A 144,179-nucleotide genomic window follows, 5' to 3' on the forward strand; every position below is an offset into this window, starting at 1 on the left:
ATGTTAAGAGATTTGATGGCAAAGAGTTGTTTTGCAAAGGGATGCCAGGGTTTAGCAATTTGTGTGTGATGTTTGGAGTTTTGTGTGTGCAGTTTTGAAAAGAACGTACAGTTTTGAAAAACGTGTTTTAGCAATCGAAAAAAAAAACTGTAAGCTGTTGCTTACACGAGCATATCACTCTGTTTCTATGTTGTGGGGGTGAACAGGTGGATGGGGGGCAATTAAAATGGCTTGCGACAATCACCTGTGACATCCGTGGGAGGCTGTACTGTGAAATCCTGGGTGTTATGTACACTCTCAGGGTTAAATTAAGGACCCAGGGTTTTTAATGTGTGTGTACATGTGGAAACTGTCATCGGTGGAGAGGGGGGGAGGTGAGAGAGAGATGATGAAATGTAGGTAGGCGAAGGAGGGAGAGAAAAGAAAATACAACGGGTGTGCTTTTGAGGGCGGACGCGTGTGCACGTGCACATACGGGAATGCATGTGTGATAGTGTGACCGCACTGCGTACTGTATATCTGAACCCTATGTATATTACTGTACATATTGTATCAGAACTGTACCTATATCTGCAATGTATATCGTTGCTGTCGGGTGGCCACCGTTGCCCCTATCCATGCCAAACTTTGCTCACACACACACACTCCTTGGCTGGCAAACCACAACCTCCACCCCTGATTTCTCACATGCCGCTCTTCTAGCGCCACCATCAGGTTGCTTTTAGCAGACTCTTATCTCCAGCACCGTTGCCCCTATCCATGATGCGAAAACTTTGCACACACACTCCTTGGCTGGCAAACCACAACCTCGGCCCCTGATTTCTCACATGCCCCATAGCGCCACCATGAGGTTACTTTTGGCAGACAACATTATGGTCGCTTATCTCCCGATTAGGGAGTCTTACTGGTTGTAAAAATATCTCCATGCTCACAACATCGCGGCACGTGGCGTAGTGAACTTGCACATCTGCTATTTTCACTGCTTTTGTGTGACACTCTTGTATGATGAAGTAAATTACCGAAAAACATAACAAAAGATAAAACATAAAAAGTTGAATGTGGAGGTACAAGGTTTTTGCCTGACAAGAATAATATTAAAAAAATATATATAATGTATCTGCCCAGTACATATATCTGCACTGTATGTATACTGTATCTGCACTGTACGTGCTGTACAGTATATCTGCATTGTAGGCATATCATCTGAATGTGCACTTCTGCTGTGCGTTGGCTCATTGTTGTGGCAGACAGACGTGCATGAAGTTCTTGGCTCGTACAAAGCTGCAATCAGACCAACACCCAAAACCCACACAGAGCGGAGGAGGTTAGCCGCCCACACACACGCACGCACGCACGCACGCACGCACGCACGCGTAAGGAGTCTTCTTTTACGCACGAGCCGGCACGGCTCTAAATGCTTACTTGCAAATCTTAATTGTACTTCCTGTGTAGATATTTCCACAACACTCCAGGCACACACATGTATGCCCTCTTTGTTTGCCCACCTTGTTTATAATCCCTTTCCTCTCCTTTAAGACCCCGGGCGGGCAGCCCCGTCCCCCCCCCCCCCCCCCCCCACACAAACTGCACTGATGAGTCAAGCCATTCCTTTCCCTTTGTTCCTGCTACTGCATAATACTAAGCGTCAGGCACGTGCACACACAGACATCAAAGGGGGCTTGAGCCCCTGCCCTCCAGACCATGAATGCAGTTTTTACTATGGTGAAAGAAAATGCAAATGCCCCCTTTCCATGCCATACCTGAAGGCAGACTGCAAGAGAATTGCCTGGTTCAAACTCTCCTGAACTTGAATGCAGCATCTCATGTTTAATGAATTGCCCTCTCTGTGTAGAAATCAGCTATTTCCGACATTCCCACCAAAAGGTCCCTTTAGACATTTCAGCCCCTGCCTCTAACATTCTCCACGTCCCTGCCAAGCGTTAACTTCACCCCGAGAGAGAGTGTACAAATGGAACCCAATGCACCCTGGTTCCCTATGTACAGTATGTACACCGAGTTTACAAATGGATGAATTAACCCCGAGGAGGACTTGGCCTTTGTGATTTCATAACCCCTGCACAGTGTGCTTCATGTTCACAAGCTCACAGACAGTATAGGTACTGTTCCATATGGGTGGTCAGGCGGCAAGGCTGTGGACCAGAGCCAAGCTTCTCTCTATGACTAAGACAGCATCCAGGGGATGACTCACTCATGCTGGCTTGCCGTCACACACACACCACAATGCACGTGCGCGCGCATGCACGCGCACACACACACACACACACACACACACAGCACAAGCGCGAGGACATACAAACTTTGGTAAATATATCCCGTATGCTGCATGCGAGGACATGAACTGATATAACGTCTGTATGCAACCTTTCTTGCTCCTGAATGCAGAGACATAAATACGTTGGTGTATAGAACTAATACAGTTATGTATGTAGAGCTTCTTATTGCGCTTTTACAGAGCTGTTTCTGTGTGAAGTTCTGCGGCACATTAAGCGCCTTTGAAAGTACAGACTGAGGTTTTGTGAGGCCTTGTGTCTCCACAAGAGTGCTGGTGTGAGGGATGGGACGATATGAAAATGTCATATCACGATTATTGTGACAAAAGAAATCGCAATTATGTTATTATCATGATAATCAAATCCATTATCCTGGGGCGGAACATTTGCCAAGATATAGCCGATCAACAAGTGAGCTTGTAGATCGGCTATTTTTTTACAAAGACATTTGATAGAGAGTGAAAAAAAGTACCTTTTAACAATTATAGTGGTTGCAGCTCGGCAGATAAAAGGTGAATTGATCCCAGTGCATGACGGAGGACGATATGGCGATAAATTAAATCTCCACGATACGATTATCGTGAGTGTTTTTCATCACGATAAACGATAACATTGCTTATCGTCCCATCCCTAGCTGGTGCACTCTGAGAGTGTAGAAAAGGGATCGCACGGGTGCACTTGTGACCATTTTTACACTCTCACAGTCAAATTAACGTTGAGGATTTTACAGCGCATACTTTATGGCTTTCTGTCCTTTTGGGTGTTTGAGAGGCTCTGCAGTAATTCCATGTGTCAGCGACGAAAGAATTCAATGCGGACGATTATAAAACATAATTGCTAGCACACAAAAACCTCGTCTTTTCCTGAATGGAATGGTGAGTTAATGGATCATTTGAAAAGACAAAATACTCCTTCATCGTCCTGTTCATGTACATTTAGCTTAGCTAGGATGGACAAGCATGTATTTTGAACATTTCAATCCTCAAAGTTGGAAATCTGCATGTGCATGCTGTATGGCATCCATTTTGACTTGATGGAATTATAGAAAATGTAATAAAACAAATGTGCAACTCAGTGGCGTCAGTTCAGTTCAGCAAAAGCTAGGGTATGGCAAAGATGGGAGTCCTCATGGAAAATTACATTTTGTATAACACGGTCCTATTGTGAAAATAGCAGATCTACATGCTCACAACGCCTCACGCTGCGAGGCGTTGTGAGCATGTAGATCGGCTATTTTCACAATGTCTTAAAAAAAACGAGTTTTGTCAGTTTTTTACACAGGTTTCTACGGTTTCTTGGGCTGGATATGGCAGCCTGGAATGGTTGTTCAAGTGCAGCTACACTGTTAGTAAATGTTCCACAATTAACAATAATGCATTGCTCCTGCAGCTGACCTGCGGAACCTGGGAATATACCATTTTGTCAAGCTGGGGAGAATATGTAATATAATGTGGAGAATATAATTATAATACCTTGTTAAAGTGACCATTTTGTTAAATTTTGCATTTGTAGTTATTGCATGTTTTACTGTAATTTAACAACATAATAACCAGCACAGATAGAGAAAGAGACAGTCATGGATTTATATTTAAAAGTAACTTTTTTCCCCCTGGACCCAGGGTATGGCAGCTGCATACCCCTGCCATACCCAATTGACGCCCCTGGTGCAACTGGATATCAGATCCCTTTTCCTTTCATGTTCATGCATTTGCCCTGTGATTGGATTTGTAGATATGAACATTTCATGTCACGATTATTGTAATCTCTCAAGAACAGTCTCTGATGCTACAGAACTTTTGACGATGGCTAGCCAGATTGCGATTATTGTGACCCAAAAAGATTTGCAAATCACTAATCGGCTAATCGCCATAATCTAAATATCCCTCAACATCCATTATCCTGGGGGCGGAACGTTTCTTTCAGCGCGTTGTGAGCTTGTAGATCGGCTATTTTTCAGCAAAGAGATTTAGTAGTGGTACCAGATAAGCAGCTCTGCAAATAAAAGGTGAACTGATCCCAGCGCATGAAGGAGGATAATTTCACATACATTTAAATTCTCGATTATCATGAGTGATTTTTGAGCGGTGGTCACACCGTCTCCATAGCGTGGCCGTGTGTGTCTCCGTGTATCCGTGTATGTGTCCGTGTATGTGGGTGGGTGGGTCTGTATGTAGCCTCAAGCCTGTGTAGTACCTTTTAGGACCACACATGTTAAGGGAGGGGCGCTGTTTTCAGGCCAGGCCAGGCCAGGCACACACACACACACACACACACACACACACACACACACACACACACGCACGCACGCACGCACACACACACACACACACAGGGAGGAAGGGGGAAGGGGGGAGGGGGGGTAAACCACCGCTCAGTTCACACAGGTGTGATTTTTGGAGCTGTGTGAACAGGCTCCCTATACGTGGCTGTGTGGGTCTGTCTGTCTGTCTGTCTGTCTGTCTGTCTGTGTGTATGTAGCCTGAACTTCCTAAATTTCGGCACGCTACTAGTCCCACATTTTTGCCACCACACACTTGCGCCATATGTCAAATCGACCGGCTTACTCGGGAATCGTGGGCTAGTAACTTGCTAAGAGAAAGGTTCAATAGTTTAATTGATATTAATTTATTAGTGAATTAATTTTCCCCATTGACTTATAATGGGAATCGCAAAAACTCACATTCAATTATTTGTCTCTCGCAAACCATAGGGGCTAGAGTTTCAAGACTTGGAGAGGAGGTTCATAATGACTTCAAGGATTAAATAAAAAATAATTGTGTCATTTGGCCGCATGGTGGCGCCATAACACCCCACTTTACGTTTTGGCCTGTAACTCTTGAACCGTAGGTCGGAAAATTAAAAATATTTTTTCCCTGGATTCCTTGGGTCATGACGCATCTCCCCATATAGGCCATAGATTTCCCGCCATCTTGAATTTTCTCCAAAACACACTTTTTGCTCCTTTTCCTACATATTTTCTTCAAATGTCACAAAAATCGGTACACATGATCCACACACACACACACACACACACACACACACACACACACACACACACACACACACACACACACACACACACACAGCTCCACTTCACACGGGTGTGATTTTTTTTTCATCGCGATAAACGATAATAACGATTATCATCCCATCCCTACTCGTATATCTTTTCGGGGTCACCCAATGTATCGTTGTTCTGTTGTAATTGTCAGGGACATGCTGGGCCCCTGATTCAGCATGGGAAAACGAGTTGGAGAGGCCCTCATTGCGCGCTATAGAGAGAGATCTCTCTCTATAGCGCTGCTGCTGCTACTCAAAGATTTGTGACAAAGTGACAAGCCAGTGGGCCAATTACACAAGTTATATTTTGTCGTTGTCGGGTGGAAACCTTCAACCTTGTATGTCCAAAACCGTTTGTTTTGTATTTATCATTTTAAAAATGATTTAAACTAGTGAAAACAGCCGATCTACAAGCACACAACGCCTCGCAACGTGAGGCGTTGTGTGCTTGTAGATCTGCTGTTTTCACTACTTTTGTGCGACAGCCTTGTATGATGAAGCAAGGCTTTGCTTTGCGAACATGTACAAATTTGAAACTTGTACATGGCCAGCACGTCCCTGGTAATTGTGCTCAGAGCTCCCCTGGCCTGCACCCCCCCCCCCCCCCTGTACTTTGTCACTCACAGCTCCTCCAGTTACGACTCGGGGGGCCCCTCGGAGAGGGGGGGGGGGCCTCTGGGGCCCGCTGGCCAAATTAGTTTCAGCAGCACGGGGGGAACCTGAGTTCCAGGCCCCTGTAACCTCCTCTCTGGATTACAGAACCCTAACCTTCCTCTGTGTCCAGGCCTCCCCGAAAAGCCTTTGAAGTCGCGCTCATGACTTTTCCTTCCTCCTCATGCCGCCCCGCACCGAATGAATGACCGACCCCCACCTCTGCCCTTCAACCAGCCCTCCCTCCCTCTCCCTCCCTCTCTCTCGTACTCTCACTCCTTTTCTCTGAGCTCTTTACCACTCCTCCTCCTCCCTTATCCCTCTCTCCATCTCAGTGGCGTCAGTTCAGCAAAAGCTAAGGTATGGCAACATGACTGTTGCCATACCTTAGCAACAGGCATGATGAATTCATTTTAAAGGACAACTTTGTTTTTATTTACTGTTTTAATTTACTGCTTTCTATTGTTTTGGGTATTTTGATTTCAGTGGGGGCATGCAGCTAAATATGTCTTTTTAGACACAATAAAGGGCCATTTATAGTTACGTATGGTTGATTTTGTGTACGTTTGGGGGTTAGACAGTACGTACGGTAATTGCGTTGACATTCATACTTACCGTACGGTCTCTGTGTACAGGGTTCAATAAAGCCTATATGTACATACTATATCCACTAGATGGCACCCATGCATCTTCCCAATGAGCAAATGCTACATGCTACATACATAGCGCCTACATTGTTGACAGAGAGGTTTATAGACACCCTTGGAGGATACACTCGGATTGAACGACACTAACCATCAGCGCTAGTCACTGTGCTGTCCGGGTATAATATAAAAAGGACTGGAGAATGGTGCGTGGACACATGCCGTTGCGAACGCCTAGAGCGCAATCTCAATGGGGGCGCCGCCGACAGTTAATGAGCCACGGTACGGTAGCCACCCAAACCGACCCAAAACCGACTAAAAACACCCCGTGCACGGGAGTGGAGAGAGACGCATTTGAGAGAGCTCAGCTGGTAGAGAGCGCTGATTAGGCTGACATGCGGGTCTGCGTCCTGGCCTGTTCACTGTTCAGCGTGTACTTGTGATTTTTTTGTTAGTTTTTTTACTTCCTCCAACGAAATGGATACAAGAAAAAAAGACGAAACATTTCTCCCTCTACTGCCCCCACGGTTGACACAAGTTCGCCACGGGTAGTTCATGTGTACGTACGTTTTTAGCGGTTTTTATCCGTCGGGTTGAGTGTTGTCCGTAAGGTTACGGAGACAATCAATTACGTCCGGACGGCCGGAGGAACCGGATTAAATCACTCTCCCCCTCCGTCTCTTGTGTATTCTTGCAGTCCTTATGTACTACTATGCATGGTACTTAAGCCGGCAATTTCTTTGTTACTATTTACACCAGCCCTCATAAGTCACCTCTGCCCATGAAGGATTGCGGTGCATCTTGGGAATGGGCTTATTGTGTCTAAAAAGACATTATTTAGCCACTTGCATGCATGCCCCCAACCTGGGGGCATGCATGCAAATCAAAATCGTTAAAATCACTAAAACAATAGGAAGCAGTAAATGAAAACATTTTAACACTCATCTTTTCTTTTCTCTAATGACTCTAAAATATGAACCTCTAAAATATGAAAAAAAGTTGTCCTTTAACTCATTGCATGCCAGGCCCGATAGTCCCGAGATTATTTCTATGTCTTTCCCCGCCAGGCCCGATAGTCCCGAGAATTTCCGCCATTTTGAAAAAAAAAATCAAAAAAAAATTCAAAAAAAAAATGTTTTCAAATTTTTTTTTGGACCCCAAAAAATGTAGTGTGCATGATAGAAATCGCAAAATTGCATGTTTAACCCCCATAGCAACCCCATCTATCAAACATGGCAGCCATCTTTGTTTACATTTTAGGAAAACATAATGGCTTCTATCTCATGAATGCCTGAACGGATTTCCATTCGGATTTTTTTGTTTGAAAGCTGTGAGCAATGTGGACACACGTGGTGCATTATCTAGGCATGGGTGTGCATGATCCGTGCACTATGAATTACATGGAAGTCTATGGAGACCAGAGGCACCATAGAGTACGAAGGTATGTTAAAATGGCGGGGAATGTGTTAAGAAGTACATTTAAATGTTTTCCTCTGTAGCTAAGGTATGGCAGTGTGGCAGTGTTGTTTTTGACAGCAAATTTTGATAGTTAGTTTTAGTCATAGTCTTTTGAATAAAATGTCTTTTAGTTTTAGTCTAATTTTAGTCGACTAAATATCATGAGATTTTAGTTGACTAAATCTACAGTTGATTTAGTCAGCTGAAATGTATTTTTGCAGGCCTTGATGGCATCATAACGACAGATTTTACACTTGGTTGTGTGCTGAAAATAGCCGATCTACAAGCCCACAACGCTGCGACGCGTTGTGAGCTTGTAGATCTGCTATTTTCAGCACGCAACACCTGAGAGCAACCAAATTACTTTCTCCTCCACTAGTCCCTCCCTAACATTTTAGTCTAGTTTTTATTTTGTTGACGAAATTGTCAACATATTTAGTCTTATAGTTTTAGTCATCACAGCTTAGTTTTTATTTCGTTTTTATTTAGTTTTCGTCAGTGAAAAAAACGCAGTCGACAAACATTTTTACGTCATAGTTTTAGTCGACGAAATCAACACTGCAGTGTAGCAAAGGTAAGGCATCTGCCATACCTTGCCGTACCCGATTGACGCCCCTGCTCCATCTCTCTCTCCCTGCCCCAGGGTCAAGTCTCCCCTCCCTCCTGTTCGGTTCTCCTTCTCGACTTCCTCCAATCCTCCCCTGGCCTCTGATCCTCTCTCCTCCCATCCCCCCCTTATAGCTCCTCTTGTGTGTTTAGCTACCTGAGAATCCTCCTTTTTACCTTGTCTTGAATCTCCTCGTCTTGTTTTGGTCTTCTCTTCATTCGTTTTTTCTTTGACACTCGCTCCGCCCCGAGGCTTGTTGTGTGACCATCTCTCTGTTTCTTTTCCGTTTGTTTTCTTCACCTCTCCTTCAGGATTTGTTCATTTTCCATCTCCTCTCTCGCTCCCATTCACTACCCCACACATTCCCGTTCTTTGCTTTTATCCAGGTCTTGTGTTCCATTCATCTTTCCTCCACCTTTTCACTTTCTTGTTCACATTCTTTGCTTTTAATTAGGGCTGTAACTATATGGCGATTGTGTTCTTTGCGACTACTTACTCGATTAGTTTTTTGATTAATTGAATAATTGAGAATCACATTTTTCTTTTTCTTTGTTTATGCATCAATGAATCAATGCATCAAGTCTGATTACCCACTTAAGCCCTATTGTATTCTTCATCTTATAATGGTGTTACTTAATCAAGGGTCTTATAGGGGGTCCCCAGAGTTACTATAGGGGTCCTCCAAATCTTTGTGTGATAGAAACCTTTTTCTCCTTTTTTTATATTAACCACTTGAACCCTAGTGTCCATATTCGGAGAACTTTAGCCAAAAATAGCAGATCTACAAGCGTTGTAAATCGGCTATTTTCGGCAAAGAGGTTTGGTGTAGAGGGGAAAAAGAGCAGACTAAGTAGGCCTACAGAGTGAAAGGTCAAGTCTATGGCAGTTCAAGTGGTTACATATCTGAATACACAAATTGACATGAATCCAAAATACACTGATAATGGTGCTGTCAAACAATGAAACTATATGGAATCTACGGAAAGGTTGTGGGGGTCCCTGCTTCGTCTCTCTCTCAACTATGGGCTCCTTGGTCTGAAAACGTCGAAGACCCCTGGGTTAAATTGATTAGTTTGACTAACCGTTGCGCCCCTAGATGTGATCTCTCTCTCCTCTGTTCCATTTTTACTTCCCTCTTTTCCCCTTCCTTCCATTCTGTGTCCCCCCCCCCCCCCCCCCCTCGCTGCCTCCTCTGGATGTGTCCCCGGGGTTTTTCTTCCCTTTTATTTTTTGCGTGCCTCACACATTCCTATGCGCTGACTGGCTGTGTTTACATTGACATCCTGTGTTCTGTGTGTGCAGACCACAGCACAGCCACCCCCTACTGCACAGTGCACGGACACACAGACACACACGCGAACGCACACACACACACTGACTTCATTAAGTCCCTTCTCGTCTGCAAAAGCGGCAATGAGAGACGATGCCGTAATGAGATCAATAGGAATTGTTCCCTTTTTTCCGCCACGACTATAGCGGAGAGTAAGTACGTGCCATCCTCTAAGCCTCTACTTTCTAGGACCCCTTGACTCCTCCGCCGCTAATTAGATTCACATGCATATGCATAATATATGGTGTGCTCTCGAAACGTGGTCATTTTTCCTCGAACACAGCAAAGGGAGGGCAGGTATGGTTGGGAGTTCAAATGGAACTCAAACGCATTAGAGTACATTATGCCAGCGGAGGTTGCAGAGGGAAGTCGAGAGCTGCCAAACTGTAATAGCGCCCCTTAATCATATGCCACCTGATCCTGCAAAGTGAACACCAGGGGTGACGTAGCCCAGATTCATTGATAAATAAATGGAGGCAGAGTGGATCTTTTTATAGCTCGCTGCAGACAGAGGACGATCCGTCTCCGCGTGAGCCGTGTTTATCATATTATAAGACAACAGAGGGACAGAGAGTGAAAGGGGGCCAGGGACGTGCTGGCCATTGGGAAAAGCGGGACAACTCCCGAACGGCCGGTTCATTCTGTTCAAAAATATTTAAATAAAATGTCGGCCTTCGTTCCATTTTGAAGGCTGGGCGGCCAACACATTAAATCGTCACTGTCAGGCAAAAAACCTATCTCCAAGTTTCAAATTTGTAAATTTCTTTTGCAAAGCAAAGCTCTGCTTCATCATACAAGGCTGTCGCACAAAAGTAGTGAAAACAGCAGATCTACAAGCACACAACGCCTCGCGATGCGAGGCGTTGTGTGCTTGTAGATCGGCTGTTCTCACTAGTTTAAATCATTTTTAAAATGGTTTTGGACATACAAGGCTTCCACCCGACAATGACGAAATATAACTCATATAATTGGCCCACTGGCTTGTCACTTGTCATGATCTGAAATGGCACATTTTTGAGTGGCAGCAGCGCTATAGAGAGAGATCTCTCTCTATAGCGCGCAATGAGGGCCTCTCCAACTCTTTTTCCCTGGCTGAATCAGGGGCCCAGCACGTCCCTGAAGGGGGCAGTGGCATTAAGACAAAAAGGACGAAAGGAGGATAGGCGGATAGAAATAGGAGAGAGGGAAGGACAGAGAGCAGTGAGGAACGGAGGGGGGGAGAGAGAGAGAGAGAATTACCAGTCTCTCTCTATCACTAAAGGTCATCTCTTTCCACTGTATGCATGACACCTGTACATCGCCTGAAAGGACAGTCAGCATGTTCAAATGTCATTGTACTGCCATGGCTGTTGTATAACTCCCCCTCTCTCTCTTTCTCTCTCTCACACACACGCACACACACACGAACACACACGCACGCACGCACGCACGCACGCACGCACACACACACACACACACACACACACACACACACACACACACACATACACACACGCACACACACACACACACACACACACACACACACACACACACACACACACACACACACACATACGCACGCGCTTGCACTCTCTCTCTCTTTCTCTTAGCCCTATCTAAATCGACACTATACAATACGACACAACACAATAAAGACACTTGTATTCACACGCACGCACACATGCACACACACACACACACACACACACACACACACACACACACACACACACACACACACACACACACACACACACAGAGAGAGAGACGTCACCATATCATGTTGACGTTGCAAAACAGCGGTGTGGAAGGCAATATACCGCCATTGCATTCTCAGCCCAGCCCGCGCGGCCCTGATAAGGTATTGTGCAAGAAGACATTTCTACATTTCTGGGGGTCCTTCCTTCCACCCCCAGTCCTGCTCGTCATCACCATCTCCATCCAGCATTATTATGATGTAATTTCCACTGTACGACACACATATGTAATGTGTGTCACCATTTCCTGCATACTCGTGTGGCTGCATTCACTTGCCAATCTGGCTTAATGAGTCTTAGTATTTATTTACCGTAATAATGTCCCATTGTTGAAGGCCCGCTCTAATACATTCAGCGGGGTGACACAACAACAGTAGGCTTTATCACTAATCTCCCACAGTAGATAATGGCTGTGTGTGTGTGTGTTGTTCTGTTGACATGCTTCACGGTTCATTGTAACCTCGGTAAACCCTGTGTTTATTGGTTAAACAGAGGAGTGACCTATGCAAGGCAGCGCCCGGCCCTACCCTTCCCTTCCCTGTCCTGTTCTGCCTCTCCTGACAAGACTTGACACACATCCTGCATTTACATTGTGTGTGTGTGTGTGTGTGTGTGTGTGTGTGTGTGTGTGTGTGTGTGTGTGTGTGTGTGTGTGTGTGTGTGTGTGTGTGTGTGTGTGTGTGTGTGTGTGTGTGTGTGTGTGTGTGTGTGTGTGTGTGTGTGTGTGTGTTAGGGCATTGACGACTTGTGATTTTTGCAAGTCGACTCGACTCAGTAAAAAGTGGAGTTGAAGTCGACTTTATCGTTTGATGACGTCATCACATCACACACGACCCTCCCAATTATTTTGGGGGGTCCCCCCAGATGATTAACTTAATGTGAAACATTGTTTTCTCACTTAATTGTAAACAAACCAACATAAAGTTTAAGTGTATAGAGGGTATCTGCACATTTCTAAAGTGCCAATTTAAAGGAGTAGTTCACCCCCAAAATGACTTTTTTTCTATTGATTAGTCATGCCATGGAGAGTAGAGTTCAATAATATTTTTTGGTTTTTGTCACATTCCTAAGACAAAAATTTGATTCGAGTAAATTTACCCCCATTGATTCCGGATGGTGACCCGTTTCGAAACGGGTCACCATCCGGAATGAATGGGGGTAAATTTATTGTTATCACATTTTTGTCTTAGGAATGTGACAAAAACCCAAAAAATTATTGAACTCTAGTTTCCATGGCGTGACTAATCAATAGAAAAAAAGTCATTTTGGAGGTGAACTACTCCTTTAAGGACTTTTTAATACCTCTAAAATGACAAATTAAACATTGGCCAAATTGTCAAATATATAGAGGCAGAAATTGTGAAAATAGCCGATCTACATGCTCACAGAGCATGTAGATCAGCTATTTTCACAATAGATTTTTTTTTTCCCAACTTCGACTTTAGACTTTCTCTGGTGGGAGTCGACTTGTGTTATGAAGTCGACTGAGTCGACTTGTTGACTTTTTCATTAATGCCCTAGTGTGTGTGCGCGTGTGTGTGTGTGTGTTTGTGTGTGTGTGTGTGTGTGTGTGTGTGTGTGTGTGTGTGTGTGTGTGTGTGTGTGTGTGTGTGTGTGTGTGTGTGTGTGTGTGTGTGTGTGTGTGTGTGTGTGTGTGTGTGTGTGTGTGTGTTTGTGCTGTTACTGCCGTCTTTGTTAGAACAAAAAATGTCGCCGTGATGACGAAACCAAGATAAGGAAGATTCTAGGGAATGTGAAGTGAGGACATTTATTTGGCTGGTTAGGGCTTCTCAGAGGGTCGAGGGTTAGCATTAGAATTAGATTTATGGGATGGTTTGTGGGTAAAGGTTAAGGTCAGGCATGCACTGGTGATGGTTAAGGTTAGGGTTATAGGGGTCAGGGAACTAATGTAGTCCACGGTGAACGTGGTCAAAGTTGAAAGTCCTCACGAGTGCAGAAGTACAAAAGTGTGTGTGTGTGTGTGTGTGTGCGTGCGTGCGTGCGTGCGCGCGTGTGCGCGCGTGCGTGCGTGCGTGCGTGCGTGCGTGCGTGTGTGTGTGCGCGAGCGAGCGTGAGCGTGTGTGTCCGGACACGTCAGGCCAGGTCACAGTTAATTGCAGGGTGTAATATGCCATATAGTCATTATAGAGTCGCTAATGGAAACACTGCAGCGGGTGAATCATATATTCTTTACTGGCATGGCATGCATGCCTGCATTGCCCGACTTCCAGTAAACACTCATAAAGCGGGGCCGCATGCCTGCGTTCTGCGTTCTGAGGAGCTGACATGGAATGGAAGTGGGCGACGCATGGCGTGCCTCTCGAACCTGCCCAACAAAGAGTTAACAACACCTCACATGGAGAGAAGGAGGATGGGGGGAGGGGGAGGAGGCGTGGGCAGCAGTGGCGTGGGAGGAGGAGGAGGAGGAGGAGGGGGGGGGGTTTGAAGGAGGGGAGTGGCTGGCTGGTGGCAGGGCTGAAAGTAACCAAGTAGATTTACTTAAGTACTGTACTTAAAGGGGAAGACCACCCATTTTCAATATTGAACTATGTCATTAATATAACTTAGAGGAGTTGTGTGGAAATAGAAAAAAAGTTCCCCCTCTTCTGTGTTGCCTAGAACTGGAGGATTGATTTTGGGGTTTGTATTGTAAAGTACAACTTGATGACATCACACATTGTACTTTACAATAAAACCCCAAAATCAATCCTCAAAATCAATATTGAGTACAAATAAAATTTTGAGGTATTTGTACTTTACTTGAATATTTCCAATTTCCAATACTACATCTTGGTTCCAAATATTGTACTTTTACTCCACTATAGTTATTTGAAAACTTGAGTTACTAGTTACTTTGCAGATATACATTATAATAATAATATTATTATTAGTAAGACATGCAACCTCGCCCTGAAGGGACAATTCTTTGCCATCTGACCAGTGATGTATATCGGACTAGTTACCCATATATGGAGACCCCTAGCTGGTACCCATATATGGAGATCCATGTACTATATGGAGATATGCTGTGAGAACCTAAACATGCTTAGTTATTCGTTATGTGAAAGTCCTATGATGTCTATGACATCTGACATCATACCCTTTTATGCCCATAAATGGAGATCCCTGTCTTTAGAACCAGCCACACAGATATGGGCTGTCTTGGCCATCTGTCTTGGCCATATATGGATGTGGCCTCCATATATGGGCATTCCCATATGAAGTCCTGTTAGATATAGGCTTAATATTGATGACATTAGGGAACTCCATATATGAGCATAAAAGGGATTCTGTTAGTGTGCCATCGCAGTGAAGCCAGAGCGTGATGTCAGAGCAGCAAACCCATTGAGCGGTTCCCCTGACATCACAGCAAAACCCATAGACCTGTGATGTTATAGTGATGTGTCAGGGGAACCACACGGTGTCAGGCGTGACCTACAGAGATACGTGGATACGTGGACAAGATGTGCCGGTTTTTATAGACTAAACTAAAAATGTATTACGTTCTCAATAAAACATACATTAACCACTTTAGCCCTATTTTATACCATGGCTATTTGAAAATAGCCATTCTACAAGCTCACAACGCGTTGCGATGCGACGCGTTGTGAGCTTATAGTTCTGCTATTTTCAAACATTTTGTACTTTCACTTTTGGTACTAAAGTATATTTTGATGCCAATACTTTTGTACTTTTACTCAAGTACATTTTGAATTTTGGACTTTTACTTGTAACAGAGTAGTTCCACATTGCAGTATTGATACTTTTACTTAAGTAACACATTTCAGTACTCTTTCCACCACTGAGGGCTGAGAGGTGGTGAGCTCAGGGCTGTGGCGTCGGGATCCTCCAGGGAGACAGAGAGACGTTGCTCTTTGCTCTGCTACGCCCCTGCACCAGCGCCACCGCAAAACAACACCCACCCACACCTCCACCCACCCACGCACACCCTCTACCCAAATGGCCCCTGCTTGCTACACTCCTCTCTGGCTGGAATGCTTTTCTCCCCCCTCTTTCGCTCTCCCTGTCCTTCTGTCAGAAAGAATGGAAAAAGAGGGGAAGGTGGCACCTGTTCTGTTCCAGGCTGTATGTGCGTGCGTGCGTTAAGGGCATTAACGAAAAAGTCGACTCAGTCGACTTCATTACACAAGTCGACTCCCACCAGAGAAAGTCAAAAGTCGAAGTTTAGAGGTATTAAAAAGTCTTAAATTGGCACTTTAGAAATGTGAAGACACCCTCATACACTTAAACTGTATGTTGGTTTGTTTACAGTTGAGTGAAAAAAACAATGTTTCATATTAAGTTAATCATCTGGGGACCCCACGTGTGTGATGTGATGACGTCATCAAACGATAAAGTCGACTTCGACTCAACTTTTTACTGAGTCGAGTCGACTTGCAAAAATCACAAGTCTTTAATGCCCTAGTGTGCGTGTGTGCGAGCGCATACTGTATGCATAATGTGCGCTTGTGTGTGTGTGTGTGTGTGTGTGTGTGTGTGTGTGTGTGTGTGTGTGTGTGTGTGTGTGTGTGTGTGTGTGTGTGTGTGTGTGTGTTGCATGCGTGCGTGCGTGTGACCACCAGGCTGCCTGCGAACACAAGTTCAGTCTTGTATCAGAAAGAGTTGCAGTAGACTATAGGAAAAGGAAGGAAAATCCCTGAATCAGAGGGATTTTAACTTCTGTTCCTTCTTGGTGAACCTCAGCAGAAGTGCCACTGACAGACTATAAATATCTGTCTCTAAAGCGGCGGAAGGAAAGTCTGATTCAAAGGAGGGAGGCCATGATAAAACCCACAGACTCAGCGTTACACAGTCCCATTACCAGCCTGATGCCAGGCAGCGAGGATCACTCTGTGCCTTCTGGAGGGGGAGCGCATTCTGAGGAGTATGGCGGCGGGAAAATGTCCACACAGTATTCAATGTCACAGATGGGAAATTGGTGTATAATGTGATCCAATGCGATAGGCTACGGACTAGTCAACACTAACTAGTGTGAGTCGTGACTCCAGAATCGCCACCGCCCGCCAATACTGCAGGCAGCATCACAGTCTCTCAGATGGGGAAAATCCCAGTTGTCCTACGCCCAGTTGTCCTACTTCCCAGTTGTCCTACTGTGTCCCAGTTGTCCTACTGTAGCCAGTAGCTACATGTAGCCTACCCCCACCTCAGCATTCGTACAGCTACTCAAGTAGTGTACAGCTCTCGCTGAAAATTCGCCGTCCTACTGCTGTAATTATTGTCCACGACATTGCAAGCGGCGCGAAGGCCTTGGTCCTGCTCTTCGCGCCCGACTGCCGCAGGCGCGAGTGCCCGCAAAGAGCGGGCCAGGGCCGCGCGACCGGCGGACCGCCGCGCGAGTTACGAAGCTGTGGTGAATGCAATCGTTATATTTATGCCCAAGCCATAAGGCCTGGGCAAGCGCACGATAAACGCATGAATGGGATGAAATCGCTTGCTTTACAGTCTGTTCGCGGACTAGCCCATACAGCCAGGCTACAGTAGGACAACTGGGACACAGTAGGACAACTGGGACGTAGGACAACTGGGCGTAGGACAACTGGGACTAGCAGGGGTCTTCAACAGGGGGTCCGGGACCCCTAGTGGGTCCTCAGAGTTACTATAGGGGGGTCCTCCAAATCTTCCAATCCTTTTTATATTAACAATTGAACCCTAGTGTCCATATTCTGAGAACTGTAGCCGAAAATAGCAGATCTACAAGCTCATAACGCCTTGCGCTGTGCTGTCAAACGAAACTATATGGAATCTATGAAGAGGTTGCTTCATCTCTCTCAACTAAGGGGTCCTTGGCCATAAAACGTTTAAGACCCCTGTCATATATAGTTTACCGTCGTTTCTGGTTTCAGATTAATTGGAGAACAGATGCTATATCGCTGTCACAGAAAACCAAGTATTATTAGTGCCGCCGGATCAGTGATTCATGCACAGCGCTAACTTATGGGTGCATTAGCTAATCTCCATATATGACTGTACAGATATGATGTACTCTCATCATACCAGTCTACTTCCTTCCTTCCGCACCCTCCACCAGTCAGGTCAGGTTCAGCATCCCTGTGAACTCGAGACACCTCGCGGGCACGGCTGGGACGAACCATTCATCAAGCTATTCATCATATTATCTGTGTGTCTGGTGTTAAGGAAAGAAACCACAGACACGCTGTCTGTCTACTGTTCCACTTTATGAGTCACCGCCGTGCCAGCCGCATGCATGAATAAAAAGCCTCGTGATTTTGTGCATTTCCAATTCAACACATATCTCTCCTTTTTTTTCCTTTCTTTTAAGACGAGCCCGTGCGTCTGTGTGCTCTTGATGTCTCTTGTCTCTGATACGACCCGAGCTGACAGAATAGCTTATTAGACAGGCAGTTTCTCTTTGTGTTTTTCAAATGAGTTCAAGGCTATTTGCGGTAGCTAGGTCAACAGCAGAGGACGGGATGGGGGTGCGAGAGAGAGAGAGAGAGAGAGAGAGAGAGAGAGAGAGAGAGAGAGAGAGAGGGAAGTATAGCGGGCACATCTGTCATCCATTTGGGGTGGGGAAGGAAGGAACAGCTCTGTGCTTACCTGTGCGTCGTCAGCCTCGGAGGGGAGGCGAGGACATTTGTCACGGAGCCGGGGAGTAAATACTGAGGAAACAAACCGCCATCTGTCTGGGCCCATTGATTTTCACATGAAAAGCAAACACATCCATTCTGTTTGCGCTGCCTCGCAGCTAAGCGCTATAGTCTGCCTGTTGGGCATGCATGCGGGCGGGCCCCGAGTTGAAGTTTACCTTTCGACATCATGTTTCTTTGATAACGTGGAATGATAGTACGTCTAGTCTGCCCGACTGGCTTTCAGTGGGGTGCCAGCAGCTGGACAGAGGAGGCCGGGCCGGGCCCCAGTGTGAGTCACGGCAGAACAGCGACAGGGTGGTACAATAAGGACAGGGCATGTCTACTCTATGAACAATGGACAATAGAGAGAGGTGATGACCTGAGCAATGGCTGACCTGAAGGACTGGCAAGAATGACAATGAAGGTCAAGGAGCCGTCCTCTCAGATCCTGTCCGTTGTTCACACACAGCACCTTTAAAGACTCCTCCTGACTGTCTGCACCTCAAAGGGGAGATAATGTTAATGGATGTCTATGTTTGTTCGGCGATAGATCACAATGACACGCTGTGGTTCAGCCCGCAAGAGAAACAAATTGGCCGTTCTAAATTTGTGTGCTTCGTGCCCTGTGTGTGCAGCTGTGTCATTGTGTGTGCATGCGCGTAATATTTGTTATCAAATGGGTACATTTCTCTGTGTGTGTGTGCGTGTGCTCGCATGTGTGGCGTGTGCGCGCACACATCGTGGAGGGAAGAGAGAAACAGACAGAAAAGCAACGAGCAGAGAAAGAGAGAGAGAGAGAGGGAGAGGGATAGAGAGAGCTTGAATGTCCTGTGTCACCACCACCTGCCTCCTCTTGTGAAATCTCTTCATGTTCCACCTACTGAGTTTCCACTCCTCCATTTTGCCCTTGAAAAGGCACTAATTCAAACCTCCGAATCTAATCCCCAACGTAAAGACCTGATAAATGCCTTTCATAGCCGCCGTGTAAATGTTTATCATTATGCAGACTATTCAGGGAATTATCACTGAGGGGCGTAATGACTTTTTATGAGGTTTGACTGAGCTCGGTGGGCAGATAACCTAACAAAGAGGTTCTCTCTCTGTATTATCCTCTCTATTTTGGCTTTGATCATTTTGGCATTTTGCAGCAGACACTTTAGATATACAGCTGATGCAACCAAAATGTCATCCTCTCTGCGCACACCCGCCGGAGAGAGAGGCCCTTTTCATTTGGGGGGAGAATTTGAAACAGCTCTAACCTTTCATCAACAATGCTGCCACTTTACGCCGTGGAATTCCTAATTCAATGAGTGGCGTTTTCAAGGCCGCGGCTTTTCATCAGTCCCAAGGTCCTCTGACTGAGAAACTGTGGTGCAATCGGGAGAGAGAGAGAGAGAGAGAGAGAGAGAGAGAGAGAGAGAGAGAGAGAGAGAGAGAGAGAGAGAGAGAGAGAGATAGAGAAGCAGGCAGAGTACATTAGCAACTCGTTGACAAAACAGAGGCGTCAAAAACAAAATGAAACAAGCACCTAAGGGCCCATGATGTCAGGTGTCATAAACGTGTTTTATTGTGCCCGGCAATAACACAACTCAGTCAGAGGACAAATAGATAAGGTGGCCCAATGCCATGTGACGTAAGTGTACACACACACACACACACACACACACACACACACACACACACACACACACACACACGCACACACACACGCACACACACACACACGCGCACACACACACACACACACACACACACACACACACACATACACTAACATGCACGCATGCAGCCATGCACACACATATGGCTACCCATTTATTTCTGAAATATTTTTGTATCTCTCTGTGCTGGATTGCCGGATAATATGACCATATCGTCGTTGTCGGGTGGAAACCTTGTATGTCCAAAACCGTCCGTTTTGCATTTTTCATTTTAACTATGATTTAAACTAGTGAAAACAGCCGATGGTGCGAGGCGTTGACTCATTGTGTGCTTGTAGATCTGCTGTTTTCACTACTTTTGTGCGACGGCCTTGTACGATGAAGCAGGGCTTTAGGCTACTTTGCGAAAGAACGTACACATTTGAAACTTGGAGATACGAGGATTCCACCCGACAACGACGATATTCTTATGGGTACTTTAAGTAGCAGCAACAGTGGCATTACAATTATTATAACAACAATTGGAATGTAGGCATTTAGGAGATACCGTGCGTGCGTGCGTGTGTGCGTGCGTGTGTGTGAGCAATGAGCATGTGCATATCATTGTTCCCCTCGCCCTCTCCTGCCCATGTCACTCTCCACCTGTTCAGTGGAACACAGGGTGGAAAAGCTGTCAACCCTAATAGCTAATCCCCCTTTGAAGGTGTCTTCAGCCACGACTCACACAATGTGTCATCACTGCCTTTTGTCATGACATACAGTTCCTGCTCTGTTCTCGCATTACAAAATCAACACACAAACAATCTAATGAGACGACTGTGAGCATATCGCTCATGATGGGTGCAGGTTATAAGAAACAGCAGATTTACCCAGAATCTCGTTGTCATGTTTTTGTCCTCCTCTACTCGTTCACCCCTCCTCGTGTTCCCTCCATGTCATGTCCCCCATCTCCACTGCGCTTAAAGCTCTTCCCCCCACATTTTGCCCTCCCTCTCACCACATTCCTCAATGAGTGGGTGGATAGTTCAATGGGGATGTGGGCTCCCAGAAGGGCAGGGGGTTCGCCTCTGCCAGAACACAGTGGGTGTGCAAACCAGAGACTTTTGCTATCGGCCATTCCGATCTCTCCTCCATGCGTGGCTACCGCCCGGCACCAGCCCGGCTCTCCTAAAAAATCACACCCGTGTGAACTGAGCGGTGGTTGTGTGTGTGTGTGTGTGTGTGTGTGTGTGTGTGTGTGTGTGCGTGCGTGTGTGTGTGCGTGTGTGTGTGAGAGAGAGAGAGAGAGAATATTGCAGTTGATGCTCAGACTAGACTCAAGAGCACCCTCTCTGGTCACTGAGTGGTAGTTCAGGCTACATACACACATACATACATACATACATACACGGATACACGGATACATACACGGATACACACACGGCCATGCTATGGAGCGGTCTACCACCGCTCAAAAACCCATCTCATCTGTGTGGCGGGTGACTGACTGGGGGCCTGTCTGGAGTTCCCCCCAGCGGGCATAAAAAGGGTCCATAATGTGAACCACATAGCTTCTTCAAAGTAGGGTCATTGTTGCATTGAGGTGACGAGTTTATAATTGTTGTGAAAGGCTCGGGATGAAGTGATGCAACTGTCTGTGTGCGCTCTGATCACTAATAGGGTTCTGTTTTTCATTGACTTGAATAGGCTCACAGTTGTATTTCTATGGCTTCAGCTCAGATCTATCCCTCCCCACCACAAGTGGACTGTGGGGCAGATTGGAGCGACTGTTACAGTAATGAGAGGGAGACCTCTGCTGGCAGCCTACTTATACTGCATCCCAGTTGTTATTTGTGGAATTGTGGCATGATTGTTGCCCGGAATAGTTTTGTTGTATTGCATTGTGTGTGAACCTTGCGTAGAGGTATATATTTCACCAGTATTAAGGCCCATTCCCACTGGGCCAGATAACAGATAAAAAAAATCTCTTTCTCCAGATATTTTTCCATTCAAAGTGGATGGTAGATACAGATTAAAAAAAATATCTGCCAAAGATAAAAGAAATATCTGTGGCAGAATCTTTTTTTACTAATGTAAAGGTGACATATATGGCCTGGCTATAACAATGAAGTTCGGAAGCATCGACAAGACCAGATTTGTGTTGTGCTGCTATGCTGTGTTGTCATTGACAAGCATGGCTACCATGCAGCGCCATGGGGACATAAAAGGGTTATGGCAGATGTGGACAAGTGACTTAGTGTTATTGTACTTAGTGTGGCAACCAGCCCATCAAGCTTTCTCAGACGCATTCCCTCACCCTTCGCTGTCTATCTTGGGCTTCTATCTTATCTGCATACACTGCAGGCAAACCGACCTGTTTTAGAAACATCTCAGGCACGTGGGCTTATCTGTCTCAGCGTAGGAGAGACACGGGAAGTGGTGGGCGGCCAGAAAACTGTATTTCCCCTTCCTGTCTGGGTTCTCGCTCCCTTCCTGCCTACAGTACCCCATGGTTATTAAAGCCAAGGCGTTCTGTGCTGCCTTCCAAGGACCCACATGGCCAGTGGGAATATGTTGTGCACTAATAGCACACACGGAAAGACACACATGTCAAATGCTACCTACCACACATATGGATAGGCAAACATACAAACATACAGGACTTGCTCATATACACTCTGATTTTGTCAAGCGATGAATATCATTAGTGGCTTAAAGGAGTAGTTTACCCCCAACATTTACCCCCCATTGATTCCGGATGGGGACCCAAATTGGGAATACGACAAATACCCTTATTGAACTCAAGTCTCCATGGTGCGAGAAATCAATAGAAAATAAAATGGGGGGTGAACTACGCCTTTAATATGGAGGCAGCATAATTAGATCAATTCATATTTTATCTCATGGTTGAGAATCTGTTATTTTCGGCACAGTGTAACACAGCTCTTGTGTAGTCAATCCCTCAGCTTGGCCCTTATAGGTCCCTCTCCTGCCGAACTGGCACATCGGCCACTGACAGCAGGTGGCAATTAGGTTGGGTGTCTGTCTCTCAATCATGATGTCCATGATGTCCCAGCCATGGAGAGATACAGTATGCATGCAGTATGCATGCAAAGCAGGGCAATATCAACACCATGATAATATGGTTTGCCACCCTTTGAGCTGCTGCACCTGCCCCTACAGACACGCACATGTAGGCACATGTGCAGGCATGTAAAAATGCACGCACGCACGCACGCACGCACGCACTGTCCACAACACAAGATGACTAGAGAGATGTGTGGACCAAACGTACACACATCTCTCGACTCTTACAGTTTTTTCTTTTTTTTTCAGAGCCGCCTGCCCCCTTTGAGTGCCAAATGCCAATCTCTATTAAAGTCTACAAAAGTGGGCTGAAAAATGTGTCACTTCAACTGAGTCCTTTCAATCTGTCTGTCTCTTCCTAACCTTGTCCTGTTTACATGCCACAGCTCATACACGCATGCACACACACACACGCACGCACGTGCACATGCACAGCATCCTCCCCTCGGGTCGTGCAGCTCATCAGACGCAGTAGAACACACACTGGCATGAATCACAGTGAATCACGGAGCCCAATTATAGCGCCCAGGCAGAGGTGTTGTATTTAACCAGGACACAAACTATTTATAATGGCCTGGGCGTGCAGAGGCTCATTATGGGCTATGGATGATGCTGACAATGGACAGGCAGATGAGAGGGTAGTGGCTCCATTAAATGTCACCGGCAATGTATCTTCTGTTGTGGTGGTGGTCCCGCTGAACGCCATATTAGAGCAGTGATGATGGAGTGTGTGTGTGTGTGTGTGTGTCTGTGTGTGTGTGTGTGTGTGTGTGTGTGTGTGTGTGTGTGTGTGTGTGTGTGTGTGTGTGTGTGTGTGTGTGTGTGTGTGTGTGTGTGTGTGTGTGCAGGGCCGTCAATTGGGTATGGCAGGGGTATGCAGCTGCCATACCCTGAATCGAGGTTACTTTTAAATATAAATCCCTTGACTGTCTCTTTCTCTATCTGTGCTGGTTATTATGTTGTTAAAGTACAGTACAATTACTACAAATGCAAAATTTAACAAAATGGTCACTTTAACAAGGTATTATAATTATATTCTCCACATTATATTACATAATATTCTCCCCAGCTTGACAAAATGGTATATTCCCAGGTTCCGCAGGTCAGCTGCACAGGAGCAATGCATTATTGTTAATTGTGGAACATTTACTAACATGCTAAGTGTAGTTGCACTTGAACAACCATTCCAGGCTGCCATATCCAGCCCAAGAAAGCGTAGAAACCTGTGTAAAAAATGGACAAAACTCGTTATTTTTAGACATTGTGAAAATAGCCGATCTACATGCTCACAACGCCTCGTTGTGAGCATGTAGATCTGCTATTTTCACAATAGAACCGTGTTATACAAAATGTAATTCCTCTTTTCCATGAGGACTCCCATCTTTGCCATACCCTAGCTTTAGCTGAACTGACGCCACGGGGGGGGGGGGGGGGGGGGGGGGGGGTTAAAAGTGCTTCATGACATGGTCACATGGCTTTCTCTTCAAGGTGTATATTGTCATATCTCATCTCAGGGCACCGTAAAAGGATTTCTTTTTGAAAGATTCAATATTGTTTCTTGTTTTATTAGATAATCCTTTGTAGTTAAATTCTGAGGCAAAATATTTGACTGAGCTTGGAGTAAACATGAACATGAAAGGCAGCCGGGGTGAAAACTAGGAGTGCCTCTCCCATCCAAACCTCGTCTTGATGTGCTTGTAAATTCTAATTAACGTAACGAGTAGCTTGAAAACAAACAAACTTAATTATCATATAAAATACCTCAACTACTGGTGGGACGATAGACAAATTTGACAAACACTTTGTTCTTTGGTCTAGGATTTGTTTTCATTCTCACCACATGCCAATCATGCTCTTGAATTGGAGTGAGCATTACCATCCTCCACCATGCGGGTAAGCTCAGAATTCTGATTATGTGCTAATTTAACTATGAGTGCAAATGGAACCAAATGGACCCGTAAGAGTCCCTTTGTTTCCATTTACAAACAAATAAATTAACACTGAGGGTTTTACTGCATATAATGGTCAATAATGGTGGACGGCGGGGGCAATTAATTCAAAACACCTTTCTGGAGTGTGAAGAGCAATCAACACCTGAACAATTACCCCAAGCGAATTGAATTGATTTGTTATTGATTGAGAGGAGGCGGACACCTGACCAGAATGTTCATTGTGAACACCCACACCACAAAACACTATGCAATGGGTCTGGAATGGATCCCATCTACCATCATAATAGAGAATGCCTTGTCGCTATGCAAAAATATAAAATAAAAATACAAGCAAACAGAATGGGAAATGTTGAACAGTGGGTCTACAAATGGGGTCAAGGGACCCCTAGGGGTTCTTGATGGGGTCCTAGGGGGGCGTAAAATTAGTTAATACTAGTCCAGATGGCCGGGGCGGTATCCACGAGTTTCCAACGCCCCATAGTGCATTGCGCAGACGCTGCACCAAGCTTCCGGCGCCTCAGCCGAGTGTGATTTACAAGCTCACAACAGGCTGCATCTGCGACGCGACGTGAGCTTGTATGTCTGCTGTTAAACCGGAAGTGTGGTGCAAACAGGTCCAAATAATCTCCAGTAAACTCCTGCGGAAACAGGTGGATATGCACAGTATATGAGGGATTGAATGTAGGCGTCTCAGAAGTAATGTTGGAGAACCCAGAACTGGTGCCCGTTGGGCAGAACAGTCACCATTGACATCCAGTTGTGCAATACCTGTCTGGGTTGTAGGCATTGTTTCAGCATGCGGCTGTTTATTATCAGTGATGTCAGCATGCAGACGTATGGCGGACATCATCTCCAAATTTGGGCATTGTTTCAGCTTGCGGCTATTACCATGGTGGATGTCACCATGCTCATCTCCAAATTTGGGCATTGTTTCAGCATGCGGCTGTTGCCATGGTGGCGACACTGTGTAGTATCAGTGAGGTCAGCATGGTCATCTCCAAATTTGGGCCTTGTTTCAGCAAGCGCCTGTTACCATGGTGGATGTCACCATGCTCATCTCCAAATTTGGACATTGTTTCAGCATGCGTCTGTTGCCATGGTTGGCGACACTGTGTAATATCAGTGATGTCAGCATGCGTGATGTCAGCATGTAAATTGTCAGTAAATTAATAGTTGGAAAGCAGTCTAACCACTTTAATCCAATATTTCTATTATCTGCTAAAGTGTCGTGACACGTTGTACATATGCTATTTTCATCTGCTATTTTCACATAGCAGATAAAACTGAAAACTTTTAAATCTTTTTGAAACATTTTAACAACAACAAATCTTCCCTAAGTCCCTAAGACTATATCTTTTCAGGTGGGTGTCCGTGTCAAAATGCATATTAATTAACATGAAAAGGTTTGAGAAGGACAGACATAGAGAACGTATACAGTACAGCCTTGTCAGTCAATATGTAAAACATGGAATAAAAATACAAGCAAACAGAAGGGGAACTGTAGAGTGTGCCTCTGTGCTGTTCCAGTTGGAGAGGCGGAAGGGAACGGAGGAGTGACTTCATTATCTGTTGACATGTAGGCGCACGCCACTCGGCTTTAGCCAAGCAGCCGTTGTCATGGCAGCGTCTTGTCATGTCAGCTGCGTCTCACCTTGAATGAATGGAGACCTGCGGGGACACTCGTGCACTCCCCTGGGAGTGTGCACAACATGGGCGGAGTGGAAGTGCGTCAGCCTTCGGAGCAGCAGCTGGGTGTGCACGCCCACGGCAACCAGTGTTTGTGTTTGCTTTTGTAGGTGTGTGTGTGTGTGTGTGTGTGTGCGTGTTTTTGTGTGTAGTGTGTGTTTTTCGCGTGTGCACTGTTGGGAAATGACAAGCAATGCCGCCTTTGCCAGGACAACGTTGTCACCACAGGCACAAGTTAACACCAACATCAACAATAACAATATCAGCATCACCAATACACCTGTTACCATGCGGAGCATAGCCTTGTCCGCTCTCTTACCCTCATGTCAGTCACTGTCAGTGGTGTAAACTAACTAAGTACATTTTTTATCCCATGATTTTTGTAACACGTTTTTTCACCCAGTGGCAACTGCCTAAGCTGTAGTCCTGGGCGCTACTCTCCCTCTGCCAACCAGGGGAGAGCCCAGAACCGAGCTCATGTTTCCTTCAATGCATGAGGAGTGAGCAGTCCGCTTCTTATCACCTGACAGGGGGGAATTTCCCCATTAGGACGTAGCGCGTGGAAGGAACACGTTATTCCAACCAGTTCCTTTCCCCTCCATCAGGCTGACCAGGGGTGAGGCAGTATAGAGACCAGGATTACTGCATGTTTTTTGTGAGGGTACTTACCCTATAGGGGACACCGGGAGATCATGCAAACCCCACACAGAAAGGCCCTTTCGCTAACCCCACCTGGGGTATGGGCACTGATGACGCTGATCTACAAGCTCACAATGCGTTGCAATACTTTGACTTTTGGTACTTTAAGTAAAAATTGATACCAAAACCTTTGTACTTTTACACATTTTGAATTCCGGACTTTTAGTTGTAACGGAGTATTGCTGTAATAGTATTGAGTACTTTTTCCACCACTGCTGCGTGTTGCCATGCAGAGCAAAGCCTTGTCCTCTCTCTTATCCTCATGCAAGTCACTGTCAGGTCAAATGTACACACAGGTATATGGATCCACATGAAGCGTCAAGGAGACAGTGTGTAGTCAAAGCACAGAGAATCTTCAAGGACACTCATCACACATCACCACCCCGGCCACAATCTGTTCACACTGCTACTGTGACCATGGCCAGTCTGTTACTCTTCTATTGCTGCACTTGCATTTTTTAATACTTCTTAAGCCTATATTTGTGTTAAAATATAATTTATTTAGATGCTATTTTAATGGCTTCATACCATACTTTCTTTTTTATACATCTGACCTGATATGAGTGCTTCACTGCACTCATCTCAGGAATATTTAATATCTGACCTGTTTTTTGTTCTTTGCTTCTATTTCAGTTCTTCTTCCTTTCCTGAAAACTATGAATGATCAGAGCTTGAACAAAAAATGAATTTCACCCACTGTTTTACACCTGTAACCCGAAGTCCTAAAGTTACGTTTCTAGGATACTAGAAGAGGACAGTTCGTAAAGTGTTAGTGTCACCTGTGATACATCAAGTGGACTCACAATGATTTTCTAGAGGTCATTGTGTTTCATGGTATGAGTCTTTCTGGACTGACAGCACAAGAACATGGAGCTAGAACTGTATGTGTACTGTAAAGCATCAAACAACAAACATTACAACTGTAATATCAACCAAAGTAGGCACAGGCTGTATTTGTTCATTGTTGCATTTTGCCTGCTAGCTTTGGCATGTGTTTACAAAGTCGGTTTAAACGATTGTAATTCGTGAAGAATACCACAATTTCTTCCTTAATTTGAGTGTCATCCCAGCTTTAAGCAGGGATAGAGGTACACAGTATGCAGAACTGCACTACTTACAGCATAAAGCCAACAGTGCTTGGTAACTCGTACCTGTAGTCCTGGCCGAGTCTTTCTGCATGTTCACTGTCAGCCTCAGTCTCCGGAAGAGAGACTCTTTTTTTTTTCTTTCTTCATTCATCTCAATGTCCTCCATCTCGCTTGAGTGTTGATAAAAGGCATGCAAGATAACCGTGTGCGCATGTGTGTGTGTGTGACTTTGTGTGTGGTACGGGGATGATGAGGGGAGTGCAGCGAAGGCACGGCACGTTTCCATGACAACAACTTTTTTTTATTTGCACTTCCTCAATGGCGTTGGTGGAGGAGAGAGAGAGAGAGAGAGAGAGAGAGAGAGAGAGAGAGAGAGAGAGAGAGAGAGAGAGAGAGAGAGAGAGTCTGGCAGAGTTATTAGGCAGAGACAGGCTGGTGGGCTGAGGGGTGCATGGGCAGGCGGGGGTGGAGGAAGGCTGCAGAGTTCTATGCCTGCTTGCTTTGTCTGGAACAGAATGTCCTCCTTGTGTACGCATCCCTACCCTTGTCAGTCGTCAACTTAACGACAACTTGTTAACACTCGTGCACAAACACACCTCGGTGAGCGCATGCATGGAGTCTCTGTGCTATATTGGAAGCAGGCAATTGAGGATGGCTTGTTGTGTGCACGAGAGCAACGGGGGCAGCCCGGAAGATCACATGTCATCACAGTTTCCTCTGCACATACAGTATGGGTGAGCGTGTGAACTGTCATCGCTGAATCACAAGGAAATCGAGGAACTTTCCATATTGCTCTGAAACTAGGGTGACCGGATTTTGTAGTTTGTAGAACGGACATTTTTTGGAGAAAAAGAAATATACTGTATATAGAACTTTTTTTTTCACCTAGTGTTTTTCATCAGGATGGGGGACAATTCTTTTAATGGACTCAAGTCACACATTTGATGACCCTAGACTCGACTTGATCAAATCAAAAAGGACTTGCAATTCGACATGTACTTTAACAGCAATGACTGGTGACTTGACTCAACTTGAGCATCAAAGGTTTTCAATCTTCTCAACAATGAAAGCAGTGATGATGAGGGGAAAAAAAGTACACAATCTGAGAATGTGTACATTTTAGATTCATGCCACAGTAATATCTTTCTCTCTTATGCTCTCATACTCGATTGCTCTATAGATATTTGTATTGATATATCGATCAATATTGATCGATACCCTAACCCTATTGCCAGACAGCCAGACAGACAGACAGACAGACAGACAGACAGACAGACAGACAGACAGACAGACAGACAGACAGACTTTATTGAACCAGGGGGAAATACAGGTGATTCAATGAATGTCTCACACTAAATTAAACTTTAACTTGGACATGCAGATTCATACACACACACACACACACACACACACACACACACACACACACACACACACACACACACACACACACACACACACACACACACACACACACACACACAAACCCAGTCACCCGGATAGACCGTCTATCAGCATCGGGAATGACTCACCTCTTCTACCTGGAGTAGAGCCAACAACAAAGCCTCTCTATCTTCCACCCCCTTCATCTGTGTGAGCCCTTCACTTCACTTACTCCAGCTCCACTATGAAGCATTTCAATCATTCAAATTAGCCGTAATCACAGCCAAAGGCTCAGAGTGGCGACGGCAGCATGTCACTCTGCATACTCAAGAACACTTATTACATTGATTTTATATTGAGCATGCCATGTGCTTTCGAAAGCGGCAGCCAGGAAAGGAAAAACATTTTTCTGCCTTGCTTGTATCCAGAACAAAGGATTGGGGGGGGGACAAAGATGAGAGGCCTGTTCCATAATTAGCCCTCTGTGTCTTTGTCTTTTTTTAGTCTTCAGTCCTGACACGCAGAGGAATCATCAGAGGAACCAGCTGCAGTCTACACATAATGATAGAAATTATTGGCTCATTAATGGGCAGCTTAGCCTTGAGTGGTCAGCCCCACAACACTGGTCTGGAGAACTGGGGAAAACAGGATCAATCTCTGCTATGGACAGGCTGTAAAACACTGGATGCATCGAAAGGACATCTTATCCACCTCTCTCTCTCTCTCTCTCTCTCTCCCCCCTCTCTCGCTCTCTCTCTCTAATCCATACCTTCCCCCAGAGACACATATTGGGAGACTCCTCCAACACACCCCTCCCAGCACCGTCTTTCTCCCCCACCACCCTCACCACTATCTGTCCACCTCCACACAGTCAGCACGGTGGACAAACCCAGAATAACAATGTAGCCTAATCTTACTTCTTAAAGGTATACGGGCACACTTCCCCCGTTATCTTTCTCTATTCAGGGAATTCTATTACATTCATTTGATGTAAATAAATTGATATAAAGTATAGCTTTTTCTTACATGCTGCAACCAATTGTTCCTTGTGCAAGTGCTAGCCAATATGTGCGTGCGTGCGTGCGTGCGTGCGTTTGTGTGTGAGACATTTTCTTACAAGTAAATGTAAGAAAATACAACACAATTAAATACAAATAAAACTTGTAGATGGATTAACTTTTGATTCGGGTGAGAAGGTCAAATTGTTGTGCCAAGCCAGCGGGATGGACCCTCTGAGGCTCTGAGAGAAGAAGAAAGAAAAAAATCGAACCTCTGTTCGAAGTGGAGCTGTGTGTGTGTGTGTGTGTGTGTGTGTGTGTGTGTGTGTGTGTGTGTGTGTGTGTGTGTGTGTGTGTGTGTGTGTGTGTGTGTGTGTGTATTGCAGTTGAAAACAGCGCCCCTCCCTTAACATGTGTGGTCATAAAAGGTACTACACCACAGGCTTGAGGCTACATACAGACAGACCCACATACAAACATACATACCTACACACACGGCCACGTATAGGGAGCTTGTGTTCCACACAGCTCCAAAAAGCAAAGCAGACATCACTGCCAAACTGAAACACCCTGGGCACTCACACAACCAACCTGCCTCAATGCCTCAGCACCAGAATAGCAATCAACATCAACAAGAGAGTCAAGTGCAGAATGCTGTAGTCAGTGGGCCTCTTGAAGGAGATCCAGGCTCCAATTTATCTATCTCCTGGGATACGTTTGCTTAGAGTGCCCCCACCTGTCACAACTGTCATACCTGACACAGTAGCTACATACAAAGGACATTATACCGTAATTAACATGTGTTTTGGGGGTCATACAGTACTTTGAAACCAAGCACTGACCCTTTTCTTGTTTACGCTGCAAATATCTGCCGAGCTGTACGTAGCCTCAGGGGCGTCACAAGGGGTAGGAAAGTGGGACTGAGTTACTGGGGCCCAAGGTGGAGGGGCCCTTATAACTTTATCTATTGAAAAATAGCAGATATACAAGCTCACAGCGCGGCACCGAGTGCCGCGCTGCGAGCTTGTAGATCTGCTATTTTTGAAAAGTTGTGAAAATGTGTGAAAATCTTTGAATATATGTATTTTTTAAGCGAACATTTCTAACTCAAATTTTGCTTCTGGGGGTCCCTGGAACTGAATATTTTGAGATTGGGGACCGTGGCCAAATACATATCATCTTGGGGGTCCTTGACATAGGTTTCTTGCACACATTTTCACGATTTTTCAAAAATAGCAGATCTACAAGCTCGCAGCGCGGCACTCGGTGCCGCGCTGTGAGCTTGTATATCTGCTATTTTTCAATAGTTAACATTCATGGGGGGCCAGCAGTGAATCCTTGTACCCAGGGCCCAGAATTTGGTGTGACGCCCCTGCGTAGCCTACTCAGAGCATAGTTAGTTAAGCAACAAAGCCTAGATGTTTGAGTCTACCAGAGTGGAAAACTGTGGTTGTATGCAGGATGCGACCGGGTGTGCTCGTGCGTAGGAGGTGCTGCTAAGGCACAAAAAAAGGGCAGCTCAGAAGTATTGCTTACTTCAGCATTATCTAGAACTATTTATAACTTGACCCTGATCTCAGCTTCGTGACCTTGTCTACAGCAAGCACGTTGACCTCTAGGAGGTTCACAATTAAATAATATGAATCATCTATGATTTGAAGCAGTGAAGCATTTAAGCTTTTTCTTGATTTTGGAGGACCCTAAATAGCCGAAAGAGAGGCTTTGTCATCATGCACCTCAAATGTGTGCTTTATAGAGTTATCTTCTTTTTGCTTGTTGCCTAAGATTAGGTCTTCTTTGCCTTATACTACTAGTGATATATTATATGTTTTCAACCTTAGCCCGATTTACTGATTTCAAAACAACTATTCGTAGCCTATTTAAAGTTGCATCCATGATTGGGAAACTTGAAATTGCAGTGCTGCCATCAAGTGGACCAGTGAAGAATAGAACTTGACAGCATAGTTGCATTGCTAAGGAACAGTTTGGGTCCTAGCTCCTGACAGTTACTAGTGATAAGTGATATTTCCCCAAACTGGAAAAAATGTTCCTGGGAGCACAGGTCTCCACCAGGTCAGATTTATCTTATTGTGGGCCAGCCTAGCAATGTTTGCAATTCAGTCATTAAAGGACAACTCCGCCCTAAAACACTTCTAGGCTCATTTTCCTACTTATATTGATCCCAAAAGACTGTCCATGGGGTCTATTAGGCAGAAATGCCCCTGTTGTCCAGTTTCTCCTGCAGCTGTCATAGCATATAGAGTGGAGCCTATAAGCCTATCGCTTTTACACTATTTGTTGTGTTCAAAGGTGATTTTCTTTTTCATGAATGTGTTACTAGTTGTCATTACAAACACATCCATGCCTTGGTTGTCACACACAAGCCACCGCAATCTCATAAATAATGTTTCCCGGCACAGGGCATCTTTTCCGGGACTTCCGGAACACATAAAAGCATAACATCTGTTTGTAAACTGGACAACAGGGGCATTTCTGCCTAATAGACCCCATGGACAGTCTTTTTGGATTGATGATGCTTATCCTTTTAGTTGACCGTGTACCAGTGAACTCTACTGCCATGAATCTTTTTCTAATCTGTGCTGGTTATTATGTTGTTAAATTACAGTAAAATAACTACAAATGCAAAATGTTACAAAATGGTCACTTTAACAAGGTATTATAATTATATTCTCCACACTTGTATTCTCCCCATCTTGACAAATGGTATATTCCCAGCCCATGTTCCGCAGGTCAGCTGCACAGGTGCAATGCATTATTGTTAATTGTAGCACATTTACTAACATGCCAAGTTTAGCTGCACTTGAACAACCATTCCAGGCTGCCATATCCAGCCCAGGAAACCGTAGAAACCTGTGTAAAAAAACTGTCAAAACTCATTTTTTCAGACATAGTGAAAATAGCAGCGCGAGGCGTTGTGAGCATGTAGATCTGCTATTTTCACAATAGAAACTTGTTATACAAAATGTAATGGCTCTTTTCCATTTGCTGAACTGACGCCACTGTTTCCTATGCAAACTTCTAATAAATACTTCAATCAATCAATCAATCAATCAATCAATCAGACCAGTCTAGGGCGGATACGGAAACCGTCTCTTGTAAATGTTACCGGATACAGTAGGCGGGCTCTAGACCAGCAGGAAGTCAATCAAAGGAAATACAGGAAAGGACACTAGGCTAATCTTAGCCTTAGCCACTGCCAGGGACGCCATTTTAGAAGTGTTTATTTGGATCTGATCGACTGTCGGACGGACGAGACAAGACAAACCTTTGGTAACGTAAACTAAAGTCACGTTATATTAAACATTTAATCGTTTTGATGAGATATCAAACTGTGTGTTCCTGCTAACTGCTGTGTTCCAGCCGCGCACACGCGATGTTGTGTAAAAAAACAACAAACAAAACTATTCGCTGGCTCATTTTAGCCGCATAGCATTATTATCGTTACCAACAGGACAGTTTAATTTGAAGCCCAACAATGTTATAACACGACGACACATCATCAAGAGTTAAGGTTACTGTACGCCTGTTCGACACTGCTTTTGTCAAGAACACCGTCCTCAATGTAGTAGTGAAAGTAGTGGTGAGATAATGACTGACGTTAGCATCTCCTCCTCCATAGCTGGATAGCTAGCTGCTGACAGTGGTGGAGAATGTGAAAGTACTCTTAATTTTTGTGTGTAAAAGTATCAATAGGCCTACTGCAATGTAGACATACTTTACTTTAGTAAAAGTACAAAGGTATTGGTATCAAAATGTTATGTATTAAAGTACCAAAAGTAGTGGAAATTATAGTATTGGAAATTGGAAGTACAAATACCTCAACATAAATGTACTTAGTTACTTTACACCTCTGGTAAACCAGTGAAAGTCCTTACATGGCGTTATTGTTGGAAGGAACAGAAAGCCTTTAGTTTGGTGAGCATGAAGCCCTCGTTCTAAAAAGAAAATACAGTGTATTTTGGCAAGTTAATTAGAGAAAGATGGCATAGATTACACATTTTATGTAGTTGAATGCCTGTCATTTTATATTGCCTAATCTGTTCATTCTGTTGTGTTCATATGACTGTTTTGCAGTCACAAGTAACTTTACATTGTGCAGCCAACACTGCTGTTCAATAATGAAGACATTCTTCTGGAACAAGTATTGGCTTTTAAAGCAAATCTAATCGATTGCTTCCTTATAGATTATAATCAACCAAGATGTCTGACGAAGGAAAGCTGTTCGTTGGTGGGCTGAGTTTTGGAACAGATGAAACTTCTCTCGAAGAGGCGTTTTCCAAGTATGGAACCATTACCAAAGGTATGCTGGACTGGTGGTTGGCCTACATTTCCGTTGTTGACAGTATAGGGATGGGACGATAAGCGATATTATCGTTTATCGTGATAAAAGACACTCACGAAAATCGTATCGTGGAGATTTAATTTATCTTGATATCGTCCTCCGTCATGCACTGGAATCAATTGACCTTGCCGAGCTGCATATCCGGTACAATTTAAACCCTCTATAATTGGTAAAAGGTACTTATAATATACATAATCTTTCACTCTCCTTACAAATGTCTTTGCCATAAAATAGCCGATCTACAAGCTCACAACGCGTGGCGTTGTGAGCTTGTAGATCTGCTATTTGTGGCAAATGTCCCGCCCCAAGATAATGGATTTTGATTATCGTGATGATATCGTAAATCGCGATTTCTTTGGTCACAATAATCGTGATATGAAATTGTCATATCGTCCCATCCCTATTGACAGTATTGTGATGATGATTCTTGAATGATGCCAGTCGCTTGAATTAACTTGTCGTGTCCTTCCAGTTGATGTCGTGAGAGATCGTGAGTCAAACAGATCCAGGGGATTTGGTTTCGTGACATTTGAAAACCCCGAAGATGCCAAAGACGCGTTGCAGGGCATGAATGGAAAAGTGAGTGTTGGTTAAAATTTGAATTGATAATTGTTATGGTTGATGTTATACCTTATATGATTTAGAGAGTTCATTAAGACGAGCCCAAAACAAAATTAAAGAAAGTCACAGTGGTGTTAAGAAATTCATAATTAAAGGAGCTATAGTCAACTTTTTCTTGAAAAACGGATGCTAAAATAAAAATAATATTTTCGAAAATAATTTATAAAAAAAATAAGCTTCATATATGTGTTTCTATTCAAAAATGACCACAAAAAGCGTAAAATAATGATAAAATAATCATTTTGGCCATTGTCAGACCGACACTTTGTTTACATTCTAGTATATAGACTAGGATGTAAACAAAGTGTCGGCCCTACAATGAAAAAGTTGACTATAGCTCCTTTAAATGTTAGGCGTCAATGAATGGCCTTGTGGTTAGAGTTTCCGCCTTTGGGAGGTCGGGGTTCGATCCCCAGTCGGTTCATACCAAAGACTGTAAAAATGGGACCCAATCGCCGCCCTGCTTGGCACTCGGCATCAAGGGTTTGATTGTGGGGTTATATCAACACTACTGATTCCCGAGCACGGCACGGCTGCGACTCGGCGCTCCAAGAGATGGGTCAAATGCAGAGAAACAAATCTCGCATACAGCTAGTAGTGGGACTGATTTGGACATGTTTGGTCTTCAAAATGACAACACTTGTGTTTTGTGTTATCTTTTCCTCTCAGACTGTCGATGGAAAGCCAATCCGTGTGGATGAGGCTGGGAAGCCTGGAGGAGGGAGAGGAGGCGGTTTCCGAGGTGGTTCTTCTTGGGGCCGTGGTGGTGGTGGTGGAGGAGGATTCTCCAGAGGGGGCAGATCAAGAGGTAGGTGAGGGCTTTCCGGAAGGTAAGGTCTGGCCTAGTGGCCTATACCAGGTGGATCGTTCCACTGTTAGGATATCACTTTGAAACATGTTGGGTGTCATTTTAACGTCTACTTAGGCTTTTTGTGAGCACCCCAGACCGTTTTTAAGTTCCTTGATTCAGTAGATATTTGATATTCATTTTTAGCAGACACGCCCGCTTCCTATACAAAGCCTTTTAGTATAGTAATTTAACAAATACGTCCCCATCATGTATTAGCACAATCAGTCACCAAAACCAAGGACGGTGTTTTCGATGAATCTATCATGGTTAGATTTAGGGGTGGGCCGGTATCGACATTTTGTTATCGCGGTTACCGTCTTCCCATTTACCGCCGGTATTGCGGGAATTACCGCACCCCCGTATCTATTAATTAAGGTTCGGCGATAAGCCAAAATATTGCAATCATCTTCCCAAAAGTCACCTCTCCACAGCCTGACTGCCCGAGCTTTGAAAGGAGCAGATCTACAAGCTCACAACACGTCGCATCCGCGACACGTTCTGAGCTTTTAGATCATAGTAACGTAGGCTACATGTGCTTTTCAGACACAAGACAGCTGTGTGTGAACAAACCAGGAGAGACAGATCGTGTACAGTGATTCAAACTCACGTCTCAAATCGCAGTGATTGAGTGCTGCTATATACTGGTTTTAGTTACAAAACATGACAGAAAAGGTTATAAAATCGCCGACACGCCGGACGGGGCACAACGCGCGACGCAGTGGAAAAAGTAAAATAGTTTCATTTTCGGTTTTAGTCCACGTGGGCCGCGCTCCGCCCGTAATCCGTATGAATAAAAAAGAAACTTCTACAACACAAGGTATTACATACTTGTGTCGTGTGGATTACAGAGAAAGTTTACGCTGCTCTGTACTCCCCTACGAGGCTGCTGCTGCCCTCCCTGTGCAGGTCTGTCTCCGTCTCCGAGTGACATGCTTCCAAACATGTGGTACGCGGCCCAGAGCAGAGCGGCATGGAGCGCATGTAGGGCTGGGTTCGGTAACCGCCGTATCGCGGTATACCGCGGCCTACCGCGGTGTCAGGGTCCTTACCGTGGTCAAAAAAGACAAAAAATAGGCTATTTTTATTGAGAACGAGCGAGTTTTAAAACGGGGGAGAAGCGAGGACCGCATGCGCTTCATGCCGCTCTGCTCTGGGCCGCGCACCACAGGTTTGGAACAATTGGAAGCTTGGCCCCGCCCGTCACAGTCTCCGACAGAGAGTGAGACACAGTAGACACTGGAGCAGTGCAGTAGCCTCGTAGCCTCAGAAGCGTTAAACTTTCTCCATAATCCACACGACACAACTCACACAAGTATGTTTATACATACCTCGTGGCCGTTTCTTTTTTTATTCATACGCGCGGAGCGCGAGGACTAAAACCGAAAATGAAACCAGCGCTAGTGAGTACTTTTACAGTATAGCGCGTGTGCCCGTCGTTGTTCGACTACAACCTTTTCTGTCAAGTCTGGTAACTAAAACCTGTTTACTATGTTTATATCACCACTCAATCAATGCGATTTGAGACGTGAGTTTGCATAATCACAGACCAGACACAATCACTATACCCGTCTCATCTGGTTTGTTCACAAATAGCGTGCAGTGTCTGAAGCCCCAGTAGCCTACCAGTGGCGTCAGTTCAGAAAAAGCTAAGGTATGGCAACATGACAGACACCAGTCATGTTGCCATACCTTAGCAACAGGCACGATGAAAGTACATTTTATTATTTCCCCCTGTAGCCTAGGTATGGCAGGTGCCATATAGCTTGCCATACCCAATTGACGCCTCTGTAGCCTATGTTACTATAGTAACCCGACACTGCAAAGATCTACAAGCTCAGAACGCGTTGCGAACGTGATGCGTTGTGAGCTTGTAGATCTGCTACTTTCAAAAGCCAGACCCACTGTGCTGTACGGGGAACTCGAGCAGTCGGGCTTATAGGACCGTGGAGAGACGAATTTTGGGCAGATGATAGGAATATTTTGTCTTATCGCCGAACCTTAATTAATAGATACGGGGGTGCGGTAATTACCGCAATACCGGCGGTAAATGGGAGGACGGTAACCGCGATAACAAAATGTTGATACCGAGCCACCCCTAAGCGCATGCGGTCCTCGCTTCTCCCGTTTTAAAACTCGCTTGTTTTCAATAAAAAATGACTATTTTTTTTTTCTATTTTTTGACCGCGGTAAGCACACTGACACCGTACGGCGGTTACCGTCCCCAACCCTAGTTAGATTGTTTGAAAAAATTACAATGGGTTTGTATAGGAAGTGGTGTCTGATAAAAATGAATATCGAATATCTAAATACTGAATCAAGCTGGGTGCTCACAAAAGCCTGTGTAGATGTTAAAATTAATTTACCCCAAACATGTTAGAAAGTGAAATATCCCTTTAACCCATCCCCAGTTTTGTCATTTAGATAAACCCCTAAATGGCCTATGATAGACCGTAAAATCCTGAGTATTCATATATTTAACTAACTAAAACGGTTAAACAATGGCTAAATGAACACTGAAGATGTGTACTCTTGTGGTTTCACAAAAATGCATTCTTAAAGCAGGCATGCGAGCACGACCCCCAACTCGTTTCAACAATACTGAAGTTCTTACCGGGTGCACAAAAATGCAGCCACGCAACTTTTCATTATGGCCCGAGGCAAAGTTGTCTAGAACAGGATTTGCCTGTATGTTCCCGCCAAAAGTAACGAAAAAGCAGATGTATGTGCAGCATGTTGACTGTCCTCTGGAAACATGTCCATTTTGTTCTTGCTCAATTGTGTGCCTCTGTGTCCAGCTCTTGTTTTAAAGGCAAACTAACATCGTAATGGATGGTGCCAGAAACGGTAACGTCACACACAATAACACAAAGCTTCACCAACCTCAAACCTGCCCCTTTTTCCTTTTCATGTCACTCTAGGTGGTGGATATAGTAGTGACCGGAGTTATGGAGACCGCAGTTATAGCAGCGGAGACAGAGGATTCGGTGGAGACAGAGGCTATAGTGGCGGCAGCAGAAGCTACGGAGGTGGTGAAGAGAAGAGCTATGGGTCTGGAGGAGGATACAGGAGAGGCGGTGGAAGTGGTGGATACAAGGATAGTAGGTGAGAACCATAGGGATACAGTCCAAATTAAAGCACGCACAAAAACAAACTTGATGGGGGCAGGATACAAAATAATAAAGTTGAAGAAAATGTATAAGTGTCCGTACGCCGTTCTAGGTACCTGATGAAGAGCAGTTGGTCAAAGGTTGTACCTTCAGTAAAGTTGGACTGAGTGTAGGAGCATCTATAGCTGTGTGGCTAAGTGGTTATCTTTGAAAACCATGGTGAATCATGGGAAATGTGACTGTTGGTAATTAGCCGATCGCTATGCCCCTCCTAAAGCCGTGCTTGCCCAATGCCACGTTTAGCGACAGGTTACTAAGGCGGGTGCCTTGGCAAGCTGCCATGGCGGCGTGCAGCAATAGCACCCAGCTGCAGACTAACCTGCCACAAACGTCCAGGAAGAAAACAATAGCCTATACTGAAGTCAGATTAACATACAGTACACAAGTGTTACCAGTTATATTTTCTCATGAAGTGCTCCTAAATTATTCCCGTGGGTTGGTTTGTGTAGGTCAGTGCAATCCGTTCTGTTTTTGTTTCAGTGTTTGTGACACGGAAGCGAGTGGGTGGGACGTTCGCGAACGAATCGAGTCTTTTGAACGGCTCTTTGAAATGAACGATATGATTCGGTTCACAGTAGGGAGCCGTTCCTTTCTATGAACAGTGGTGGGAAAAGTACTACATTTCTTTACTTAGGTAAACATATCAATACTGCAATCAAGTTTGGAATGTTATTAATGTAGGCTACTAGAGTAAAAGTAAAATAGTATTGGTATCAAAATGTACTTAAAGTACCAATATTAGAACGTACTCATTATGCAGAATGTCCTGTTTCACAGGTTTTCTAATGAGTAAAATGTAGAAAAATCATTTGCAAATAGCTGATCTACAAGCTCACAATGCATCGCAACGTGACACATTGTGAGCTTGTAGTCTAGATCACCTATTTTCAAATGCCAGAAATGTATCCAATGGCCAAAATGTACAGGCCTATTTGGGTGGAAGTGATTTACAATCATAATCAAAATCTACAAAGTAACCAGTAACTAAAATGAGCCAGTCTTTTGAACGGCTCTTTGAAAGGAACGGATCTCAGAGATCCGGTTCACTTCAAAGAACCATAAATCCCATCTCTATCTAGCAGCCAGACTAGCGGTACACCGATGCGCGCCGCCATGGCAGCTTGCCAAGTCTGCTGCGTTAGTAACCTGTTGCTAACTTGGCATTGGACGAGGACGGCTTTAGGAGGGGCATAGCGATCGGCTAATTGATGCGGCTGAAAATGTGGAGCACTCAATTGGTCATAAATGTAGCAGCTATTGCTATACTCCAGCACCACACACCAAGTCATCAATCTGATTCATGCAATCACCAATTTACCTACTCATACAAACCTTTAAGCCTTTCTTGATGAATATATTATATTAATTATACAAATGTTCTGTGTCACAGGAGTCGGGGAGGGTCAGGGTATGGCGAGCGCTCGGGAGGATCCTACAGAGACAGCTATGACAGCTATGGTGAGTATCACTACAATGTCTTGCAATAGGTTCTTATGTCATTTTCACCCACTGGACCGTGCAGGGGTTAAATTGGGGATTTGTCAGGAGGGGAACCCTCATCCAAAGATTTGCTGTCAGAATCCCATCTTTCTTTTCAAATTACATCGATAACCTTTTCAGCTTTAAAGTCCAACTTGCAGATTGTTTTATTTTATTCAAACCATGCAAAGGACCTACCATGAAGAGGGTCAACATTTTAAGAATCAAGGTAGTTGTAGATGGAACTCGTGCATAAAAAGCTGGATTGTCTTTATCCAACTGATGGTGTTCTAGATACTCGCTATATACTTGGATTCACACTCATCCTCCATAGATGGGTGGAGACTGTTTTTGATGGCCAACTAGCTGAAGGTGTACAGGCTATTTCGTTCTGAAAGGAGCAATGGTTGCTGTTCTGGTTTTTCACTAGGCTGAGTTCTGAGGAGTGTAACTACTGCATATTTGCGGTAGATCTAAATTCTACCTGACTTCAGTCTATATCTTCTGTGGACACTGCTGTACCATAACGTTAGTTGTTTTGTGAACAGTGAACACTGTTACTTTCAAACCAACATTTGGCGTTGAGAGACAGACGCCTGAAAGCTTCAACTGCTTAACTTGACTACACAGGATCGACTGGAGTTCTAAATTAGATGGCCAAGATCCCATACCCCCGGCGTTACGGATGCAATGTAAATGTTGCTTGGGGAAACTGACCTGAAGTTCAAGACCTCTTTGCCTTTAATATTTCTGCTATTGATTAACTGTTATTGGATGGATAACCTTTAATTTCCATGCAACATTGAAGGATTTGGATTGAAGGAGGTGGAACCCAGCTTATCTCTAGCCCAATTTAACCTCTGGACGTCAGTAAAACTGTTACAGAAAACGTGTCTTCTTGGGTAACATGTTAAACATTCTCACCCTACTCTCCTAAGTCTACCCATTAGAAAAGGAAATGTTCCAGCGGTCATTTCCCTCACAAGTTTCCCCCTTTTTGGACAGTTGAAAAGCACACTATCAGTCAATTCGAAACTTCCTATTGCTATGAGATCATCTTTTTGTTCATGGTATGCAAGAGCATCAGTGCAAAACATGTTGGTCAAACATAAGAATTGAGTGTTCTGTGGAAAAATGTCCAAATGCTGCTTCAGTGTCTTTATGTTTGTGCCTACTTCTTGTCCTCAGAGTAAAAACAAAAAACATCCTGATTGCAAGATCGGCACTACCACTGGCTGTTTTTGTAAAGATTTCTTCGAAGACTTTTTTTCTTTTCACTTTTTCCACGTATTTTTCCCCCCCTCTCTGATTTGTGGTACGATATGTTCATACAGACTTGAGTGACTAATCCCTTGCAAAAGTTTTGGGAGTGTTTTTTTTTTGTTTTGTTTTTCCTACCCTGGAATTTGTCCATAAGTGTTTTCAAGTACTAGGATGTTTTTGTGTAGGGTCCTAATTCCATTTGTTTAATATTTTCCTCCTGGTTTAAATATGACTATACACTGGGCAACAATCTGAAATTGATTTGAAATGGAGATGCCTTTTTTTTGCAATGGAAACTGTTTTGCTGAATCACTTGGTGAGATCCTCTGGTGCTGCTCAACATGGCCTGCTAGCTTTTATATCAAATTAAGCCTGAATGATGACAAATCCAAGCCACAATATCAATAACAACATGGTTTGTGTAACCCTGGAATTGAACCAAAATAATTCTGTTCAAAATTCTGCAAACCCTTCTGTGTAAACTTGACCTGCTGTGATTATACCATCAAGGTCTATGCCAATGTTCTTTCAGCTCTGCAATTCAATGCTAAAGCGTAGCAAGGACGGAATGCTAAATGGAAGTACTGATTTTCAGCAAATGTGTAAACACCCATTATATAGGCAAATAACTAACTTGTTAAAGGGGCTAGATTGTGAAGTGAAATAAATTAAAACTCATCCAAAAAACACATTTTAACAACTTGAAGAGTTGATACCATACTTTAGCATTGTTTCTTTGTAGTGACATGAGAGCTTTCTCACCAAACTGTATCTAAAGCCACCTGGTTATTGGGTGGTATAAATCTACCTATTCAATGAGTAAGCTTCATGTTCGGTTGTTGTTTTACCAACTTAAAAGGCCATTTCACTTTAATCATGTTTTGGTATCATTTTAATGTCTACTCAGGCTTTTGTGAGCACCCCAGACAGTTCAGTATTTAGATATTTGATATTCCCGTTATCTATACAAACCCACTGTAACTTAAAACTCTTATTTTAACCACGTCAGATTAATTGAAAACCCCTGTATTTGGTTCTGGTGACTGTTATTGGCCTTCTAATGTGTGAGGAGGCTGTGTTTTTTTCCAATTGACTTTTTTCATTTATTTTCTCCTACACATTAGAATGACAATATCAGTCACCAGAACCAAGGACCGGTGTTTTCAGTTAATCCAACATGGTTAGAAGTTTGAAGTTACAATGGGCTTGTATAGGAATTGGGCGTGTCAGATAAATAAAATATCTAAATACTGAATAAAGCAACTTAAAAACTGTCTGGGTGCTCACACAAGCCTGATTAGACATTAAAATGACCCCAAAAATATTTGAAAGTGATTTGAAAGTGTTTGCTTGTTCCAACTTCATGGCTGTCTGGGATTTCAAGCATGTGAATTATTTTCAGCTGTAAGAATTATTTGACTTCTGTATGTAATATAAGTTACCCACTTACCCTATTCAAAATTGTTTTATTTTATTTTATTTACATTTTATCCATTTTAGACACCTCAACTCTTATTTACAGTTGGCTTCAGAGAGACTTGACTCGGATCTCTCTATGTGGAGTTGTGCTGATAGATGATATCCCCAATTGTTTAAATCGCTTCCTGATACAATTTGAGACGTATTTATCAATAATGCATCCGAGTCATTTAGATGCTTAAAGCTGTTACAACTGTATATTTGGAATGCTTTGAACAGAGCCATTGTATGTCTTTTGCCAGCCAATGCTGAAATGCGATAGACAGACAGTGCTTTGGTTATGAACAAGAAGATGTCTAACATGTGACCACCTGGCTCCTCTTAAAAATACATGTATATTCAAAATTAAGTAAATCACACAGTACTTTCTAGCCCCTTCGAACGGACTAGGTATTGATAGAATATTGCTGCAAATGGCAACATTTGGGTGGATCTTAGGACTGCCGTCTTAAAAGTGTTGCATTAAGAAATGTGCTCTCTGTGTAATGATATTTTTGTTTTCTTTATACTGGCTTCAAGTAGCCCTATTAAAACTACCAGATGAAAATGTTCTGATTTCTTGTGCCTAAAGCAAAACTGAGACAGATTAAATGTAATGCTCTATCAGGATATAGTGGGATTAAAGAAAAGAAAAACGTATCTTGAATTTAGCTAGAACAGGACAGGTGGCCACAGGGGAGTATGTTTTGTGTTAAGGGTGTGGATATAGTTTGTTAGACTAATTGTTTAGGTTCTTTTTAAACGCTCTTAGATGGTCTTCCAACATGAGGTCTGCTAAGATTGGGTATAAATGGTGGGTTGTATTGAGGTATAGAGGGTGGGTTGCAGGAATGTGTTAGACAGACAGACTGACTGACTGACTGAAATGTCCTCGTGGTGCTACTGTTGCTGGTTTTGTTATAATGCTTCATTACACCCAAGAGCTCTGGCCGCTATCGTTTTGGAAATCATCAAAGTCCTTGGAGAATGACGTGTTGGCCCTACCGACACACGTGAACCCTCTGGTCTCTGGCGAAAGCTGCTCTCTTGGCTAGGTCATAATTGGAGATAGGCCAGTAATGTGAGGTAACCATTTTGCTCTCCTGTTCGCATCCCTCCAAACCGTTCTCATGTTGATGTCCCATCCTGTCTCCTATCTACCTCTCCACTGTGTCCAAACAGCGTTGTACTCCTCAGGCCTTGGTGGTACTGCCCAATTCCTAAATCAATGACATCGTCCACTAGCCCATCCTGTCTTTTTGAGCCCGCTAGAGCCTCTAGATAGAGCCTCTAAATTCAACAAGGAGCTGGAACATTCCATTACTATTTGCCCAAATACCACTGGTGTAAAATCCAGATTTCCACAACTTCTGACCTCTGAAACTCGCCTGAAACTTTTTTTATTTCATTTTTTATGGTTTGCCTTTTGATTGAAAAGTTGTCTTCATAAAGTGTAGATTGCACTCATGTTTTGACCAATGTATCACCTCAGTGAACTGTAGTTTGTCTTGTTTCAGAGTTTCGAAACAATAGTAGTTTTATTCCTGTTAAATGTTAAATTAACTAATGAATAATAGATTTTACTTTTTAGTGAATGTAGATTAATAATATTTAAACTGCATGCTGTGTGTGCTAATATGTTCACTTAATAGGCGCGTCCTTGAAACTAACTGCTCTTTCTTGTCATTTAATCAGGTTAAATCTTGGATGACTCTTACTTCCTGTGATCTTACTGCAATGCCTTGTCCTCCTTGTACATCCTTGGCCACGGTAGGTTTTCATGATAAAATTCATGCATTATTAGACACTGTAGTTTATGGTTGAGTAAAATACTGATCATGTGCTGGAAATGTATGCTCACAAGCATCTTTGATTCATAATTTCCTGAATATATCTCTTCATTGCAGATTCCACATGGGATGACATGAAACTGCTCCGAGGTCGACTAATCTAGGCTCGAAAAGCTGAAGACATAAAGATGAGCACTTGAGAAGACCAGCTGTGTTGGTGTCTTTTTTTGGTATGGGTATACTTAATCATCTTGGCTTCACATGACAGTAAATCAAACTCCTGTGAAGTGATGTAGGTTTCAAATTAGGGCTTGCCAGTAGTCCTTATTTTTAGGTATACCGGTATGGATTCACACAAACAACGCTTCCAGATGTATTGGCCAGCTACAGCACTGCTAGAGGCCATTAACTTGGTGGTGGGATTACTGGGATATGGGAGCTATGAACCTTTTCCTTGGGAAAAGCACAAATGCATGTGGCACACAATTGGCAGGTGGTGTGTGATTAAAGGGCCAGTTCACCTCTGGGGCAACCATATCTTAGTTTATTGTTGTTTGGGACACGATCAACACAATCCTGAGTAATCTTTTGTGTTCAATCTGTGTTTTGAGATATTTTAGTATTCCGGCATGAATGATGATGCATTTTGCATCATATGATGCAGCATGATGACTCATGATGCAAAATGCATCATCATTCATGCTGAAATACCCAAATATCTCGAAACACAGATTGAACACAAAAGATAACTCGGGATTGTGTTGATCGTGTCCCAAACAACAATAAAATAAGATCTGGTTGTCCCAGAGGTGAACTGGCCCTTTAATTATCCCACACCAATCGCAACGCACCTGTCGATTGTGTTCCCCATATGTTTGTGCTTCTCAAACATCTACGTTCCCAAAGGACGTTTTTCATATGTTCAGTTCCGCAGTCATTTCGGGTTTGGCCCCTTCGCTGTCAGAGAATGTTGTCGAAGAGTAGAGATATTTTACTAAACCCGCGTTTTCTGCCAGATCTTTCAAATGGATATGAAACTAGAAGACCATATCGGACTCAAAGTTTAGGCCTTAATTATTGATAGGACCGCTCTATGGCTGGGTATTTGGAATACATGAAATGTATGTAAAATCACAGCCATTCTAGGGCCAATTGAAACCACGCTACTGCTCTAAATTTAGAAACATGTTGGATAATCATCTAGTCTAATGTAATTATTGTACGTTTGTAATTCTGTTCAAGCCTTGCAACTGTACACTTACCCACATTATTATAGGAACGATACAAAACATCTGCAGAAGTACATGTGCTGATGTGTACATGTACAAGACAAAAAATAATATATATTTTGTTCATTAAAATGGATGTGAATGGAATTTGGAGATTTAGAGGAAATTGTTATTTAACTGGTGAACATTATTATTGTTCACTTGGCTATCCATCACTCTTGTTAGCTGAAATGTTACCCTTATGTGCAAGTGTACTATGCAGGTGCATGCTTATTATAAGCGTGCACCTGCTGACAATGTCATATCTACAATGGATTGTGAGCATTGTAAACTTGTAGATCAGCTATTTGGTGTGTGACACCAGCACTAACTAATGGGACAGGGACAGATGTGACCAGCAACAAATAAACTAACCTCTAAAGAAATAAAAACAGCATTAAGGGCCGTATGGTATCAATTACGTTCATGAATCGAGTCGGATTGTATCAAAAGGACATTTTGTTATCTGGTATTAACTTTCTTACATTAAACATAATTAAAGTACAATAGCACAAAAAAAAAAAAACGAGTAAAGACAAGGAATTTGGGGAAAGAATTATGTGGGTGGGGTATTTCATAGGACCCTAGGCTAGTTTGTGAGGTGGTTCCATTGAACTATTGAAAAATCCAATAAGAAAAGTTTGGTCCTTAAAGGAGTCATCCAGACCAAAACACATATAGAGTTAAATCTGCCTTTTATCATACCCCTTCATACCTGCTTTAGTCGATTTTTTTCATAGCTGCCCCTGTTGCTAGATTTCGGCTGCCCCTGTTGCTAGATTTAGATCATAACTAACACAGTGGATTGTCCTTAGGCTAGTGCGGTTATTTCTTTAGCTTCAAAGTTAGTATTTTTTTATTGGATTGTGTTTACACAACGTCCTGAGACCAACCAAACCGCTGTTTTGACCTCACAGGCACCCTTACTTGTCAAACGGCTTCTGCTCTGCACCAGAGCAGGGAGAGGAGAGGCTAGAAAGGGAGGGGAGGGAGGGGTCGGTTTGACAAGTAAGGGTGACTGTGAGGTCAAAACAGCGGTGTGGTTGGTCTCAGGACGTTGTGTAAACACAATCCAATAAAAAAATACTACATTTGAAGCTAAAGAAATAACCACACTAGCCTAAGGACAATCCACTGTGTTAGTTATGAGAGAGCCCGTGAAATCTAGCAACGGGGGCAGCCGAAATCTAGCAACAGGGGCAGCTATGAAAAAAATCGACTAAAGCAGGTATGAAGGGGTATGATAAAAGGTAGATTTAACCCTATATGTGTTTTGGTCTGGATGACTCCTTTAATGCCCAGTGCCAATTTAAATCAGTCACGATCAATAATGCAAACAACAACTGACTATTAAATTATGGGAATTGGATGTATCTATGCTTTCATGACTGTCAGATATTAGCTGTTATAAATATCTGAGACATTTTATTGTGCAGGAATTATAAGTAACAACATAATAATACTAATAATAAACACCTAGGGATGGGATGAGAGAGGGAAATTATCTCGCTCCTACTGGATGGGATGTGTGTGTACGCGCCATCTCCTATCTGCAACCACTCATATCTGTACACAGATGAAATTATCACAAATGAATAAAAAGATATGTCTAATGCCACTTGTGTAGTATAATTGTTTTGGGGGAGGGCGGTTGACAAGAATATGATCCTGTATTATTATCCAGGGAGACAGATGATCTGCTCAGTAAAAGGAAGCTTGTGGTTCGAATGTGGAATTGGAGAAGCTAGTTTGTTGCTGGAACCAACTGGAACTTCCAGTCTGGAAAGTCACCAGTTCAATTCCCCCACTAGCCATGCTGGGGGAAACGCTGCGAGGCGAATGAGACTGGTTTCACTGAGTGCCCTGATGACTTAACCATTGAGCAGTCGGACCTCGGTGAAAAATACTGGACTGAATTTAACTTTGAATATGTTATTTGACAAAAAATAACAGTGCAAGTTAAACACACTGCCTAAAAAGAACACCCCAAATAAGCCCTTTACGGTCTTGTTTACGTTGGAGGTCCTTGGTATTCAATTCATGGACATGTCAAATAAATGCCAAAATTATACTGTGAGGTAGAACATTTTAATTGTTTTATATTAAAATGTATAGTAGACTACATTTGTATTCCGTGAACTTGATGAAGTAAGACATGGACTTAGGTGGGGTTGAATGTCAGTTGCAAGCAACACAGACGGGAGATAAATAATATTTATGATTTATATTGTTTTATGATTCAAATAGTTTGCAATTGACAGTCAATTGTATTCCGTGATGAATTAAGACATGGATTGAGGTGGTTGAATGACACTCATAGTATTTATGATATGATTCAAACTGACTCGGAGCGTCATCAGAGGCGTCAATTGGGTATGGCAAGCAATGGCAGCTGCCATACCTTGTCTACAGGGGGAAATAATATAATGTACTTTTCATCGTTCCTGTTGCTAAGACACCAGTCATGTTGCCATACCTTAGCTTTTGCTGAACTGACGCCACTGTCATAATCCAATTAGGCGTGGGGGCGGGTCCTAAATGTCTACGCATCCTCTCTCGGTCTCTCCGTCTCTGGTCTCTGCTGCAGGTTGTATGCTGCTACCGCTACGGGCTTTTTCCTCCGCTAATTTCTCCTCTTAACTCTTATCTGGGTGACTGTGGTAAGTGCATTCTTTTCGATAATATTTTATCAATCAACAAACCGAGCCGAAACCGACGCTGAATAGCATTTTAAGGACGCTAAAGGAAGGCCATATAATAAAGCCCCGACCACGACTGGAGGAGGCCACGCACTAGCCGTTAGCATCGTCGTTGTGTAAGCATTTAGCCGCTAAATGCTAATGCTAAACGTGTCGGTGGGCCACCGCGGTATCTCCTGTAAATATTTACCGTCGATTACGCCGCGTAGCTAAACATTAACCCTTAACCAGGGTGTCTTGTAACGGTATTTATGTGATGCAGTCGAGAGGAGTCGAGTCTGAATTGGCTTTTAGCCGAAGCTACAACGTTTGACCGAACAATGGGGTTTGGGCCTAGCAGCATGTGGGGGTTGCACCATAGTGTGTATAAATATAGAGGCTACACGCACTGGATTCTGGCGGCCAAGCACCGTCCTAGCCTGTATTTCGTTAGGTCAGTGTGCTTCTCACTTTCATGTAAGGACACCCCAAATTGACACACATTAGTCCGCGGACCCCCATTTGAAAAGATAAGCCCAGGGGGTCCCCCTTAAGAGAAGATATTTACGGCTCTATCAGTGATTCCCAATCTTTTTAATTTCAAGGACCCCCCCAATTTGACATGCATTAGTGCTACGGACCCCCATTAAATGGCATTATCTCTGAGACCCCAATCTATATTGTAAGATGTTAATTTAACTGAGTGTTCAAATGGTATAAACTATCATTTAGCTGGGGTCCCCTAGCTCTGGACAGGAGCTAGGGGACCCCCTGGAACTCCCTCAAGGACCCCTGGTGGTCCCCCCCCAGACCCCACTTTGAGAACCAATTATTTAGTTATACATGGACTCAAATTTGAAATGTGTTTTTATTTTCTTCTTTTTTTAGGTGACAGGTGACCAGGAATCATGTCTTCGGACGAAGGGAAGCTCTTTGTGGGCGGACTCAGCTTTGACACCACGGAACAGTCGCTAGAGGATGTGTTTGCCAAATATGGGCAAATAGCTGAAGGCAAGTTAAAAATAAATGTACTCTGCTTGGTTAAATAGACGGGGGTTTGAGTTGAATTCCTTAAATGAGTGTTAAAACCGCTCCGAAAAACCACTTACAGGCAGCTGCCACTCGAAACTGGTAACAATAAACCTAGCCTAACCTTACCCTCCCCCAATCTGTATTGAAAATACATTTTTATTTTTGCTTTTTTCTAAACACTGTTTTCTGATATCTTGTGCATAGTACTGTTTTATCTGTCATTCAATGTTGAGTAAAAAAAAAAAAAAATCAGATCTCAATGTAAATAAGCCTCTGCTTTCATGAGCTTATCCTTTTAGTTGACCTTGTACCTGTACTGTCATGAAGCTACCCTTTCCTATGCAAACTAAACTTATAAATACTTCAATCAATCAATGAATTTTAAAATAAGCTGGAACACAAACTCATTATGAATTTTTCCTGTTTCAGTCGTCGTCATCAAAGACAGGGAAACTCACCGGTCCAGAGGCTTTGGTTTTGTCACATTTGATAACCCAGATGACGCTAAGGACGCTATGATGGCTATGAATGGCAAGGTAAAAACATACGCCTCAATCACTGGTAACACAAAGCAGAGGTGTAATTTCAGGAAGACAGAGTGTGGTAAAAAATGTTTATAATTGTGGATCCTACAAGCTCTCAACGTGTCTCTTGGGGACACGTTGAGAGCTTGAGATCCACTATTTTTTGTTTGGCGGTGAAAAGTGTTCACCCCCTACAATGGGATTACCAAAAAAGGGATGCCACCTTGAAAGTGGTTAACACATTAATGGTTGCATTAAACAATGAAAGCCTTTTCTAAATTATAACATGTGTCACATCACATGTAGATGAATGAGCATGAGATTAATCTGCTAAAAAATTCAGAGTTGGGGACAATATGAGTCAAATAACTGAATTTAAGGTTAAACTCCCTGATGACCCGCTCATTGTAACCCGTTTCCTTGAATATTACAACGGATACATATTTTGTGTATTTTCTCACTGTTAATCCACTAATCACACACACTTTCCCCAGTCACTGGACGGCAGGCAGATCCGTGTGGACCAGGCTGGTAAGTCTGGCGGCGGTGGTCGTTCGGGTGGAGGCTTCCGTGGAGGCGCTGGCGGCGGAGGAAGAGGTGGCGGAGGAGGAGGAGGATATTTCGGTGGCAGGGGCCGAGGAGGCGGAGGTCGGGGCGGACGGGGAGGCTACTCGCAAGGCAAGTTCTTCTGTTATAACCTGCTCAGTCGGGGTCAAACGTTTTCCAAAAATAGCAAGAATAGTAGATCTACAAGCTTACAATGCGCCACAAAGTGACTCGTAAGCCTGTAGATGAGCTATTTCCAATGTCCCCCCAAAAAAGCATTACAAACATTAATTATGTCAATCGCAATTATTTGTATGACAATTCAATCGTCAATCAAAAATGTTAAATCGTAATGCAAACCTGCAATACTTCTCATTTTAGGTGGTGACCGTAGCTACGGTGGTGGCGGCGGCGGTGGTGGTGGAAGGTACGAGAACAGAAGTGGAGGAAGTGGCTACCAGGAGCGAGGCTACTACAACAGAGACAGGTAACACCTGTCTCTGTTGTAACACATGTATTACCAGTGCTGTCAGCCTCATGTCAAACCTGCTCCACAGGAAGCTTGTCGGGCCTGACAGGCTGTTAAAAAATAGTGGTACAAAGCTAGTAGTACGCTGAGCTGACAATGGTATAGGTTACAGAACTTCTGTTGTGTTTGTAATTCCACACTGTTTAGAAATATTGGCCTATCATTTTCACAATCCATAGAGCAAAACTAAACCTCTACACATTTCCAAATAAGTAACTACCCTGACACAATAGTGCTTGTTTGTTGAGCTTATAGGCTATTTGCTTAGTCAGATGTTTTCCATTGATGCCTATGTAGAACAACAAATATCAGTATTGTATATATTTCAATAAACTTGTGAGTCATCGAGAATTGATAGACGCAGCCATAGAATGACATGCAGGCAGTTGAGCACTCAGTGCTTTTAAATAAATGATTCCTTTGATGGCGATGCCCAATTGCTGTAGCGCAGAGCCATAACAAAATGTGGTTGACTGACTTAATCCTAAATTCCTATGTTTATATTAATCTTTCCATGTGTGCTTTTGTTTTTATTTGTACAGAGCGCAAGGAGGAGGATATGGAGACCGCTCAGGAGGTTAGTACAGAGACAGCCATGATAGCTATGGTATATAAGAAGATGCGCATCAGCAATGGTTTTCTCAGTGGAGTGCTAGACCTAAAGTCAGATTTACATAAAAAGTAGGAATTGAATTCCAAAAAGGTAGTACATCCAAAAATGTAAATCAGGAGGACAAAGTACTCACATTTCCACGTATTTATTGGCACACACCAAAAAGAACGCTTACGCGTTTTTGGCTAAGAGCCTTCATCAGAGCATTCACATCACATAAAGTCAACTCACTTTATAGGGAAGGTCATTGTTCACCTACAGCTGAATTCACAGATTAATCACCAGCGTCCAATCACAGACACTGGATTAATCAACATTATACAGCCAATAAACAATGATTCAAAGTCAGTCTTAACCCAAAAAGCACTTTAGGCTGTAATCGTCATTAAGTCCACAGTCTTTCATTTCTCTTAGCTGGAATGGCTTCATCGTAAGGCTGGCATAGTCCTGTGGTTGACTTGAACAAATGGTTATTTAAAACCTATATTGGACATAGCATAGATCAGAATTCCCCCCTGTTGGACCTCCTTCCTCCACACTGGCTGCAGGTCCAATTCCCTGGACCTCATTAATCAAAAGGACCCTTCTTTGAACAGGGCAGCCTAGCTTAGTGGATAGACAGGCCGTCAACGGTTTGCCTCCTAGCCCTGGTCTATGGGTCTGAAGTGTCCCTGAGCAAAGTTTCGACATCAAGTGAGATTAGAAATTTGCTACCAAGAAGGGGAAAAAAAGAAGCTCAACGCACAACCAAAGGTGTATTGTTAGGTCATTAACAAGAAAAATCTGCTTGCGATGGAGTCCTTGTAATCGTTGTTCTTAATCCCCCTTTTCCTCTCTTTAGGTGATGATGGCGGGTGGTAGTCTGCCGAGAGATGTCTGTTGTGTAGGTAACGCCCATATCACACCTCGTCGAGGGCCAGCTTGCTGATGACAGTGGACCTAAACGGAGTGTCACTCTAGTGCAGAGCCTGCTGTACCCAAACCCATCTAAGAAAAAAAAAAGGAAAAAAGATTGAACACTTTAGTAAGAGCAGTCCTGGATAAGTTCAGGGGAGGGATAGCTTGCACTGTGAGCCATCCTTACTGGTCCTTTTCCAAGTTTTTGATTTTGATAACTTGTTTTTTGGGGTTTTGTTTTTATCCATCAAGCCTTCTTATTTTGTAACTGGGCTGAAGGTTAGGTTTGATTTTATGCTACGCTAAGTGTGCTTTGCCTCACTTTTGAGATCTGCGGGCGCACATATGCATACAGAGACAGTCTAGAAGGCAGAGAATGTATCTTCACTTTGAGAATGGTTGTGTTCTGTAGTTTGCTGCTGCTGTGCACTCTATGATGGTGAGCCTGCAGAAAAGGGATTTCATTGCCGTCCTTGTTTGCACATTCTGTCTAAGGAAAAACAGAATATAAAGCTAAACAGAAACTGTATGACATAGTAAATACACGTTCAGTATCCACGTGAATTCAGGTCATAGGTCATTTGCCCAATTGAATATTCAAGGCTTCCTTGTCTGATTTCAGTGACTTTTATGGACAAAGGAAGAAGTTTTCTTTTTTTAAATCAGGTGAAACAAATGTTTTTAAACACTGAGTTAGGAAAAGCAAACTACCTTACGTTTTTAAGGTATTACAATACAAGAGTTGACTGGTATTATTCTCATCTGACTTTTTAATTTTATTTTTCTTTTAAAAAACGTATGATTTCATGTTTGTATTTTTCAAAAATAAAAAAAGCCTTTACATATCTTTTGCCCCTGCTTTAATTGCATAGCTGTGTATGTTAAAGTATTCCAAACACACTATAATTTCAATCCATTTAGTCAAAATAATACCATTTTGTCCTGGACCTAAATGGGAGGTTGACAAAAACAACTCTTAATCCTCATGAGAATCCCACATTTAGAGAATCCAAGTCAAAGTATTATTCAATGTTTAATTGCATCCATATTGCCAATTATGCATCTACTTTATGGGGTTCATGCAAAGGATGTACACAAAATAAATCCGATGCTGTTTTTGTAACATTTATAGATCGACTTCACTGTATAGTGCGTTATAATCACGCTTAGAATGCGCTTATATGGCATTTCACTTGTATGAATCTGAATAATATTGACAACTTTTAACTTTTTTGAAGTGCTGGTTTTAAAGGAATAGTGTATGTGTATGTAGAACTAAAGTCTCCATGTCTCCATGGGGTGAGTAATCACATTTTGGGGGTGAACTATTCCTTTAATGTATTATGAGCTCACTGGAACTGCACACAACTACCTTAACATAGTTATAAACTGTCTTTGTAATAAGTTGTGCATAATTATAACAATTTATAATGAATGATGAAGCAAGTGAATTATGATGCATTACAATACATACATGCATTAGACCCAACCTTTAGTAAAGTGTTACCTGTTAGTTAAACATTATTATACTTAATATCCCTTGGTATAAGTAATGCATAATTATAAACCATTATAATTCCTTATAAGTGAATTATAATGCATTATGAATGTGGTTGTAAGTAACTAGAAGTCTTACCACTGTGGGTACTGATTCTGAATCTTTAAGATGTGGCTCTTGTAACAGTTTTGCATTTTCCCCACAAGGTGGCGGTGTTGTCTTAGGTTTTGACTTGACCTTTTTTAGGAAACCACTAAAATCAGGGGTTTTCATCTCTTGGTCTGTGGACCACTGGTGGTCCTTAATGGTATTGAATGTGGTCCCTGACCTTGCATTCAGCAATGCATGGTCATTTATTTTGGAGAACTTGGACCACAACTGTTGGTTGGTATATATGTTTGTGATTCCACTCACTGAAAGACATATCATTATCGGTGGTAATTTTGACGTGGCTTGTGCTTCAATTCCAAAAGAGCAAGCTTGGCTAGTAGGCTACAGAAGAGGATCAAGAGGCAATCCCTTGTGAAATTTTGGGTGAGTTACTTAGCAGGGCATAACTCCCGGTAGTCGGGCCGTTAGGGATATTTCGCGCCAATGAGTCTAAAAGCGCCACATTTTGCACAGATGTAGCCCAGGGCATGCTCTAATGATTTAGCTAGGGCGCCTGAGTCGGCGACCTTCGGGGTCGCCACAGCGGCCAAATCAAGTTGGGCTCCCATCGACTTTCTATACAGTAGGAAAATACCCAGAAAAACCTTTTTTTCCTGGGTATTTAAGTTGGATGTGAGGGGTCTAACTAGGAACAAAAGTGTGAAAAGTGATGAGTCATCACTTTTCATCACTAAACCATCGTTTTCTGGTGCCATTTTTAGCCCAAGGAATGTTTTTTGTGCAAAACAAATGCTTGCAATGGATTCAGCTTCATGACAAACCCCTAGTTAGACCCCTCACATTCTACTTAAATACCCAGAAAAAAGTGTTTTTCTGGGTATTTTCCTCCTGTATAGAAAGTCGATGGGAGCCCAACTTGATTTGGCCGTTGTGGCGACCCCGAAGGTCGCAGACTCGGGCGCCCTAGCTAAATCATTAGAGCATGCCCTGGGCTACATCTGTGCAATATTTGGCGCTTTTAGACTAATTAGCGTGAAATGACCATGTTAGCTCCCTAAGGACCCCGACTACAGAGTTCAGGCCTACAGTAAAAGCAATGTGTTTTTTGTTTGTATTTTTTACCTTGTGCAACTACATTTATGTCTTTAAGAGTGTTTTCTCACACTGGCCCTGAAGTAGTACAGGGCGATGTTGATTGATTGCTTGAATACTTTATTTAGTCAAAAGTCGTGATTTAGTCGTGATACAGGCAGACATTAAGGCTAAAAGGATAACACAAAAAAGACCTGGGGACTTGTTTCCATTATGGTTAGAAAATCACATAAGTGTCCAGAAGTATACAGAATAGCCATAAATAGACAAGACTGCAACTCAATAAAAAAGGTGAATGATGGTCCACCTCCCCACTCCTGGCCCCTGGCTCACACTCTGCTGAAAACCCCCGTACTAAATGTTTAATCATTGAGAAACAGACATACAGGGTCTTTATAAAATGTGCTTAATGTAGATGCATATATCCGGAATTACTTAATTTAGACACTGTACAGTAGAGTAGACCTACATGTTTTGTATTGCAGAATGAGATTAAATATGAAAGACAGACGTGTGTATAATTAGTACAGTCATTTACCATGGCAAAAACCTAATCAAATGTGATAAAAAAAAATAGCAACATTAAAGAATGTTTGAGTTGAAAGTCTTAATACTCAAATTAATTCAATGAATATGAATAAAAGAAAATCAGGAATTAAAGACATTTAATTCCTTTTTTTCTTTTACTGGCTCCATAAGGTCTCTTGACAATGAAACCATTAGTTGAATCAGTTAGCCTTTCTTTCCAGCATTACAGTTCAACTGTCAGTTTTATATTTGCCCTACAACAGGAGCCAATGTGTAAAGCTGGTTGCACACTGCTGCGTTTTTCGGGCCGAATATCGGAGTGAATTTCGGAGCACACAAATAAAAAAATCAACCTCACGTTGTGTCAGTCACTTTTGCACACTGCCGCCCGTTTCGCGCACCGCTCGGTCCCTTGCTCTCTCTATCTCCCTCTCTCTCCTTGTCCTGAAAAACGCATTTCGCAACGAAAAACGCAGCAGTGTGCAACCACCTTTATGCCTGATTTATGCTCTGTCATATGGCTATGTCCTGCACTGAAAATAGTGAATCTACAAGAACACGATGCACCACAAGCTTGTAGATCTGCTATTTCTGGCACGCAACACCTTGTTTGTGTCAGAATTATGAGAGGTCAAAGGGCAGAGACGGTGCTCCTACATCACTGAATCAAAATTTCAGTCCTCCAAAAACATACAAGGAAATTGCTATAAAGATTATTTTTTATTTTTGTTTAGTTTTTATGATCACTGAGGGTACTGTAACTTGGTGAAGTGGCCTGAAGCGTGGTTTTCAATTTCTTTTGAAGTGTTTCTTTTTTTCTTTAGAATTGTATCACAGATGATTTCCAAGGATCTCGTCAATCCAGTCATTGTAGTCAGCGATCTTGGTGAAGGCATGGATGAATCGGTTTATGGGCTGGTGGAATTCATTGGTGAAGGACACTATCCCATGCGCCAGGCCATCTTCGCAGACCAGCGGACCCCCTGAGTCTCCCTGGAAGGCAGGCAAGCGCACGCGCACACACACACACACACACACACACACACACACACACACACACACACACACACACACACACGCACGCGCGCGCGCGCGCGCACACACACACACACACACACACACACACACACACACACACACACACACACACACACACACACATTTAAATGCTTTATTTATGTCCATAGGTACATAGTTTGCAAGGGACATAAATACTATCAGTGCAAAATTCCTCGGGAGACATTCAGTTACATTGTGACTGTGCACAGCGATCAGTATAAATTGCACATTTATCTAATTACAGCTCGCAACAGTAGCACTACAGTATCACTGTAAAAAAAGAAAGACTGTCTGTATCTACCTCATGGGTACAAAAAGCAGCGCCTCCTCCATACAGAGCAGCTACCAATAATGGCAGATATAGAGCAATATCTTGCTAACTGTTTGGCCTTCCTCTTCGAGAGACCAGCTATCTGAAGGCCCCTAACCACAAGCTTGTACATGGCCCAGGCTGCCAAATATAAACACAGGAAGGTTACACTTGTAGCCTAGCTGTGAGATGGTCTGCTTCAGCTGCTGGTATTTCAGCATCTTGGTTAGAAAGGCCTCCTCTAGACTGTAGTCAAAGGTACAAGCAACCTCTAGAATGAGCATAATGTTACTGTAAACAGTAATAAAGACATCGCCAGCTTATTGTGTCTAAAAAACATTGAAATCAAAATCACTAAAACGATGAAAGCAGTAAATGAAAACATTTTAACACTCATCTTTTCTTTTCTCTAATCAATTAGAATATGAACCCTTGTTGTAAAAAAAACAAAGTTGTGCTTTAAGTACTTACTTGGCCTGGTCCCTTTTCTCCTTCAGAGCAGTACAGATGCTTCTTAGCAACACACATCTCATCCAAAGTGAGTGTCACGTTGACCTCCATGAGCTTGGGACTCCCGTGGTTCTTGGCCTTGTCATATCTGCCCCAGCCAGATACCAGACACGCGTGGGGCTGAGTGTGATCTCCTGGGCCCGGAAGGCCAATGGGGCTCACATGCTCGTTGAGAATGGCTTTGGTGCTCAACTTAGGCATAGGGCAGAAAGATGAAGTTAAAGCCAAAACCTTTCTGAACCCTCCAGTTCTTACCAGTACTTCAAAATCTGTATTGTTATCAATATGTTCCCTTAGTTTCATCAATAATTTGTTAGCTTACTTCACCCAAAACATAACCTTTTTTCTAACAATTACTCACCCCATGGAGACTTGTTTTTGACACTTTCCTATGCCAATAAGTTGATGACCAGTGGTTCTCTATGGAGACACAGCGTCTCCTCAAATTATTGACTTAGGAATGCGACACAAAAACCCAAACATATCTATGAATTCAAGTCTCCATGGGGTGATTAATCGATTGGAAAAAAAGTGAACTATCCCTTTAAATATTCTTTTACTAAAGACATGGATAGAGCACAAATAACATGGTGAAAGAATTCGTTGTTTTTACCTTGAGTAGCATTATGTCATTCTCTACTGCATTGTTTGTCTCAACGTAGTCTTGATGTGGATATACCAGTTGCACAGATCTGTACTGCTCAATCCTTCGAACGCTGTGAACCCCCAGCCAAACGGTATAAGTGCTGAAACGATACAAATTGACATCTTGAAATAGGTACAGCTGTTCAATAAAGCTGATGTTACAGGAAACCTGGCTCAGATCCACCCGCATATAAACTATGAATACTAGAGGATCCCAATCACAAAAACGTTTTAACCACTTACACCCCATTGACCGCAGTCCACCAGGGTTCCATATCAGTGACATAACATTACACAGGGTTCCCAATCTTCCCATGGTCATGGTCATGAAATTCCTGGAAATATTTTGAAATTAGAAAAATATTTTTCCAGCACTGGAAAGTATTGGAATTGATCAAGGGTCCTGGAAGGTCCTGGAAAAAAATAGCTATGCATTGTCTTTGGTTATTGATTTTGTTAATACCTCTGAAATGACACATTAAACATTGGCCAAATTGTCAAATATTAGATGCAGAAATTGTGAAAATAGCCGCTCTACATGCTCACAACGCCGGCGTTGTGAACATGTAGATCTGCTATTTTCACAATAGAAACGTAAAATTCCCCAACTCTTAGTGCTCGTCAGGGTGCCGGGTCCCCAGTTAAAATATGATTATTTCAGGGGTCACAGCCTGAAAAGGTTGAGAACCACTGGCATACACTACCTGTCTTTGGGCATTGTGCATAGGGGTAAGCGACTTTTGAGCTGAATTATTGTTATATAGTCCTGGAAATTGGGTTAAATATTCTGGAAAAGCTTTAGAAATGAATTGGTAAAAATGTGTGGGAACCCTGATTAAATATCTTGGCAGAAAATAGCAATTTTCTTTGAAGCTTTCCCCCACGGTATGGATGGTGGGGTTTAAATCTCTTTACCACAAACAATTGTTCAATTATTTTGAAAACGGTCAGGGTGGTTAACTAATTATGACACTATTTAAAATAACATTCATGGCCATTTCACTTACTAAAGCATACACACCCCCCCCCCCCCCCCCAGTTATAATGCAATTTTGCCTTAGTGACATCTGCTACAGTGCAAAATTCAAGCACACTTGGCATTGCTGGCATTTCTACCCCAAAGTTGAGGGATTGCTTTCAGAAAGGGATCTCATACTACTAAAGGCAGATGCAGATGTGTCACATCTTATGATTAGGAATTCCTTGCGGTCTTATGACTGCACTTGATTGATTGATTTAAGTATTTATTAGAAGTTTGCATATGAAAAGGTACAGTTTCATGACAGTACAGTTCACTGGTACACGGTCAACTAAAAGGATGAGCTCATGAAAGCTGTGGCTTGTTTATGACAGACTATGGTCCATAGCCTGTGAAAGTGTGAACATCCTCAATGAAATAAGTCATTAAAAAAAAAGGAATGCTTTGCTGTCCTGTCAATATAGCCAGGTAAGCAGAATCTGAACTGACCTTGCTTGACAGTGAGCTGCAGTCATCACAAAGTCTTCATTCAGCAGAAAGCCATCACAATAGCCGGGCTTATTTTGGCCTTGGAATTGACGTTTCAAAATCACCATGTAGGGCCTGCTGTGTGGGACTGCCTCATGGCCCCCATAGATCTTCACCGCAGGAGCTGTTGAAAAAGATTAAAAAATATATATAATAATAAAAAATATAAATTGTGGAAAAGTACACTTAGTTTGAGGTCACAAGTCTAAGGCAAAATAACCCATATTTTCTATCTGCATTCAAAGTCAAACTAACCAGATATTGCTGTCCTGTTGACACTGACAGGACAGAATACTAAAACTGGACTGCCGTTCCTCATGCCACAACAGTAGTCTGAGAGTGCGGGTCACCCCAGTGTACAAAAGAATTACAGGGAGATTATAGTAAACTCCACTGTGTCTTACCTTGATTGCCAAGAGTCAGCAGCACAAATGCCAGAATTACCAACTTATGTTGGGTGATCATGGCCGGGATCACAGTCCAGCTGAGCTACTGAACATAAGTGGCACACATAACCTATGTTTTCAGCCTTTTAAGGAACAACAAGAAGCAGAGAATTGGGGTTTTAAACCACTTCCTCCTCAGGAGGAGGGTTCAGTCGAAGCCTAAGTTATACTTGGTTGCTCGCAAACTCACAAAGCCTTGCAAACTCAGATTTATGATGAATATTTCAGAGATGTGACAAACTGAAATTCAGTGTTGGAGAAATGTACATGCAGATGTAAACTGCATAATAGTTCGCTTGTTCTGCTTGTTGTAGCTGTGTTAATGTCCATGGCTTTACACTGATGTTTCAGAAATATCTAGCCAATCAGCCAGTCAAATAAGGAGTATTTAGCAAGGTCGGTTAATGATTTCAAAATTCAAATTCTTGAACGTATGTTTTTGCTGTTATGTGTGATGTAAGGTCTTATGTAAGGTGTGTGTGTGTGTGTGTGTGTGTGTGTGTGTGTGTGTGTGTGTGTGTGTGTGTGTGTGTGTGTGTGTGTGTGTGTGTGTGCCTTAATAAGTGTGCATATCATATGTGTGTAGTTGTCTGTGTGTGTTTGTACAGTATGCCTGTACATCTGTGCACCTGCTCAAAGTGTGGTTCTCAGCGAGACTTTCCCTGGTCAGTTCATGGGTCCCTTGTAGTCTGGTCCTGTAAACTGTGCAAGATAGACCAACCCATGTCTCCAGCCTCAGTCCTGCCCTCAGGTGCTGCTCTGCTGGGGTTCGTAGCGCTCTCCCAAGCATGAACTGGCAGAACATCTGGACAACCAGTTGTTCTGCTATGGTATTACTGCAGTGCTCTGGTCTCTCAGAGGCCTCAAGCCTAGAGGATGACAAGTGAGTGGATTTTCACTCCTGTCCCGTCCCACTCCCGCAGAAAAAATCCTGTCCCATCCCAATCCTGGGCCAGAGTAAAAAAATAAATCCCGTCCTGTCCCACTCCTGTAAAATGACTCCTGGTCCCATCCCGCTCCTGGTCAAAATCACTCCCGTTCCCATCCCGCTCCCGGGAAAAAAAAAAAAAAAAAAAAAATTGTGCAGATGTTTTTCTATTTTGATCCATATTATATTTGATAGCTTGTTTATTATTATATAATGTATAATTTTATAATGTTCGCAGTTCAAAGACCTCCACCTCGTTGAGAATGGCTTTGGTGCTCAACTTAGGCATAGGGCAGAAAGATGAAGTTAAAGCCAAAACCTTTCTGAACCCTCCAGTTCTTACCAGTACTTCAAAATCTGTATTGTTATCAATATGTTCCCTTAGTTTCATCAATAATTTGTTAGCTTACTTCACCCAAAACATAACCTTTTTTCTAACAATTACTCACCCCATGGAGACTTGTTTTTGACACTTTCCTATGCCAATAAGTTGATGACCAGTGGTTCTCTATGGAGACACAGCGTCTCCTCAAATTATTGACTTAGGAATGCGACACAAAAACCCAAACATATCTATGAATTCAAGTCTCCATGGGGTGATTAATCGATTGGAAAAAAAGTGAACTATCCCTTTAAATATTCTTTTACTAAAGACATGGATAGAGCACAAATAACATGGTGAAAGAATTCGTTGTTTTTACCTTGAGTAGCATTATGTCATTCTCTACTGCATTGTTTGTCTCAACGTAGTCTTGATGTGGATATACCAGTTGCACAGATCTGTACTGCTCAATCCTTCGAACGCTGTGAACCCCCAGCCAAACGGTATAAGTGCTGAAACGATACAAATTGACATCTTGAAATAGGTACAGCTGTTCAATAAAGCTGATGTTACAGGAAACCTGGCTCAGATCCACCCGCATATAAACTATGAATACTAGAGGATCCCAATCACAAAAACGTTTTAACCACTTACACCCCATTGACCGCAGTCCACCAGGGTTCCATATCAGTGACATAACATTACACAGGGTTCCCAATCTTCCCATGGTCATGGTCATGAAATTCCTGGAAATATTTTGAAATTAGAAAAATATTTTTCCAGCACTGGAAAGTATTGGAATTGATCAAGGGTCCTGGAAGGTCCTGGAAAAAAATAGCTATGCATTGTCTTTGGTTATTGATTTTGTTAATACCTCTGAAATGACACATTAAACATTGGCCAAATTGTCAAATATTAGATGCAGAAATTGTGAAAATAGCCGCTCTACATGCTCACAACGCCGGCGTTGTGAACATGTAGATCTGCTATTTTCACAATAGAAACGTAAAATTCCCCAACTCTTAGTGCTCGTCAGGGTGCCGGGTCCCCAGTTAAAATATGATTATTTCAGGGGTCACAGCCTGAAAAGGTTGAGAACCACTGGCATACACTACCTGTCTTTGGGCATTGTGCATAGGGGTAAGCGACTTTTGAGCTGAATTATTGTTATATAGTCCTGGAAATTGGGTTAAATATTCTGGAAAAGCTTTAGAAATGAATTGGTAAAAATGTGTGGGAACCCTGATTAAATATCTTGGCAGAAAATAGCAATTTTCTTTGAAGCTTTCCCCCACGGTATGGATGGTGGGGTTTAAATCTCTTTACCACAAACAATTGTTCAATTATTTTGAAAACGGTCAGGGTGGTTAACTAATTATGACACTATTTAAAATAACATTCATGGCCATTTCACTTACTAAAGCATACACACCCCCCCCCCCCCCCCCCCAGTTATAATGCAATTTTGCCTTAGTGACATCTGCTACAGTGCAAAATTCAAGCACACTTGGCATTGCTGGCATTTCTACCCCAAAGTTGAGGGATTGCTTTCAGAAAGGGATCTCATACTACTAAAGGCAGATGCAGATGTGTCACATCTTATGATTAGGAATTCCTTGCGGTCTTATGACTGCACTTGATTGATTGATTTAAGTATTTATTAGAAGTTTGCATATGAAAAGGTACAGTTTCATGACAGTACAGTTCACTGGTACACGGTCAACTAAAAGGATGAGCTCATGAAAGCTGTGGCTTGTTTATGACAGACTATGGTCCATAGCCTGTGAAAGTGTGAACATCCTCAATGAAATAAGTCATTAAAAAAAAAGGAATGCTTTGCTGTCCTGTCAATATAGCCAGGTAAGCAGAATCTGAACTGACCTTGCTTGACAGTGAGCTGCAGTCATCACAAAGTCTTCATTCAGCAGAAAGCCATCACAATAGCCGGGCTTATTTTGGCCTTGGAATTGACGTTTCAAAATCACCATGTAGGGCCTGCTGTGTGGGACTGCCTCATGGCCCCCATAGATCTTCACCGCAGGAGCTGTTGAAAAAGATTAAAAAATATATATAATAATAAAAAATATAAATTGTGGAAAAGTACACTTAGTTTGAGGTCACAAGTCTAAGGCAAAATAACCCATATTTTCTATCTGCATTCAAAGTCAAACTAACCAGATATTGCTGTCCTGTTGACACTGACAGGACAGAATACTAAAACTGGACTGCCGTTCCTCATGCCACAACAGTAGTCTGAGAGTGCGGGTCACCCCAGTGTACAAAAGAATTACAGGGAGATTATAGTAAACTCCACTGTGTCTTACCTTGATTGCCAAGAGTCAGCAGCACAAATGCCAGAATTACCAACTTATGTTGGGTGATCATGGCCGGGATCACAGTCCAGCTGAGCTACTGAACATAAGTGGCACACATAACCTATGTTTTCAGCCTTTTAAGGAACAACAAGAAGCAGAGAATTGGGGTTTTAAACCACTTCCTCCTCAGGAGGAGGGTTCAGTCGAAGCCTAAGTTATACTTGGTTGCTCGCAAACTCACAAAGCCTTGCAAACTCAGATTTATGATGAATATTTCAGAGATGTGACAAACTGAAATTCAGTGTTGGAGAAATGTACATGCAGATGTAAACTGCATAATAGTTCGCTTGTTCTGCTTGTTGTAGCTGTGTTAATGTCCATGGCTTTACACTGATGTTTCAGAAATATCTAGCCAATCAGCCAGTCAAATAAGGAGTATTTAGCAAGGTCGGTTAATGATTTCAAAATTCAAATTCTTGAACGTATGTTTTTGCTGTTATGTGTGATGTAAGGTCTTATGTAAGGTGTGTGTGTGTGTGTGTGTGTGTGTGTGTGTGTGTGTGTGTGTGTGTGTGTGTGTGTGTGTGTGTGTGTGTGTGTGTGTGCCTTAATAAGTGTGCATATCATATGTGTGTAGTTGTCTGTGTGTGTTTGTACAGTATGCCTGTACATCTGTGCACCTGCTCAAAGTGTGGTTCTCAGCGAGACTTTCCCTGGTCAGTTCATGGGTCCCTTGTAGTCTGGTCCTGTAAACTGTGCAAGATAGACCAACCCATGTCTCCAGCCTCAGTCCTGCCCTCAGGTGCTGCTCTGCTGGGGTTCGTAGCGCTCTCCCAAGCATGAACTGGCAGAACATCTGGACAACCAGTTGTTCTGCTATGGTATTACTGCAGTGCTCTGGTCTCTCAGAGGCCTCAAGCCTAGAGGATGACAAGTGAGTGGATTTTCACTCCTGTCCCGTCCCACTCCCGCAGAAAAAATCCTGTCCCATCCCAATCCTGGGCCAGAGTAAAAAAATAAATCCCGTCCTGTCCCACTCCTGTAAAATGACTCCTGGTCCCATCCCGCTCCTGGTCAAAATCACTCCCGTTCCCATCCCGCTCCCGGGAAAAAAAAAAAAAAAAAAAAAATCGTGCAGATGTTTTTCTATTTTGATCCATATTATATTTGATAGCTTGTTTATTATTATATAATGTATAATTTTATAATGTTCGCAGTTCAAAGACCTCACTTTCCCCTGCAATTTCTGCGATTTGATGAACTGGTCTGGGATGATTCCCGCTCCTGCCCACTCCTGTTGATTTTCATTCCTGTCCCGTCCCAATCCTGGCATTAATACAAATTTGACTCCTGTCCTGCGGGAATCCCACGGGACCCACGGGAATTCCTGTCAAATGTCATCCTCTACTTCCCAAACATTTTAGTTCGAGAGTAAAGAGAGATTAGACGTTTGTCCGGGACCCAAACTAGTGAAAACAGCAGATCTACAAGCTCACAACACGTCGCTTCGTGCTGTGTTGTGAGCTTGTAGATATGCTATTTTCACTATTGATGGAATTTCTTTGATTTTTATTTTATTTTGGGGAATGTTTTTTGAAAATGGTTTGAAATAATAATGATTAAAAACAGAATGTAGGAAACAAAAACTTAAGGGACTCAGAAAAATATGTCTGTGACCCACAAATGGGTCCCGGCCCAGTGTTTGGGTGCTCTAGCCTCCACCTGATACTGTTGCATTGTGGGGAATGTGAGCGCCAGGGCCTCTCTTAGCAGTGCAACCGTCTAGTTGTGGATGCACAGTTACACATCTTGTCCGCAGAGTAGAACCAGGCCCAAAGTAGTCACATGTACACATCTATAGTAGGCTACTTCCTCTTGCCCTGTAACTGTATCTTAACTGTTGTGCTGCCTTTGGCAGCAGAATTTTCCTTGCAGGATCAATAAAGGTCTTATTTTATCTTATCTCTGACAATGGACTAGTTCGAGTACTTGAGACAATTCGCTAATAACTTATGTACGTATGACGTATGTTCAAGAAAGCATTCCTGTAAACAACCTTTTCGTTTTTTTCCATTTCCTTTTACTATCTCTTGTTTCAACTGTATGCATGGTTCTTGTTTCGATTGTATTAGCTCATTTTATTTTTCTCTTTTTTGTTTTCTCTGAGAAATTCTTGTTTTTGTGTAGTGTCTCATTTTTGTGCAGCACTTTGTGATTCATGTCTAGAAAAGTGCTATAAAGTTATTATTATTATTATGACTTTGTCGCAGCCTGGCACCATGAGCTTTGTATCTCACCTCCCTATTATTATTTAACAAAGGCTAAATAAAAGACAACTTGACATTAATCACAATGAACCCATAACTCATTTCCCAACTGAACAATAAACATAAATGTCAGTTTGTGTGTCCCAAGGCATGCTGGCACACCATTCGACGTTACTATATACTTTGGTGAATCGTTAAGCCAGTACACTGAAATAAAGTCATTTCACTATTTATTAGAAACATTTATACATTGCATAAATCAAGGAGAGTTCAGGAGAGTGTGGGTCTATTTTTTGGTTTGGCAAACATAAAGGAGAAATTGACTTGAAAGGTTAGGCTACCGTCTGTTTTAACGCTTTATATTATTTTAGGAAACAGAAATCCTGAAAAGCGACTGGATTTAAATTGATCTATCTGACCAGGGACTGGATCAGATACATATGGAGCTATACCAAAAATAATGATAGACTTTTCGTAGGCTATTAGCCACCTACATATTGTAAAAGAAAGTGACATTGCTACAAATAAACCAGACACTCAGCACAGATAAAGTATGTGCAATTTGCTTTTTGCATCAGTGGTTCTCAAAATGGAGTCCGGGGACCCCCAGGGGTCCTTGAGGGGGTTCCAGGACCATTAATTAATGGTTGCATTCAAATGGTGAAGAGAAAACAAAGGGGGTTGGTAGGAATGGAGGATGAGGAGCATTAAAGATAAGTGATTTCACTTAAGTTTCAGTTTCAGTTTTCATTTAGGTGAGTAAGGTGACAGGCGGGGGCCTTCCTCCAATCGTGATCAAGTGGGAGCAGGCCTTGGAGCGTGTAAGGCTGGCCCCCACTCGACCATGATTGGAGGAATAGGCCCCACTCTATTCTGATTGGAGGAAAACTTGTCACCCAACAGTTTTTGAAACTGCTTTTTTTCTCCTCACAGGAGATAAGGCTGAAGTCCAAATATGGACCAAACACTCTATAGCACACTTTTTGGACATGAGATCTACTTTTAAAATGACTAGCTCAACATGATCTACCCATCCACAATATTTTAGCTTAGGGCCTTAGGGGAATAGCAACACTGGCGTTACATTTTAGACAAACACACTTACTGTAAGGGGGAAATAAATGGTTAATACTGGGGGAAATGTCTTCATCCCATTCTGTAGGGAAGTGGTAGGTTTTGGGGTTCTTTGTAATGCTACTGACTCTTGAACAAAGTATTGCATTGGAGGTTTGCCTACTTTAGAAGCCATGAAGGGAGCTGACAGGCCCTTCTTGATGTCATATTGACATATTATTTTTATATTTAAATTATATATTTTTAGAGGCATGTCATGTGGTCTACCTGCACACCCTTGGTGATCTACTGGTAGACCTTTTGGGCACCCCTGCTCTATAGTAACTAGTACTATCAGAACATAGACCCATTTTGTTATTATTTGAATGAAATGAAATCACTTACCCTACCTAGGGAGAAGAGGAGAACATAAAGTAGAAAAAGAGTGAACAGGTTTCATGATGATGGGAGTTTCTGGAGCTCAGGGCAGTAATGGAAATTCCGGGAGCAGAGGTAGGGAGGAGCTGGCGAGGTTTAGGACAGGAGGGCCCCTACCGTTAGCCCATCAGCTTTATGGAGACTGTGAGCAGGGGCGTCACAAGGGGTAGGAAAGTGGGACTGAGTTACTAGGGCCCAAGGTGGAGGGGTCCTAGTAACTTTAGCTATTGAAAAATAGCAGATCTACAAGCTCACAGCGTGGCACAGAGTACCGCGCTGCGAGCTTGTAGATCTGCTATTTTTGAAAAGTCGTGAAAATTTGTGCAAATCTTTGAATATGTATTTTTTTAAGCGAACATTTGTAACTCAAATTTTGCTTCTGGGGGGTCCCTGGAACTAAATATTTTGAGATGGGGGTCCGTGGCCAAATTCATATCATTTTGGGGGTCCTTGACAAGAAAAAGTTTGAGCATCACTGACATGGAAACATAGGTTTCTTGCACACATTTTCACAATTCTTTCAAAAATAGCAGATCTACAAGCTTGCGCTGTGAGCTTGTATATCTGCTATTTTTCAACATTCATGGGGGCCCACAGTGAATCCTTGTACCCAGGGCCCAGAATTTGGTGTGACGCCCCTGACTATGAGGGCCGAGGACACTGGCTGCTTTAGTCATTTAACACAGCAGAGAGAAGGAAAGCAATAGTGGTGGTCATAAAAATGGCCATCAATCACCGCACAAAATGCATGTTTATTAAGGGCAAAGGGAAAACGATAACAATAAAATGGTAACAAGCCAACGGAGAGAGAGAAAAACAGACATTCCAGGAGTAGTCATGACAGATCGGAACGGTGGGTTTAACCGAAATCACACATGGAAACAGATGCTTAATAGCCCCAGAGCCACATTGATGTGTCATCGTCTGTGTTCAGCAATGACCACAGGTGACTCTTTCCTACTTGATGTAGATCTGCTATTTTCGATGCATGACACTGGCACACAAACCAAGTATAAATGAAGCCTTACAACCTCTATTTGATCAAAAATTATGGTTGGAATTTATTGTATGTATTCACTAACTCAATGACCACATCATCTTATATGGCCTGCTATTAACCTCGCCTCGTTCACAACAGGCCGCTTGGTTTCCGCTTGCGGCGGCACTTTGATACGGTTGTTTCCCCAATCCCTATTAAAATGTTCGAGTAGCCTATTGTAGTCTTGCCAGTCGCTACGAGTTGGACTAAAAGATGCATATACCAAACGATCTTTTCAAAAGCAAAACGGCTCCGCATCAAGGAGTTTATTCGGTAGGCCCTAAAAGTATGTCCTTGAGCGCAGGGGAATTATTTTGGGTTAAAACTGAATCCGGTTTGATCTTTCCGGCCAAATTGTAGCGCTACGAACCCTACAACATGACGTGTTGTGGTTTCCGCTCCCGACCGGATACAACCCCGAAAAGTGAAGTGATCCCAGACTAGCCTGCTATAGACACTGAGGCCTCTTTCAGCTGGTCCTGTTCCTGGGGTATCAGAACCACCTTCTGATGCTGTTTACATGGAAAACGTCAAACACTGTTCAGAATCTGGAGGAGAATATTCTCTTCTTTACAAAGAAAGAGCATGCACACACTAATGTAGCACATTTTAGAAAGTGCAGCTGATGAATCTCTGGTCTCATACCGGTAATATGAATGTGACTTGATACTCTTGCTTTGTTGTCTAGTCCAGTCAGGGGCGTCACACCAAATTCTGGGCCCTGGGTACAAGGATTCACTGCGGGCCCCCCCATGAATGTTAACCATTGAAAAATAGCAGATATACAAGCTCACAGCGCGGCACGAGTGCCGCGCTGCGAGCTTGTAGATCTGCTATTTTTGAGAAACCGTGAAAATGTGTGCCAAGAAACCTATATGTTTCCATGTCAGTGATGCTCAAACTTTTTCATGTGAAGGACCCCCCCCCCCCCCCCCCATCTCAAAATATTTCGTTCCAGGGACCGCCCCAGAAGCAAAATTTGAGTTACAAATGTTCACTTAAAAAATACATTATATTCAAATATTTGCACACATTTTCACGACTTTTCAAAAATAGCAGATCTATCGGTGCCGCGCTGTGAGCTTGTACATCTGCTGTTTTTCAATAGCTAAAGTTACTAGGGCCCCTCCACCTTGGGCCCTAGTAACTCAGTCCCACTTTCCTACCCCTTGTGACGCCCCTGAGTCCAGTGGTTTCTAAACCTTTCCCGGACGACCAGGGCCCACTTGAAAATCACGAAAGCGTTTGCAGCCCACCCATCTGGCCACTTAACACGGCAGGCTACTTGGAACTTGAAATATGAATGCTATATTAAAATCTTAAGTGTTTTGCCAATTATTTGGGGGTCCACTTGCAATACCCTCTCAGCCCACCATTGGTCCCCAGTCCACAGGTTTAGAACTGATCTAGTCTGTATTTTACATTGCTCCTTAAGTTCTTCCAATGGATAGCGCAGTAAATATCAGTAATCAGTCAAATAAATTACATTACAATACAGATTTAGCTGTGGACAGCCTGAAGCTACTTGGCAGAAGGCTGTTTACCAAACATTCAGTAGTTGTTCAATGACATCAGAGACCAAAACATATTAACGTGATTGACATCGATGTTCAACTATTTGGCAACAAAATTGTTGACCAGAGACTTTGGTCTCAAAACAGCAAAACAAGTTAAACCCCTATTTTCCACATCTATCAAGATGTGGATTTACATCTATACACACCATCTGTAATGGAAACTGCAGAACATGCAAGACACACTTTCCATTATCTTATCAAAACATGAGCATTTCCTTTCACCTGATAAAAACACATCTATTTTCCTGTGAGACATAATTCATTCCTTGCAGATACAGAATTAGAAATGAACACTGCTTCACAATTGTCATCTGCCTTCCACACAAAAAGAGAACCCCTTTTTTTAAAGTGAACTCACAAATATATTATATCAAATCGACCACCAACTTTGATCTGCTGCTAATGCTGAGCTTTATTTTCCACAGCTGGATACAGGGGTGTCGCACCAAATTATGGGCCCTGGGTACAAGGATTGACTGCAGGCCCCCCATGAATGTTCTTCATAGGGGGACCCATTTAGACTGGGAACGGATTATCACGCTTTATTTTGTGCTTTAACTATTGAAAAATAGTAGATTTGGCCACAGACCCCCATCTCAAAATATTTAGTTCCAGGCAGGGACTCCCCCAGAAGCAACATTTCAGTTACAAATGTTGGCTTAAAAAATACATATTCAAAGATTTGCACACATTTTCACATCTTTTCAAATATAGCAGATCTACAAGCTTGCAGCGCGGCACTCAGTGCCGCGCTTTGTGACCTTGTATATCTGCTATTTTTCAATAGCTAAAGTATAAAATAATGAAGGCCCCTCCACCTTGGGCCCTATAGTAACTCAGTCCTTGTGACGCCCCTGGCTGGATGTGTGTTGATAAGTCTTAATAATGAAGTCCTGAGTGGACTGGGAGGTTTGACAGCTTCCTTCTTAGACGCAGTCTAAAGAACAGAGATGCGAACATGAGAAATGTAATTTTATTCCTATACAGTAGCGATGACTGGACTTGACGGTTAGTTGATACGTTCTGGCGTAACCCTCCAAAGAGCAGCTTTCACTGGTCGAATTGAATTTCAACACCTAAAGGCTATACCTGTAATTACTTCCCCATTTGTATTCTCTCTTCACAGGAGTGCAAACTGCTCTGAGACGATTCAATATTCTTTATGTGAGACCCAGGGAAACATGTTTTCAGTGTTTTTTTTTTCAACAGAAATGTTGGAATAAAAATGTCCACGGGACGTTTGAAAGATTGGATATAAAGTAGGTGTCTGTTTTGCCAGGAACATATCACGTGTGTGGATTTTCAGACTGAACAGGTGTGTCTGTGTGTGTGTGTGTGTGTGTGTGTGTGTGTGTGTGTGTGTGTGTGTGTGTGTGTGTGTGTGTGTGTGTGTGTGTATTATATACAGTATATGAGGGAGGCAAATATGTATAGCTTTTTTTGATTAGGTGCCTGGTCTACCTATGTTATTGTTTTTCTAGATTGATATTTCTATGCATTTGTTATATTGTTGTTAATGTACTGACATATTATCTTGCTTGTTATAGTGATGTGTATTACCTGCTTGTTGTAAGTCGCTTTGGATTAAAAGCGTCTGCTAAATGCCTAAACTGTAAACTGTAAGTCATCCATCTACACTGGATGGTTACACAGTATCTATAAGACAGCTTGCTCATCTACGATGGACTTGGCTTCTCATCTGACAACGCTGACACACTAACCAAACTCAAGGCAGAGAGCTTTAAATCGAATCAAAATAGTTACTTCACCATATAATTCAATCTTTTTGAAAGAAACATTTTGAGAAGTTGCGTGTGTTATGTCATTGTGGAAAAGATGACGACTTTTACCTTATAATGACCGGACAATAAATGTATATTCCATTCAAGTCCATTCCTTTCTATTATTTTCTATGATCCTAACAAGGAAAAGTCTCAGCAAAAGTCTCAGATTTCTATAGTCATCCTCCTTACAGAAGACCTGTCTGCATGAATCCATGCATGGATCATTTCCATTTCATAAGATGCCTAATCAATTTACTTCTGACATGAATAAACCACAAGTAAAATGACCTCTTCAGCTTCTATACCCATTCATTCTAGGAATTACAGCTGATCAGGGCGGCAACATCCTCAAATGTCACACTGAGCCAAATAAATTGAGAGAAGACATTATCAATAAGATTATGAATGATCATATGAAATTATTAACAAATAAAACTATTTTTACTCCCAATAAAGCCAATATTGAGCTTGCACCGAAGTATCACAACGCATCGAAGAGAGAGAAAAAGGGATCATTCATTCAACTGTGTGCCTTGAAGGACATAAATTATGTCTGCCTTCTGGATATTTTTCTGTTCTGCTTGAATAATTTCAATCCAAAAAACATATGGCGTCTATCCGCCTTAGACATGGGATTCATATTTAGATGTATCAGGTTTACACCAATATAATAAGAGAATGGGAATATTCTCCTCTCGTTATTTTACTTTCTCTTTTTTGAGCGGTGGTCACACCGTCTCCTATACGTGGCTGTGTGTGTGTCCGGCCGTCCGGCCGTCCGTCCGTGTCTGTATGTAGCCTCAAGGCTGCAGTACCTTTTCTGACCACACATGTTAAGGGAGGGGCGCTGTTGTTCTCTCTCACACACACACACACACACACACACACACACACACACACACACACACACACACACACTCACACACACACACACACACACACACACACACACACACACACACAGGGGGGAAGGGTGGGTCAGCATGTGTGGTCAAGTATTATTATTATTATTAACAAACTGAATGTTTTAGGGTCAAATAAATTAAGAGTGTGTGAAGAAACTACAGCATTGTAAAGCACACTAACCCCGCTGCACCCACCCAGTAGTGCTGTTGCACAGCCTCCACGACCACCGCTCAGTTCACACGGGTGTGATTTTTTATATATACAAAACCTTTCCGACAAGCTAGTTAGAGCTTTTTTATTTTATGTCTCTCTTTTTTTTGCCACAAAAGGACAAAAAAGCACCTAAAAATGTAGGAGATTATCATGTTTCTATAAACAGGAAATTGATTTCCCTCTATCTTAGATACACTATGTAAGCCGGATGTTTTCAGAGAACTTGTGTGTGACCCTGTTCCTCTGGTTAGCTCAGCAGTGGTTAGGAGGCCTGTAGAGTGAAACACTTACGACCGACAGCATGTATGTGATAAGAGAGGCCCATGGCTGTCAGAAAGAGCAGCAATGTAGATCTGTTTTCACTTTAATGTGATATAAACCCAAAATTAAACATATTCATCATGATCAACCACAAGATAATAGTTATAGTTGGACGGCAGCCTCGGTGTTGGCTATTATCCCATACCCGCAGTCACCACACACACTTATGCACTCACGCATGCGTGCACACACGCGCGCGCACACACACACACACACACACACACACACACACACACACACACACACACACACACACACACACACACACACACACACACACACACACACACACACACACCAGAAATAGAATCCTCTTTCATGTCGGATCTCACTGAAGGATACAGACCTTCAGGGAATTACGGACTGTAGACCCACAGAGAAAATTCAGTTGAACACACACATGCATGCACGCACACACAAACATCTCCTGAGTCTGAATAACCCTGTGTCTCGTTGCCTCTCTCAGCAAATAGAACAGACTACAGTCAAGAAAAATGTGTGGGTCAATATGGAAAGGAAAACAGTCCTTTGAAGGGGTATTATATGCAGTAGGTTTTTTCATCGTGCAAAGGCGGCGAGACGAGACTCCGATATATCAGCCCTTTCCAGGCAAAGCAAAAGAAGAGCCAGATGTAATTAATAGACATGTAAAGCCTAATTTATATTTAGTCTTACGACCGCAACACTTGGCAAAAATAAATGCCCTTTTTTTCTAATTATCCCCTATATACAGACAGTGGGTGAAGTTCAAATAGCTGCATGGCAGAAATTGCTCATTGCTCACATCGTGTCACTTAGCGATGCTATTTAACATTTTGACATTTCTCACCAATGATTCTGACATGCCAAAAATAGTGATGACTGGTTCCTAGTTTGCAAACGTCAACTCAACTGATCTGCATCACACAGCATAATATTTTCACATAATAGAACAAGTAACACCACCCGGTAGTAGCCCTAAATGTAGCCCTGTAACGTGCTTTGAGATTTTAACAGTGATTAAAATACACACCGACAAAAAGCCACTCCTGACCTACTTGACTTTTTATACATTTGAGTTGAGTTTATAGTTCAGTTGAAAAGTCATATTGGGTCATGAGCAGGGTCAGGTGAAGTTGGGGCTTTATTCTGCTTTGTTGGTTGGTCAATGGTCACATCATTGTCATGGCTTCACAGTGCTGCAAAGAGTGCAGTGTACATCCGTGATGTGTATCAGAAAGGCCTCTCATATGATTAGGATTGTACATCTGAGGGAGGATGTGGATGATCCCTGCAGTGCAGCTTGACAGCTCTCTAGACAGGAGCGACTCCAATATGCTACCAGGCAGCTCTGTGCCTGAGCGTGGTATGGAGAGGGAACTTTCCAGACGGACCTAAGTGCTCTTGTAAGCCCTTACGTGAGCGTCATCATGATTCCTCTCACAGACCAAGCCATGAGGAGGTCACACCTTCAGAACGCCTGAAGTATTTGCGTGAGGTTTCCGCAAATACTTGTATTACGAGAGTACTTATCTGCCACAACAATTGTCTGCAACACCCATGTCTGAGCCAGTCCCAGCGGGGGGTGTCTGACTAATTCCGTTCCACCTTGCATTCCAGTGGTTGATAATTACTGTATGCTTCAATGGAATGGTAATGGTATGCTTCGTGGAAAAGACCATCTCAAAGGCCTCAATTCTAAGCAATTCTAGACTAGGCAACATGCCACCAGTAGAAGAACAGTCAATAACACTAGTAAGACGCCTCAGGGCGACAAGCGACCTTGCCCTAAAGGGCCATGTCTTGGCCATCTGGCTAGTAATGTATAATGGACCAGTTACCCATATATGGAGACCCCTGTTACCCATGTACTGTATATGGAGATATGCTGTGAGTAGTCTTGCGTGGCCAGACTGTTGCCTCCGCGATTTGCAAATGCTCCCGGCATACAGTCTGGGGAACGGAAATTGAAACGATGAGTGCGAGATAGAGCGGATGTGACGCACCCGCTCCCTTGGTGCAGTAGCGATAACAAGTCCTACTGGAAGCGTTATGTCTCTTTTCAATAATTTTGTGGCTGTTATTTTGTCTTTCTCTGGTGTTGTTGGTGTTACTTCCATGATGTTTTCAATTGTTTTCTTAAACTATACACGCATAATATGCTGCTCAAATGACTCTGTCTGTGGGAGTGTGCTTCTGTTATGTTTCCAGTGGGACTACAGTTCCGCCATCTTCCGTGCAGCAGTGGCTACTTCCGATACTCGCCGTTCAGGAGCTGCCGTTCCAGACTCTATATAGACAACATGCCTGGCCACGCCCCCTACTTCCGACCGGAAGCCCTTTTTTGGGCTTGATCGTAGCGCGATTTCCTGTTTACGTTCATCTGATCTGATTCTCCTCTTAACTAATGAGACGGGATTGTTTTACTTTGTAATTTTACTTTGTAACTTATGTTAACAATGTCACTTAATGGCAACACTCATCCACTCTGCTGATAAATAAATGAGTTGTGACGATACACACCTGTTCTGCCATCATTCAATGTTATGAGTTGGAGGAAAAAAAAAAGAGATCTCAATTGAAACAATTGCCATAGGCTTTCTTGGGCGTATGCTTTTAGTTGACCTTGTACTAGTGTACTGTCATGAAACTACCTTTTTTCATATGCAAACTTCTTAAAAAATAACGCTATTTAAATTGTTTCAAAAGCTTTATACCCTGTATATATATATATAAAATGTCACAATGCGACATAGCTTTTTACACAATGCTGTACTCCCTCCAACTGCATGTCATATTATATGTTCGCCATTTTAAACTGTTTTTATTTTATTTGACACTTGCTTTGGCAATATAAACATGTCTTCTCATGCCAATAAAGCTCCTTTGAATTGAATTGATATAGGCCTACAAATAAACAGATTTGTGTATTTGAAAGCAAGCATTGAACCTAATCAGTATTTCATGGAAGCGAATGTTGTATGATTTCTAGCTAGCAAACCTTTTCCCTTCAGAACGCTGGTTGATCATGTCAAACGTTGTCATCTCCATTCTCCTCTGTTCTGGGATGTCACAGTTGGCTTGTGTTGTGTGATATGCATTAATGTTTTTACAAATAGGCCTGTCAACAACTCAACCCACTCCAGAATAGACATAATACACATTAGCCCACCTATTATGTGCATCCTATGCTGTGTTCATTTCACTATATCACTGTAAATCATCGATTTAATCCTAATCAAGGCAATATAAATATCCATTCATATTTAATGCTCATTTAATCATTAAATCCTAAACTGTCACGTCAAAACAATGAATACATTTGGCTTTAATAGATACAAAAACAAACTGGATTAATTGAAAATGACAAGTGTTTAAAAGCATTCCTTCAAAGCATCATTGGGAACATTCCTTATCTCAATAACACAATATACAGTACAACATTTGAAACCCTCAACAGTTAAAAAAAAAAGGCATGGACAAGTCAAAGAAAAGTGTGTATAAATATTTTATTGCAATAAATATGATGAGGAGACCCTCACATCTGGCTTCATTGGTCCTGGACGTACAGTACAGGTCTGAAAGACAGAAAACAATTGCATTCACAGATACAACACAACAGCGAAGAGCTTGTATTTCAATTATAATCAATGTTGTGTTGTCACAAGTGAAAATAACTTGTACTTAGTTGTAACAAGAGTAGTCCCCATACAGTAAAAGATCGTAGCTAACAAGGCTAATTAGCTAGCATGAGAGTTTTACCTTGTTGTTGTTGTTGTTGTTGTTGTGAGTCGTGCTGCTTCTCTGGGGAGTTTGCTGAGTTTAGGATATGTTAAGGATGTCATCAATACTATTAACTGGTGTAGATAGAATAAAAACATCGAAGAAAGCGGTGCGCTTGCATATCAAGAGACCATGACCGCAGTCACCGCACCATCTGACAGCTGGAAAAAAAACCTCCGTTGGTTTAACCCTTTCAGTTCATTGTCATAATCTTTTACTGCAGCGCCTGGGCAGTGTTGCCAAAATTTGTGAGAGAAATAAGCCAAACAAGCCAACTCTTGCAATATAAATAAGCAAAAAAAACAAGATAGTTTAGGTAAATAAATTGACTTGGCAACACGTTTATATGCATGCCTGACAGAGAGAACCCGGAAGTTCCCTTTCGACTTGGGGGCGGGGCGTCCCTCCTGCAATCGGCCAGGAATGTTGTCTATAGCATTCGGAGATTGTGGAATAGTTGTCTGGCTACACGAGACTATGCTGTGAGAGCCCAACCATGCTTACTCAGTTATTCGTTATGTGAAAGTCCTGTGACGTCTATGACATCTGACATCATACTTACAATCCCTTTTATGGCCATACATGGAGATCCCTGTCTGTAGAACCAGCCACACAGATATGGCCATATATGGATTCTGTTAGTGTGATTATGTGGCCGATGTGGCCTCCATATATGGGCATTCCCATATGAAGTCCTGTTAGATATGGGCTTCTTCTTTCGTGTATCATCGTCCTTGATGATTGGTTGGCGACATTTTATTTCACAAGATTTCTTGTTACTTAGGGGAGGCCATGGGGCTGGCTGTTGTGATGGATAGAGCTTGTGGTCAGCATGTGTTTCTGCAAAAGAATAAAAAAAAATCAAATGTCACACCTTCAGAACGCCTGAAGTATTTGCGTGAGGTTTCCGCAAATACTTGTATTACGAGAGTACTTATCTGCCACAAAAATTGTCTGCAACACCCATGTCTGAGCCAGTCCCAGTGGGAGGTGTCTGACTAATTCCGTTCCACCTTGCATTCCAGTGGTTGATAATTACTGTATGCTTCAATGGAATGGTAATGGTATGCTTCGTGGAAAAGACCATCTCAAAGGCCTCAATTCTAAGCAATTCTAGACTAGGAAACATGCCACCAGTAGAAGAACAGTCAATAACACTAGTAAGACGCCTCAGGGCGACAAGCGACCTTGCCCTAAAGGGCCATGTCTTGGCCTTAAGAATAAAAAAAAATCAAATGTAACCTCTTGGAAATATAAGATTTAACCTCATGCTCTTTTCAATACCTGAATAACTTTTAACTGAATCATTTTTATCCCAGGTTTCTTATACTCCCTTAGACAACACCCTTTCATTTTCTGTAGTGTGATGGAGTAGTATGAGTGTAGAGACGAAAGGGGTGGAAATAGAACGTTCTTGGTACTACTATCCCAAGTTTCATTACGTCAGTTCTCCTGTCCCCACCTTCATGCATCCTTGAACATTGGAGTAGAAATGAGGAACAATTTTACATCATGAATTGCAAATTTTAATTATGTAAGAGTCGAGGAATAATTTAGAGAATGTTTCCAAAAACGTCCAAATTTAACTCAGGCCTACTAATTGAATCAACAGTTGAACAGTTTACAAGTCTTATTTTCGGAATATTTGGCACAAAAATGTAAGAAGTCTCTTACAATGTACATTTTAAAATGGAAGATGACAGGGGCGCCCGCTGGCCTACTGGTCCAGGCACATACCACATAGGCATTGCCATTGATTGATGCCTAACGGCGTCGCCGGATCGATTCCTGATCCGTACGATCTTTGCCGCATGTCACTCCCCGTCTCTCCCCCATTTCCTGTCAGTCTACTGTCCTATCAATGAAGGCATAAAAGCCCCAAAACAAGATAACACCTACATATTATTTTCCATCAAAGTGAAACACATAATACTAATACATCAATAAGGAGGAGTGTGGTTTGGTCGTGATGATGTTGTGAACATGCATTAAATCAAACGCACCCTTCCAAGCACATTATTATGCCGGAGTTCCAGAACAACTCATGGAAGTCGTAGGCCTATATATTGCTTGACCTGCTGTCTGTTTTGGATAAATACTCAACATAATGAAACATCACAACTTATTCTGTCTGCCATTTTATTCTGGAGATTTTTGCAAGAGATGACTGCCTGCCAAAAGCCCACAGGACTCAATATTAGAGAGTCAGCTTCAGCAGAAGTTGACGTTAGCCAGTACTGTAACTAAACAATTTTGGAAAGGCAGCGCCACAGTGGGGTTCCCTCCAGCACAGATTAAAAAGCCACATGTCTGTATTGGGTACAAACAGACTGGAACAATTTCCAAGCAATTTACATGAACACGAACTGTTGTTTATGTTGACCTAACGTTAGCAGATGTGTTTTCTTGTTGGAAATGCGATTGTGAGGGTTATATGTGGGTTGTGGTAGACAGCTGCTGTCCCCTCTTCCCATCACAGAATATGACAGGCACTGAATATGTTAGTGGGTATCCCTTTCATCCATGGTTGCGACCGTCATTTCGCAGTTACTATCAAAACCTCCACCGGCTGTCTGTCCGTCTGTCCATCACACGTCACGTCACGCTTTTGCCCTACTCATATCTCCACCACCGTTGCCCCTATCCATGCCAAACTCCACACACACACTCCTTGGCTGACAAACCACAACCTCCATCCAACACATTTTTGGACACTGCTCCTACAGATTTTGCCCTAAAATCACGCAAAGCGGTACACAGTATCTCTAAAGTCATGTCATCAACATGGATCTGTCCCATTTCCCATATTCCCTCCTGATTGGCTACCATTGCCTTCTAAAGTTTGTGTATGCGACGTGATGGTCGCTTATCTCCCGATTAGGGAGTCTTACTGGTATTACTACTGTAGTGTAGATGACCAGTAATTTGGTTTAATGAGTTTATCGGAAATAAGCAATAGATTATGTTTCTGACCTCTAATCCTTTCTCCGCTAATCTATTATCCTAACAATGCTGACATGGGCGATGAGTGATGTTTTACTCTTTGCACACACATATTGGCAGTGGTGAAAAGGGTACTTACATGTTTTACTTAAGTAAAAGTATCAATACTGCAATGTAGAAATTACAAGTTAAAATCCAGAATTCAAAATGTATTTGAGAAAAAGTACAAAAGTACTGGCGTCAAAATGTACTTAAAGTACCAAAAGTAAATGTACTCATTATGCAGAATGTCCCATTTCAAGTTTTCAATTATACAAATCTTTTGAAAATGGCCGAAATGTATAGGACTGAAGTGGCTACTGTATGTTTTGTAATAATCAAAATCTACAAAGTAACTAGTAACTAATAATTGTAGTGGAGTAAAAGTAGAACAGTGTTTGTATCCGAGATGTAGTGGAGTAGAAGCAAAAGTATTGGAAGTTGGAATTACTCAAGTAAAGCCTCAAAATTGTACTCAAGTACAGTACTTAAAGGAGTAGTTCACCCCCAAAATGATTTTTTTCCCTATTGATTACTCATGCCATGGAGAGTAGAGTTCAATAATATTTTTTGGTTTTTGTCACATTCCTAAGACAAAAATTTGATTCGAGTAAATTTACCCCCATTGATTCCGGATGGGGACCCGTTTCGAAACGGGTCCCCATCCGGAATCAATGGGGGTAAATTTATTGTTATCACATTTTTGTCTTAGGAATGTGACAAAAAACTAAAAATATTATTGAACTCTAGTCTCCATGACGTGACAAATCAATAGGAAAAAAAACATTTTGGGGGTGAACTACTCCTTTAAGTAAACTAGCCCTTACCCGTTCAAAGATATGAGCTCCGAAATGATGTGCAGTGTGTGGGTTATGGGATGTGCACTGTGCACACAGTATATGAGGGATGGAAAGTAACTTTAACTGGTGCTTGCATGCTAATATGTAGGAGCATCAATGTAAGAAATACCCGTTCCATTTAACGGCTACAGAGATACTGTGTACCGATCTGCATGATTTTTGGACAACATCTGTAACAGGGCCAGAACCCCCCCCCCCCCCGCCCGCCCGCCCGCCCGCCTGCACACACACACACACACTCCCCCCCCCCCCCCCCCGTGTGTGTGTGTGTGTGTGTGTGTGTGTGTGTGTGTGGGTTTGTGTGTGATTGTGCATGGCCTGAACAACAGCGCCCCTCCCTTAACATGTGTGGTCACAAAAGGTACTGTAGGCTAAATAGATATAGATACACCATAAAAATGCGAATATACAGCATACGATTTGTGAAAGTGACAAACGGGCTTCACAGTTATTGCGACCGTAGGTCGCACTTACTACAGAAAGCTGCTCGAGGTGTCCGTCCGTCCGTCCGTCCGTCCGTCCGTCCGTCACACACGTCACACGTCACACTTTTGCCCTGCTCATATCTCCGCAACCGTTGCCCCGATCCATGCCAGATTTTGCACACACACTCCTTACCTGCCAAACTACAACCTCCAAGGACCCCCGGAGCTCCAGGGACCCCCAGCTCCCTCGGGGACCCCCAAGTGTAAAAAATGAGCACATGTGCAAAAATTACCAAATGACCACCCCAACGGGGCTGCTCACGGGGCATTCCCGGGGACCACCCACTCCTGGTGCTCCAGAACGGATGCAAAAGTGGTGGCGCCCCCAGTGGAGGACCCCCTGCCACTGCAGCTCACATAAAATGCCGTAACTCGGGCTAGGAGCGACTGGGAGAGCCGGGGCCGGTACCTATTCGTCCGCCTTGGCGGCGCGGAGACCCCACCCCTCATTTCTCACATGGCCCTCTAGCGCCACCATGAGGCCGATTCAGATTTTGCCCTAAAATCACGAAAATCACTACACAGTATGTCTACACTCATGTCATCAACATGCTCAGGAAGATTTTGGAAAAACAAATTTTTGCTCTATTTGTGGAGATAAGTGACCTACGGTCGCTTATCTCCCGATTAGGGAGTCTTACTGGTGTTAGGTGTGTTCATATGCTAATGGTGATGCGATTTCAGATCAATTGCTCCAGCCACTGAGGAGAAACGCTGTTTCAGACAGACAGACAGACACTCACTCAGACAGACAGACAGACAGACACTCACTCAGACATTCGCAAAATTATAGTATAGATGTACGTAGTTCCTTTACACCAATGGGAACAACCAAACAGCCCATTGGATAAACGTATAGTTTCACCCAGCAGGTCCCAAGAGCTTATGAATGTGTTTTAGAATATGTTTGGAAAAGAGCTGATGTTTGACAGAATCACAGGGTATTTAACTTCTTCAGACATGACTGCCTTACTGAGTCTGCCTCCTACTTTTAAAGAGGTGGTGCCATGATTTCCCCCCCTCTAAAACATGATTATCAGGTATTATGATTATACTAGGAGGAAGATTTTTTCCAAAAAAGTATAGGGGGTGAGGACTGGGCGTGGCCTTGCAAAAATCGTCCACTTCCGCCCGCCATGTTCATTGCTATCTTTCTTGTGAGACTCTTGGATAAAAGGAAGCGATGACCGGAGAACAGCATTGACAGTTCGCTGGTTGTAGATAAGATGGATTGGTCAATGCAAGTGTACTCTATTACAAGTCGAAGTCCAGTAGGCCTATTCAAAATTGACATGAGTAAAAAGTATTGGTAATGGTATCAAAATGTACTTAAAGTACCAACAGTAAAAGTAGGCCTACTCATTGTGCAGAATGTCCCTTTCAAGTTATCAAAACATCTTTTGAAAATAGCATGGATCTAACATTGCAAAGCTTGTAGATCGGCTATTTTCAAATGGTCAAAATATATGTATATGCTGAAGTGGTTAATGATGTTTTGTAATAATAATCAAAAGTATAGTAGGCCTAGCATTACTAACTAAAGTTTTGAAATAAATGCAGTGAAGTAAAAGCAGGCCTACAATATTTGGATCAGAGATGTAGTGGAGAAGAAGTAAAAATATTGGCAAAGTACATATAACTCAAAAGTGTAGGCCTACTTAAAGGGATATTACACTTTCAAAAAACTTTTGGTCATTGTATGGTCTAATCAGGCTTGTATGAACACCCTGAACAGTTTTTAATTTGCTTCATTCAGTATTTAGATATTTGATGTAAATGTTACCAGCTCCAACACGCCCAGGCCCTCTCCACATACACACCCATTGTAACTTCAAACTCCATTTTAACCATGATAGATTCATTAAAAACACCCATTATTTTTTCTGGTGACTCACAATACCCTCCTAATATGTGAGCAGACCGTGTTTTTTCAATAACTTTTTTCATTTATTTTCAATAAAATATTATTGTATTTAATGTTTTCCATTTTCCCAAAGAATTATTAAAAATAAATGAAAAAAGTTATTGAAAAAACACGGTCTGCTCACGTATTAGGAAGGTAAAATGAGTCACCAGAAAAAATAATGGGTGTTTTTAATGAATCTATCATGGTTAAAATGGAGTTTGAAGTTACAATGGGTGTGTATGTGGAGAGGGCCTGGGCGTGTTGGAGGTGGTAACATTTACATCAAATATCTAAATACTGAATGAAGCAAATTAAAAACTGTTCAGGGTGTTCATACAAGCCTGATTAGACGAAAAGGTTTTTTTGAAAGTGTAATATCCCTTTAAATACAGTACTTAAGTAAATATACTTAATTACTTTACACCACATAGCGTGCCTACAGCCAGTTATTGGGCCACTGCCAAGACCACTTGCAATTTGACTCGGCCATTACTCGGTCAATTTTCATCAAAAAATTAAAATTTAAACATGTCCATATTCACTGGAATGTCTGCTTTCATTTGCTGGTGCTCATTATTGTCTCCCATAAAAAGATATCACGCTAAAATCGCGACTTCGGCTGTCCATGCATGAGCGCAGAAAGAGCACAAGCAGATCAGAACAGCCATCACATTCATCCATTGCTTTGGAAATAAAGATCGGTTTATAATTATATAACATTCCCTATAAACAGTAGGCCTAAAATGTTACAATATTTGGATCAGAGATGTAGTGGAGAAGAAGTAAAAATATTGGCAAAGTACATATAACTCAAAAGTGTAGGCCTACTTAAGTACAGTACTTAAGTAAATATACTTAATTACTTTACACCACATAGCGTGCCTACAGCCAGTTATTGGGCCACTGCCAAGACCACTTGCAATTTGACCCGGCCATTACTCGGCCAATTTTCATCAAAAAATTAAAATTTAAACGTGTCCATATTCACTGGAATGTCTGCTTTCATTTGCTGGTGCTCATTATTGTCTCCCAATAAAAACATATCACGCTAAAATCACGACTTCGGCTGTCCATGCATGAGCGCAGAAAGAGCACAAGCAGATCAGAACAGCCATCACATTCATCCGTTGCTTTAGAAATAAAGATCGGTTTATAATAATATAACATTCCCTATAAACAGTAAAATGTGTGTGATCGTTATGTTGATCAAATATGGTTTTATTGAAATGCAATCAAAGCCTAGAGCAATTGAATTGAAGTAAAAGTATCGTTGCTTGCTCAACAAGTAGAACTAGTACAGACTGATCTTGATGCATCCAAGACCTAGCAATGGCAATGGCCGCCAAAGTGGGCGGAGTTAAGCCCCGAATCTTGCGGTGATGTCATAACCGACAGTCCCTATACAGAAAGAGTTAAAATTGGGTTATGTGGCCACACCCCCAGTTCATTAAGTATGCATGGATGGCATGGTGGGTGGTGACCCAGCTGGTATAGCCACACCCCACAGTGTTGGGTGAATGGCAATTGGGGAGGAGTTGATACTAAGGGTGTCACAGTATCTGTGTTTTTTAACTGACACTTTTGGCCACAAGGTGGCAGCCTCCAAGAGAAAACAAACAAATACTAAGAGAATACATCATTTAAAAAAAAAAACACATCAGGGGGTCTAATGAAGTACTTTCAACCTCCTAGACACATGAAAAACAGAAAAAGTACAAAACTATGGCACCACCTCTTTAACACCCTGTGCATTCTCAAACGGGCGTGTAGTGATGTTCCGAGGTCCTGTTGTTTCGAGGTCCCAGTAGTCCGAGGATAACCTGCCGACAGACTAATGGGACCTCGGACTATCGAGATTTTCCCCCCTCAAACACAGAATAAATCTGGAAATGTCAATGTTACATTTTACAGCTTTCCCCTTTCACAAGTTGGTAACTTCCATTGGTAATCTCTCTCTCTGGTTGAAACGAATAATTTCAGTTTCAACCTCTGAAACATTTTCTACTGTTACTGACTGTCCACAAGGGTTTAGCTTTTAGCATAATCATTTTTGAATCATTTTGATAGAGGCTTGCATTTCTCTTCTGCATCTTGCAAGTTTTAACGGTGTCTTTGAATTTGAGACACCAAGCTACTGTGATTCTTAGTCTAGTCTAATCTGAAAAATATCACACAAAACCTCTGCCCTCCAAAGCCAGAGTCCAGTGTTTTTGGACACACTGTGCGTCCAAAAAGTGGAATACACAAATTTGTGTATCCCAAAAGTCAGATTAGCCTTCATGATATTGGGGGATAAACAATTACCGGTACATCAAGAACAGATATACGGTACAATCAGTGTAATATCACTTATGTATGTGTAGTGATACGCGGAAGCGGGGATTGAACCCGGGACTCCCACTCGCCAGTCCAACGCACAAGTCCAACGCACAACCATTCGTGCTAATAGTGCTGAGCCCGATTAGAAGGACTGTTGTCGCTGGTTCATGGCTGGTACTAACTGTGGGGGCTACAATCACCCCCCTGATCTTTGGAGCACACCCTCGCGCTTCACACTTCACACCGCAGACCGCCGCACACAACGTGGACCTGTCCCTCACGCGAGGATACCACGCTCCTCATCCTGCCGACAACGCCAGATTGTAGTGATACGCGGAAGCGGGGATTGAACCCGGGACTCCCACTCGCCAGTCCAACGCACAACCAGTCGTGCTAATAGGGCTGAGCCCGATTAGCAGGGCTGTTGTCGCTGGTTCATGGCTGGTACTAACTGTGGGGGCTACATATGCATGTCATTCGGCTGACCAGTTGAAACACTTTTAAGACAGGTTTTTGTAGTTTGTAGCTCTGGCTTTGTAGGGCAGACCTGTTGTGTGGCATTCTTTGAATAGTTCACAGTTAGTGTATTCACATGAACATTCTTTTTGATGTTTGAAACTTTGTTTTTGCTCTCCTGCAAAATTCAGAAAATGCACCCTACGCCCTTTGCGCTCCATTCCCTCAAGAATGTGCCTCCAGCATCAAGTGTCAGTCATCTAGTAAGCAAGTGGAAGACAATCAGAGCCAAGCAGATCATCATACAGTTTGAGCAATTTTCATAGGGAAGTTTTAAAATTTAAATTGAATTAATATAGAGAATAACTACATGTTATGGTTGATCAAAGTTATCATTCAGTACAACTTTTGTGAGTTACACTCTCACTCTTTAGACTTCTCTATAAATACAACCTCATGTATGTAAAGTAAAGTTCTACTCTTATACATAGTACTCTTATTTTAGGGCAACACGATTCTTGATGAAAGGTAGTCAAATGTTTTTTTCCCCCTTCTTCGTTAAATTAATGAATAAAATCAATGTATTTCACTCTTAGATGCAAGACATGTTACTGGCTAGACAGATGTACCGTATGTGGATAAAAGATTGACATACCAGATTGTAAAAAGCTACTGCTATTAATGATTTTGTGAATGTGTTACAATTGAGATGAAAAAAAAATGGCAGCTGTCTTTATAGAGATCCTCTTTTCCAGCATTGACATTTTCAAGAATTTTATGGAAGAGATGCACAAAAAGACTGACCAGAAGGTTGCATATTGTGGCGATTTAAATCTAGATATTCTTCACAAACATTTATTGATTGATGAATTTATAACTGCAATGTAGGCTTATAACGAGCCTATATCCTAGCACACACACAGCATAGTTGAATAACATAGTTGTTATTCAGCTATGAATAACAATGGAATCTCATGGGAAGGCACCCAGGGTCAGAAAATCATTACTCCAAAAATTAAAATTCAATGGTGGTCTCGAGTTACCATTTTTTTTTCTTTTTACTCAGCCAAGGTGTCTGCACTGCCTGCCAAAGGTCGTCCTCGCTTGATATGAGCAGAGTGCCATCAGGCAGAGAGGAGAATGTGTATTTGACCCCAAGCGAGTAAAGGTCAGGGGAATTGCAAAGGCACCCTCTCCAAGCATGAAGAGCCATCTCGAACTTCTCAATATATGTTATTGGACTGGTCGCTTCATTGCAAGCAGGGAGAAGCAGAGCCGGACGCCAAGATAAATGTGATATAATGTGTGTCAATTTGGGGGGTCCTTACATGAAAAAGTGAGAAGCATACTGACCTAACTAAATACAACGTATTTGGCTCCCAGCTTCAGCCAAGCTAGGACGGTGCTTGGCCGCCAGAACCCAGTGAGTGTAGCCTCTATATTTATACACACTATGGTGCAACCCCAACATGCTGCTAGTCCCAAACCCCATTGTTCGGTCAAACGTTGTAGCTTCAGCTAAAGCCAATTCAGACTCGACTCCTATGTATCACATGAATACCGTTACAAGACACCCTGGTTAAGGGTTAATGTTCAGCATGTGGCGTAATCTACGGTAAAAATTTACAGGAGATACATCGGTGGCCGCCGACACGTTTAGCATTAGCATTTAGCGGCTAAATGCTTACACAACGACGATGCTAACGCAAGTGCGTGGCCTCCAGTCTTGGTCGGGGCTTTATTATATGGCCTTCCTTTAGCGTCCTTAAAATGCTATTTAGCGTCAGTTTCGGCTCGGTTTGTTGATTTGATAAAATATATCGAAAAGAATGCACTTACCACAGTCACCCAGATAAGAGTTAAGAGGAGAAATGAGCGGAGGAAAAAGCCCGTAGCGGTAGCAGCATACAACCTGCAGCAGAGACCAGAGACGGAGAGACCGAGAGAGGATGCGTAGACATTTAGGACCCGCCCCCACCTAATTGGATTATGACCATACTCTATGATTATGACACTCCGAGTCAGTTTTAATCATATCATAAATATTATGAGTGTCATTCAACAACCTCAGTCCACGTCTTACTTCATCACGGAATACAATTTACTGTGAATTGCAAACTATTTGAATCTTAAAACAATTTAAATCATACATATTTACATCCCTGGCATATTATTCTACCTCCCCGTCTGTGTTGCTTGCAACTGACATTCAACCCACCTAAGTCCATGTCTTACTTCATCACGGAATACAAATTTACTGTAAATTTGAATATAAAACAATGTAAACGTTCTACCTCACGTCCATGAATTGAATACCAAGGACCTCCAACGCTTATTTGGGGTGTTCCTTTTAGGCAGGGTGTTTAACTGCAAGTATAGTCTTTGATTATACCTGCACTGTTCTTCATTTTTGTCAAATAAAATATTCAAAGTTAAATTCAGTCCAGTTTTTCACCGAGGTCCGACTGCTCAATGGTTAAGTCATCAGGGCAGGGAGTGAAACCAGTCTCATTCGCCTCGCAGCGGTTCCCCCAGCATGGCTAGTGGGGGAATTCAACTGGTGACTTTCCAGACTGGACGTTCCAGTTGGTTACAGCAACAAACTAGCTTCTCCAATTCCGCATTCGAACCACAAGCTTCCTTTTAGGTTACTGGAGAAAATGTATAAGCCCTTTTATAAAATGCCATGACCCTCCCTCTCAATTGGGGGAAAAATCAATGACCCTCCCCAAGCATTAAAATAAAAAAGATTGACCCTCCCCTACAACATGACATTTACCACAGTAAAATTATGCCTAAAACCTAAACTTAGTTATTCCTAACCAGTGGTGAGAACAGAACAGAAAAGCAAGTTCTGGGTGGGCACTGCGAAATGTATTTTCCTTCTTTTTTTACTGTACATTATTAGGATTTTTTAGGGTTAAAAACGGGTGCGGGCAGCAGCAGCAATGAACAATAATGAATATGCTTGCTAATACAATGCATTGAGATCCCAGTTGCACTTCATCCCAAAAACACATTTCCAAATATAAACTAATACACCCTCCAAACTAAAGTGACACACAGTGAGTAGCCTACTGCTGCTAGTGTAAAAGTCAACGTGGACATCACAAATAAGGTGAGTTCTCATAGGTTGAGAACAGATTATTTGACCCTTATTTGACATCTAGGTTACAGATAAAACAGTTGACACATGTAACAGCTGCCATTCATTTCATTCATTCATTTTGCCATTTGTTTTGTGCTGTTGATTGCCTGTGGTCAAATCTGGGTCAAATGCGCATTTTCAACGATCGTTAACCTAATGTTATTATTATTATTTTTTTGCACCATTTCACTTTTTACTTTAGGGAGGGGGGATACAGTTCTGACAACCATTTTTGCTGCCTTACACAGTCATTGTTTTAGGAAAATGCATTGTATAAACACAGCCACTTCAGTTCATTCACTAACTGCAGTGACTGTGGGGCATTTCTAGGGATGGCAGGCACCCAGGGTTTGTCATTAAATGAAGCAGAAGGCTGTTGACAATGGTTGCAGAAGTGCCTGTACCTCTGGAGCCATTGTTTGCATTTGAAAAATTGCATGACCCTCCCTTGAATTCAAAGTGACATCAGCAGACCCTCCCTAGGACTGAAATTAAAATAGCATGACCCTCCCCTATTTTCCTCCAGGGGGTGCTGTTCATAAAAAAACGATTGCTCCCTTACTGAGCAGATCATCTGTCTCCCTGGATAATAATACAGGATCATATTCTTGTCAACCGCCTTCCCCCAAAACAAGTATACTACACAAGTGGCATTAGACATATATTTTTATTCATTTGTGTTTATTTCATCTGTGAACAGATATGAGTTGCAGATAGGAGATGGCACACACTCACATCCCATCCCTAGGTGTTTATTATTAGTATTATTATGTTGTTGTTACTTATAATTCCTGCACAATAAAATGTCTCAGATATTTATAACAGCTAATATCTGACAGTCATGAAAGCATAGATTCATCCAATTCCCATAATTTAATAGTCAGTTGTTGTGTTTGTATTATTGATGGTGACTGATTTAAATTGGCACTGGGCATTAAGGACCAAACATTATTTTTATTGGGTTTTTCAATAGTTCAATAGAACCACCTCACAAACTAGCCTAGGGTCCTATGAAATACCCCACCCACATAATTCTTTCCCCAAATTCCTTGTCTTTTCTAGTTTTCTGTGTTATTGTACTTTAATTATGTTTAATGTAAGAAAGTTAAAACCAGATAACAAAATGTCCCCTTGATACAATCCGACTCGATTCATGAATATAATTGATACCATACGGCCATAGTTAGCTGGTGCCACACGCCAAATAGCTGATCTACAAAGTTTACAATGCTCACAATCCGTTGTAGATATGACATGTTCTGCAGGTGCACGCTTATAATAAGCATGCAACTGCATAGTCCTACACTTGCACATGCACATAAGGCTAACATTTCAGCATTTCAGAGTGATGGATAGCCAAGTGAACAATAATAATATTCACCAATTAAGTAACAATTACCTAAAAAAAATCCCCAAATTCCATTCACATCCATTTTAATGAACAAAATATATATTCTTTTTTGTCTTGTACATGTCCATGTTTTCTACTAAGTACACATCAGCACATGTAATTCTGCAGATGTTTTGTACGGCGACTACCAGCGATTTCCTCCGTAACTGCCACGTTCTCCTCCGTAACTGCCACGTTCTCCTCCGTAACTGCCACGTCCTCCTCCGTAACTGCCACCTCCTCCTCTGGAAACTCCACCTCCTTTACTAGCGTTGTCCACAAGGATCTCTCTGCCGTCCAGTGACTGCATGGGGAAGACCAGAGATAGTGTGATTAGTGGATTAACAGTGAGAAAAGAGACAAAATACGTATCAGTCGTAATATTCAAGGAAACCGGTTACAATGAGTGTGCTCAAGATGAAATTAATCTCCAGGAATATCAGAGCGCAGGCACCTGACCTCAGTCTTTATCAAAGGTGTCATTTGGGTCATCAGGGAGTTCACATTTAACCTTCAATACTGTTATTTGATGCACATTGTCCCCAACTCTGATGCCCATTCAACTACATGACGTGACACATGTTAGAATTAGATAAGGCTTTCATTGTTTAATGCAACCATTCATTTATGAACCATTTTCAACGTGGCATCCCTATTTTGGGAATCCCATTATAGGCAAAAATAGTTGATCTCAGGCTCTCAATGTGTCAGCAAAAAGCTTGTAGATCCTGGTCCTTTCTGAAATGACAACTCTGCTTTGTTACCAGTGATTGAGGTGTATGTTCTTACACTGCCATTCATCCCCCTCATAGCCTCCTCAGCGTGTTCTGGGTTATCAAATGTGACAAAACCAAAGCCTCTGGACCGTCCACTTTCCTTGTCTCTGATGATGTCCACTGAAACAGGAGAAATTCATAATGAGTTTGTGTTTCAGCTTATTTTACAATTCACTGATTGAAATATTTATTAGAAGTTTAGTTTGCATAGGAAAGGGTAGCTTCATGACAGTACAGGTACAAGGTCAACTAAAAGGATAAGCTCATGAAAGCAGAGGCTTATTTACATTGGGATCTGTTTTTTGTTATTCATAACATTGAATGATACAGATACAACAGTACTATGCAGAAGATATCAGAAAACATGTTAAAAAAAGCAAAAAAAAATAAAAAAAAATCAATACAGATAGGGGGGAGTGTAAGGTTAAGCTATTGTTACCAGTTTCAAGTGGCAGCTGCCTGTAAGTGTTTTTTCAGAGCTGTTTTAAAGGAAGCTAGGGATTTAACACTCATCTAAGGCATTCAACTCAAACCCCTGTTCATTTATGGGTCTATTTCACCAAGCAGAGTACATTTATTTTTTACTTGCCTTTAGCTATTGGCCCATATTTGGCAAACGCACCCGCTAGCGACTCTTCATTAGTGTCAAAGCTGAGTCCGCCCACAGAGAGCTTCCCTTCACTCCAACTGCCACCTCCTCCTCTGGAAACTCCACCTCCTTTACTAGCGTTGTCCACAAGGATCTCTCTGCCGTCCAGTGACTGCATGGGGAAGACCAGAGATAGTGTGATTAGTGGATTAACAGTGAGAAAAGAGACAAAATACGTATCAGTCGTAATATTCAAGGAAACCGGTTACAATGAGTGTGCTCAAGATGAAATTAATCTCCAGGAATATCAGAGCGCAGGCACCTGACCTCAGTCTTTATCAAAGGTGTCATTTGGGTCATCAGGGAGTTCACATTTAACCTTCAATACTGTTATTTGATGCACATTGTCCCCAACTCTGATGCCCATTCAACTACATGACGTGACACATGTTAGAATTAGATAAGGCTTTCATTGTTTAATGCAACCATTCATTTATGAACCATTTTCAACGTGGCATCCCTATTTTGGGAATCCCATTATAGGCAAAAATAGTTGATCTCAGGCTCTCAATGTGTCAGCAAAAAGCTTGTAGATCCTGGTCCTTTCTGAAATGACAACTCTGCTTTGTTACCAGTGATTGAGGTGTATGTTCTTACACTGCCATTCATCCCCCTCATAGCCTCCTCAGCGTGTTCTGGGTTATCAAATGTGACAAAACCAAAGCCTCTGGACCGTCCACTTTCCTTGTCTCTGATGATGTCCACTGAAACAGGAGAAATTCATAATGAGTTTGTGTTTCAGCTTATTTTACAATTCACTGATTGAAATATTTATTAGAAGTTTAGTTTGCATAGGAAAGGGTAGCTTCATGACAGTACAGTTACAAGGTCAACTAAAAGGATAAGCTCATGAAAGCAGAGGCTTATTTACATTGGGATCTGTTTTTTGTTATTCATAACATTGAATGATACAGATACAACAGTACTATGCAGAAGATATCAGAAAACATGTTAAAAAAAGCAAAAATAAATAAAAAAAATCAATACAGATAGGGGGGAGTGTAAGGTTAAGCTATTGTTACCAGTTTCAAGTGGCAGCTGCCTGTAAGTGTTTTTTCAGAGCTGTTTTAAAGGAAGCTAGGGATTTAACACTCATCTAAGGCATTCAACTCAAACCCCTGTTCATTTATGGGTCTATTTCACCAAGCAGAGTACATTTATTTTTTACTTGCCTTTAGCTATTGGCCCATATTTGGCAAACGCACCCGCTAGCGACTCTTCATTAGTGTCAAAGCTGAGTCCGCCCACAGAGAGCTTCCCTTCACTCCATTCGCTCATTGTCAGCCTCTTTCTCTCACCGTGGCCTGAAGCCTGAACGATACAAATGGATTTAACAAGTTACAAGACTTATACTTCATGCAACAACAGTACAACAAATAAAGTTCAGAAAGGATCGCTGATGCCACATGTTGTAGCTGTGTTTTTTTCACGCGGCACCGGCGTGAACGATATGACCAGACTCGACGCTCGCTGCTCTGTAACACTGTTTAATCATCACACAACGACGACGAGAAACTATTAACTATTATGAAGCTTCCAGCTTTCATCACAGGCTCAGCATTATGAGTGCATCGCGTCCCAGACTCCAGTCAGACAGGAGGACTTATATCAAAACCACACAGAAAATGGGGTATAGAATAAAATAAGTTTGAAACATGAATTAATTTATCTAGCAAGAGATTGCATTTCTCAGCATCGCGGCCGTATAGGCTGGAGATTGGAGAAAGAAATAGACTTCTGTCTTCTGTGTTTGGCTTACATAACATTCAATATAGCTTTCAATCCCAAATACAATGCTTAACTGTTAATATTGGCTCCTTGCATGCACCTGCGTGTCCAAAAAAAGTCAAAAATCACGGTATGCCGTTTTCACTGCAGGGAAATTTGTAGTCTTCCGGTACTTTGAGTAAAATTACTAGGTATTTTGCCGTAACATTTCGGACGCCAAAACTTCCGGCACACAAAATAAGTGGCCGTTTTCACATGGCGTGAATTTCTAAATTGACGTCATTTTTGAAAAAACTTCCAGAAGTTTTGCTCTATGAAAATGGGGCATAAATCATTGGTTCTCAAAGTGGGGTCTGGGAGGACCACCAGGGGTCCTTGAGGGAGTTCCAGGGGGTCCCCTAGCTCCTGTCCAGAGCTAGGGGACTCCAGCTAAATGATAGTTTATACCATTTGAACACTCTGAGTTAAATTAACATCCTACAATATAGATTGGGGTCTCAGAGATAATGCCATTTAATGGGGTTCCGTAGCCCTAATGCATGTCAAACTGGAGGGGGGGGGTCCTTGAAATTAAAATGATTGGGAATCACTGCTAGAGCCGTAAATACCTTCTCATAAAGGGACCCCTGGGCTTATCTTTTCAAATGGGGGTCCGCAGACTAATGTGTGTCAATTTGGGGGGTCCTTACATGAAAAAGTGAGAAGCACACTGACCTAACGAAATACAGGCTAGGACGGTGCTTGGCCGCCAGAATCCAGTGAGTGTAGCCTCTATATTTATACACACTATGGTGCAACCCCCACATGCTGCTAGGCCCAAACCCCATTGTTCGGTCAAACGTTGTAGCTTCAGCTAAAGCCAATTCAGACTCGACTCCTATCGACTGTATCCCATAAATACCGTTACAAGACACCCTGGTTAAGGGTTAATGTTCAGCTACGCAGCGTTATCGACGGTACATATTTAGAGGAGATACAACGCACGGTGGCCGCCGACACGTTTAGCATTTAGCATCGGTTTCGGCTCGGTTTGTTGATTTGATAAAATATTATCGAAAAGAATACACTTACCTCAGTTACCCAGATAAGAGTTAATAGGAGAAATTAGCGGAGGAAAAAGCCCGTAGCAGTAGCAGCATACAACCTGCAGCAGAGACCAGAGACGGAGAGAGGATGTGTACCATGGAGTTATATATAGAATAGAGGACGGACAGCCCCGCCCCCAATATTTATATTCAATATTCAATATTTACAAGCGTTCTGGGGGCTTGAGGCATACACATTTAGGACCCGCCCCCACCTAATTGGATTATGACCATACTCTATGGGTGCGTTCGGAAATGCGCACCGGGTGTGTGCTCAGTGTAGTGAGTGCAGTGGGCGGTGATGTTGAAAGTGCATTCAGTGCGACAACAAAACAAATCAGATCTCCTTGGCTTGGATGAACCTTAAGTGCTTTTATTGAGTTTTGACTGTAAAACACATCCCCTTTCCTTCTTTTAGTGTACTGTATTGTATATAAACAATCAGCTGCTGTCATAACAATGTTGGATTTAATTTCTTTGCCATCAGCAGTCCTATTTAACAAAGACTAAGTTAAAAGAACATATTAGTCCAGTCAAAACCAACAAAGGGTCAAGCTCGTTCTTCTGCTATACCACCAAAATGTGGAAAGCCTTACCGAAGGCCATAAAGGAGTGTGGATCACTAGCATCCTTTAAAATTGCCCTGAAAAACCACTTACAGGCAGCAGCCGTTCGCAACTGGTAAAAAAACAAACCTAGCCCAGCCCTACCCTTCCCTGCCCCTGCCCCTTCTTTGTATATACTTTCTGTTTGTTTAGACTTACTGTTTTCTTTTTTTTTGTTCTTTCATTTTATTTTATTTACATATCTACTGCATAGTACTGTGTTCTATTCGTCTGTCATTCAATGTTATATGAGATACTTTAATGGTTTCCTGTGGAAATAAGCTTAGTCTTTTCATGGATCTCCTTTTAGTAGACCTTGTACCAGTTAATTGTACTGTCATGAAACTGTACCTTTTCCTATGCAAACTTCTAATAAAGTCTTCAATCAATCAATCAATCAAAAGTTTTAGCGTCGCTACACTGGCCCCCGCTCTAAATGTTCTGGCACCTTCGTACCTCTATGACTAGATACATTCAAAACCGTCCCTCAGGTCTTCTAGTGCAGACCTGCTCGATGTGCCTAAAATGATATATAAAAAATATGGCGAAGCAGCTTTCTGCTTTTACGGACCGACAGCTTGGAATAAACTCCCACTAAACCTAAGACAGACAGCCTCTGTGGATAGCTTTAGAGCTCAGCTCAAGACCTGTTTCTTTACTCTTGCTATTAGCTGAATTTTGAAATTCCTGTGACCTTCTCTGACTTTGAAGTTACATTTTTCAGACAGGTTTTTGTAGTTAATAATAGTAATAATAATAATAATAGTTACCTACTCCTCCCGCGAGGGAGTTACTGCAGTCTGGCTATGTAGGACAGACATGTTGTGTGGCATTCTTAGAATCTTTCACAGTTAGGGTATCACATGAACATTCTTTTTGACGTTTGAAACATGTTTTTGCTCTCCTGTAAAATTCTGAAAATGCAACTTACAGTACGCCCTTTGTGCTCCATTCCCTCAAGAATGTGCCTCCAGCATCAAGTGTCAACAACAGGGCTTGTAAAGTAATAAAGTAAATGTCATGTTTTCAAAATGCATATTTACAGTTTGTATTTGTATGCTTATTTCGAAATACAGTACCTATTGCGCAATCCTCTGTAGAGCGAAAATGCAGATTTTCCCAACAGGCCAATGTGAGAAGGGTGGCATCTGTTCCTTGAACTAGAGGGAATGTGCATGCAAAATTTCACGCCGGCTGTGTTCCTGATTTGAGGCATTTTTGGCCACTTTATCGCTGCTTGCAACTATATTTATTATTATTATTTATTTTGTGTGCACTTCTTAGGCATGTTAGATAAAGGTCCTTAGATTGCGTGTAGAATGTTTCATGCAAATTCCTCAAAAATCCCAGGATAAAAACGGGTTTAAGTGTTTTACAAACTGTTCAAAATGGTGAACTTTAAGTGCTTTTATTGAGTTTTGGCTGTAAAACGCCTTCCCTTCCCTTCTATTAGTGTACTGTATTGTAAATGCTGTCATTGGATGATTTTTTGTTGTTGTCATTAGCAGTCCTATAGTTAATGTGGTGCCATGAACTAAAAAATCCCAGGATAAAAACAGGTTTAAGCGTTTTACAAACTGGAGCTTTTTTTTTAACAAAAACACAGATGTTCCTCTTCAAGGCACATGTGTAAGCAGGTTGCACGTCTTCAAGCCAAACAAGGCATGACTTACAGGTATGCCCACTTAAAGTTTCGCATAGCGCCCCCCTTTGGCCAATTGGAATAAGATTGGTTTCAGTGATATTTGGACATCTCCATATTCGTGCCATTTCAAAACTTCACACGTTTCAGATTCAGATTCAGATTCCTTTATTTACCATTGTGTATCACACATAGGAATTTGCTTTGGTAACATACAGTGTGCATTCAATATTTTTCCCCACAAATAACATGAAACCAACAAACACAAAACACCGTGCAGAATAAATAATAAATAATATAATATAAAGTGCAGTAGTGTTCAGTAGTGCGACATATTGCTGATGTCCCTAAGGGGCAGGGGAAAAAGGGAAACCAGCGTCATCAAGCAGCCTGGCGGCTGAGGGGAAAAAACTGTTTTTGTGGCGCTCTGTCTTGGCCCCCAGATGCCGCATCCTTCTCCCAGAGGGGAGCAGGGTGAGGAGACCGTGGCCAGGGTGGGAGGGGTCGGCCATGATCTTTCTTGCCCTCCTCAGCGCCCTGGAGTCGTGCAGGGACTTGAGGGAGGGCAGGGGACGGCCAATCACCCTCTCTGCAGAGCGTATCACCCGCTGCAGCTTAATAAGATCTTTTGCAGCTGCAGCGGGGAACCAGGTGATGATGGAATGTGTCAGGATGGACTCGACGATGGCCGTGTAGAACTGTGTCATCATGGACCTCGACAGTCTGTATTTCCGCAGCTGCCGAAGAAAGTACAGCCTTTGCTGGGCCTTTCTCAGAAGGGCCGTGATGTTTAGTTCCCACTTCAGGTCCCTGGAGATGATCATCCCCAGGAACTTGCAGGACTCCACATAGTCCACCTGAGTGCCACCCATTGGCAAGACAATAGATTTTCATGGGATTTGCAAAAATGTTAAGCTTGTAGATCAGCTATTTTTGCAATTTGTATGACCTTCTCTGACTTTGAAGTTTAATTTTACTATAAAAGAAGGTATAGTACTTAATTAAGTAGGCTAAATGTATTTAACTAGAAGTTCGGGCGGCGCCCTCATTCTAGGCTCGCACCCTTCGGGTGCTCGCAGCTGTCGCTCAATGCAAACATGCACGGCCGTCATATACATGAAGAAGCAAAAGACAAACACACACACACACACACACACACACACACACACACACACACACACACACACACACACACACACACACACACACACACACACACACACACACACTGACACACAGAGAGAAAACATAAGCATATACAGTGTAGACTCAGAGTATATGCTTATGTGATAAATATGTTTGCGTCCAGCTAAATAAGGAAACTCTTTCATTTTGGGAGGATTGCTCCCCCAAAAATCATGTTTTGGCATGAAACGGTTACATTTTGTGCATTTGTGGCACTCCCTGCTTCTGGGAATTCATTGAACATACAACCCTTGACATGTGATTCGAATTTAGTCTTAACTGGATGTTTTATTTGTGATTTTTTGCCTTTTCTGATAAATAGGCCCCTCCCACTAACTTTGGAAGCATATTACAGGCGAACGGTATGGACTATGAAAATTGTCGCTTGAATATGTTCATTGCATGGGTCCACAGTGACAGAACATGTGTACCAATTTTGGTGAGATTTGGAGGAAATATGTAGAAAAGGAGCAAAAAGAGTGTTTTGAAGAAAATTCAAAATGGCGGAAAATCTAACCTGATGCAAATGGGCGTGGCCTATGTACGAAACGTTCTTAGAATTTAATATATATTTTCTAAAGTAAATATTGGGGCGGCTGTGAAAAAAAGAGAAGAATAAAAAAGAAAAAAAGGAGGAGGAGGATAAAGATACCAAAAGGAGAGAGAAGAAAGGGTGGATGAGGTACAATGTGCGGTATCCTCCTTGTCAAGCTCGACGTTGGTCATTTGGACCTATACATGGAGAAATGGAGCGAACCTGTTTGGCCTAAACATGGAGATGTGGTACAGACTCATATGGGCATAAAAAGTATGTCATGTGACATCACTTCCTGTACAGACAGTCAGACAGACAGACAGCCATTGACTCCTGCCTAACAATGGCTACTGTCTATGACGGTAGTCCCATATGACATGATGGACTGGACTATCTCCTCCACATCTCCATGTTTAGGCCCTATCGCTCACACCCTAGGTGGGGTTGGCGATAGGGCCTTTCTGTGTGGAGTTTGCATGTTCTCCCCGTGTCTCCTAGGGTTGATACCCTCACAAAAACATGAACAAACTCCCCCCAGAATGATAACAACTAGAATCGTCAGAGAAACGCTGTGGTTGGCCAGATAGTCAAGAATTGGCGCATGTCACCCTGAGGTCGCATTCCACCCTCAGGTGTCTTACTAGTTATGAATCTCCCCTGTAAGTTTAGCCCTTACGGTTTCCGAGATAAAAATACTTGAATTCGATTTATTTGCATTTTCGCTCTACAGAGGATTGCGCAATAGGTACTGTATTTCGAAATAAGCATACAAATACAAACTGTAAATATGCATTTTGAAAACATGACATTTACTTTATTACTTTACAAACCCCTCAGCAGTGTTGGGTATAACGGCGTTTAAATAAACAGCGTTACATAACGCCGTTATTTCTTTCAGTAACGGGTAATCTAATTAATTACAATTTCCATTGTTACGACGCCGCTACCGTTACTGACAATGAAATGTGCTCTGTTACTAGCGTCCCCAAGCTGTCACGAGGGTTGTGAGAGAGAGAGAGAGAGGGAGCAACACATTCTCACCCCTAATGCTTCATACAACCGACGCGATGGTAACTACTGTATTGCGTCGGACGATAGACGCTTTGGGATTGCCTACTGTTTCAAGGGTTGGACGCATTGGGTGGTCTAAGAAGAAAGAAAGAAAAAGTAGTTCCCGATGCGGGATTCGATACCGCTCTGAAGGGCTTAGTGGTTTACCAGCCACCCGTCGCTACCGCTCACGCCACTATAAACGACGGAGTTGCGCCGTCTCAGGCGCCAATGAACCCCGTGAGACGCCGCCGAGGGAGCGGTAGCGACTGAGTCGCCGCGGCGAACGGTGTGAACGGCGCATGAGCCGACTCAGCGGCGTTACCGAATTATGTGCCGTTATGGACAGAATAGTACATTTTGACCAGGGGACTGCTTCCGCGTCCGAATACGGCTTAAAGAAGAGACTACGTTATCATCCACGTTGTCAAAGATAAAAGCACAAAAAAAAAGGAATTTCCCAGTCATCTCTTTAGCTCAGTCGGTAGAGCATGGTGGTAACAAAACCAGAGACCCGGGTTAGATTCCCCGTGACGGCCGTGAGTGAAAACTATTCCAGTAAACACATGTTGGCGCATGCGTACTAAGATGCCGTTCTCGTCCAAAAACTCTCCGTTCGCGTCGCACCGTAGACACATCCAAAGCGTCGCAGGGGTGAAGCAAAGGGAAGCAAAGACATCGCGTCGGGAGGGTGAAGCAGAGGGGGTGAGAACGGGTTGGAGGGAGAGGGAGAGAGCAATCCAATGTCCCTTTTGTGTACTGTACTCGGTCTGTGTGTCATATAAGCATTTTGTCGCATTCCTAGACAAAAATTGTATTATAGTCAATTTACCCCCATTGGTTCCGAATGGGGACCCAAGGAATCAATGTGGGTAAATTGAATTGAATAAGAATTGGACAAATACAAAACAATATTATTGAAGTGTCCATGGCGTGAGTCAATCAATTTGAAATAAGTCATTTTGGGGGTGAACTACTCCTTTAAGTCTTTAAATTGTGACTTCACTGTCATCTGGGGAACCCCCAGAAATATTTTGGGGACCTCTCTGTGGGTCTCAACTCACAGATTGACAACATTAACCTCCTGTGGAAGGGGGAAGAGAATAGAATAGATGGAAGATATTTTGGAGATATTTTGGATAGAAAGTCCCTGACTTTTTAACACACCATTTCACCTGAATACATATTGACTGTGTCCATTCTTGCTGGCCCGTGCGTGCTCTGTAGGTGGCTGGTGTGATTCGTGATGGGCTCGCCTCTACTCTAGCCCTTAACGGACTACACAAACACACACGTGTTGTGTCTCGTCAAACATCGCATGCATGTTCTAGTGAGAAGACGCTGGCCCGTACAAAAGTGTGCGTCATTTGTTGTTTTATACTGTTTTAGGTGCTTCACACATCCAGCATAGAGGTTAATGTTGGACTTGGATCCACGCGTAATGTACTCTTTATGGAGCTGTTGTGCGATGTTGTGCGTTGTTTATCTCGGCGAACATATCACGCTTGGAGGGGGGGGGGGGGGGAGTCAACTTGTCAACGCATTTGTCCATGATCCATACGCAATCTACTCTTATGGAGCGAAGCAATGTAGAGGTTTGTGTGTGTGGTGTGGCAGTCCCACAGTGTGTACACACACTGACACACACGTTGTCATTGCAGGAAAGGCATAAAGGGTAAAGTAGAAGGTTTAAAACACATATTCCAATGGCAGTGTGTGTGCCTGTGTAGTGAACAGTCGCTCTCAAACTGCCTCCTCCCCCTTGCTCTATCTCCTCTTGCAGGCAGTTGGAGTGCGTTGTGTTTTTCTCCCATTTGTGACGTAAATCACGTCCCGGGACAACTATGGATCACTCCGTCAGGACTGGCTGCTCTGCGTGAGGCGAGATTTTGTTAAATTGAAATAAATGCAGTTCAAAGAGGGACATGTTTAAAATGTGGACAGCGCACAAATTTCAGGCTTGTTTGACGTGGTGGCTATGTTTGTGAGAGGTGATGTGAGAGAATGTAGCTAAACATTCTACTTCAGTTTTGCCACCACTTGCTCAAATGTATATGTTGGATTACTATATTGGATATTTATGTCTGCGTCACAGCCACTCCATTTTGATTGGGTTCGCTATTGTCCGAATGTTCGTGGAGCAAAAAAAATCTAATCTGTCTTGAGAGACGAACTGACTGACCTCGCCGCAGGGCAGTCCATAGTATCCTGGCTGTAGCGAACAGGGAGGCTGGCATTCTGTCCTGGACAGGAGCTCTGTTGGGACAGTGGCGGTTACACCTGGATGTATAGTGACCTCAATTTGGGTTTGGTACAGGTTAGCCCTGGTTAAACCTCTTGCATCCAGGGACGCGCAATTGGAAATCACACCACAGCTCCAGACGGAGCCGCTCGTTTCGTTTCACCAGCGTCGGCAGATATAGGGTTAGGTTTAGGCATAGTTTGACCGAGGTTAGGGTTAGGTTTAGGCATAGTTTTACTGAGGTTAGGGTTAGGGTTAGGTTTAGACAGCCAATGAGGGACCAGCATTCCTGGTGATATTAGTGGTGATGTCACTATCGCCAGTGATGATGCCAGTGGTGAGCACACCTCATGGCGCGCAGATGTGACTTATAGTCATTGGCTGGCGCACAAGTAGGGACTTGTGCAGAAGACGCAAGTTGGGTACCTCGATAGAGTGCAGTTTTAGTTAATTTCTTTTGTTATTTCCACAAAAGTCCCCCGAAAGCTAAGATTTCATGAAAAGTAATTTCATTTCTTTTTAATTAAGAAATTCTAGAAATTAGAAAACAAAGGAGAAGTAGAATAAGAAGTAGTGAAAATATCTATAAGCTCATGACGCGGCAGGAAGTGACGTATGAGCTTGTAGATCGGCTATTTTCACTAGTTTGGGTCCAGGGCAAACGTCTCTTTTTTGTTTTGAGCTAAACATAATGGGAACCACTGGCCTACTGTATACACAACGACAATCAGTTACAGTTGCGTATTTCTTGTGTATGCAACAAGCAACCCATGTATACTAGAGCCCTGCACGGGACTGAAATGTGGGGCCCGGCTCCGCCCGGGCCCGTGGAATTAAGGCCCGGCCCGGCCCCAGGCCCGTTGGTGAGTTTCAGAACCGAGCCCGGCCCGGCCCGTAAGCCCGTCACCTTATTATTTAATTAATTATTTTTGTGCGTGGCTTTCACTGCTGCGCGCTGCAGCTGCACTCAAGGGGAGTCCATACTGTCACAGACGACCGAAATTTGCGTCAGAAAGGTCCGGTTCAACTATGATATGACATCTCTTGCAACTTCTGAAAAGTATTACTCCTAATTTGAGTTCGGAAAGCTGCACGCACGTCAGAAAGTCGAAACTTTCCGACGAAAACTATGGTCGGAGAGGACGGAGACTGGGAGACGTATGTACAGCCCTCTATAGCTGTGCTCGTCTTGCACTCTGATTAAAAGAAATAAGTCTACCTCACAACACAAGTAAGAAATCTTCCTCCACCCACCGTTTGTTATGTTACTGTATATCCTCACAGCAGAAAATTAGACATTGATTGATTGATATTATTGTCGGCTTGCCGTGGTTACAAGCCATCTCGTAAAATAAGGAGTATCGTCCAGTTAGCCTAAAGAGTAAAGACGCATTCCGTAATGAACAGATACGGGAGGTCGGGGAATCATTACAGGGCGATTTATTTGAGAAATGACTGTAAAATGGGTGAATCTACAGTAGTGCTCCTAATATTCTAGTCTCGCTGTGTGAGTCGCAGACACAGACAGAGTTTGTTGAGTGTGTGACAGAAGAAAAGCCCTCGGCTCGTCGCGCCCATTGGCTAATGTACTCATGTCACGACCAATCAGAGCCGTGTTGCTATAGATACGGATAGACCCCATAGCCTAGATAGGCTATGCGAGGCAGCACTCACTCACACTCTCCATTCTAGCTATGCGCACAGCCGCACACAGAGACGTCATGTGTGAAATTCACAGCGCGAAATGTTCCGAGCATGGTTCTGAGCCCGGCCCGGCCCTAGGCCCGTTGGCGAGTTTCAGAAACGAGCCCGTCCGGCCCGTTTTTGGCGGGCCTGGCCGGGCCCTGGTCGGGTCCCGGCGGGCTTGCAGGGCTCTAATGTATACACAAGAAATACGCATGTCTATAATATTTTGTCATGTTTTAAAGTGAAAAGTTGTCCCTGAAAAGATCTAAATCTGATTCTAATCACTGTCATTTTGAGGGGGTTGTGGTGCTCAAAACAATGTCATTAACACAATCTCTGTGTAACAATACAGCAGATCGAGTAGCCTATGGCAGAGCATCTGATGCAAGCACACGTAAAACAGCTGAACTGTGAGCTGGCTTAAAGGAGGCATCCAGACCAAAACACATATAGGGTTAGATCTGCCTTTGATCATACCCCTTCATATCTGCTTTAGTCGATTCTTTTCATAGCTGCCCCTGTTGCTAGATTTTGGCTGCCCCTGTTGCTAGATTTCGGCTGCCCCTGTTGCTAGTCAGTATTTTTTTATTGGATTGTGTTTACACAAGGTCCTGAGACCAAACCGCTGTTTTGACCTCACAGGTACCCTTACTTGTCAAACAGACGAGAAGATCCTCTGCTCCTCCCCTCCCTTTCTAGGCTCTCCTCTCTCTGCTCTGGTGCAGAGCAAGGAAGATCAAAGAAGGAATGGACACCGACGTCATTTTAGGCTCCATGGCCATCCGCCATGACACTTTGGGTGGCCAAACTTGCAACAGAAGCTCGAAGAATAACATTGCATCTATGCGCTTCAGCTGGGACAGCTCATGAACAAAAAATAATTCTGAACGATAGAGACCTTCATAAAACACTCAGCTCAGGAATATAAAAGAAGACATGTGACACATTGTTTTGTGCTGTGTTGCTTTTCGGTGAGTACACTGTATAACATTATAGAGGCATCTAAAGAGCACAATTTACGTTTCTGAACTAGATAGTATCGCGAGACCCTCCACCATTCCCTGTCTGGAATCCAAATCTCGCGATAGCTCCGAGACAGAAACGGCCGCCGCTGTTTAGCTGCCTCAATAACATTATGTACCGTGCACATCGAAAAGCAAGTGATTGTAAAAATACCTGTGATATGTCTTCTTTTGTATTCCTGGAGCGATTATACAACAAAGGTCTCAATCGTTCAGAATATTTTTTTGTCCATGAGCTGTCCCAGCTGAAGCTCATAGACGCCAATGTTATTCATCCAGCTTCCGTTGCACGTTTGGCCACCCAAAGTGTCATGGCGCATGGACCGTGGTGTGGGCTGACTGTTCTTGCTGAGACTTTCTTTGGTGCAGAGCAGAAGCTGTTTGACAAGTAAGGGTGCCTGTGAGGTCAAAACAGCGTTTTGGTTGGTCTCAGGACGTTGTGTAAACACAATCCAAAAAAAAAACTAACTTTGAAGCTAAAGAAATAACCACACTAGCCTGATCCACCGTGTTAGTTATGATTGGGCTCGTGAAATCTAGGTCTGGATGCCTCCTTTAATTGGGTTGCTCTCCTGCACACTGCGAATGACAGGCCTGCAGAGAGGCCTGCTGAAGAGACAGACATGGCTGGACGTACAAACTTTATGGATTATCCGATGTGCGGTCTATGGACTCAGTGATGCATTAGACCATGGGATTTCTCCCAAAAAAAAAAAAAAAAAAAAAAAAAGCCAGATAGCAAGTACTCCACTGTCTACATTATGTACATTTGTGAGATTTTATGTGAGTTTATGTGACCTTTTTTTTGGTATGAGTCATCCTATTTAGAATGATGTCAGAAAGAGGTCTAAACAGATCAAAAGATATGAATGCAACTCGAAGTGTGGATCTGTGAGACCAAAAGACTGAACGTCACTATCCTTGTCACTCTGAACACATGTTTGAGGTAAGGGGAAAAGACAGAAAGTCACCCCCGCTTTTACACTGACGTTCTGCCTCATATTGGTCTCGAGAGTAGGCAGAATGAAGGCTTCGTTCTATTAAGACTACATAGACCGTAGTGAAGGGGATCCTTCGGTCTTACAGGCAGAGGCGCTCATTCCTTGCAGGCAAACCATGCAGGTGCCTGCCTGGAGACCCCGCCACGAGGGGCCCCCCGAAGGCCAACAAGATCCTCTCCATCGGGGACCTGTGGTGCATGTCCTACCCCTCGCCGCCCTCAGCTTCCTGTCTCCGTAATCTATCAAAATAAAGCGAAAACCACCTAAAAAGAAGGAAACAACACTTATTGGGACTATGGCTTTGCACATAGAACCTTGAATAGATTGGTCATGCCAGAGTCAGTGCGACTCGGTCTGCAGACACTGGTATTGTGGGTATTTGGCAGACCCTGACAGAAAAGCAGGTATCTTAGGGTGGACTGGACAGCCATGATGGACAGGTGGTGGATAGAGGGGAGAACAATAGAGAGTGTATGTTTAGCTTGCTTGGTATGGGGGAAAGAGTCAGACAGTCTGCGCTTGTCATTACTGGAGCTTTATGGATGGAGAAAACAGATGCACACATTAGATTTGAAGATTCCCTCAGAGAACAGCACAATGAAAGAGGAGCAGGCATCATTTAGCATGTTTGTCAGTGCATGCACGTGCGTGTGTGCATGTGCGCCTGTGTGTGTGTGTGTGTGTGTGTGTGTGTGTGTGTGTGTGTGTGTGTGTGTGTGTGTGTGTGTGTGTGTGTGTGTTTGTGCGTGCGTGTGTGTGTGTGCAGGGCCAGATTAAGAACGCCCCGGGGCTACACCTAATCAAAGGGCCCAATTACTGCAAAATATTTTCAGGCTCTCTCAAATCTTGGAGTTTTAAACGGAAAACAGAGTGGCCTGTGTAACCATGTTACGTCTCGTTGGTGATTCTGGCCTTGTGTTCTGGCGTTGTCATAATAAAGAGGCAGGAGGCAGTATTGGCCCTCTGATTCTTCAGTGAGGACCTGTGGTGGTGATGATGATACATACAAATGCACTGAAGCATCAACTGTGTGTGCATGCATGTGTGCATGTGCATCTGAGACTCATTGGCTCCCCTCGCGTCAGTTGGAAAAGGTTTTCTTTTTTAACTCTCACATTATGATATAATCAATCTACTGTATTTACAGGCTAAAGGTCAATTGTAGGTTGTACAATATGAATCGCATAAAATACTATGTGACCATGAATAGTCAAGCTTCAGAAATATGGGATATATATGAAACATGAGCAATGTAATTCAATTGGGTAACGTAAACTCATCAGTATCAATCACAGTATCAATTCTCATTGACATTTTGAGTTTACATAAACTAAAATTAGCTACACTAGTCCTGAGCCCGAGGGGGTGTGCACAGGGGTGTGCACAGTATCTGAGGGATTGAATGTAGGAGTCTCAGAAGTAATGTTGGAGTGCCCTTTGGGCAGATCTTTATGCCCATGCGTGGTGTTCCGTGTCCAGGCCATGTCTGTGATCTCAGTACTATGACATCACAGTATGACGTCAGAGTATGACGTGAGGTCAGCATGCAGACAGACGGTTACCATGGCGGCGAAACTGTGTAGTATCAGTGATGTCAGCATGCAGATGATCAGACAGACAGATATTCGCTAAATGAATAGTTAGATGAGCACTGACCAGGCAGAGCCGTAACCAAGATCCCAAGAGCCCCATTGCTATGCACTTCTTGGCCGCTGGGCACAGTGTTTCCACCCTTAGATACCAGGGCATTGAACAGGTCAAATGTCCTAGAAGAGGTGGTGATATAAATAGACTACTATTGCAGCGGGAATCTTTTTGGATTTTTACACAAACACCATGTCTCCCAATGGTATGAATGAGGAGTTCTATATCAGCCATTTTCTATAATTGTCACTCTGTCTCTCTCTATTTATACATTCTTTTGAATTTTTTGCATTTTTGTACTGTCTTTCTCTACTGTTGCCAAAAAAGAAGAAAAAATAACAAAAGATTTTCTAGAGTTTTAATTATTCCTTTTGTAATAATCATGTCTTATCTGTTTTTTTTTTTTCACTGTTTGGTGTATTGAAATATGATGAACACTGTATCAATGTTATTATATATATTTTACTTGGTTACCTTGCTGTGTTGTTCCACCCCCTGCTGACGTGACTTATGGGTGTCTCTACAAAGGTGGGTTGGTGACACAGCGCGAGTTTTGACCAGATGAAGAGTGCTCGAAACGTCGTCAATAATATTCAGTCATTTGGAGCAGAGTGTGCGGGTTTCTTTTTCAATAGATCCGTAGTGTTGCCATAGCACCAGCTACCAGCTAGACTCAATTTGTATAGATAAACAGGTGCGAGTAAACTATGCTGCTTGCACAGCACACTATGGTGACTAAAGATTCAAAACAACCAAGTGTGGGCAGCTGCATTGCTGCTGAATCACCGTTGAAGTGTTGCTCAAACCACACTGTGTAAATCAAAAGGGAAGGCTTGGGAAGCTGTTAAGAGAAACAATGAGATTTGCTTCGTTTTATTGAACATAGCAGGAGAGAGAAGGAGTGGAAATGGTCAAACAAGAACATACCGGTATGATTGACTGAAAAACTGTGAATTCTGCAGCCCAACCAGGCACGTGCACACATAGACATCAATGCCCTTTTATCCAGACCATGTGTGCCCTCTCCAGACCATGAATGGTGTTTTTACTAAGGTGATAGATATGCAAATGCCCTCTTTCCATGCCATAACTGAAGGCAGCATTCAACAGAATTGCCTTGTCCAAACTCTCCTGAACTTGAATGCAGCATCTTATGTTGAAAGAATTTCCCTCTCTGTGTAGACATCCATATCGTACACCATCCAGTATTGACTTGATTATGCTTAGTTCAGTGTTGTATCAAACACCGAAAATAGCCAACCTCCAAGCTCACAACGCATCGCAGCGTGACGCGGTGTGAGCTTGGAGGTCAGCTATTTTCAATATTTTCACCAAATGGCTCTTTTAGAAATTTCAGCCCCTGCCTCTCTAACATTCTCTGCATGTCCCTGAGCTCAACATTTGTGTTGTGCATCACGCCTGTCACACAGAGACAAGTGTCTGCAGCCAGTTTGTAGATAGATAGATAGATACCTTTATTATCCCAAGGGGGAAATTTAGTTGTCCAGTAGTAGCACAGCAGTATACAGTTATTTACAAAGTTACAGAGACGTAAGAAAGATAGATAAGAGGAAAAATGTATAGAGAGTGAACAGGAAGGGTGAGAACACAGTTCCTTGAGGGGCCCCCGTGTTGCTCACCAGCACATCGCTGGTGACATGGTAGTGACATGACGTGACATGGTAGAGAGCACAGTTCCTTGAGGGGCCCCCGTGTTGCTCACCAGCACATCGCTGGTGACATGGCAGTGACATGGTAGCTTCATGTCACTGGCTTTTCATTAAAATTGACTTGTTTGTTTCAAGGACCAGCTCGTGCAGGATGGTATGGTAAAACAAACTACAACACAACACAACACAACACATATTTTACATGGTTAAAAAACAACTCTGGCAGGCGGTGGCCGGGATAGAAACTGTTCAGAAATCGGGTGTTCTGGAAATTTATACTGCAATAAAGCTTGCGATAAAGCTTGCCCAATATATTTTTTTACATCCACTGTCAACCAGGGCCCTGCCAGCCTAGCCTATGCATGGTCCCTGCCTGGGGCTTAAGCCTGTGCTACTCTGGCCTTTAGTTTGCACACGTGCATGTGTCTGTCTGTCTGTCTGTCTGTCTGTGTGTGTGCGTGCGTGCGAGCAGTGTTGTAAATGCTCACATGCATACTGTATCTGTGTTGTGTAAACACACTTTTTGTGTCAGTGTCTACTTAACGTATAATTTTTCTTGTGGGAGCACACTTGGCTTGCTTTTTAGACCGCCATCCCTACCGAGTATACTCTGTTTCTCCACTAGCATTTAGATGTAAGGTTCTAGTTACTGCCATAACACTATAATGAGCGCTTTTGTATACTGCTGATACCGCACCATTATGTTTCCCTATTGGATCTCTTGAAATTAACTACCCTCATCTTTCATGCCTGTTTAATCATTGGCTCACTGTGAGTGAGCGAGCTGCCCGACTACTGTTCTTGTTTATTCAACAGTTCTGTAGCTTTCATAATGGCCACTATATATTTCACTATCACACCTGCTGCCAGCTGACTTTGGTGCTGACTGCATTAGTATGGGTAAATCAGAGCCAATGTTATTCATTTTTAACAAGCTAGAGTCGAATAAAGCTGTAGCCTTCCTGTCTTATCTGTTGATGCTAAGTTTTTTTTTAAAGATATGTTTTTTTGGGCTTTTTAAGCCTTTATTTGATAGGACAATAGACTGACAGGAAACGGGGAGAGAGAGATGGGGAATGACATGTGGCAAAGGTCGTCCGGATCGGGAATCGAACCGGCGACGCCAGCAGGCATCACAGCCTAGTATGTGGTATGCGCCTTGACCACCAGGCCAGCGCCACAACACAAATCATAATGAGGTGTTCACTCACGAAGCCGCATCTTTAAAATCCAGATGGCATCATTCCCGCATTGACAAACACAATTGATAGTGTGATGTCTACGTCTGCGTTGGCCAAATGGAAATACACTTAGGACATACCCTTAGGACACTTCTCCAATGTCCGTCAGCTTCCAACATGACTTAGAATTGGGTCTTGGTGTGAAAATGTATCTTTCCATTAGTGCCCAAGCGAGAGTAAAGTAGGTCTGGAAAGGCAATTGGATATAAAAATCTGTCTTGTGGAGATCTCTGAAAATTTAAAGTGCTCTTTCAGTTCCAACATAAATACCATAACAACAATAATTTCCTTGGAATAAAGGTGGTTGCACACTGCTGCGTTTTTCGTTGCGAAATGCGTTTTTCAGGGCAAGGAGAGGGAGAGAGATAGAGAGAGCAAGGGACCGAGTGGTGCGCGAAACGGGCGGCAGTGTGCAAACGTGACTGACATAACGTGAGGTTGATTTTTTATTTGCGTGATCCGAAATTCACTCCGATATTCGGCCCGAAAAACGCAGCAGTGTGCAACCACCTTAAATGACCAATGTTCTGCCATAGTACAAGGTCCCCTGGATCCTCTCCGCATCCTGAAAACAACTCACTTGTGAATGGTGAAGAACTTGATTTGGGTTCAAGTGCTGTTTGAGGAAGTAGGGATTGAGGCACAGGTTATGAGGGGGGCTAGCCATTTTGGTCAAGTGAACGATAGTGACTAATTAATGAATTGTATAACATTTTCATTTGTCTCCTTACTTTTGTACTGTTTTTATGTTCATTTTTGAGCGGTGGTCACAACGCTCCTATACGTGGCCGTGTGTGTGGGTCTGTCTGTCAGTATGTCTGTCTGTCTGTCTCCGTGTCCGTAGCCTGCAGTAACCTTTTCTGACCACACATGTTAAGGGAGGGGCGCTGTTGCACACACACACACACACACACACACACACACACACACACACACACACACACACACACACACACACACACACACACACACACCACCACCACCGCTCAGTTCACACGAGTGTGATTTTTAAAATGCACGTTATATGAGCTTCTATGATATTTGTATGTCTTTTTTATTATCTTGTGGAACACTGGGGCTGACAGCCACCGTCCAGTCCACAGTAAACCCTGCATTGGGCCAAGAGGCCCTGGAATCACCTTTTCTCTCTTGGTACCGAGTTGTACTTTGACAGAGTTGATTAGGAGGCCTATTCTATTCTATTCTATTCTATTCTATTCTATTCTATTCCAGAAGCAGCTGTTATGTTTACCAAGCTGAAACCCAGGATTATGGTGTGTGTGTGTGTGTGTGTGTGTGTGTGTGTGTGTGTGTGTGTGTGTGCGTGTGTGCGTGCGTGCGTGCGTGCGTGCGTGCGTGCGTGTACGTGTGTGTGTACAATATAATCAAAGGTGGGGTGGTGGTCACACAAACAAAAACACATGCTGTGCAAAACCACTGCTAGGAACTGCAGGGTGGAGGGATGGGACTTTGAGATACAGAGAGCTTTGGGCAACGGTGGGGGATTGTGTTCTGTAAAAAAAACACACTACATGCAGTGATGGTTCAGGCCTGAACACATTATGACGCAATATTTTATGCTTTAACTATTGAAAAATAGCAGATATACAAGCTCACAGCGCGGCACCGAGTGCCGCGCTGCGAGCTTTTAGATCTGCTATTTTTGAAAAATCTTGAAAATTTGATTTTTGACCCGATTACATAAGTGTCTTTTGAATCCTTCTAAGATTTTTTGAAAAACCGATGTTTGTATGTCAACAATCTGGCCAGCCATCGTCAAAGAAAAGGTCCTTTTCATTTAACTGGAGCTCAGTTAGTCTGTTCTTGAGAGACTACTCGGATGTTTGGCCACGGACCCCCATCTCAAAATATTTAGTTCCAGGGACCACCCAGAAGCAAAATTTGAGTTACAAACGTTCACTTTGAAAAGACATATATTCAAAGATTTGCACACATTTTCACGACTTTTTCAAAAATAGCAGATCTACAAGCTCGCAGCGCGGCACTCGGTGCCGCGCTGTGAGCTTGTATATGTGCTATTTTTCACTGGTTAAAGCATTCAATAATAAAGCATTCAATCCCTGCCACGGTGATGGAATGCTGTCTAGTCAAGAGCCTTAGGGATATTTTTGTGAACATTATTTTAAAAGCACAAAGATGGCCCAGTCCAGATGTAGCCCAGGACATGCTCTAATGATTTATCGATTGCGCCAGAGCCGGCGACACCCTTGGTTACCAGGACGGATAAATCCAATATGGAAAAGGTTTTGGCTCTAACTTTTGTTTTGAACAATTGAATGAGCTACAAATGCAAACGTTGTGTCTAATTTATGTTTTATGGCAATTAGAAACACTTAGGAATACTTATCCTAACGAGTGGGTGTGTCAGCATCTCTCATTGGGTTAATCACAGCGGTTTAATTGCAGTGAATCGATCAAGTACTGTAGGTTCTTTCTCATTATCTGATCCAGTGGACCATTCAAAGTTGTTTAAGCCTGGAGAATCGGCTGTGGAATGTCTAATACCTTTTCTTGGCATTTCTTTCACTCATAAACTCACTTGCAGTAAGCAGTTTGAAAGAACTGAGGTTTGTTTGTCAGGCAGGCTTAGCTTACATTTGTATCAAGTGTGACTTTGATTGTATACAAATGTTGAACCTTTCACACAACAACAGCGACAAAAGCAGCAAACAACAACAGTCTATCACAGGTTGTTGCTTTATTTGTTGAGAGAACATACCATGAATGCTTTGTACATCTTCAACACATTCCTGTTGAAGTAAAAGTCCAGATCCATCATTTTCCCTCAAACAAGTGCATGGTTATCACAGGTAAAGGCAAACGAATGTAATAAAAAAAAAAAAAAAGAAAGGGAAGAAGAATAGAAGAAAAAAAAGATAAATTGGATATGGACAAAGTGGAAATTTTATTCGACATCTGTAGAAATAATTTCGGTCTTTTGTGTTCCATACTTCCACAGCTTACCTTCACCCCTCCCAAAAAGTAGGAGAATTTAAGAAACAAAGCACGAGGCCATGAAAAGTGCCAGAACAGCTGCAACAATTATCTACGGCCCAACCGTGAGAGCCGCGAGTAACAAAAATAGATGAATTGCAGACTTCACAAAAAAAAGACAGTATGTGTCTCTTGCCTGGCACTGCACACTGCAAGGTGCACTTCGCAGAAGAGATAGAAACATAAAACCACAACTTTTTGCCTGTAATAATGTGCACAGTCCAAGTGAAAAGGTGCGCACAGTCCAAAATATCAGCCCTCCGTGACCTCTTGTTCTTCGAGGAACCTCTTGGAGCTCGGTGATCGATGTTTGGGTATTTTTGGGGATGCAAGCTGGCGCTCTGGGATTGAATTATCAAATAGGGCTGTCACGATTATGACATTTTACATGACGATTAATTGTCACTCAAATAATTGCGATTAACGATTTAATTGTGTTTTTGTCGTTGACAATTACATTTCTGTTTGGCTTGTAGGCTTTGAAGTTGCACATGGTAGATATGACACATAACCTAAATATACAAAGAAATTACTGACAACATCTGACAACTTTATACTTTATAACTTTATAACTTTATACTAAAAAAGAACCTTGATAGTGGAAATAGCCGATCTACAAGCTCACAAAGCGTCGCGATGCGACGCGTTGTGACCTCGTAGATCTGCTATTTCCACTACTTTTTGACTTTTTTTTAAATATATGAACATTTTTCAACATGGAAACGATTATGACGATTATGAAAGATAATCACGATTATGTCAAATAATTGCGATTAGACGATTATATAATAATTGTGACAGCCCTTATTATCAAATCCCATTCCCAGCCCGGCAGCCCGGATCTGATGGGAACATGAAATTGGGTCCTGAGTGGGACCGTGGACCCTCCTCCAGGTCTGAGGCTGGAAAGACACTCAGCACCTCATTAAGTGCTCCACTGCGCCTGCTCCAGCTTCTCTCACAAGAATGTCAGATGGAGGCAGTGAGTTTTCTGGGACAATATGCAGGCCATTCAGCCAGCTACTCTCTGCCCTGACCTAGTTTGAGCAAGTGCAGATTGTAGAAGTTGGCATATCTGATGTTTGATACTGCATGTATATGTGTGCGTGCATGCGTGCGAGAAGGAGCGGTTTGTGACTTGATTGCGTGGACATGGATACGAAGTCAGTTTTTGAGGCCTTATACACTACACACTACAGTATGCAGGGACGTGCAGAGAATGTTAAAGAGGCAGGGGCTGAAATTTCTAAAAGGGCCCTTTGGTGAAAATATCGAAAATAGCTGACCTCCAAGCTCACAGCGTGTCTCCCTGCGATGCGTTGTGAGCTTGGAGGTCGGCAAGTTTTGGTGCTTGAGACCACATTGAAGTAAGCATAATACGTCAAAGTCAATACGTATAACGGCATGGATTTCTACACAGAGATGGCAATTCTTTCAACATGAGATGCTGCATTCAAGTTCAGGAGAGTTTGGACAAGGCAATTCTCTTGAACGCTGCCTTCAGGCATGGCATGGAAAGAGGGCATTTTTGCATTTCTTTCACCATACTAAAACTGCATTCATGGTCTGGAGAGGGCACTTTTTACATGATGTCTATGTGTGCACGTGCCTGACAGTATGTTGTCTTTACTCTTAAAACATTTGCATCATGGGTAAACAAAAAGTAGATCTATGTAACTATACATCATAGTAGCCTATATATAATCTTATCTGAATGATGTTGAATTCTTGATTTTTTCCCCCCTCCTGTTAAGTAATACTATTTACTGTATATTCACTTTATTTGAGCTGTCTTTCTGCTTCTGCCGATTCTTATCTGCTGTGAGCACCTCAGGCAGCAGCAACCTTTACACAACCACTTCCTTATCGCATCAGGATGTGGTGCAAATTCAATTTAAAAACATAGATGCAGTGATTGGTGTATTTCCTAAAGAAGATATATGTTGTGACATAGATCTCATGAGTTCGCAGAATGAAGGTGTAATACAACAACAGTGTGAACATGAAACATGAAAAAAGGAAGGAAAAAAAAGGTTTAGAGCTATTTCAACATAGTGCTGCTTGCGTTAAGAGCCGGCATTGGGACAGAGGATATTGCTTTGTCTGAAAGTGGTACACAGCCAGCATGCTGCGCTTTTCTCCGTTACACATTTGTCTCTCAATGTTCACTTTACCAGATGGAGGGGTCCCTCTGCAAATCTGTCACCGCTCCATAACTCTACCACGCTATCATCTTCAGTGAGACAGGCTGGCCGGAGAGGCTGCTTGACACAGTGCTGTGATGTGGTTTGACTCAGGCCACTGCAGATATCATCTTCCCTCACACGGGATCTCGTATGACCGCTCATGCTTTCCCTTAATCCTCACTTTTTTGTATCACATCTTGAAACACAACACTGATCTGACACGTCCATTATAGAATGAGTTGGCCCACCTCTGAGTTTATGGCGTGACATTAATGGCCTGTTGGAATGTGTGTGCTGAAAGTCAAGACAAAAACAGCATACTATAGTGTATATTCACCCGACAATACATTGTTTTTACTCATGGCTATAACAAGTAACACATACCGTAGCAACCTGCAGATCACAGGGGCGGCAGGAAGGGCAGGCATGTATTATCCACACACTTTCTTAAGAAGGTTATAACACACACACACACACACACACACACACACACACACACACACACACACACACACACACACACACACACACACACACACAGCCATGATTATTATGATTATTTTCGTAGTGATTATTCTATCAATGACTTTTTTGATTATTAATCGAATAATCGAAAAGCATGTTTTTCTTTTTATACCAATCGAGTCTCGACCCTAAAAATCAAATAGATTTGAGGTACAATAGTGTCCCAATAGTGTCACACAAAGTGTGTCACATTGATCTGGCTATTTTCGATTCGATAATCGATTATTACTATTATAAATCTACTATTTTTTTATAATCGATTTACGGTAAATGCATTAACTGTTGCACCCCTAGTCCATTGCAATTTTGTATGATTACTTTGTGAGACATCCACGGGGTTGAGTCATAACTGTACAGCCTCACCATGTGCAACAGCCTTTCAGTCAGTCATCTGTGTTCTGCAGCAGGAGCCAGGGGTGTCAAGAGTGCTGCCACCGGACACGTGTAGGACATTATAGGCCTGGGAGATCTGTGGTTGCGTAGAGTTTCTACAATAAGCTTGAGATGTAAAGTATCAATATGAGGAGATTAGGGAGCAGTTTGAGTTCAGAATGAAGTCATTTGCAGCAGCAGCAGTTTGCTGACCCCTGGTAGCAGCAGACTGGAACAGGCTTTACACCCCCCTATGGGCCACTTTGCAAGCCAGCATTCCAATTTCAGACCAGGCTTTTAGCAATCGCAAGAGAGAGTCTCCTCATCTATCCCACTATTCCTCTCTCTTTTTTTCACTCTCTCTCTGTTTTCTTTCTTTAATGAACTTAGCAGACACCTGTAGCTCCCCAAGGAGAGGCGACGGCAAGAAGGGAAAGTGACATGGACCATGTTTTTATGAATTAAGGTGTGGGAATTCATTTCTTTCCAACCATGCGTGCACATATTGCCTAGTAGAATGGAGTAGTCATTTCCTCCTTTAACAGCATGCATTTGGAGCCTGTGGCGGCAGCTCCATATAGCACGTGAAATGGGTTTAGAGGCTGCATACCGTCACTGTCAGGCAGAAACCTCGTATCTCCAAGTTTCAAATTTGTAAACATTTTTCGCAAGGTAAAGCCTTGACTCACCATAAAAGGCTGTTGCACAAAAGTAGTGTAAACAGCAGTTCTACAAGCACACAACGCCTCACGTGCGAAGCTTTGTGTGCTTGTAGATCGGCTGTTTTCACTAGTTTAAAACATTTTTAAAATGATAAATACAAAACAAACTGTTTTGGACGTCGTACAAGGTTTCCACCCGACAACGACGATATCTTTTATCCTGTCATGAGATACTCCTGACGTACTGTGGCCACCTATCCTTATGCTAACAGAGTATTAATAAATCAACTCATCACAACTCATCACGTATACCTGTAAATTCTTCTCCAACGCCAGCACAACGCATTAATAGTACTCAACATAAACCATATGGCACACCATGAAGTCATCATAGTCGTCATCGTAGACAGACATCCAGCCTTGGCTCCCCGTGTTGTTGGCAGCGGCATTTTCATGTGGTGAATTATTGCCTCGTGTCTCTGCAATCCTATCTTCCTCTCCTCCCCTGTCTGTCTGTCTGAATGGCTTTGTTGTTTTTGTTTAAAAAAATAATTTTGGCTTACAACTGTTTCTCTTTCTGATGATATCTACTGCATAGTACTGTGTTCTATCTGTCTGTCATTCAATGTTATATGAGTTAAAGAAAAGGATCTCGATGGAAATAAGCCGCAAGGCTTACCTGGCAAGGCTTTTAGTTGACCGTGTACCAGTGAACTGTACTGTCATGAAACTGTACCTTTCCCTGTGCAAACTTCTAATAAATAATTCCATCAATCAATCAATGATGGGATAGTAGACAGGGCCGGAAAAACAGGTAGGCTACTGTACAGGTAGACTATGTTGTGCCGTGGTATAATCAGGAATGAGGAGATGAAGAGAGGAATCAGGAATGTGTCAGTGGGTAACAGTTTAATACTTGTATTACTCTCTTATTTCACAGGCTAGAAATGAGCCCAATGAGAGAATGTATTCAGATCATATATGGTTTCACTAACACCTCACCTGAAATATACACAGTTGTAGAATTCTGTTCTAAAACTAATCTAACAACAAATCTACTCTTATGGAGTAGTCTTTTTAAAGGGGCCACACCATGCTTTTAAATGTTTTTTCATGTTCTGTCTGTCTCTAATTCCAAGCCATTTCAGATGCAATACCAAAATGCCCTTTGTTGGCAATGGGGCGCTGTCTTTGGGCTAAAATTGGAACGATACAGAGAAGAATCCATGGCACCATGCTAATCTTCTCTGTATCGTTCCAATTTTAGCGTGGCACCATGCTAATCTTCTCTGTATCATTCCAATTTTAGCACCACTTTACCCCGCCCACCTCATAGTCTCAATAGAATTGGATTGTTAAGTCTGATGTCATTTTGTAAAAGTACAATATAGTAGAAATACCTTGGAGTACTTTTTCCACCTCTGGAAAAATTGCAGCATTTCCTCTTCTCTTTCTTGTTGATAGGAAAGTGGTAGAATTGTGCTTTAGAAGTTATTTTTGTCTCTGATCTGTTGAAATAGCGAGGGACACAGCACTGCACATATTGACAATAAACCTGCTTGGCACCAGTGGGGGGGTCTGACTACAAAATTACGTCACGGCTTAAGAAGCGGATATAGCCTCCCAAAAAGCCCATTCAGAAAATCACTGAAATGAAAGGCAAGGCTTAGGGTCGATCCATACCGTTATAAGGAGCCTAACTAAGTTCGGTTCGGCCCTAGGCGAACCCAAATATGGTTCGCATCCCCCGGTTCGGGGGGGTGTCAACCTACTAAATTCGGCTCTACGGTGCTGACGAAATGTTGTGACCTCCCGACTTCATTTCGGTACTCAGCGGTGTCTGCTCATTCATTCAGCCCGGCTTCACGTTCATATTCTCGGCTGTGAATCCAAGGAAACAGCGGTCGTTGGGAGGGAGACACGCCGACTTCCAAATGCTTGTGTGGCCGTCTTTTGGGCATCGCAGAGCGGACACAAGTCAGCCTGGCTCTGGCTGGAGACGAAGAGTGGTGGACTGGGAGGCGCGCGCGCGACACACACACACACACACACACACACACACACACACACACACACACACACACACACACACACACACACACACACACACACACACACACACACACACACACACACACACACACACGCCTTTGCTGCGTGTATCGCTGCTAACGCGTCGCCGACCGTTTTAAAGAGAAAAGAAGAGCTTAAACACAACTTTGCTAATTGCTAGTGTTCCTTGATATGTTTTCCTTTTCCACGACGAGTTGTGACTGCGTGATGACATGCATGCAGCAAGGGAGGCGGCACGTCTATAATGTGAGTTTGTAGATTAAATGTTTTTGACAGAGCTCGAGCCGAGCGTTTGTGAGTGTGAGTGAGAGAGAAAAGACCCGCTGGTGCAGCTGCCTGCTGGAGCTGCTACTCACTGGACCTCCAGTCATTCAGTGTGCAGCGCGAGGGAAGGCAAATATGTATCCGCCATGCAATGCTCATTCATCGGCCACAAACGTCGTCATGCCACGGACCTCCAATATTTACAAGCGACTTGGGCACTAACCGTTAAGAAAGTATGGATGAAATCACCCCCGAACCTAAATAATTTCGGGTCGGGGCGTCCTCCCGAACCGAAATTAGTCGGCTCCTTATAACGGTATGAAACGACCCTTAGAGTTAATGAACAGTTTTTTGGGGGGGGCTGGAAGAGACACTGGGAAGACCAAAAAACAAGAAAGAAATGAAAAGTGTGAAATTCATGGTGTAGTCCCTTTAAATGGGGGTCCCCCCTTTCTTGAGGAAAACCTCAATATTTGATGCCGCTCTCATATGCAATTAAACCATGGCCCTCGTTGCTTAAGTGTAAGAGCAACGAAAAGAGCATACGTTTTGAGATGCAACAGGTAGGCTATACGGGTGAAGTAAACTTAGTATGATGCTCTCTCGCCTGTCAGACTGTCTCATAGCAGCACGTCTCAGGCCCTCGCTGGGTATATCACTTCTGATCGCATCATTTTACGCTGTCTACACATGATAAATTGCTCTGGTACGTGACATTAATACTGTCTGTGATATTCCAATAGAGGTGTGATGACAGTGATTAGATGGAAGCAGTGGAAAAAAGATGGAGGGCATATGAAGTGATTGTATGTTACCATATATTTCAACACCTTGAAATGTTTGGGAGACTGAATTCACAAAGCCCCCGCTCATCTGGAGCAACTAGGAGCACAGAGTCTTGCTCAAGGAAGGACACTTCGACACTAACTCTGGGGGAGCCCGGGATCGAACTGGGAACCCTCCGTGTTTCTCTACCCCTGAGCCACTGCCGCCCTGACAGAAGTGTACAAAGTCTAAGTGAAAACTCAAAAGGTAATCCTACTGTAACAAAGAGGTTTTAATTACATAATATACACATCATTTGCACATCATTTACACATCAATTGGCACAACGACTAAATTGGGGAGAAAAAGTGAGACCATTAATCTGGTCAAGTAAAAATCACAGATGAGAAAGCCTCAAATGACATCCTTTGAGCCTAACAAATAATATTGGTTTTGAGGTTGTGACTGAAGGAGATGTCATGGGGTCATGGGAGCATAAATGAATTAATATTCTCAGCAGGTTTCATGGCAGTCCACTCATGTTAATTTGTGATATCTTGTATCCTTCACTGGGTTACCAAAAAAAGGAGTATTTTTAATGTGCAGTTAGGCCAAAGCAACCCATTAGATTTCGAGCTTTCTTGCGTGCAAGTGAATATGTTGGCCTATGGGGTGAAACCAGAAGAAAGTCTATGGGGCCCATGGGGTCATTAAAATCAGTAAGGTTCATCTTCTAGACTGCATGAGCGTGCACATGCAATTTCCTTGGCAATCCAGCACAAAAAATGTTAACCTAAGGAGAAAGTGACAAGATTGGAACTAATATAGGGATGGGATTTGTGGACAGATTAGGTAATGGTGCTCTGAGCTTTGTCAGTGCAGTTAATGGAAAACATATTGGTTAGTTCTCTATCCAACCTTGGCTGATGAGTTAGTAGACTTTAGAGGCTGGTTGCTGGAATGATGATGTTATTTTGGCAAATGATGGATGAGTTTGGGCTCCACTAACCTAATATCTCATCTGAGCCTGGCTTTCTCCTATCCACAATAGCCCTCTGCATTTGAAGTTACACTGACCAGTGGCAGATACAGTACATTACAACAAAATGTCATGGGAGATTTATGGGAAATTCTATTTTCTGAAGAAGCGCTTGACCCTCAAAATGTCACTTAACAGGTTAAATACCAATAAATGTTAATGGGAGCATTGCCCATTGTGCAGACTGAGTCCATTATTTAGATTTTTCCTGCAATTCTATCAATATGAACTTTTGCTCTTTGCAGCTTAATTTGTTTTTATTGTCTGTCACTTTACAGATTGCTCATTCCATATACTTGACATTTTTAATCCTGATATTTTTCTTCTTTTCCTTTTCTCTGAGCACACACAACCCTTGAAGATGAGCTCATGTAGTTTCATGTAAATTGTCCTCACTTTTCAGATGTCAAAGGCAGCTTTTCTCAGCTGCCTGGTCTGTGTCAGTGCCATCTTATATCCACAGTGCACATACAGCTCACATCATGGGTTGCAGAGAAAAAGAAAAGAAGTGTAATGTAACTACTAGATTTTCTTAAAAGTTGTCCTTTAAGTACTGTACTTAAGTACGATTTTGAGGTATTTGTACTTTACTTGAGTATTTCCAGTTTTCAGTTCTTTTTCTACTCCACTACAAATTGGATACAAATATTGTACTTTTACTCCACTACAATCATTTGAAAACTTTAGTTACTAGTTACAGATATACGCCAGTAAATGATTATATTATAAAACAAACATTAACCCACTTTAGCCCTATTTTATACCTAGGCTATTTGAAAATAGCCGATCTACAAATTCACTCAAGTAGTCGCATCACGCCATGTTGTGAGCTTGTAGATCTATTTTCTAAAATGTTGTACTTTGAGTAGACCTATATTTTGATGACAATACTTTCATACTTTTACTCAAGTACTTTTCGAATTCCAGACTTTTACTTGTAACAGGGTATTTCTATATTGCAGTACTTTTTCCACCACTTGTAACCAAGTAGCCTAGGAAGGTAGCCTACTCATGACTTATGCATTCCAAGTAAATTAGGTTACCGTCAGTGCTAACACTTGGGTGGAAAAAGAATGCTGACGAAATGGAAAAGTAAAACACTGATTTACTTATAGGGAACTTTAAGGTGTTTTGTCGATTTTTCAGATACATTGAGCATGTGATTAATCAGCACAAGATTTTGTGACAAAATATCTCAACAACGAGAAACGTGGGTGTGCTCAGTAGCCTATGCAAATGTCCACCAGGAGGCAGACTTTTACCTCCCTCCATCTTACCATCTGGGCACTATGCATGTCATTCCATGTCTCTAATGCCTTATAGTTGAGGACCTGGCTAAGATATGCATACACTTCATTTAGGAGAGAATATCCCAACTGTTCTTGGTTAATATGACCCCAAGGAACAACTTAAGAACTGTGAGAAATTCTCAATCTGGGACGAAATACCAGAAAATGACCACGCTCTTTTAAAAATTACCACATCTTCCAACATGGCTCTATCTTCTAAACGGTTTAGAGCTACACGTTTTCTGAAGTGCTCAAAATGCTCAGAATTCCAGTGTTTAGGAGGACATCTAAGTAAAAAACGGTCTAATTATTATTGTGCATAGCCTATTATCAGTGCAAACGCACCAAGATGTAACCCAGGGCATGCTCTAATGATTTAGGAAGGGTGCCCAGCAACTCTTCTGGGTTGTCATAGCGGACAAATCCAACATGGCCACCATCTCAAAACTGTTTTGGCTATAACTATTGAACCAGATGAACCAGATTTCTTACCACTAGAAACATCTATCTTGCATATTTCAAAGATGGCGTGTATTTTGGTATTATATGCTTCTTTCTACAATCTTCTACAATCTGCATATTAAACCTTTCAGGCCATCTATCTTTATTTCCCACAAAATAGGGTTATGAGATTACATGCAAAAATACTCAATCAAAACCATAACATTTACTTTCTCCAAGATGTATTCATACACGTGGCATGTTCAATGTTTTTGATTCCAAATGAATGAATATTAACTCTTTCTATATAGAACACAATTATTCCACCAAAATTAATAAACATGGTCAGCTGAAAGTATGTTTTAAATCATGATTAAATTGTTACAGCTATAAATATTATCAATGAATTGTTGTAGACTACAGATTATAACCACAATTCATAAATGTGTAACTTTTTCCTACTATGCATGCCTTTGTAATGTGTAGGTCTATACAGTATAGGTTTACAGCTGAAAGTGGGCTTTCTGGTGACCTGTCAGATGTTTTTACAAGATGTTGAATGGGAAAGAAGTTCCTTCAGAATATGCGTTCCCTGCAGTTGATGGCTGAGCCAGTGCTACAGAGTGTGATCACAGATTAACATTTTAAGAATGCACAGGACCTGATAAGATTGCAATTGCTATCATACATCTAGTCTGAACATGAGATGACTGCCTCCATCTGATATGGCCTCTACTACCTGAAAAGCTATACCTTCACATGTCCAAAGGTATTTTCTCTTGGGGCAACGTGTGGCACCACCCATTGCAGGAGCATGGAATGGTCGGTGGACCAACCAGTTCAGAATTCACCTTCATAAGTTACCCTGCTAGAAAAACCAGCACAGACCAGCACAATTTTCATGCTGGTCTGTGCTGGTCTATGCTGGTTTATGCGCTGGTTCATGCTGGTCTGTGCTGGTGCTGGTGCTGGTCTATGCTGGTCTGTGCTGGTCCCATGCTGGTCCACCAGCACAGACCAGCACCAGCACAGACCAGCATGAACCAGCATAAACCAGCACAGACCAGTACAGACCAGCACCAGCACAAACCAGCACATGTTGTGTTTTACTGCTGGTCTGTGCTGGTGCTGGTCCAGCATAGACCAGCACCAGCACAGACCAGCATGAACCAGCATAAACCAGCATAGACCAGCACAGACCAGTACAGACCAGCACCAGCACAAACCAGCACATGTTGTGTTTTACTGCTGGTCTGTGCTGGTGCTGGTGCTGGTCCAGCATAGACCAGCACCAGCACCAGCACAGACCAGTGATAGGATATAAATTATGATACATAATTCTCTGGTTTGTGTATGAGGGTCATATGACCATATAAGGATATATTATGAACTGAACTTACAGTATAGGAGACCATATTTTGGTCGGATACTGTATAGCTCAGGCTAATAGATTACAGGTCATGGTAACTTTGGTTGCCATGACTATAATCATGTTTTGGTTTATACTGTATGTCACTAGTGGAAAATGACCAACACTACGTGTCACTGTCTTCCTTGTTATGATCTGGGAACCAATCAATGAGTCCCACGACTTATACTGTTATAACTGTACTCTTTATATACATGTTAACTTCCATCTTGGAAGAGAGAGAGATTTAGAAAGCTACCACTATGGTATGCTCACTGTCTGTCTTCCTTGTCTGCCTCTCTTCAAATACAGCAATCTAAGATATACGTCCTTTGGTCTCTGTTTTATTTTGGTTATGGATTTTATCCATATTCCATATTTAGTTAACTTAATTCATTATTTACATTTCAACCAGCATGAACCAGCATAAACCAGCACAGACCAGCACCAGCACAAACCAGCACATGTTGTGTTTTACTGCTGGTCTGTGCTGGTGCTTGTCTGTGCTGGTGCTGGTCTGTGCTGGTCTGTGCTGGTCTAAGCTGGTCATATACAAATAGGGACAAACACCCACTTTAACTAACAGGTTCCAGTGGCGCCGAGGATAAGTGCAGGACTGAAGTGCCAGAGGTAGTAAGTTCGAATCCCACTAATGTCAAAAATAATGTCACAATCTAATATGGTCAAATACCCATGGAGCAGAGCATCAGAACAGGATTCAAGCACCAGTGCAAAGAGCAAATTAAACCAGCAAAGACCTGGTCCACTTCTCAGGGGGGTCCCCCGGGGGTCCCTGACCACACCAGCACAGACCAGCACAGACCAGCAGTAAAACACAACATGCGCTGGTTTGTGCTGGTGCTGGTCTGTGCTGGTTCATGCTGGTTTAGATGGTGGGACCAGCACAGACCAGCAGTAAAACACAACATGCGCTGGTTTCTGCTGGTCTTACTGCTGGTCTTGTGCTGGTTTTTCTAGCAGGGAAAGGAATCTGCTACACTTCAACAACTTTTATGAACGTGTAGTGTGTTGAAGTAAGAATGTATGTGGGTCAGTGACGTGACGCCCCAAAAAATGTGTTTTTAAAAAAACTTTAAATTGCAGGCATAAAAGTTATTTACTTTTGTTCTACTCACTCTCAACCTTATGGAAATACATTTTGTTTTTAGATATTTTATTGGAATCAGACTTTATTCAGCAGTTTGTTGTACTTGTGCCTAAAATCGTCATATGGTGTGACATGAAAATAATTGTTCATAAAATGAAAATGGAGTACATCTTTCTTAAGTTACTCACTTTATCAAAGTCCTTTATCATAACTAACCAGTGATCCACTATAGTTTTTTGAAAATTAATTATATCTGTATATTTTTTTCATAATCGACACTCTGTGTGAGGCCCATGTTCATGATCTTACAACATATTTTAAATGTATTCTGTCAAAACTTTCTCTAAAATTACACAAATATTTGTGACTCTTCCTGATAATATTCTCTATGTAATCCATAAACATTTTTTTGGTTTAATCATTAATAAAGGTATGATTTTTCACTATTTGGAATGTCACACCAAATGATTTAGTGTCACACCGTATGATCATATCTTCATGTGTCAAAGCAAACTGTGTTTTAACCTACCTATTAGTGAGTACTGAACTTTACTGATTGATTAAACAATTACCCAGGATAACATGGCCTTAATATTTCTGAACAGAATATTATTGTAGGGCTTTAACATGGGATAAGAAAGAATTGTAGTAGTAGATGGATGATGAGGATGTGCACAGGAATGCTACGCACACCTAAGTCTTCTGCCGGCCCACGGCAGAAGGATCCTAAAGAGACAATAAGGCGCATAGCCACACTTGGAGCCAAGGCAACATTTTATTAACACCAATTAGTGGAAACAGAACTCAGCATTCAGGTAAATTGCTTTTTTCCGAAGTCTCCTGAACTTGAACACAGCATTTTGTGTTGAACAAATGTAATTAGGAATCATGACATTACACCACATCTCCACTAGCTAAAGAGTGCTGGGTTGCGCAACTCCGAAAATAGCTGATCTACAAGCTCTCGCAGCACAACGTGTTGAGAGCTTGTAGATCAGCTATTTTCGCTAGTTTTGTCTTGGGTCCTACCTTAACACTGTCCACTGTCCAGTCCAGTGAGTGAAAGTACAAAAGTATTAGATCAGATTAGATTATACATTTAGACTGTATTGTACATCAGCCAGTCGTATTTGGTGAGGGTAGCAAACCGGCTGCCTTGTTGCGGTTCTGCTATGCCACAGACAACCTCCTGCTCTTCGTAGAAAATGCAGTCTCGCCCCTTTGGCTCCTCTCTCCTTGCTGGGTCATTGTTTAGTTTCTCCCTGTACTTTCTCGTTCTCTCAGCACTTGTCATTTTCCAGCTGACAAAAGAAAATGGAATGTATAGTTTAAGACAAAGAGAAAATATTGTTTAGATTGAAACAATATGTTAAGGTTTCTGTGAAGGGGTTTCTGCTCTGTCTGATGAATTTGAAGTATCACTGAATGAAGTTAAATTACATTTTATGTAAAAATGTTTAAAACAAATGTTTAAATGTACAAAAGAAACATGGAACTTTGTTATTTATTGTTATATCTGTAGTTAAATACAGTATAAATCATATGGTGTGACAATCAAGTCATATGGCGTGACAAGCAGACATGTCACACCATTATGATTAAGTGTCACACCATATTACGTTTTCTGCATTTAGGTTTACCTTGAGGCTACTATGTACACATTAGCATGCTAACAGCATGCTAGCTATAACAAAGCAACCTAGATCTACATGGAAATATGACCAAAACTTCAAATAACTTAAGCTTTTTTTAATGAAAAGGTGTCACACCAACAGACATCCAAAGTGGTGAGTTTGTCAAAGTTTCAACAAGATGGCATTTCATGAAAATGTTAAAATCATAACTCACCTCAGACACCTGTCTTGCAGTTGTGCTGGGAGTGCTGAATAGCCTTACAGAAGAAGGACCTCTCTAGCCAATAGGTGTCCAAATAATTGCCTGTTTAATTTGTCCAAACTAGTGTCACACCAAATGATTTTGGTTTGGGGGACAAAATGATTTTGATCAGAAATGACTGAAAACATTATGCTTTGACTTTGAAAAGATATAGGCTCACAAATAGACATTTTTTTAGCCTAAATTCATTTTCAAATGATTTTTAGCAATTCTTTTTCTTAGTTTTATTCAAGTTCCCACTTTGAGAAACAAGGTCAGGACAGTCACACCATATGAGTTTTGCCATGTTTGGTTGAAAATTCTGAAGAAATGAGGAATGAAATGTTTTAATCTTGAGTAAGTTCACATAAAGCTTAATGTCCTGCACAATATTCAGAAGGTTTTTGACAAATATATTTTTTATTTATACATGTTTGACACTGAGGACAGCGAAAACGTTACGTCACGTCACCCACCCACGTACATTTCATTTGTATGGCACTTCTCTCAGAGAGAAAGTGCTTTACATACAAAGGAAATGAAGACACAGACATTAAAAACGACAACAAAATCTAATACATTACATACCTTTTTGTTTTTGGGAGCAGGTAGGGGTTAAATATTTTGCTCAGGGCCACTTCGAACCTTAGGCTTCCCAGGCGGGCTCACTAGCCATTCAACTAACAACAACAACATTTAAGACACAAATGCTTGTTTAAACGGTGGTGTTTTTAAGTGGTTCTTAAGAATGTCCAGAGAGGCTGCAGCTCTCAAGACCTGTGGAGGGGCATTCCATACATTTCATAAAACTCAAGTTTTTGAGAGCAGTTAGGTGTCAAGTATCTGAACATTTTGAGCACCTCAGAGCCATGTTGGAAGTTGTGGTAATTTATAAAAAGGCGTGGTAATTTTCAGGTATTTTGTCCCAGGAAGTTGTTCCTTAGGGTCATATTAGCCAAGAACAGTTGAGATATTTATCTCCTAAATTAAGCGCATACATATCTTCCTGACTTCCTTCTAGTATTTACTATTTACTAGTATCTACTATTATAAACATACTTATAATGCATTATAATCTACTGATAACAGTTTAATTATAGTTATAAGAACTCATATAATTAATACTCAGAATGCGTTATAATAAAAATTAAAACACACTATAAAGCATTTATAGTGACTTATAAAGTCAAGTATACAAGTGTAATCGGCTTATAACACTGTATAACTAGAAGCAGTGCTCTTGCGAGCACAGGTCTCCACCAGGCCAGGCGTCCTGGTGGTGCTACTGTATAATAGGCCAATGTAAAAAGGGTGGCATATGTTCTTCACCTTAGACCTTTCATGGCAATCGGACGCTGCATGCAGGATTAGAAGCATTGTGTTCCAAAAATGTGTTTTGCTAAAGTCTACCTGATGGTGGCGCTATAACAAGCCAATGTAAAAAGGGTAGCATTTGTTCCTTGACATAGTGGGAATATGTGTGGCATCAGCTGCGTTGATGATTTGAGGCATTTTGTTCAAAAACGGAGCAATCCTGCAAACTTTGGAAGCTAATATTAGCCAATCAGGATGGAATATGAAATATCAGACGGATCAGACTTGATCACATAGCTATAGAGATACTGTGTATACTAGGGGTGTGAAAGAATATTCTTTATTCGAATATTCGTTCGAATGTTAACAATAAAAGAATATTCGAAAGTAAAATCTTGAGCTTCGAATTAATTTATATTTAATTAAAAAAAATCTACCGCACTTCTCGCGAGATTCTGGGCGCATGGAACGTTAAAAGGTCCCTGGTCTCGCAAGGCAGAAGTCTCCATTAGCTGCTGCAAAAGTGGGCTGATCTACAAGTCCACAATGCGTCGCTGATCCAATACGCTGTGGGCTTGTACATTAAGGGTGCCTATTTAGCAACACCGTCATACGGCGAAGAATAAACCTCCAGCTGCTTAACTTTCCATTCACACTGTCACTGCATGGCCGTCGTCCGCTCCGCGCAGGGGAGGGGAGCTCTCTCCATTCCGACGGTGGAGAGATGCACTCGCCTTGCAGTGCTTTTAAACTTGATTCAGAATGATTAACGAGTCTATCTGAAACGCGCGACGCATTTGGTAGTGACGGGAAGCCGGACAACGAGACTTCTCCACAGAAAAACACAAAGCATGGATTTCTTCTCTCACGAGTTATTCTCCCCGCACGCAGCCACGGTAAAACTCCCTCCGTCACACTCTTGTAGAAGTTGTAGACTACCTAATTTGGTTCAAACCAAAACATACTCCATTGGTGTGATTATAATTGCTCGTTTCATGTCGTGGTTGTTCCAACTCCATCACAGGCTGCTGCTGTGAGTGTGACGCTTCGCAACGACGATGCTATGCTGGCAGCTGCGTGCACACAGACATCAAACGGGGCTTGAGCCCCTGCCCTTTTAAGAGAGAATTGTCCGCCAAAATGCCCTTTTAGAAATGTCAGCCCCTGCCTCTCTTAACATTCTTTGCACGGCACGTCCCTGACCAACGCGGACCTGGCTGCACGACCGCGACTGTCTCTACAGTTTACAGTTTAGGCATTTTAGCAGATGCTTTTAATCCAAAGCGATTTACAATAAGCAGATAACACATCACAATAATAAACACGTTAATATGTCAGTACACCAACAGCAATATAACAATGCAAATAAAATAAATAATTAAAGAAAAAGGTTTCTTAAAAAAAAAAGAAAAAAAAAAGATTAGAATAAACAGCTTCGAATTGCGAATGCTTCGAATTATTCGATATTTTCGAATATTCGAATTTATTCGAATCAACGGTGGATTTTCGGCCGAATATTCGAATGCTATTTTTGGCACATTTTCACAGCCCTAGTGTATACTGATTTGTGTTATTTTTGGAGAAAATCTGAAGGAGTAATATCCAAAAATGGGTTTTACATAAGTCGGCCCAAAGGTGGCGCTATAAAAGGCTGATGTGAAAAATGCACGGCAAAAGTTTATCCTTGGCCTCTAGGGAGTGCGTGTACAAAGTTTGAAACTGATCGGTGGAGTTATAGGTAAAACCACAAATTGGCCTGTTATAGCGCCACCATGAGGCTGATTTTAAAAAAAAAGTGGCATTTCTTTCTCGGCCTAGTGGGAACGTGTGTGTGCGATTTCATGTTAATTGCACTTTGCGTTTGTGATTTGAGGCATTTTGTTCAAAACGGCTCAATCCTACAAACTTTGGAAGCCAATCTTAGCCAATCAGGATGGAATATGCAAAATCGGACAGATCCGTGTCGATCGCATGACTGTCAAGATACTGCCTACCGATTTGTAGGATTTTTTGACAAAATCTGTAAGAGTAGTGTACAGAAATGTGTTTTGCAAACATACTGCCTACCGATTTGTAGGATTTTTTGACAAAATCTGTAAGAGTAGTGTACAGAAATGTGTTTTGAAAACATTGGCCACTAGGTGGCGCTAGAACAGGCCCATTTGAAAAATGTAGGGCAGAGGTTCTGAATTTGCATCCAGGGAGTGTGTGTGCTCACTTTGGCAGCGACCGGGCCAACTGCGACTGAGATTAGGTGGTAACAAACTGCTGCGAAGACGCACGGACGGACGCACGGACGGAGGAAAACATACTCTCCCCCATTCCTTCGGCTGGTGGAGACAATTACAATTATAAGCATAAGTAGGACACTCATAATGCTTTACTTAAAACATCCAATACGGCAGATGGACAGCCTGCACCTGATTGGTTAGTTCCGCTCCATAGCCTAGACATGAATCCCATAGCCTGAAGAGACCATTGACTTGATATAATGATTTTTGACACACACACACACACACACACACACACACACACACACACACACACACACACACACACACACACACACACACACACACACACACACACACACACACACACACACACACACACACACACACACACAAATGGAGCCATAATTTACACTCTCAAGAGTTAAATTATTGAACATTACTTACTTTACAAGAAGTCTACACAATTGGAGAGTGTAGAATAATTGTTATCTTGATCGACGTTTGGCCTTTTATCTCTGCTATGCCATCACAATACAGCATGGAATTGTAGACTAAATCTTATCCAACTGTGAGCTGGTGCAGCTTCGCCTTAATCAAATTAACAACCAGACAACGCCACCTCGAGGAAATCGAGGAATTGAAATACTCAGTACAGTGTAACATAGTTCCCCACAAACAAGATCGCAACAAGGTTTGAGGCTTAGAAGTTTCCCCTGAACACAAGGATTTTATTTAACTTTTTCCAGACAACATACTTTAATAGTGCAACATCAGTAGTTAAAAGTATCAATATATGCAACAGTCAATAATAAGAGCTTCAGTGTGATAATACATTCGATATCAAGCAATAATATAATCAAATACGCAGCTTTATCTATTGGCTGGAGGGGCCGAGTGAACAGCATAACTGAACAGAGGGGGTCTAAGCTAAATAAGCTAATAGAAATAATCACACTAAAATATAACACAAGCACACAGCATGCAAGGAATAAAACGGGCGACACCGTGCAAAGAGGTGCTCGCAAACTTCACACAAAGCCTTACTGTGGTGAGCTATTAGTGTCCTATACAGTGACCCCCTGTATAGCCTGGCTGTCTTATTAGGCTCCCAGCAGCCCTCATATCAGAAGCAGTATAGGTTAAGTTGCTAGTTGCATTGAGGGAAAAAAAGAAAAATAAATATTTAAAACAAGAAATGGCTCAACAGAAAAATAAACGAAATCATAAACTTAATCTAAACAAAACAGCAGTATGGTGACTCATCTGATTGTCTCTAGTATCAGTCCCACAGTATCAGTCCCACAGATGAATTGGAAACATGGATCTGTGTTCTCTCAGAGTCCCACAACTCAGCATGGCTCTCAACCTGAGTGAGTTGAACAGAATACCATACTAGTTTAAACATGTTAAGTTCAACACAACATAAGTTCAACACAACATAAAAGCAACATTTACTCACCCAGGCATGGACATAAAAACACATAAAAAGACCCCAGGTCTCGACACCCTGCAGCCACCACACCACCCAGCATTGTGTTTAGGCTGCTGACTGAGCTTTAAGTAGTCAACATGATTGTATGGAATGCGGAAGTGAAATGCCAGTAGCGCTACGGTGGCCCCACTAGCTCACACCTAGCCGGCCACACAACAATAACAAAATATTCTAAAGTTTTGGGTCTGAGAGGCAAAATCTCATCGAATGGTGGTCTGTGGCTCAAATGCCCAATTAAAGGAGTCATCCAGACCAAAACACATAGGGTTAAATCTGTCTTTTATCATACCCCTTTATACCTGCTTTAGTCGATTTTGTTCATAGCTGCCCCTGTTGCTAGATTTCGGCTGCCCCTGTTGCTAGATTTTGCGGGCCCTCTCATAACTAACAGAGTAGATAGACTTTATACTAGTGCGGTTATTTCTTCAGCTTCAAAGTTAGTATTTTTTTATTGGATTGTGTTTACACAATGTCCTGAGACCAACCAAACCGCTGTTTTGACCTCACAGGCACCCTTACTTGTCAAACGGCTTCTGCTCTGCAGCAAGGAGAGGAGAAGCTAGAAAGGGAGGGGAGGGAGGGGGTCGGTTTGACAAGTAAGGCTGCCTGTGAGGTCAAAACAGCGGTTTGGTTGGTCTCAGGACGTTGTGTAAACACAATCCAATAAAAAAAACACTAACTTTGAAGCTGAAGAAATAACCGCACTAGTATAAAGTCTATCTACTCTGTTAGTTATGAGAGGGCCTGCGAAATCAAGCAACAGGGGCAGCCGAAATCTAGCAACAGGGGCAGCTATGAACAAAATGGAATAAAGCAGGTATAAAGGGGTATGATAAAAGACAGATTTAACCCTATATGTGTGTGTTTTGGTCTGGATGACTCCTTTAATAATGGACCTTGATATGAAAAGGGTTGAAAACCCCTGCTATACATGAATCAGTTGTTTAAGAGTGAATGGTCAGAACAAGAGGCCCCTGTTTGGGTCCAGGCAGACAGACAGACAGACAGACAGACAGTCAGTCACATAACTTTATACACTATTGCCAGGGCCGTTTGGACTACTGGCACTGGCTATAGAGATGGAGACAAAGTGAATAAAAGCTGAAGAAGAACAGATCATCAAAAGAAACTTTCATTGTGTGACTTGGGCAAATTTGTGTCTTATGTTACAGAATACCTCAGCGCTATTGGGAAAAATCTGTTTTGTGTATTGATGATTAATAGGCCTTGTTAATAGTCTTTGATCCTACATAGACAATTGACTTATCCGTGGGCACTCTATAAAAGCTGTCAACAGGAGCAGAGCCTTGACAAGAATTTGGACGGTCTGCGTTATGAGGAAATGTTTTAACTTTAGGCTATATCCTTTAGGCGGCTCTATTACTTATTGTATAAATCATGTGCCACTTTTCTGTTAAGAAAGATCCTAGTATAACACAGAGTCAAATAATTTCCTATTCTTGAAAAAAATATGCTTTTTTTCATGTGCAATGTGCAATAGTAGTTTAGAACTGCCAGGCATGCTGAATAATTGGTAGACATTACAAAAGACAAACTCAACATGGAGAAATGATTCCTGCCAAATATCTGTCTGAAATTCTGTCCAACAAATTGTGGCATGTCTACCATGTTAGGCCCATAATAGCTTTCATAATTGAGAAACAGTTGAGAACTACTGGCTCACTAGTCAAATGTCATGTTCCATATTAGCCATGGTATTGTTTAACCACTTAAAAGACTTATTCGAAAACGTTCAAAAAATAGCCTAAGTGCCAGCTCACAAGGCATTGCACCTCACATATATTTTCTATATTTTCTTTGAAACTTGATGAAAATGTTGAAAGTTTTAGCCTGACATGCCCAAAATAGGGACTCCAGGGTGAACAACATGTTTAAGTAGCCAGTTTATAGGCTTTCTAGGATATGTCTACGATTTTGTCTACCAAAATAAAATGTTTTGCTTTGCCTTGATGGGGCTCAGGGGTAGTTGCTGTCTTAGAACATGGGGGGTTCCCGAAGGGTTCTCAGTTCGATCCCGGGCTCCTCCAGAGTTAGTGTCGAAGAGTCCATGAGCAAGACTCTGACCCATAGTTGCTCCCGGTGAGCAGGTTGGTGCCTTGCGCGGTTTCCTCCTCCATCGGTGTATGAATGTGTGTGAGTAGTGCGCAATCTCTGGTCTGCACCTTTGAGAGCCAAGCTCTTTTCAGATTCTAATGAGCTAATATGTCCAAAGCAATTGTGTTTCATGTTAACCCTCACTTCAACTGTTCTCTGTTCAACAGCTCAGCTGGGGCCCACGCCCAGGCTGGGCCCCACACAGGCCCCCAGCCTGTGTGGGGCCCCAGGCGGCTGCCTATTTTGCCTATATGGGCTGCACGGCTGTGCAAAGCGCCTTGGATAAAGGTGCTATATAAATAGTCTAGTAAATATAGGGAAAAAATACACTCAGGTTGGACAAAATTGTATTATTTAGTTTTTCAACTGATTCTGACAGGAAATTAGGTCTACTAGCCAGGATAAAAAAATCTACCAATGGGGTTTTATGGGGCCAATGAATGTTTTTGTGCAAAACAAATGCTTGCAATGGATTCAGCATCATGACAAACCCCTAGTTAGACCCCTCACATCCTACTTAAAGCAGATTTTTTTCTGGGTATTTTCCTCCTGTATAGAAAGTCGATGGGAGCCCAACTTGATTTGGCCACTGTGGGTATTTGCAGTGAGCAGATCATGGTAGATTTTTTATCCTGGCTAGTAGACCTAATTTCCTGTCAGAATCAGTTGTCCAACCTCAGCCTTATTTTTACTGGACTAAAATGCACCATTTACCATTTGATGAAAGTCATCTGGACTGAAAGCTTGGTTTTTTGAAGCTTCATTGATGAAATTTCATTGATGAAAAAAAGAAAGTAGCCGCTGAAAATCCAACTTGCACTGTTTATTAACTGGTTAGTCATTTGATTTTCCCAATCATATGGAGTAGCCGAGGCGAGTAGACCTATTTGATTTTATAAACAGCCATTTTGCCTGTGAAAATCTTATGTGGCCAACAGTTAAAGCTTATCTGCAAAAGCTGTCTCATGCAACTTGTAGTTTAATTACATTATTGCGATGAACTCCCCTTTATTACAGCAGGCTAAAATGTGCATGGTTAAGCTTATATGACGCTCCATCTTCATGAAAATGCCACATTTTAATTGCTAAATTAAAGCAAATGAGCTCTAGCTGCAACGACATCACCCCACCAGTCCAGTGTTGACAGAGGGCTGCCTGGGAGGAAAGCGAATCAAGCGATAGTCACATAATAACTGGAATGGATATGGTCAGACCAGAGTAGTGGATAATGGATGTTATGGAATAATATTACAGAACACAGTGCAGTAGCAGCCAGCGAATGCGGGCTATATAACGCAGTGGGACACATCAGAAAGCGGTGTATTTCGCCGTTATTAAATGGCTTCTGACTCGGCGAGTATAGAGGAGGGAGACACCACGGCCAGCGTGTCGTCGTGGAGGCTCATCGGTCCAGCCTCGGAGCTTTCTAAGAAGCAATGCCGGCTCATGTACTCTTCTCTCGGCTACGACTCGGACGTCTGCCTGTTCTACGTGAAGGGAGAGTTCTTTGCCATGGATGCGCGTTGCGCTCACGCCGGTAAAACCACCGCTCGATCACGCAATCGCTCAGATTTTAACCCTTCAGTTGGCCTGGCCATAAATAGAAGAAAGGCGCGATACATCCACGTCCATTATAGCCTATATGGCAGTGGTTCCCAAACTCTGGGTCGGGACCTATTCGTGGGTCGCGGGCAGATTTTTATGGGTCCCTTATTTATTTATTTTTGCTTCCTACTGTTTTTAATTATTATTATTAGGCGGTGGCGAAAAAAAAACAATATTTTTTCTAAAGTAATTCAATTAATGAAATGTGAAAATAGCCGATCTACAAGCTCACAATGCAGTGTGAAGCTACACGTTGTGCTGTTTTCACTAGTTTTGGGGCAAACGTGAAACGTCTAATCTCTCTTTGGGGTCTCGACCTGAAAAGTAGGAACCACTGGCCTATGGAATGAATAGAAAATATTGCGGATGTGTAAACCAATGCCTTGACTATCTGTAGCCTAATCATGAGCCTAATGCAGAAATGCTGTGAGCCAGGCTGTGTAATTTTATAACCTGGGCTAAAAAACAACACTTAGGCTATACGCTATTTTGTTGATTGATTGATTGATTGATTGAAGACTTTATTAGGCTTCGTTCTCATATTAGGATCACCTGCCCAGGGCTGCCCTCTCCTTGTCCTTGTGGGTAAATAGGAAAAGGTAGGCTACATGACAGTACAGTTCAGTGAGTTCACTGGTACAAGGTCAACTAAATAGGATAAACACCACCACCAAGTAAGCCTTTGGCTTGTTTCAGTTAGGGCCCTTTTTTGGAGCTGTGTGAAGCACAGGCTCCCTATACTTGGCCGTGTGGGTCTGTCTGTCTGTGTGTGTGTCTGTGTGTATGTAGCCTGAACTTCCTAAACTTCGGCATGCTACTAGTCCCACAGTTTTGCCACCACACACTCGCGCCATATGTCAAATCGACCGGCTTACTCGGGAATCGTGGGCTAGTAACTTGCTAAGAGAAAGGTTCAATAGTTTAATTGATATTAATTTATTAGTGAATTAATTTTCCCCATTGACTTATAATGGGAATCGCAAAAACTCACATTCAATTATTTGTCTCTTGCAAACCATAGGGGCTAGAGTTTCAAGACTTGGAGAGGAGGTTCATAATGATTTCAAGGATTAAATAAAAAATAATTGTGTCATTTGGCCGCATGGTGGCGCCATAACACCCCACTTTACGTTTTGGCCTGTAACTCTTGAACCGTAGGTCGGAAAATTAAAAATATTTTTTCCCTGGATTCCTTGGGTCATGACGCATCTCCCCATATAGGCCACGCCCATTTGCGCCATGATAGATTTTCCGCCATCTTGAATTTTCTCCAAAACACACTTTTTGCTCCTTTTCCTACATATTTTCTTCAAATGTCACAAAAATCGGTACACATGATCCACACACACACACACACACACACACACACACACACACACACACACACACACACACACACAGCTCCACTTCACACGGGTGTGATTTTTAAACTCATAAACCATTGAATGACAGACAAATCAGTAAAACTAAATAATAAATGCTATTTATTCACAGTAGAAAGGTCTGGGGGAGCCCGAGGAGGTAAGGATAGGCTTTGTCTTCCATGAATCCATGCCCCCTGCTGTCACAACCCAGTTGTTGTTGTCTATTTTCCTTAAGGTAAAGTAGCCTACTAAACCTCCCTGTGTGTCATCATTCTCTCGTCCTACTAACAGCACCATTACTGTGCATTGCCTGTGTCTAGGTGGACCTCTCTGTCAGGGTGAGATTGAAGAGGCTGACGGGGTCCTGCAGGTCATCTGCCCCTGGCATGATTATGACTTTGAGCTCAGGACTGGGAATTCAGGCACCGGGCTACAGGTCAGTCTACACACAGCACGCCATATGTAGACTTTTCCAGGCATTATTGCGTTATGCTTCATATGCTCCTCATAATTTGTAAATGACTTGTACAGTCAAATAAAATATTCATAGGGAGAGAACGGGATAAGATGAACAACTTTCCACTTAAGTTGTCCTTGAAGCAAGGCAAAATGGGATCAAAATCTGAACATCTACCCTTATTTCAGATGTCTTCTATGAATTGTAAGCATCTATGACAAAGGGCCATAAAAATAAAAATAATATAAAAATATGACTAGTTAGGGGTAAGTTAAGTTGACTTCTCTCTCTTTCAGCATCATTTGAGTAGCAAAGAAAGAATACAAAAATTTAACAGTGATTAATATTAGGGTAGTTGGCTCAGTCCAGCATTTGGTTAATTTTGCCCCACAGCCACCGTTTTAGACAAAATTGTTTAGAATACAAGCTGTAGCTGTATAGTCATGGAAGATTTGCTTGTCCTCCCAGTTACACAAGGCAGTTTACAGTAACCTGTGCACTCTTGTTGTTGTGTACAATTCAGTACAGCTCAGTGAATTGACATGGCATGAGAAATGGACATTTATGTCACATTATTACGCCGACCGTAATGTGACATAAATGTCCATTTCTCATGCCATGTCAATTCACTGAGCTGTACATTGTGGGCACCCCTGCATTACAGCATGGCATGGTTTTATTCTGTTATTATCACACTAATCCGCATCTGTCTCTCCAGTCTCCACGCATGCTGAGTTATTTACTTGTGTCTTTGTTGCCTTCCCTGTCCTTGTACTGTGCTTTGGGTTTGCTTCCTGTGTGGTTTCTCCCCATGATAGTCAGCTGTTTCTGGTCTTGTAGTCTTTGGCCCACCATGTGCGTTTGTTTACACCAGTGGTGGAAACAAAGTACATGTATTCAAGTAACGTACTTAAGTACAATTCTTTGAGGTAATTTTACAATTAGTATTCCAATATTGAATACTTATACTTCACTACATCTCAGAGGCAGACATTGTACTTTTACTTCACATCACTTCAGTTATCAGAAAACTTAACTAGTTATTTAGTAGATTTTGATTATTACAAAACGAGCATAAACCACTTCCTCCCTATGTGTACCTTGGCTATTTGAAAGTAGCCGATCTAGTAGATATGTCTTTTTTACATTTTGAAAGCTTGTGAAATGGGACATTTTACACACAATGACTCCTTTTGCTTTTGGTACTTTTTATTATATATTATATAATAACATCAAAAGTATATTTTGATGGCAATACTTACTGTATGTATTTTTATTTTTACTCACGTAAACTTTGAATACCGGACTTTTACTTGTAACAGAGCATTTCTACTTTAACTTAAAAAAAATATGAGTACTTATTCCACCACTGGTGTACACCAGCGCGTCCGCCCATCTTGATCCCACCCCCTCATCTTCCGTATGTCATGTGTTTTACCTGTGATGATTGTGCATTGTGTTCACCTGTGTCTTGTTAGCCTGTGTATATAATTCCTGCCCTCTGGTTAGTCTGTGACCAATGGTCTGTTTCTGTTACTATGAGTAATCCTGCTGTGCATGTTACTGTACTGTACTGTGCCTGAGGTTATCCTGCTGTGTATCCTGATGTGGCCCGACCGTGTTTTTCTCTCTTCTGTGTGACTGGAAAAGTGAACTTGGTTTGACCCCTGAGTACAGTGTATGCCTACCTTGTGCTGCCTAAGACCCCTTGGCAATTGTTTCAAAAGTCGAGTAACAACTTTCTCAATTCTTTTTCGGTTCTTTGCATGAATCGTTTCAACAGTATCACTCAGTACGCAGTATCAGCTATCACTGAGGTATTTGTGGTTTTGGAACTGCAATATGTAGTGGTTATATAGTTATATTGTCTGAGAGACACTAACCCACACACTTCCCTGGAGCTCTCATTCCTGTCAACATTGTATTCTGAAAATAAGGAACATTTTTAGGAACTTCAATGGTGGGGGGCTATTTGCATCATATTTCCACTCTATTTTTGGAGCGGTGATAGCCGCTTCCCACGTTTGACTTAGTGTGTCCTCTTGTAGTCATTTAGTCATGTCGTTTTTGCAAAACACATTTTTTGGACACTGCTCCTACAGATGTTGGCCTAAAATCACTTGCGTCACAGCAACCACACTTGCAATTTCCAATTGCATCTTTCTAGTTAGTTGGCAACCATTATAGTCCAGGGGAAACCTTATCTATATTACTAGGGTAACTTTTCCGCTGCCATTGATGGAAATGGCAGGGATAGGGAATCAAAACTTTATTGATAACTAGGGTAACTTTTCCGCTGCCATTGGAAATGGCAGGGATAGGGAATCAATAGGGAATCAATGGGAGTGGGAATCAGTAGGGAATCAATGGGAGTGGGAATCAATAGGGAATCAATTGGTGGAGATTCACATGACAGTTAGCTTACTGTAGAATATAGTCAGCAACCGTCAGCAACCGCACTGGCAATTTCCAATTGCATCTTTCTAGTTATTATATTATTATTAAAGTATAATATAAATATACTTTTTAACAAAAATATTCAGAGAATATGGGTGATATTATTATTATTTTATTTATTTTTGTATGTAGCTGTTTGAACTACCTTTTTGAGCGGTGGTAAACCGCTCCTAAGAGTTGCTGTGCGTGTGTCTGTAGCCACTTTTTCTCAGCGTTTCGCCATAGCAATGTGTTTTCCTCAGTGTTTTGCCATAGCAATATTTGTGTGTGCGTAGCCATATTATATCACATCACCAATTATCTGTAGCCACTATCTGTAGCCACTTTTCCTCAGCGTTTTGCCATAGCAATGTGTTTTCCTCAGCGTTTTGCCATAGCAATATGTGTGTGTGCGTAGCCATATTACATCATATTACATCACCAATTATATGTAGCACTAGCCACTATCTGTATCTGTAGCCACTTTTCCTCAGCGTTTTGCCATAGCAATGTGATTTCCTCAGCGTTTTGCCATAGCAATATGTGTGTGTGTGTGTGTGTAGCCATATTACATCACCAATTACATCCTAGACCTATCTGTAGCCACCTTTCCTCAGCGCTTTGCCATAGCAATGTGTTTTCCTCAGCGTTTTGCCATAGCAATGTGCGTGTGTGTAGCCTGTATTACATCAACAATTACCAATTGAAGACGTTGTGCAAGCACGACCACCGCTCACTTCACATTGGGTGTGATTTTTCAACACAAATTACTTTAACACATTTTAGATGACATTCACATAAATAAACTCAACTACAACATCAGTTCTGTTTTCATAGGTTTTATTTAATAAAAATAAGGGAAGATGAATAGTTTATTAACCACAGTACAGTCACTAACCACAGTAATAAAAGATAGTCCAGCTCAGGCCAGGGTGTATTTTATTTTTCTTTCTTTTTATAGGAAAATATTAAAAGGGAGGAGCATGAGAATTTGTTAAATATGGGAGAATGCAGGGGAAAAAGAGCGAAGGTTGACAGGTATGGGTGCTATATACTGTATTTGAATTAGCTCACGGAATGATTTTAAAGTTTATTTTGAATCAGTGAAAGAATGACATTTAAGCCTACACTTCTGCAAAACCTCTGCAAAAATGTGTTCTTTGAGACCTAGGTTCCACATTAGCACTGGCTGCTCGCTACACTTACAGCTAACGCAAGGTGTTGCGTTTCCTCTCTATTTTTACCCATTTAGAACGGGTACACATTATTGTGTATCATTATTTTATGCTTTAACTATTGAAAAATAGCAGATATACAAGCTTGTAGATCTGCTATTTTTGAAAAATCGTGAAAATTATCATTTTGACCCGATTCTATGACAGGGGTTGACACTAAGGTCACTAAGGCACTTGCCCATCGGGCAAGTACAGGTCATGTTCTACTTGCCCGAAGGTAATGCCCACTTGCCCGAAAAGTAAATCGTCCATTATAAAATGATAGGTACGATTTTAATTACCGCTCAATTTAACACTTTTTTCTTCACTTTCTGGGGCTGTGCGATAAAATGTCATACATCAATACCCCCAAATCCAAATACCAAATACTTTAGCTATGATTGAATGTCTATGGTTTCACACACACATTTTATATTTTTAAATGTAAAAAACAGCACATCATAGGTAAATAGTGCTCTTATTTTACATTCCACAGACCAGAAGACACAGTGCACTGGCCACTTTCAGGTGTTTAGACAGATATCTGGTGTTGTGTTTATAGACATTTGTGTCCCCTCTCAAATGAGCACTTGCCCTGTCGGGCAAGCTGAAAGCCAAATTCACCTGCCCTGACATTTTTTTTTACCTGCCAGGGGCAGGTGGGCAAGCCTTAGTGTCAATGCCTGTATGAGTGTCTTTTAAATCCTTCTAAGCTTTTTTGAAAGACCTATGTTTCTATGTCAGCAATCTGGCCAGCCATCGTCAAAGAAAAGGTCCTTTTCACTTAACTGGAGCTCAGTTAGTCTGTTCTTGAGAGACTACTATGTCAGTGGTTCTCAAACCTTTTCATGTGAAGGACCCCCAAAATGATATTTATTTGGCCACGGACCCCCATTTCAAAATATTTAGTTCCAGGGACCCCCCAGAAGCAAAATTTGAGTAACAAACGTTCGCTTTGAAAATACATAATATTCAAAGATTTGCAC

General features: G+C 42.4%; 4 protein-coding genes across 7 annotated transcripts in view; 3 read left to right on the forward strand and 1 right to left on the reverse strand.

Moving 5' to 3' along the window:
• Window positions 1-34,140: 34,140 nt before the first annotated feature.
• On the forward strand, window positions 34,141-46,537 carry LOC308289212 (uncharacterized protein). 3 transcript variants are annotated; one of them, XR_013962226.1, is made up of 8 exons: window positions 34,141-34,215; window positions 35,130-35,245; window positions 35,760-35,866; window positions 36,578-36,716; window positions 39,677-39,860; window positions 41,316-41,383; window positions 45,821-45,895; window positions 46,033-46,537. XR_013962226.1 is itself a non-coding variant. In XM_080730833.1 (7 exons), the coding sequence occupies exons 2-7, from the start codon at window positions 35,146-35,148 to the stop codon at window positions 42,595-42,597; spliced, it is 603 nt and encodes a 200-aa protein (XP_080586959.1). In that variant the 5' UTR covers window positions 34,141-34,215; window positions 35,130-35,145; the 3' UTR covers window positions 42,598-45,795. The 3 variants fall into 3 exon arrangements, 2 of the variants coding, with proteins under 2 accessions (XP_080586959.1, XP_080586960.1); XM_080730833.1 differs by lacking the exons at window positions 45,821-45,895; window positions 46,033-46,537 and adding an exon at window positions 42,593-45,795; XM_080730834.1 differs by lacking the exon at window positions 34,141-34,215 and having other exon boundaries at window positions 35,213-35,245.
• A 3,170-nt stretch (window positions 46,538-49,707) lies between these two features.
• Window positions 49,708-54,847, forward strand: LOC308289371 (cold-inducible RNA-binding protein B-like). 2 transcript variants are annotated; one of them, XM_080731067.1, is made up of 7 exons: window positions 49,708-49,843; window positions 50,750-50,872; window positions 51,323-51,429; window positions 51,912-52,095; window positions 52,345-52,450; window positions 53,035-53,069; window positions 53,947-54,847. In XM_080731067.1, exons 2-7 carry the CDS (start codon window positions 50,770-50,772, stop codon window positions 53,964-53,966), a joined length of 555 nt encoding a protein of 184 aa, XP_080587193.1. In that variant the 5' UTR covers window positions 49,708-49,843; window positions 50,750-50,769; the 3' UTR covers window positions 53,967-54,847. The 2 variants fall into 2 exon arrangements, with proteins under 2 accessions (XP_080587193.1, XP_080587194.1); XM_080731068.1 differs by having other exon boundaries at window positions 52,345-52,390.
• A 2,884-nt stretch (window positions 54,848-57,731) lies between these two features.
• On the reverse strand, window positions 57,732-61,758 carry LOC308291506 (mast cell protease 1A). The gene is made up of 5 exons (XM_080733533.1): window positions 61,667-61,758; window positions 61,224-61,386; window positions 59,724-59,856; window positions 59,072-59,302; window positions 57,732-58,224 (listed from the first exon to the last, which is right to left on the reverse strand). The coding sequence occupies exons 1-5, from the start codon at window positions 61,725-61,727 to the stop codon at window positions 58,063-58,065; spliced, it is 750 nt and encodes a 249-aa protein (XP_080589659.1). The 5' UTR covers window positions 61,728-61,758; the 3' UTR covers window positions 57,732-58,062.
• A 75,697-nt stretch (window positions 61,759-137,455) lies between these two features.
• LOC308301363 (Rieske domain-containing protein) overlaps window positions 137,456-144,179 on the forward strand; it is a gene marked incomplete at both ends in the record, with an annotated part of 7,012 nt that continues 288 nt past the window's right edge. Inside the window, 2 exons of the mRNA XM_080745326.1 lie at window positions 137,456-137,654; window positions 139,407-139,522. Coding sequence (XP_080601452.1) covers window positions 137,456-137,654; window positions 139,407-139,522 — 315 coding nt within the window. The remainder of the gene's footprint in view (window positions 137,655-139,406; window positions 139,523-144,179) is intronic.

Source organism: Nannobrachium achirus (assembly GCF_963921795.1).
Source record: "Nannobrachium achirus genome assembly, chromosome: 1".
Taxonomy (NCBI): domain Eukaryota; kingdom Metazoa; phylum Chordata; class Actinopteri; order Myctophiformes; family Myctophidae; genus Nannobrachium; species Nannobrachium achirus.

Coding starts and splice junctions, on each gene's coding strand:
- LOC308289212 (XM_080730833.1), top strand. CDS start 35,146: ATGTCTGACGAAGGAAAGCTGTTCGTTGGTGGGCTGAGTTTTGGAACA. Junction 35,867..36,577: donor TGCAGGGCATGAATGGAAAA/GTGAGTGTTGGT, acceptor TTTTCCTCTCAG/ACTGTCGATGGAAAGCCAAT. Junction 39,861..41,315: donor GGTGGATACAAGGATAGTAG/GTGAGAACCATA, acceptor TCTGTGTCACAG/GAGTCGGGGAGGGTCAGGGT.
- LOC308289371 (XM_080731067.1), top strand. CDS start 50,770: ATGTCTTCGGACGAAGGGAAGCTCTTTGTGGGCGGACTCAGCTTTGAC. Junction 52,096..52,344: donor ACGGGGAGGCTACTCGCAAG/GCAAGTTCTTCT, acceptor TTCTCATTTTAG/GTGGTGACCGTAGCTACGGT. Junction 53,070..53,946: donor ATATGGAGACCGCTCAGGAG/GTTAGTACAGAG, acceptor TCCTCTCTTTAG/GTGATGATGGCGGGTGGTAG.
- LOC308291506 (XM_080733533.1), bottom strand. CDS start 61,727: ATGATCACCCAACATAAGTTGGTAATTCTGGCATTTGTGCTGCTGACT. Junction 61,387..61,666: donor GCTGACTCTTGGCAATCAAG/GTAAGACACAGT, acceptor CTTTTTCAACAG/CTCCTGCGGTGAAGATCTAT. Junction 59,303..59,723: donor ATGACATAATGCTACTCAAG/GTAAAAACAACG, acceptor CCTATGCCTAAG/TTGAGCACCAAAGCCATTCT.